The sequence below is a fragment of the Vanellus vanellus genome (assembly GCF_965231255.1).
Source record: "Vanellus vanellus genome assembly, chromosome: 1".
Classification (NCBI taxonomy): domain Eukaryota; kingdom Metazoa; phylum Chordata; class Aves; order Charadriiformes; family Charadriidae; genus Vanellus; species Vanellus vanellus.
This window is the reverse complement of record NC_138905.1, coordinates 1-115,114: the sequence shown is the minus strand read 5'-3', so window position 1 is coordinate 115,114 and position 115,114 is coordinate 1. Positions and strand designations below refer to the sequence as shown.

Genomic DNA, 115,114 nt, shown 5'->3' with positions numbered 1-115,114 from the left:
GCGCATCCTTCTTAGTGCACAACACACACTGATTTTATTCTTCAGGCAAAAAAAAATGTTTCTGTAACCCATGTGTTGGTACGGCCTGTTGCTCTTACCCAAACAGCTTGCAAGCCTCTCAGCCAGCTCTACCTGCCACACACCCTTCTTGATTGTAAAAAAATCACTGAAGCACACCTGGTTCAGTATCTCACTAGGACACATAAGAAAGTCTGCCACAATGAGGCCCATTCTGAAGAGAGCCCTGGAAAAGAACATCAGGAAATAAAGGGTGAACTGCATGAGGAAAAAATAGTGGGAAAGTTATTTCAGAGAAAAAAAAAAAAACACACCAAAAAAATCCCAAACCCACCCAACCAAAAACCTCCAGAAAAATTACATTAAAATTGACAATTTCAAATCTGAATCACAATGTGCCTTTCCCATGATTGACAGACACAGACTGTGATTTTTTTTCTGTGTCAAACACTGAGCAGGGATGCTGTACTACCTGGAAGGTAATACAGTCTCATTCAAATGCAGGATGGTCCAGAGCCAACCTGTGAGCTGCACTGAACTCTAAAGGTGTCACAGCAGCACCCTCTGCACCCTTGCTGGTGGCATCTGGCACACTGGGGTGTGCTCCCGCAGCTTCTCACATGCTGTGCTACTCAGTGTGTCCCTGATTTATTACTACTGTGACGGTACTTGCATACCACAAAGGACCAACAACCAACTCCTGCAGTGGCATGTTGAGCATCTAGCCTGGAACACACTGGTTCAAGGGAGGGCTTCAGTTTTCATTGGGTTATTACTGAAAACTGCTTTAAACGTGAAAAGTAAAAAATTCCCTCTTGTCATGCTTCCCACCTACTCAGCCTTTTCCCACATCTGTGACAAAGAGGGGCGAAAATCAGGAGCCCTTCTCACTGTGCAAGGAACCGAGCCTGCAACAGACATGGGGGACTTGTGCTGCCACAGAATAACCAGGATGCAATTTTAGTCAGGCCAGAACAGAAGCAGTTTATTACTACATCTATGAGGGAGAGCACCTCGCAGCAGAGTGACAGACACTGCTGATATGAACTCTGCCCAAATGAGGCAGTTACAGAGTTTATATACCTTTAGGTTATGCAACTCATTCTTCAAACTGTGTCAGATAAGCAGGATATTGTAAATAACAATAGCATTCTTCAGATAAGGAGGCTCTAGCCAGCACACCCTTTAACAAATAATTCACTCCTTCCTTAACTAAACTTGTGAGACCATCACCTGCAAATAGTTCAACTAGCCAGTCCTGCAAAGGTCTACGAGGCGTTAACTATTTTACTGCCACGCTGGGGCGGCCTGACTCCAGCACAGGGACTCAAACCACCCAACAGCAGCGCGAACAGGCTGAGCCAAACTGGATGGGGGAACGTACCTTCAGCACTGACTGCTAAGCACACTGGAGCCCTTGGGCTAGGGACAAGCTGTGCAACTGTTCCTCCCGCCCCACCTGCACGTGTATGCTTATTTATATCGTCAGAGCAGTTAACAGGAAAAATTGAGCTCTCTTAAAAATATTCTACTGCCTGTATCAAGCAGCACTTGTTCGGATTCATTTGCTGGACCGAAAGGATTTCCCTGGCAGAACATTCCCCTAATGGGCTGCCTAGATGACGACCAAGACAGTTATTAACATACTCTTTGTTAAGTGAAGCCTTTTAGTATTTTTCTCTTGCTCCAAGGCAGATTTTCCAGAATAATTTTCCTCAGAAAATAATCTAATTTTTACACTTCTTTTTTCAAGGTTTACCCCAGAAATGACATGTCCCAACAGTGTTCTTGGCTCACAGAGGAAAACCAAGTAAGTAATCTCCTACCTTAGCAAGATCATCCTACATTTGCATTGAGCCAGCACACATTTCTCTTGTTTAATGGAACAGCTCATTACAGCCAAGCTTGCGTCTGTGTACAGGAAAAGTCAGCAGTGCTCACTGTGATGGTCAGATGTTCCCCGGCCCTGAAATCTGCCCAGATAGACCAGGTTCATGTTTCTCTACCCCATGCTGCAAACACAGTTCATCCTGCAAGTGGAAAACCTTCCTGGGAACAAAGGCAAGTTTGGCCTTCACAGTGCTCTCTTCATTGACCCCTGGGTAAGATGAGATTCAGGGCCACAACAACTTAAAAAGGTATCATAGCTCATGTCCCTTCTGTCTTGACTGGGTTAGAGTTGGTGTTTCTTTTCTGTGAATTGCTCTGTTGGGAACAGGCACGGACACACTTCTGCAAGTTTGCTAGTTGACATGTGGGACAGCCTAGGTAGACAATATGCCTTATATCGCACTCACATGCTCTTAAACCATCCCACCTTTTCCATCTGGAACCAAAAAGTCCTCCTGGGCACAGGCTGAAACATTCCCTCACACACTGCCAGCTTGCTCCTTGGTATTTCTTGCATGTAGACCCACCAGGCCAAGCCTAATTAAGCTAATAATACGTAAAAGGCTGAAGCAGAGACAGGCAAAAGTTTGGAAGGAAGCAGCTTGGACAATGCTGGTTTCACTGCAGGAGCTTCACATAATTTGCTGGAAAGAGGCCTACTTTGCCCCGGCACTGCCCCCTCCACCAGCCTTCATCCACCATCTCGATGTGTGTGATTGTGTCGTCAGGATCAAAAGAAATCTCATCATCTCCATCTGCAAAAATTGTTCAGAAAAGATAGTCATGGTGCAAAGATAACCCCAGAGAGAGCTGATTTTACATCCTTCCTCCCCCCCTCGCCCCCCCAAGGAGGAGAATACAGAACAAGCAGTCTGATAACCCTCAGAGTTCATCTCATCCAATCCCCATCAAATAGCAAAGATAAAGCAGATAAGGAGCAAGACTTCAGAGACAAAAGAAGAAGCTTCTGTGTTCCCAAGTCGGGTCTCATTCTGCTTTCCAAGAGGAAGAAATTTAAACCACCAAGTTGAAATCTTTTCACCACTGCCGATGGTGTAAGCCACCACTTCCCTGTCACACCGCTCTAGCCAGCTCCCAGTGCCTCTCCCCACAGCCTGGATGGCAGACCCACCTCCTTGGTAATCATAGAGAGCCACTGCACAGGTTCCAGAGCTCTCCACCTCATAAACATTGTCCGTTTCCCCTGCAGAAGACAGGACAGGCAGATAAGAAAGAGACTGAAAGCAGCCATATAGATCTGGTCAGTGCCACCCTTCACCCAGATGTCAGCCTTGGGGTGAACCACATCCAGACCCTATCAACAGGGAGAGCTGTACCATGGCTAAAAGCAAGGTATGACTTCCCTCCCCTTCTGCAAGGAGAGAGGCAAGGTCCTGATGCTTCATGTTCCTCTCCCAAGAAAAAGGCTGGACATAACTCCAGCCTTTCCACTCCGGTACCACCTCCAGTACCAGTGAAGCTGCAACAGAAACATCAACCACAAAAACATCAACAGCAGCCCATGCAGTTTGCTTATGTGCTTGGAGGAAGACTACCCTGCACTACTCACACCCAGGAGACACCACCAGATCAGGTCTCATGAGCACCAGCCATTTGAGCAACAGGCTGAACTAAGAGGGCACCCCCAGGCCTCAGTGCAGCACTGGCAGTCGCTTGCCAGGAAAGAGCACACCAAGATTCACCATCCCTGGAGGTGTTTAAGAAAAGGGTAGATGAGGTGCTTAGGGACATGGTTTAGGAGTGGTGGTGTTTTTATCAGGGTAGGTTAATGGTTGGACTTGATGATCTTAAAGGTCCCTTCCAACCTCACTGATTCTATGATTCTATGATTCTAAGAGCATCGGTCCAGGTTCAGCTTCTTCAGAGCCCACAGCAGCCCTCTGGTCCTCCTGCCTGAGTCCTGCTCCAGCAGAGATACTTGCTGCCTGGCCCAGCATCCCATGCAGCTGATCTCACACCTTGGAGCCAGGTAAGGGAGTGGGAGACAACCAAGTCTCCATCATCATGGGCTGCTACTCTGACCACAGTAGACTTCAGAATACAAATTCCCTCTAGACTCTGTCCCATACATCCAGTAAGGTGAGCGCACAGATACAAGGTCCTCATGACATGGGCTCTTCCATCAGTACTCACCCAGGTAGGGCTGGCTCTGACTGGGCTCCTCAGGAAGGATGTCCTCATAGTCCTCACCTCCGTCTCCTCCATGGTCGTAGATGGCATCCGGTTTTCCCAAGGGTGCTGGCAGCTCCTCATAGTCAGCACCTCCACTGGTACCGTCACAGTAGTCAGATGGCTCTGGCAGCTCCTCATAGTCTCCACCGACATCCAAACTTTCACTGTAGATGGGCTGATCCTGGCTGGGGATCTTGCACAGCTCTTTGCCCAGGTCTGCTGGCCTTGGTGGCAAAGTGGGTGGTGTTTCCTCATCCTCCCCTTTTGCCCCTTGCTACAAAGCGAGAAAGTGACAGGAAAGTGACCGGCAAAGCATCCACTGCAGGCAGCTCTCCCATGACTGCACAGCACCCAACACAAGGGAGCCTGCTCTGCTGCAGGTGCCTTTAGTGCTACCACGACACCAATGGAGCATCATCCTCTGCCTAAGGGGGAAAAAGCTCAGCCATTAGGTCTGTGCTGAACTGGCACCTGGGATTGCTGTGAAGACCCTCGTGGCTCATGTATTTGAACCTCTCTCACATACTTAGCTACAGCTCACTGTACTGCTACTGCACTGACCCACTCTAAGAGGCCATCTCATGGCATAAGGTGCTGTGCAGCCATGTCCCATCACCATCCCAGTGTTTCCCCCCTCACTCCTTCCAAAGCTTCTCCCACGTTGTGGCTGCACCCCACTCCTTCCTGCAGGGCTGCCCATAAAGCACAGCCCCCTCTCAGGTGCAATCCCCTCTGCTTGCACCCCTTCCTGGCTCCCCCCAGCCCACCGTGGCACCTGTTCTTGTGACACAGCCCTATCTTGGTCAGCGCTCCCAGGCACCTTCGCTGGCACAGTCGCAGGGGCTGCCTCTGCGTGGTCGTTCTCTGTCTGTGGGATTTCCTGCTGGAGAAAAGTCATCAGATCTCCTCAATCCCTCTGAATGACGTCCAGAGCAATCTCCAGTCCCATTCCCAACAGAGCAACTCAGAAAATTTTCCTTCAGCTGAAAACTGTTCCAGCTCAGAGCGCGACTCAGTTTTCCTCCAGCTGAAATCTGTTGCAGCTCCCGTACACCTGCCCTAGGGACGGGGCACTAGCAGGCCTACGGGATCTGCAGAAAGTAGCCTCAAGGAGGGAATGTATCAGGGAAGTGCTTTGTTGGTGAAACCTTATCTCCACATTGAATGCAGAAACAGCACAATGTAGAAGGAGGTCTTGTAAACATGAGGGTTTGGGTGCAATCTCCAGTTGGAAAAACCTGAACACAGACTGCTGGGATGCCGGTACTGGGGAGGTGTGATTGCACTGTGTTTGCCAGGCCCTAGAGGCAAGAAGGAGCCTAGGCCAAAGTACAGGGAGTCACGGCTGGGTGCAGGCATGTCCTAATACGTGTGCCAAAAGGGAAAATCCAGTGACAGCTGGGAAGTTCAATGGCAGTCCCTGGCGGTTGCAGGGAAGCACTTTAGGCAAGAGAATGCTGTAAAGAGATCAGGTAGAAGGACTTGGAGCTGCATGACTCTGAGGAAAAGTCTGCGTCACAAGCCTCGGAGGACACGGCAAGATGGCTATGGCTCACCTTCCGCCGAGCCGCCTGGCACTCCCGAGCCTGCCGCCTCACCCGGTCCTCCTCTGCCTGCCTTCTGCTCTCCTCCTTGGCTGACTTAGCCATGTTTTCAAATCGTGACCGCAGGCTGCTGGTGCCACTGGAAGCTCCTGTGGAGACAACAGGTGATCAAGCTTGCCCAGTGGCTCCCTTCCACCACCTCAAGCATCATCCAGGAGAAACCCAGACCTCTTCCTGTCCCAGAGAAACTTGCAGTTCAGCCACCTTCTCCTGACCCTCAACACAGGTTAAATCCACGTCCCACCACAGCACTAGTGTGCTGCTAAGAGGGACCACGAGGCCCACAGCTTCCCACCAAGCCCAGGGCTGGTACTCAGTTGTCTCACCTGCCTCCAGTGGTCTTGTTTTCTCATACGAGGAGGTGGGAGCTGCCATCTCATTAAAGCCAGCAGCACTCTGCAAGAGGAAGTGAATGAATTGTCCAGCTTGTTAGGCAAGGCCAGTGCTGAGATCCTCTGCTGGGTTTGGCTACTGGTGACTTGCAAGCTTTGTCCCAGCTGCATCTGTCCGCAGGCCTGTGGAGGCTGCTGGCTGCAGCCCGGCTCTCCTGATGCCTCCCTGCACTGTGGGAGCGAGCGCCTGCTGTCCTCCAGCCAAAGGGAAGGGCTGTTCCTTTTGAGAGCAGTGGCACTCGGAGGGCTGAAAAGGCTACATGAAGCCAAGAAGAGGAGGCAGCGCAGTGGCAAGACGACTACTGCATGGGACAGCAAGGTTGGGCATTCCAGGCAGGAGCATTCACTGGTAACATGGCAAAGAGCTGAGTGGATGCCTGGCAGTCTACCACTTTCTGAGGTCCAGGGACCTGATGCATCCATCCCCCGCACTCCCAGTGGTATGAGGCATGGAAGCACTTCCCTATCAGATGCACAGCTGCCTAACCGCGAAACACATGTCCCTTCAGCAGGTCATTGCCTGCAGTATGTGTATATAGTAGCATAGGTTGGAAAACATCAAAGTGAAAACATGTGAACATCTGAGATATCGCTAGCTTTACGAGGTGTGAAGAGATGCCTAAAGTGGTAACAGCATCAATGGGGTGTTTGCAACGAAGAGAAAGTGAGATAGAGAGGGTTAATCTACTTTCGTGAGAAAACTCTTTCATACAAAAGTAAACTGGAGGTAGGATCCAGCTTTCAGACTAATACAGCTACATTTAGGGTTCTACCTGCAGGTGTCACCAATGGGCTGGGTGGCCGAGTTCCTCCTACAGTCAGTGGAGCTCAGAGAGCAGCTCTGCTCTCCATAAACAAAACACACCTGAGCAGGCAAACAGCACTACGGGCTCAGAACCAGGTCTACACAGACCACAGCAGAGACTTGGACATGTTTATATATGAGAATTTAAATTCAGGAGTCTTAGTGTGAGAGCTGAATCCTTTTGAACACTTAGTGTTTAAGACTTCGTGAAAGGTGAGTTAAGATTGCCTGGTGATATATTACGCTCTACTCTGGAACAATCAATTCAGCACTACTCCAGTGCCCCAAACCCAGGCAATCAATAACTTAGATACTTGCCCAAATATCCTTACATTTAATATCTTTGATTATGCTTCAATATTCTCAAAATGCACAAATTCATCTTCCACTTTGAGCTGATCAAGAACTTCTTGTACCCTCTCTGCATCCTGCTCCTCAAATGACCCACAGCACTGACTTTTGCACAAGGGCTCATCTGATTTTTCATGCTTTTTTCTGCCACATACATGATGCCTTGCCCTTTGACAATGCACCTGCATTTGCTGTTGTTAAATCCATGACCATGCTTATTTCTTCCATGGGCAGGATGCCATTCCCACCCTGCTGCTGGCTCAGCCTACACATGCAGGACGGACAGGAACGTGCCCAGTTGTTAGAGGTATGTGTTGGCTCAGGGCCCTGCAGAAGTGTCCTCATCTGCTTCCTCTAGCTCCCGAGTATTGCGATGTTGGTGCTGTACCAGGCGCAACACTGTGCCACTAGCACAGTGCCCAACAACAGAAAAAGTATGGTTCAGGGAAGGTACCTGCGCTTCCTCCTCCAAATGCCCCAAAGCCCCACCACCATCCAGGAATCTCATCTTTTAGGTTATCCCCATCCATGCAGATCATCATCCACTGGCAGGAACTCCTTTCCTGACCAAGCTTGCAGGGTAGCCTGCCAAAGCACAATGTTGATTCGAGTGCCCGAGACAGTCAGCATTTTGACTGTAGGTGAAGCTTTGCCTGGTTTCAGCCCAGACAGAAAACTTGAACCAGCAAACTGGATGACCTGTTCTCATGCAAGTTTGCTCCCAATCCCATCCCTGCTGGGTTTTGTTAAGGGTTGCAGGCAGATGATTACATCCTGGCCTGAGATTTAGCTAACTGACCAGATCATAAGGAACTCCTAGACAGGACAGGAAAACCCACGGGAGGTAACAAATAACAGAGAAGCTGATGAGTTACAGACAGTGCCATGAGGAATGGCCAGATTTCACCAGTAGTTAAGAGGGAGTGATATGGCCAGTCACTCCTATGGGGAGGTCTGCAAGATGACTACTTGAGGGACCAAAGATTCAAGCCAGTTTCTGGGAAGCCTTGTTTATGTGTGGGTGTGACAGCTGCTAACAAACCTTAAGCCTTGAGCAAGAACAGCTAGAGGAATGGAATAGCAGCCACAGTGATACCACCTGCTTGCTGGAGGTAGTCCAAGGCAAGAACCACTCTCTGCTCTCTGCACGATCATCACCTAGCGGTCAGTGCTGGAAGCAAGACGCCAGATGGACCTTTAGCCTGATCCAGCACTTCTCCTGTGTAAGAGACAGTTCCCACGTCTTACAATAGCCAGTGGCCTCTCAGACTCCTCATAAGGCTGCACTATCACAGAATTTCATCTCCAAGGAGCTATCACTGCTCATCCTGACTGTACTGGGACACACAAGGCCTGCAGGAGCGACGGCAAGCAGCCAGCCAGAACACTCCCAGTATCTCAAATGGTACTAGAGATCCAGGAGGGCACAGTCTGATATTCTTAGAAAGTTCTTCACTGGTTCTGCTATTAAATCCCACCCCAAGAGAAAGCGGGTGTATGACTGTTGGGTTTGAAAGTGGAATGAATCAAAAGCAGCTGTGAATGGAAAAAACGTTTTCTTCCTTGCATTATGGTCTCCCCAGGATTCATTCCTCTGCACCCTCTGATATTTACCTGAGCCAGCTCCCTCACCCTTGCAATAGCTGTGCACTGAGTAGTGGGACGTCATCTCCGCCTGGGAAGTTCCTTCTCTTGCAGCAGTGCAAAGAGTAGTGATTAGCAGGAAGCAACTGGAGGCTGCAACATGCAGTCTTACCTTATCTACTCTGTCCTTCTGGACCCCATAACGGCCTCCAAACCCCTTGGCGTAGTCTATATGGAAAAAATGAGGGTGTTTTATATTCTGCGTGCACTTCTGACTTCAGTATGCTGTGACCAGTAAAATGAGTTAGCTTTGCCTGCATCTTATCATATATGGAACTAAATAGAGATAATACATGCAAAATGCTCTGGACAGTAGCTGTTAAAACTAATCCTTCATTCCTTTCAGTGAAGCACACAGGTGTCCAGTGCTGTATGCTGGCAATCTGCTTCCAAGGCACTGGGTGAGAAGCCAGTCATGCCATTCGAGTGCAATGTGACCTTACTTGCTGAAGTTAAACTTCTGGTAGTCAAGCCATTCCTGGAACCTGCTTTGCCTCATTCCCACGTGCTCACCTTTTGAATCAGCTTATGATCAGGAACGTACCTCACAGAGAAAGCACAGCATAGTCTGGGAAGTCTGATTCAGGGACTTTCATTCAATGTCCCCCACTGATCCAAGCATGCACCTAAGCTGGCAGAGTTTACCCTTGTGCTTTGGGAGTTCACAATGTCCCAGCTGCTCCACAGAACGTGGCACATGTTCACTTTTCAGCAGCTGGATCTCTGTCAATTATGACCCACTAGCTCTACGTCTGTATGTGCTCAAAAAAAATTGTGCTGCCAACTCTCTGGCAGCATTGCCCTACCTGTTTGGGATGCATGGGGTTGCACATCCTCCTGATGGTCCCAGCCAAGGGCACTCTTGTCCTGACGATCCCTCTGGACCCCAAACTTCCCACCAAAGCCCACAGAATAGTCTTCAGCCACAGGGATCCAGATCATGGCATGGAAGAGACCAGACAAGGGAGGGAAAGAGAAAAGTGGCAGCACTGTAAGCTCAGGCTGTTCTCAGAGGCACAATAGATTTCCCTGCCCAGGACTCAGAGAAAGACATGGAGCAAGGCCAGATTTCCCCACTGGTGGCTGTAGCAACAGCCCTCCCTTCTCCCTGAGATGCGTCACCTGCTATTAGCACCTGCCTGGGCTTTCCCTGCGCCCTTCCTTTGGTGACGTACTCTGCCCATAGAAATCTGCTGCTCCTCTTCATTTAGCCTGAACTTTTTCCAGCAGTCATGTACCATGCAATGGCTTTTCTCATCTGCCCCATTATTCCCTTGCTGCAAGCAGTGGGCACCCGACAGCTGCCCGCAGCTTTTCCGTCATTCATGCTGCAGGTTGCAAACACCAAGCACGGTGCCCCACAGCCCCAGGGGCATAGTCCCAAGCTCCAGACACCGCCTGCTGCATTGGGATCCCTGAGCTCACCTTTCTGAGAGTCGTGCTTCTCTGCCTGGCTCTTGTAGTCGAATCCCACTGCTGCTTTGTCCACCTTGTCCCTCTCCACACCGTAACGGCCACCAAAGCCCTTGGAGTAATCTGAGGTGGTACATGGAGTGAAACGCTGCCCTCAGCGTTGGGGTGAGGAGGGGATGGGGTAGAGATGGGGAACAGTACTGAGGAGGAACATCAGGGAGGAGGAAAAGCAGCAGGGACAATGGAAAACACTAGAAAAAGCAAGGGGTTTGGAGGGGACAGAGTGGATGGCAGGGAGCACCACGTGGGCCATCGAGGATGAGGGCCCATGGGGTGCACAGGGCAAGAGCAGGTCATGGCAGCAAGAGGGGGCCATGGGCAGCAGGAGACACAACAGGCCAAGAAAGCAAGAAAGAAAAGCAACGTGCCAAGGGCAGCTGGGGAGGCAGCGGAAGTTCATTCACCCAAGGACACAAAGCCAAGGCAAGACGTGGGCACTGCCAGCCTGGGCATCCACCCAGTCACGCATCCTCAGAGTAAGGATTCCAACCTGTGGTCTGACAGCCTCTGAAAAGGTCCGTGAATAAGTATACTGAGCCTTTGAAAGTACAGAAGAAAAGGTAAACTTTTGTTGTACAGCTCACATTTTCTACAATGGAATCTCAGCTTCTATGAGGAAACCACTGACTCTGGATGCTGCAGCAAAGGCTGAAATCCACATTTCTGAAGATATGCCCCAGCTCTCCCACAAGACTGTCTCTGGCATGCTTGACCATTTGGTGACAAAGGCACAGCATACCTTCCTTACACCTCCCCATTTTCCACCTTCTAAATTAGTAATGTATTAACTACCTCAGCTGTGTTCAGTTATTCTCTAACGATTACCTTGTTATTATTGGCTGATGTACTAAGAAATTTCTGCCTCTCTCCTAGCTGCAGGCTGTAAAGAGACACTTTCCCTTCAGAGCCCGGGTCTGCCAGCTGTTTCCAAATCCTGCTCTTCAGGAGTAAACCAGTTAGCGCTCTCTGTTCCCTGACCCTGTTCTTACAGGTTTGCATTTCACAGGAATGAGTTGGGGCTTCTCCAGCAAATTCAGCCTTATCAACCCATGAAGACTGTGATCTAGAGAAATATGCATTAAAACATTCTGTATTCAAGAATGGCTCTCTGTTTCATAGAAGCTCAGTCACTTAAGGATGAATCGCTAAGTCCTAGAAATTTCTTAAACTTCTCTCTATTAAACTATTATTTACCCTTTAGGTCGTTATGAAATGGACCTTTTAGGATGCTGTTTCCAGCAAATATAGATTTTATGACTGTTACCTTGATGCTGGAGTTTCCAGTATGGACACATTTTTATGAAAAACAATCTGAACACTTTACCCTATATATAACATTTTCATTTTGTCCTGAGTGATTTCTGTAGTTTTACACAGAAATTAATTTCTGTGTCTACAATTTCTGATACAGTAATATGTTAATGTTGCACAACTGCATGTGATTTTAACTGCACAACTGCATGTGAATTTAAGATCAACCAAGAATGCCTCAAAAACATCTTCCTCCTTTTATGTTTTCCTCTGAAATGAACATGATTCAGATCTTATTTTCTTGGTAATGCAGTATTCCTCACATTTACCTGAAACAGTAGCATACCTTGCCCTCTCATCTTCTCTTCATCGCAGAATATTTAAAATATCTTTAGTTTCAGTTCTTGCAATGTTCTTAATGAATATAGCTGCTTGTATGTACATGTGAAAGTTCTGTTGAGTCACCTCCAGAATTCTGCAATTCCAAGTTTGGGTGCTGTATAGGCTTTTGTTTCCATACCCATTGTTGTGCCTTTTCTTATATGCAGCTTTTTCAGAAATCACTTCTCCCATCCCACCATGCCTGGTTTCCCTCTGGAGCAGTTGCTCAGAAGGACTCTCAGAGGAAAGGGAGCATCAGCCATACATTGGGGATGCATGTGGGATTTACCTTCTCTGCTCAGCCATGACATGGTTTCCGTCAAAGCAAAAGGTAGAGACAAGCGGTATGTACAAGAGAAGGGTGGTGACAGGACAGCAAGGAAAGGGGCTGCAAGGGTGACTGACTGGGAACAGGAATCTGAAACAAGTGACAGGAGGGGGATAACAAAGACGACTGTGCCACAGGAGACAGCACAGGATATTGGGAGCAGAAGAGAAGCTGGGCAAAGTGTTAAGGGGCCACACGTGCCCACAGACTTGCCTTTCTGGGACGAGTGCTTCTCCACTTCACCCTTGTATTCAAAGCCCAGTGCCGACTGGAACAAGAAGGGGAGGAATGTCAGCCATCCTGAGGGCCAAGCTGGGTGACACCCGCCCTTCTCCAGGGGCCAGGCCGGGACCCTGCTCCCTGTCTTGTGCTGCAACAGGCCCCCACCTGGCCACCCCTCGGCTGGTATGGGCCTCCTCAGCCTCTCACGCTACCCCTCCTGTCCATGTGGCAGCGTGCTCAGCAATGGGCTCTCGCAAGAGCCCATGCACTCCAGGCAAGAGGGCCACAATCTTGATCACACACCCTGCCAGCAGCCAAGGCGGCTGGGCAGCATCTGACACCAGGATGGGCATGGGGGGACAGCACCCTTCTGTCCACATCCAGCCCTGCCACGGCCAGGCACTGCACATGGCACAGATTGGGGGTTTGGAGACGCAGAACATCACAGCCCCCAAGACAAACACAGTGCTGCCCGGACAGGACAGTGCAAGCACGGTAATGCACACCAAAGAGTTAATCTTCATAAGCGCTCTGCAATTTGTCATCACCATCACCAGTGGCGACCTGGTGCATGGCATGCCTAGTCCTGCGCCCACTAGCACTTGGAAAAGAGCAGCCACAATCCTAAATGTAGCACAGTGTTTTAGGGGCAGCACTGAGCACAGGCCGCAAGTACATATTTCAGCCGCCCCATCCAACACACCTTGTCAGCTCGGTCCTGCTGGACTCCATATTTCCCACCAAAGCCCCGAGCAGCATCTGTCTGCGAGGAGTGCTTCCCAACATCAGCAACGTATTCGTGGCCCACTGCGCACTGAGAAGAGAGACAGCACGACATGAGCATCCACGGTCAGACTGGTAGGGTGGACAGACACAGGCACCACACAGTTGCTCTGCCCCGCTGCCGAGATGCTTGTGGCCATGAGGTGACAGGTCCAAACCAACCGCGCTGCTGCTGGTGATGCCTTCCACACAGCCTTTGCCAGTACTGGCCCTGCTCTGAGACCTGCCATGCAGCATCAAGGGCAGCCATCCCATACAACCAGCCCCACCGCCAGCTCATCATGCAAACCGTGGGATGCAGAATACCTGCTGCTCTCAAATGCCAGCAGAGTGGTGGATAGTCACATGGGGAAACTGAGGAGAGAAGCGTGGTTAGGCATGCACAACTGAAAACCCACAGGCAGCAGGTCTGGCACCTGCTCCCTATTTTCTGTGTCTGAGAGTAAGGGTCAGCAGATCTGGCTGAGATCAGCCTTTTACGCCTACCGCAGGCCAAGCCAGGGTCCCGCTGCTCCCTGCTGGAGGTGGTGTGGCCAGGAATTGCACGCACTCCTCAGGAGAAGGGCAAAGGCTTGCAACATCCTGGTAGGGCTGGATGAGGGCCGAGGAGCTGCTCAACAAAAACACCCTTACTCTGCTCCAGCAGAAGTGTCTGAGCATGTCTGCTCCATTTGGGCCTCCTGGAAATGCCTGTTTCTCACCCTGCCATCCTGGTATCATGCGCACCCACAGTGACCCCATATATTGAATACTACTGCAACCTTATAATGTCACTTATGATAAAAAAAAGAAATATTAAATGCTGAAAGGTACAGGAAGCAGATTGATTATGATTATCAGAAAACAGATTTGATGTGAGAACACAGAATATGAACAAGGGCTTCATCCTGGGGAGATATGACAGACATCCGTAATGCAGACTATGAGGAGGGAATTATTATTCATTAGTTCTTCAAGGACAAGCAGGGAGGCATCTAATTTAATTGTTATGCAGCAGGTTTGAGACAAGTCACAGAAAGTCCTTCTTCGCGGCTAAGGGGAGTGTTGCGAGGAAGTCGTAGAGACAAATCATACAAATTGATTCAAACAGATCCTGGAGACAGATTATGGGCTAGCTGGACATGTGAATCTGGGCAGCCATACCAGTTTGCCATTCTCTCCCTTCAGGGTCAGGCCAGGGAACAGGAATGCCCTTCACTTTATGAGAAAAAGACTTCCAATGGGGCTCAAGGAAACCCTCTACAATGGTTACCTTATCCATTCGGTCACGCTCTGTTCCAAATTTTCCCCCATAGCCATAGGAGGCTTTGGGGCCAGTCTCCAGCTCCTTCTTCTTGATGACCTCGTGTTCCTCTGACACCTTGTTCCTCAGCTGATGGATGCTGGTGAGACAGAGAGTCAGGGCAAGTCACTTTGTGCTCGCGCAGACCCGTGCAGCCAGCTGGAGCGTCCCTGTGCTACTAGCCAGAGCTCAGCACAGAGCAGGACGTAAACCCACCGCCAGATGCCACCTGTGCCCACCCCGGGCCCCTCCGCGCGGCAGCCGCACACGTGCAGTGACTGCCCCGTGGCAGGAGATGGCGCTACGACTGACCCGCAGCGGTGGGCTCAGCAGGTGCATCCGGTGCCCACCCTGCAGCCCCCCTGCGGGCTACGCCCCGTCCTCAGCGGGAGCCCCCGCGCCCCTTTGCGTGCTGCGCGAGCCGCGCCGCGCCGGGCAGTGCCGGGACGTCCCGAGGGAGCTGCTGGAGATGGTCAGCTTTGGGCAGGGAAGGAGCAGGACGCCTTTGCCACAGGGACAGCCGCTGCCTGGACGTACTCGGAAGCCGACGGCTGGCAGCAGCGCGGGCGGCCGGTGAGCTCTCCCTCTGGTGCAAGAACCGGCGCCTCAAGCGAGGAGCCGGGACGCGGCCGGCGGAGCCCGGGCAGGCGGGCTGCGGCGCCGGTGCGGCGGTAGCGCGGCCCCGAGGCCGTCCTCGCCCGGGGCGAGGTGTCCCCTCCCCCGCCCCCCCCGCTGCCTCCCGGGGCCGGAGCCGTACCCAGGCAAGCGGCCGCAGAAGCGGGGCGCGGCGGGAGGAGCCCGACGGCAGCCGCGGGGAACGCTCCCTGCTCCCCCGCGCCCCGGCGGGCGGCGCGGACCGGACCCCCGATGCCGCCCCGTCGTGGCCGCGGCCCCGCTTCGCAGGAGCCCGAGTCCGGCTGGTTTCGGCCGGCGCTGCCGCTGTCCCCCGCTGGGCGTCGGGGCGCCCGCCCGCCGCTCCCCGCACCCCACTCACTCGATGTGCTCGGCGCGTCCGGAGCCCTCGATGGTTTTGGCCCCCCAGCGCTGCTCCTTCTCCGAGATGTCGTTCTGCAGAGCGAACCGCAGCCGTCAGCGGCCGGCGGGGCCCGCCCGCCCCGGGGAAACGGGGCTCGGACCCCCCGGTCCCCCCCAGCGCCGCCCCCGCCCTCCCGCCGGACGGCACCCGGTGCAGCTCCGCCGGGCCGGGCCGGGCCGGGCGCTCGGGCCGGGCCCCGAGAGAGCTCCGAGCGCGCCCCGAGCGCCCGGGCGGGGACGGGCAGGGGGCGGCGGGGGACAGGGCGCGGGGCTGCGGGGAGCTCGGTCTCTTGTCCTTGGGAGGAGCGAGGAACAAAAATGCTGCGGAAATTGTGTCGGAAAATACTGGAAGAACTCTGAAGTGAACATTGGCTTTCTCATGACAGCACCCGCTTGCTTTTTGGAAGGCCCGAACATGTATTTGATAAATTGAAACATCAATAAGCTCTTTCCTAATACAAAGTAAAGCTAAAAATACATATATACAAAACAGAATTAAAAAATTAATACGAATTCTTATTCTGTTCAGACTTAAATACTTCCACAAATAGAAGAAATTGAGTAAAACCAAATAATTTTGACAGCATAGATTTCTTTTTTAACATTAATAATTTGGAACTTTGAGGAGGGAACTTGCTTTTCTGTCCCAAAGTAGAATTTCTTACTGGAAATAACTACGCAAGACTGAACCTCAAGAACACAGGACTCGTGTAACAGAAGAGACTGTCCATCAAGAAACTATCCTGGAAAGAAAACCAAAGTCTCAGTACACCTCAGAGAGATCCATGGCTGTAAATCATGGCTGGCACTCCTCGGCACCAGGAGCAGGAATTTTGCTGTGCTATGTGCTCCGAAGAGGTTTAGAAAAAGAGTGTGAAGAATGAGATGTCAATGTCTTGGGACAGTAAGGGACTGTTTAGGTTAACCTAATACAGGAGACAAAGCAGTGCAGAAAAATCTTGTGATGTTAAATCAGTGGGTGATAAAATGGTAAATGAAAGTTAGTGTTAATAAGCACAGAAGTAAAGCACATGGGAAAAAAAAATCCTAATTATATCTGCACAATGATGGTTCAAAAATATTTACTATTCAGGGAGGGATATGAAATATGGAATTATGTGCAGTTATGTAGAAGAGTAGCAAATACAGAAATGGCCAAAAAGCCAAAGTGTAAGAGAGAGGAATAGAGAATCAAACAGAAAATGAAAATCATGACAGTGTATGAATGCATGGGGTTCCCACAGGCTGAGCCCTTCTGTTCTCTCATCATCTCACCCAGAGAATTGGACTAGATAGAAAACAAGGCTATTTAGAGGCATGAAGCTGCATCTGCACAAAGTGACCATAAATAGAGTAGGATTCTTCCCTCTGGAAAAAAGACAAATGGGTGCAATACTGGAATGCTGTACAATTCCAAACAGTGTGGGAAAGAAAATGTAAAGCTTTGCTATTTCTTGTAACATCAGTTGTGGGAGGTCTCAGTGAAGTTACCAGGGAGCAAGTTTGAAAGAAACTAAATATTCTATACTAAATGATATTATTTGTAGTCCAATAGTAGTGGGGTACACTGATGCACGAAGTTGTGCAGACTAAACATAGATATGGTTCAGAAATGGCTTAGACAGACAACGTGACAGTACCTGCAGGGGGTTGGTGTGACTTGGCTGACCCTGCGCAGCCAGCGGTGCTGCATGCCATGCGCACCCCGAGCCCCAGCCCAGCTACCAGCACGTGCCTCGGGACGGTGAACCCTTCACACCACCACCACCAATATTATGGATTACCACACCAGACACTCACCACGAAATCGGGGTCAGTGTCCCAGTCGTCTCCCAGAGCCTCAACCTTCACTGACACGTCGTGTCCCACAACTGCTTTCCACATCTGCACAAGGAGGACATGGTGTCACCCAGCGCTTGGCATGTGGGCACTGCTGGCTCACAGCCACGGGAATGTCAGACCGCAGCAGACATGGCATAACTCGGGCTGGAAGGGACCCTTGCAGGCCGTCTGCCCTGCTGATCCCTCTGTCCCTCATACAGCATGGGGCACCCCAAAATAGCTACTCTTGAGCCCCAACACCTCCTTCAATAAAACACATGGGGATTTTAAGTGTAAACCGCACTCTTCATGCACTCTGACTCCACAGTTCAAATGCACACCTTATTTTCATGTAAATTAGTGCTAGCATCCAACTACCAGATTCTGCTTTTCCAACATACGCTAATTTTCTGTGTTGTGGGAGACTGCCGCTTTAACCTGCCTTCTGCTCACAGTCACAGCACACCGCCAGAGGCCGTGGTTTGCTCCGCCACCAAGACAGTGCTTATTTACCCCAGGTTGGACTCCTCAAGTCTCTTGTCGGTTTTCCAACCTCTTAATCACCACCTAGCGTGCTAGAGAAGGTTTGGGAAAAGCTGTATGCTGGTCTGACAGTGCCGGTACAGTAAGCTGTGTGGTGATTATGTCTGTTGTATGGTAAAATCAGGAAATGGGGCTAAAATAATGACATGTGCAGGGCTGAAAAGGCTGCAGCTGCGGTGGTACGGCTTGTGCAGGCTGTTCGAAGAGGCCTGGAGGAAGTGGTAGGCTGAGGAAGAGGAAGTTAAATAAAAGTAATGTGAAATCTCAAACTCCTGTATTTCATTTTCAAGGCGACCGTGAAAAAAAGATGATGAAAAAGCCCCTCCCAAACAACACGGTTTCCACAAACTGAGAGACAGAAGAAAGATTACATGGCTTGCTGGCCCCTACACAACAGAGCAATCGTTCTCAGCAGAACTCTCACGTCCCACCACCTATTACTGCCTGTGGCGCTGAGGACCCCCAAATTGTTCTTACTGTCACCCAAAGCAGCATTTCACTGGGGCACAAAGACTGAACAGAATGTGTAGCAAACACTGGACTGCTGAGCTCTTTCACACCACTGCAAACATCACATAAACCTGTGAAAAAACCAACAGGAGGGACGAGAACTGCTTTGTAATGGACCCTAATTTAACAGCACACTTTTATTATCTGCTTCTCAACAGCACTGGCTCCTCCATCCCACACCATGGAGTATCGTACAAACTGGCCCCAAGTGCCCAGGACAGTTGTTTTCTGTGCATGCAAATTTTTTATGCTGAACAAGTAATTAATTGTACAACAGGAAAAGACGTTACGCGAATAACCTCCCAGTTCAGCAGAGAGCACTGTTCAGTTCAGTGTAAAGCTGCGCTCGGCAATTATCCAGTAAGACCAAGGAGCAAAGACAACAGCAACTAAACGAGCACAGCAGGGATGAGGCTTTCTTTTGTTAAACAAAAGCCAGACAGTTAGCCAAGGGAGAGGTGCAGGCCCAGGGCAGATCCACTGTGAGGGTCTGGCTTTAGGCCTTTCCCTGGTCGCCTCTGGGGGAAAAAAAAAAGAAAAAAAAAAGAAAAAAAAAAGTTTGACATACTGCAGAACACAGCACACAGCGGGTCTGCAACTACTCTGCTGTGCTTGTGTGCACTGACTGTAATCTTACGAAAAAGTGAATACAGCTAATTGCAAATAGAAGCAGGGGAAGCAGGAAGGCTCATGTGGACAATATCGCACAACCTAACAATGCCTTTCATCTCCTTTTCCCCTCCCTCATTTATTAGCATCCAAAGGTTTTTAAAGTTTGTGGCTCATTTTGTTAATGATAAAACAGCAGCAGTAGCCAGCTAGCACCGGCTGTTCAACAGGGCGGCTGGTTTGAGTCGCTAGCTTAAGTGCAAGTGGTTCAGGGGTTTAAATCCTGCTGTAAATGGTTGTTGACCACCTACTCTCCAAAGCCACCCACCATGCATCTTGGGAACCATGACAAACCACAGACTGTAATCACACCAGAAAGCTCCAGACACACTTTATAATGAGGAATATCAGCCAGAGTAGCATTGTCCCATTTTTCCCCTTGAAAGCATCCACTACAGCACAAATATAGGGCTACTACACATAGCACGGTTGTGCCGGCTGATTTGGAAACACGGTTCTTTTAAGCCCCAAACACAAAAGCAATGACGGCGACCAGTGGAACAGACTGAGAAGTAAATGCTGAGCGCCATCAGCTCACACACACTGGGTCAGGAAGAAGTTCTCTTTGCCCACCAAACCCCTAAACTTTGTTGTTGTTTCTCACTTTTCACTCCCAAAACCCACTCAGCTTTCTTACCTTAGAAGGCTCACCAGCTCCTGCTGGCAAACTTGCTGCTTTTTGCTCGGGCACCTGTTGCGGGCAACAGCTTTTGGACTGCTGCGTGCTCTGAGCTCTGAGTTCCTGTTTTAACTTGAGCGATCTTCACTTCCTGTGTCCCAGCCCCCAGCTCTGCTCAAGTCATGAGTACCAAAACCTGCCCTGGTTCCCTTGCATGCTGCCGGTGCCCTGGGACGCCGACAAGGTATGTACCCTGGATACAAATTGCTGACTCCATGAGTAGCACTTGATGGGGCACAGTCACATTTCTTAGTGTGCAAACCAGATGGTGATCTCCATTTTCATCTCCAAAAAAAATCATTCTGCCATAAAAGTACAAAAAAATTAAAAGGCTGAAGCCCCTGGTCTTGACAACTACAATGAGAGCCAAAGAAAGCAAGCTACTGCTTACAGAACCTGTTACGAAATTTGACTCAGTACTTTACAGCACAGTTAAAAATATATATAAACACACAGACATATACACACATATATACACATACAAACATGAAAGCTCTTCCAGGACCAAAAAAAAAAAAAGTAAATAGCTTGAACCAGGACGATGGAAATCATGTAGTTAAAGAATCCTAAGCACTTACAGATCAAACTCTTTGGTACGTTGCTTAGAGGTGGGAAGTGCACAATTTTGAAATGAGTAGCGTGAATCACAATGGTTTGACACTAGATAAACATCTCAAACCAAAATAACTTTCTGAACAAGTGAAGCAAGGGAAGCTCCTAGAGTAGTCATTTCTATTTGACACAATGGCAAGATATACGGGGCTTAGAATAGAGTAGAATAGTTCAGTTGGAAGGGACATAGAATGATCATCTAGTCCAACTCCCTGGCCAATTCAGCCTGGCTGGGCGATCAATAGTAGACACCCACTATGACACCTGCTTTGTTTTCCACCCTCCTCATCCTCACCCAGAGGCTCTCAACCACATCAGCCCGAACTGTAAGGGCTGTACAGTCAAACCTCTCCCTTACATATAGTGCGACTCCTCCACTTCACCTGCCTTTGCCTAAGCCCTCCTGTAGCCCTCCATCCCAGCACTCTCGTCGTGGGACTCATTCCACCAAGTCTCACTAATACCAATGATACCATAGCTCTGGGAACTGACCAACACTTCCAGTTCATCCTGTTTGTTTCTCATACTGTGGTGCACATCTTTCATTAGGTCAAACCACAAAGCTGTTAGGTCAGGCTACGATTATCAGATCAGGAGTTCCTTCTGAGGTTTTATTTGTGAATTTAATCTGAGCTGTAACTGTTCTATCTGAAGGTATAAAATATTTAAATGTCTCTGAACCAGCAGAAGCTTGTCTTATTTCAGTTCAGGAAAACTTGTATCGTGGGCTTTAAGGAAACATACTTTGCTTATAATTTTTGCTCCTATTAAATACAGTGGAAACATTATCTGTGGTCTTAAAACACCCCATTACTAGCTTTTGCTCTAATGGTGGTGGTGGATTGTGGTAGCGGATACGAACAAAGGTACCTGTCTTTGGCTACAGAAAGTTGGAAGAGGACAGTATATTTTAACTAGGCTCATCTGAGTTAGTAGCATGCTTCCAGCTTGCTGTTGCCAACTCCTCTGTCTTTCGCTGGGGCTACACAACTCTAACAGGGTACAGTATACAGTCAAATGCACCTAAATGCGAAGAGAAGTAAATGCAAGCAGGTCTTGTTTTATTGGAATTGCTTTCAATATTAAAGTGCTATTTCCTTATTTGGTCATTGCAGCAAAAGCTGAAAAAGGCTGAGAGAGAAGCAAGATAGGGGAAAAAAGTCATCACCATAGGCATTCAAAATATATGATTGTCCTGGTTTGATGTAAAACAGAACCAATTTTGTTCAGTAACTTCGCTTCTTAGCTGGGCCTCTTCTAACTACTGAAATTAACTGCATATTGTGGAGACAGTGTTCACTCTCTCAGAGAGGTCAGACCAATTGTTTACAGCTGATGCCCAGGCGTGGTATGCAGAGAGGCTCCTGCTTAAACTTATTGCTATAACCCCCAAGGCCAACCAACTTTGTTATTTGCCCCGCTGGAGGGTCGGAAGCGGAAGAGCATAGTGGGGTCCCACCTGCGGGGAGGAGAGGACAGGTGACCCAAAACTCACCAACAGGGTATTCCAACCCATCTGCCTCGTGCTCAGTATAAAAGCTGAAGGATCAAAGGGTCAGCGCTCTTCCTTCAATGGCCGACGTCTGAGGAGGACTCTGTTCGTCTGCCTGTGATCCCCATCCTGAACGCAGATCCGGAATCCAGTTCCCGTCCATCACTGAGTCCAGCCTGAGATTGCCCCAGTGTCAGCCAGTGTTGTGACTGTCATCGCAGGAGCTTGATATGGTTTTGTATATTTTTCATTATTTCTTTTTATTTTATTATTAATATTTCATTAAAGTAGTTTAGTTCCTTCTAAACTCATAAGTCTCTTTTTCCTCCTCTGCCTCTCTCTTTGAAGAGGGGTAGAGGGGAGCATCTGTTGGTCCCGTCTGGGGTCCCTCAGGTCCCCAGTAGTGGATTTTGGCCTAAACCACGACAATGATGAAACAGAGCTTCTGCAATCAACGTACAAGGAAGTGTATACAAAACTGACCTACAGTCCCACGGCGGTCCTGTAAAAGGTACGATACAGCAGCACCATACCCTCAAGAGATCTCTGACATTTACATGACAACATTACACAAATTCTGTCTGAAAAATAATCTTTATTATACATACAGGAGCACATCCCCCAGGAAGCTATAGTCAAAGTATTTGGTCACTGAATTTTATACAGTTGAGGAAGTCCACACAGATCATCAAGGGCAGTGCACAAATGGATATATAGTGCCTATGTTCTGGACCTGCCAGACACCTAGTTATTTTAGCTACCATGATAAAACCAATCCATGCTCAAACAGGCTTTGTTCACTGCTAGAGAATCTTAGTTTACCAGCAATATCAAAAGAACTACCTCTTTCCCATGGGAAAAACGTGACTATTAATACTCTAGCAAGAGGTAAATACAATCCTTCTGGCAAGTACTCTGACCAGAACAACCACTTGGTCTCCGACAGGGAACTCGACTGGAACTATCTTCTTTCATTCAGCATCCTCCCTTTGGAAGACAGCAGTCTCACTTCCAGGACGCATTCAGGAGTTCTTTAGAAAACACGGCTTTCCATATATCCTGTAAGATCAAGTCCGTTTCCATCAGTTTGCTTTAGATTCAAACAAGTCCAATGGCCAGCACTAGCTTTCTACAACAGGCTTTTCCTAAAGCAGAGATGCCAGAAGGTTTCAGAACTCTACTCCCTTCCTCAGCGTACGGGGGACAGTTTATTTCTCGAGCTTCTGCCTTTGATTTGGGCCCACACACCACATTATGGAACTCTTCAGCACAGCCTCTACAGGTTTGATCTTGTGACAAGGGTTCAGTGGACGAGAATGCAGGAGCATGGCTGCTCTCATTTTAAGAGGTATGCAAGCACCTTCCACCATGAGAGGTGCACAGATGCTATAAGCAGCAAGGTTATTAACTTAGAGTTAAAGTTTCTTGTTTCCTATTCCTTTTCAATAACTAAATTACTGACATTATTTTACAGGTTGTCAGAGCAGAGATATGACCATTTTTAAAGGGAATGCTCAGCAGGTCCAGATATACTAATCTTGGCCTTTCTTCAACAGGAGATGCAACAGAGCAGGAAACACGATTTTGAAATTCAATTCACATTCCTTAAAGTGTCCACAATTTCCTTAGGATATGCATTTCAAACAGCACTGAGCCACAGAGCAAATCTAACGGATAGAAGAAAGGGACGAAGCTTCTCTTTCTTATATCTAGCTACAGGGTTTCCCCAACCCAATTCCCTGATTCAGTTTAAGAGGGGGAAGATCCTGCAGTTCCTGGAAGTGTTGAAGTACTGCAGCAACTCAAGAAATTTTTTCTTATTCCTACCACAGCACAATACTATATAAAATGAGTGGTGCTTCCTCCAGGTACAGGAACAGATGCTGTCCTTGAGGCTGGTAGCATGAGGACCGTGGCTCAGAAAATGCACCACTCATTTAAAAACACCAAAGGGATGTCATGTCCAGGCAACAGATCCCACGCACTGGCCCTGGCTGCTGCATGCTTAGACAGCAAACCACCTAGGTGCAAGTTTCTGGGTGCAGCTGCTCCTTAAGGGCTGATTTGGAAAAAGAAGGAAGCTGGGTGAAGCGCTACCCTGTTGATAGGGACTGCAGGCCCAGGGATTTACACAGAGGGCTGTGGCTCAAGAAAAGGCTGTTATTCCTGTTCACAGGTGGCCTGTAAAGCACAGGAAGAGCAGGACGTGGAGAGCAAGCAGATAGATGGCCACTAGCAGAGGCAAGCGGGTCCGGGAACGGAAGAGAGAGTGTAATAGGCGTCGCAGTCCAAGGATATTCCGAGTCTGGAAAAGTAAAAGAGAGACCAGTGAGTACCAAGAAGGGATATGTCCCCATCCCCCTTCACCCAGAGCTCTCCAGATCATGAGGTTAAGTTTAAGCTAACGAGCATCAATCTTCCCAAACCCGTTCCACTGCCAGATTCAACATCTAGAGCCAACCCTCAGTGAAATATTCTGCTTCCCCTCCTCTCTGCAGGTTTGTCATGAACCAGCTCTCCCCAATTCTGCTTGAGAAAGGGCAACAGAATGCAGAACATCTCCCTCTTAACATTTGGTCCCTACGAATTTCCAGACCCTCCAAGTGAAATATAAACAAATGGATCAATGGTACTTTTCTGTTAGAGCCTCAAGCTACCAGGAATCCTTATTCACTCTCTGGCATAAAAGAAAGTTACTATCGATTTATTGCGCTCTTTCACCTTGCAGCTGAAAGGACTTCTGAGGCTGTTGAACAAGCTGCTGTAGAGTGACCTTATTCTACAGAGGCTCTTCCAGGAGTCCTCAGGCAATGTAACACCTACTAGAAAAGTTCCAATAGGAAGAAAAAACTGTCTATTCTGGTAACAAACCCCAAGCGTGAGCACAGAGTACCATCCAGTTATGGCTCTTGCCATACTTCTGCTGACACTGCTCTTTGAGAGCACCACCCCAAAGTCTTGAAGAGACCAGAGGGCAAACTCTTCAGCAGGGCTTCATGCTTAGCCAAACAGGACAGGTGACCACCAGGCTGTCATTCAGGACAGTGAAGAAGCAGCTCTCCACTTCGGTCCCAAGCCTGACTGACGCAGGTTTGAAAGATGATGAGTAAAGAAAAATTGAGATGGTTGCTAAACAAAAGGGTACACTTTCCAGACGTTGCAGATGCCAGGGCCAGGAACACATACACTTCTTATGCATGAGACAGCACATTGTTTGCACAGACTTTGCTTATTTGCTCACCAATGAGACCTTGAATATTCTGCAAGGAACCTGGGGCCACGTCTTAGGCACAAACAATGCTGGCCTACATTTTAGTGACCTCTGAAATTTAGTGTGCTTGGGCAGACTGTAGCACAGCCACGATCAGAACAATATGTGGCTTCTGGCATGGAAAACAGAGCAAGACAAGAGCAGAAACCTACAGAAACCTGAAGAGATTTAAATATGCCTAAAGAAGAATTTAGCTGCTATAGGTTCACAGGTTTTTTTTCTTGCATCAGCCAGGACTCAACATCATTGACAGCTGTGAATGTAAATTCTTACTTTGGTGAAATTATTATCCACGGAGTCAATCAGCAAGGAATGCTCATGACCTGGAGTCACATCAATGCTAGCACTTAAGGAAGATGCCCACTCACTTGACTGCAACCTGCCACAAAAAACATAAAATTAAGTTCAGTTATGATGCCCCAAACCCAACACCATAGACAAGCTTAGGAAAGGACGTATTTCTGCAAAGAAGCTATGGCCTCACTTGACAAGAACTGGTTTCATTTGTACAACCGTAGTGCCTCCTGAGCTCAAGCTGAGCAGAAGGACTGGGTGATCCAACTAGCAGTAGTCCTCCCTTCCTCCACCAGGAGGCTGGTGAAACCGTAACAGGTTCTCTATACAAGTTACACTTGCCCAGTGCCAGCCACCTCCTGTGCCCATAGTCATAACCATAGTCAGAGAGAAAAGTAAAACTTCCATACTGCATGATGTGCAGATTACCATTCCTCTCCAGTAGAGAGAAAAATTCAGCTGCTGGCAGTGGAGTCCTTTCTTGCCTAATTTATATCCTGTCACTTCAAAACTCATTATTTTTTTTGTGCTGGTTTTTTTTTTTTTTTTTTTCCTTTTGTCTTTCAGGATTTCAAACTCTCTAACCTAACTGAGGTCTCTGTGCTAATGGGGGCTTTCAAGTGAAATTCATAGTGTGTAACCTGAAAGAAGCCAGGGCAGATGATTTAACTGTATATTTTAAATTCTGTGAAGTTATTTTGGAACCCAGCTTTGGTCCCAATAGTGCTGGTTCCTCCGAACTATTTTCTAGTGACAGATATTCAAGATTGATAAGATACTATTAAAGGCTGAAACGCGGAAGCAGTACTGTCAGATCTTCGGGCTAGCATTAGTTAGTGAAGTGCAATCAGTTGTAGGAAGCTTTCATAGACTTTAATGCTACAGAAGGGACTACAGTTGTCTGAGTTGTATAGCTATTACCAGGGAACTTCATCCAGAATCCTTCCAGACAGACCATTATTTTTTGGCTGAATCAGTATGTGTGTCAGAAGAAGAGACTCCAATAGTAAGGTTTGTTTTAACTACCAGGAAATTCACAGCACAAGTGCCTAGAATCAAATTATGTGATAAACCCCACTTTTACATTCAATGAGGAGAAACGGGCATTTCTAACATGCGACCCACTACATCCTAATCCTAACATCTAGACTAGGTCAGCATCCTTTTCTCTGCTGACTATAAGGGCATTTATCAAGTAACCTGAGAGACACAGTGTATTGGGTATAAATGGCAAGGTTTTGGTAACAAGGAGTTGCAAGGGAGAACTGTGTGGCAGGAGGCCATGAGGTGCTGTACACCAACCACAACTGGTTGGTGTACAGCTGGTGCAGCAACAGACAATGATGCCTCACTGTGTGTCAAAACTACAGTCAGGAGCATACGGTGCCTCTGCTCAAATATATTTAACAATGGGTGGTAGCTGCCAGGGGAAGGAGGAAATGAGTAAGAAGCAAGGAGCAGCAGAGAGCAATCACTACATACTGACTGCAGCCTCCTATGCTGCCCTCTGCCTCACTGAAGGGTCTGAGTGTAATGTGCAGTCCAAACAATAGGACTGGACACTAGCAACAGGGGAGGAGAGGTGTCTAGATTGAAGTTGAGCCTGGTAAAGGAGGTGGGGAGTGTTTTCCTTAAGTGTTTAGTAGTTTCTCAATACCCAAATTAAAAGTTTATGTTAATTGACAATATATTAAAAATGGGTGACATTCTTTAAGTCAAGACTCTTTTGCCCATGACAGGCAGATGCTTACTGAGGAAACAAATCACCTGGAAGTATGAAAACTCCTCTTCTGCCTTCACCCAATTCCCAGTCTCAAAATTATATTTTCCAGTAGTTAATTTAACTCATCGAGAAAGCTGGCATCTCATTTCTAGTCAGAATTTGCCTTAATATCTAGTCAGTTGTCTCATTCTATCTTTGTCTACAATTGAAAGATAGATAGCCTGAACATCAGGAAACTCTTTTTTACTGTAAGGGTATCTAAGCACAGGCACAGGTTGCCCAGCAAGGTTGTGAAGTCTTCATCCTTGGAGATATTCAAAAGCCATCTGGACACAGTCCTGTGCAACTGGCTCTAGATAGACCTGCTTGAGCAGGGGCATTGGACCACATGACCTCTAGACGTCCCTTCCAACCTCAGCCATTCTGTTGTGATGCTGTGATAGACATAGTATAGTAATTTCTACGCCTCCAGTAATATTTGACAGAAGGATGTAATGAAGTGCAGATGAACACAGAGCAAGGACCACCACACGTTTATGCTTATACTGCCTCTTTGCTCAAGCTACCTCACCTGCTGATCTGATCCTGTGCTGCAGACAGCGCCTCTTCTACAGCAAGACGACGGTCTCGTTCTTCCTCCAGCTGCTCCTCTAAATACCTTAGATCCTGCTTTGTGTTACTATGCAAATGTTCTGTTTCGGACAACCTGTAAGAAAATAACCAAGCATATGCCAAAAAAGGGCTAATTCATGGACTATTCTGCTTCTGTTGTATTCACTGATGCAGTACATGAATAGATTCCAATTCCCTTTCACCTCACACAGAAGACTTAGTCATCTTTTATTAATATATTTAAATTGTTTGGAAAGCAAGAGAGAAGATAAATCTCTTGAAGCTTGTGTCACGTCAGGAAGGAGTTCCTTGGCTCTGTCATCCATGGCCCCACCATCTGAAAATTATTTTGAAAGGGTATGAGGAATCGTGTGCTAGGTCTTCGTTCCAGAAGGTTATAAGGAATCATGTGCTAGGTCTCAATTCCAGACACTCTCAGGCTAACAGCTTTGAGACCAGGACCACTAATATACTTAAGCAGTTACTGAGGACCCAGCCCATCAAATCAAAGGTGCTAGTTTGGCTGGTGATGGTCAATTGGAATTGCTGCTGCATGTTGCCTCTTCAGTTTTTGAAGTTCTATCCAAAGAGATAACTAATGACAGTTGTCAAATGCATATAACAGTTCTTCCACTTCCACAAGGTCCTAGTCTGGAACTGAATTTTTTCAAAATTCTGACAGACAGTAACAGAAATAGGCTCATCACTAGCCCAAAGACCTTCATCAGAACTAACATCCCCACCCCTGTTTTCTCAGGCTTTCTTTACCTCAGCTGCAATTCCTGCAGTTCTGGTGTGTAACTGCCTCTCTGAGGCTCATTCTTTTCTTGGGGTGCTCCTGGAGCAGCATCGGTTGCAAACGGCTCCTGAAAGAAAGCAGGACTGTATGGCACATAGCACTGAAAGTAGCTACAATGCTGCACAGTTAGCGGAGCCATCTGCAATAAGCTTTTCCTTTGCTGGCACCAAGATGACCAGACTTACCATGCCTTTGTCTGCAGACTGCAGCTCCTGGAGCTGTCTCTCAAGCACCAAGCAGCGGTTCAGAACCTCATTGTAGTGCTGATGGCTCTCACAGATGTTCCGACTGCTACCACGCAGCTGGAGGGAGAGAGCATTTTTCTCCTCAAAGACCTGAGATAGCTGAGAAGAGAATACAACTGTTAAGTAAAGAACTCTTGTGAAAGCAAAGTTGTTCTCTGTGTAACTGAGGGTAAGATTTCTATTGAGAACATGGGAACTGACACATTGCATTTTACTAAGGTCCAAAGACCAGTGATAATGACCAACAGTAGCTTGGTGGCTAAGGTTTCCAGAACAGGAGCCCCAGAACATCAACACGATGTACAGAATAGCACTCTTCCAAAACAAGATTTCTAAAGTGCTGAGATTAACCTAACCCTTTCAGAAATATCATCAATAAATTAGGATTTTATATTCTTGTTTTCTCCTTGAATGCAACTCTTTCTGAAGACTGCTAAATTCCGAGTCTTCCATTGCAATGTGGGAACCAGACTGCTTGTGATTTTTCACTGAAATACAGAAACTTTTTCAAGAGCACAGGCAGCACTGAAGATCACAAGCATACCTTCCAAAGGAGGGACTTCCTTACAGAGTCTAGAAAGCAGGAGGCTAGAAAGGAGGAGTCAGGAAATTAACTCCTGGCTCCGAGACTGGTGTATCCGGCAGAACTTTGGCTTTTTTGATCATGGGCTCATCTACAGGAAACCAGGCATGCTGGCAACAGGTGGGGGAAGCCTAACCCGAAGGGGAAGAAAGATCCTGGGACAAGAGCTAGCAGGGCTCATCTATAGGGCTTTAAACTAGGTTTGAAGGGGGATGGGGATGAGACCAGGATTACAAAAGTGGTGCCTGGGAGAAGCGTACCAGTGCTTCTGGGTAAAAGTGTTAGCAAGGCAGAGGTCTCACGATCATCTGCCCTTGTTCTTGTGGGGGACTTCAACTTCCCAGACATCTGCTGGAAATACTACACAGCAGAGAGGGAACAGTCATGGAGGTTCCTGGGTTGTGTGGAAGACAACTTCCTAACACAGCTGGTGAAGGAACCAACTAGGGGAAGTGCACTACTGGACCTACTGTTTGTTAACAGAGAAGGTCTTGTGGGGGATGTAAAGGTTGAAGGTTGCCTTGGGCAGAGTGATCACGAAATGATAGAATTTTCAATTCTTGATCACGTAAGGCGGGGAGCCAGCAAAACTGCCACCTTGGACTTCCGAAGGGTAGACTTTAGCCTGTTTAGGAGCATGGTTGAGAGTGTCCCTTGGGAGGCAGTTTTGAAGAGCAAAGGTGCCCAGGAAGGCTGGGCATACTTCAAGCAGGTGCTCTTAAAAGCGCAGGAGAAGGCCATCCCCTTGTCTCGAAAAACGAGCAGATGGGGAAGACGACCAGCCTGGCTAAATAGAGAACTTTGGCTGGACCTCAGGAAAAAAAGGAAAGTTTACATTCTCTGGAAAAGGGGGTTGGCAACTTATGAGGACTATCAAGATATAACAAAGCTATGTAGGGGGAAAATGAGAAGGGCCAAAGCTCAATCAGAACTCAGCTTGGCCACTGCAGTTAAAGACAATAAGAAGAGATTCCTTGAGTACATCAATAGAAAAAGGAAGACTAGGGAAAATGTAGGCCCCACTGGTGAATGAGACAGGTGCCCTAGGGGTGGAGGACGCAGAGAAGGCAGAGTTACTGAATGCCTTCTTTTCTTCGGTCTTCACTGCTAAAGCTGTCCCTCATGAATCCCATACTCTGAAGGCAAAGGGAAAGGTCTGGAGAGAGGAAGATTTTCCCTCAGTTGAGGAGGGCAGTGTCAGAGACCACTTGGCCAAGCTGGACATTCATAAGTCCATGGGCCCTGATGGCATGCACCCACGAGTGCTGAGAGAGCTGGCGGATGTTATTGCTAGACCACTCTCCATCGTCTTTGAACGGTCGTGGAGAACAGGAGAGGTGCCTGAGGACTGGAGGAAGGCCGACATCACTCCGATCTTCAAAAAAGGCAAGAAGGAGGACCCAGGGAACTACAGACCAGTTAGTCTCACCTCTGTCCCTGGGAAGGTAATGGAGCGACTCATTCTGGATGTCATCTCCAAACACGCTGAGGAACAGGAAGTTATTGGAAGTGGTCAACATGGATTTACCAAGGGTAAATCCTGCTTGACCAACCTGATAGCTTTCTATGATGTTATAACTGGTTGGCTGGATGAGGGGAGAGCCGTGGATGTCATCTACCTTGACTTTAGCAAGGCTTTTGACACTGTCTCCCATAACATCCTCATTAGGAAGCTGAGGAAGCATGGGCTAGATGAGATGACAGCGAGGTGGATTGAGAGTTGGCTGCGGGACAGAACTCAGAGGGTTGTGATCAGCGGCACAGAGTCTAGTTGGAGGCCTGTAACCAGTGGTGTCCCCCAGGGGTCAATACTTGGTCCTATTTTGTTTAATATATTCATTAATGACCTGGATGAGGGGACAGAGTATATCCTCAGCAAGTTTGCTGATGATACCAAACTGGGTGGGGTGGCTGACACCCCAGAGGGCCGTGCTGCCATCCAGCGCGACCTGGACAGGCTGGAGAGCTGGGCAGAGAAGAACCTAATGAGGTTCAACAAAAGCAAGTGCAAGGTCCTGCACCTGGGGAGGAAGAATGCTAGGCACCAGTACAGGTTAGGGGCTGACCTGCTGGGAAGTAGCTTGGAGGAGAAGGATCTGGGGGTTGTGGTAGACAGTAAATTATCCATGGCCCAGCAATGTGCCCTTGTTGCCAAAAAGGCCAATGGAATCCTGGGCTGCATAGGGAAGAGTGTGGCCAGTAGGTCGAGGAAGGTCATTCTCCCCCTCTACTCGGCACTGGTGAGGCCGCAACTGGAATACTGTGTCCAGTTTTGGGCTCCCCAGTTCAAGAGGGACAGGGAACTGCTGGAGCGAGTCCAGTGAAGAGCAACTAAGATGATTAAGGGCTTGGAGCATCTGCCTTATGAGGAAAGGCTGAGATCGCTGGGACTCTTTAGCCTGGGGAAGAGAAGGCTGAGGGGAGACCTTATTATAGCATACAAGTATCTAAAGGGTGGGTTGAAGGAGGATGGAGCCAGGCTCTTTTCAATGGTTCCCAGTGACAGGACAAGGGGTAATGGGCACAAGTTAGAACATAGGAAGTTCCGTTCAAATACACGGAAAAACTTCTTTACGGTGAGGGTGACAGAGCACCGGCACAGGCTGCCCAGGGGGGTTGTGGAGTCCCCTTCTCTGGAGATTTTCAAGACCCGCCCGGATGCAGTCCTGAGTAATGTGCTCCAGGCGATCCTGCTTTAGCAGGGGAGTTGGACTAGATGATCTCTAGAGGTCCCTTCCAACTCTGAAAACTCCGTGATTCTGTGAAAGAACTCCCAAGAACAGGAATGGAACGTGGAAACAACCTTCTTCACATAATCTTGCTCTCTGATCCGTTTGTCTGGTCTCCTTCTCTCTCCCCTCCCCCCGATCCTTCCCCCATTGTCCCCCCCCAATCTGTTCTCTCCCCTCCTCTCCTCTCTTTCTTTCCTCCCCCCTCCCTCTCCTCCCCTCCTTTCTCCCTCTGGTCATTTTAGAGAAAGGGCACTAAAATTCAGTGGCAGAAAAGTTGCTGATTCAGACACTACTGTCACTGATCCTCCTATATGTGATCTACATATGTCTGGAATATCCCTCTGGTCCATTCAGGTCAGCTGTCTCGGCTGTGACCTCTCCCAAGCTCATGCCCAGCCCTAGCCTACTCACTGCAGGGAGAGCAGAGTGACAAACAGAGGAGGCCTTAATGCCTTGCAAGCACCGTTCAGCAACAGCTAATAAATACACTGCTGTGTTATCAACACTGCTTTAGTCACAGATCTGTAACACAGCATCCTAGGGGCTGCTATGAAGAAAACTTACTCCATCCCAGCCTGCTCCAGTACACAGAGCTTTTAACATCATCACCCACTGTATTACATTTGGAAACTGAGGAGCTGTGAACTAGACAAATGAACTCCTACATAGTCAAAAATTAGGTGGACCACTGGACTTAAAGGCAATGATCAATGGCTTGACAGCCAGCAATGAGCAGAATACTGCTGGGGCCTACCTAGAGCATGTGTTAATCAACATTGACAGCAATATAAGTTAGGACATAGAGCATAGTATCAGCAAATTTGCAGCCAATATTGAATTTTCCAGAGTGGCTGACGTGACAAAGATCAAAATTTCCATCTGGAGAGACCTTGAGAAGCTTGAGGATTGGGCCAACAGAAGTCTCAAGTTCAATAAGGAGAAATGTAAACTTCTGCACCTGAGGTGAAACCCATGCATCAGTATAGGATGGGAAGAGACCGATGAGGCAAGTGTTGTACTGTAGAAGACCAGGGAGTTACAGCAGCTGCGCAGCTGAATAGAGGTCAAGAGTACACCCTCATTGTGAACAAGGCAAACTGTCTAATGGGCTACATTAGGAGAAGCAAAGCTAGCGGATTGAGGGAAGTTATTACCTGCTCTGCTTGGTACCAGTAAGACTGTACCTGGAACACTGGGACTCGTTTTACATCCCAGTTGACTGGAGGTTATCAAACATGACACTAATCTACAGGAAGAGCCAGAAGGAGGATCTGAGGACTACAGGCCTGCCAGTCTGACCTTGGTGCCACAGAAGTTTATGGAGCAGATCATCTTGAGTGCCATCACCCGGCATGTACAGGACAACCAGGTGATCAGGGCCAGTCAGCATCTGTTTATGAAAGTCAGGTCCTACTTGACTAATCTGATCTCCTTCTATGACAAGGTGAGCTGCTTAGTGGATGAGGAAAAGGCTGTGGATGTTGTCTACCCAGACTTCAGTAAAGCCTTTGACACAGTTTCCCACAGCATACTCCTGGAGAAACTGGCTGCTCACAGCTTGGACGGGTGTAGTGTTCACTGGGTAAAAAAATGGCTGGATGGCCAGGCCCAAAAAGTTGTGGCGAATGGAGTTAAATCCAGTGGTGGCTGGTCACAAGTGGCGTTCCCGAGGGCTCAGTATTGGGGCCACTTCTATTAAATATCTTTATCAATGATCCAGACGAGGGGATCAAATGCACCCTCAGTAAGCCTGCAGACACCACCAAGTTCAGCTGGAGTGTTGATCTATTTGAGGGTAGGAAGACCCTACAGAGGGATCTGGACAGGTTAGATCAATGGGCTGAGGCCAATTTTATGAGATTCAACAAGGCCAAGTGCCAGGTTCTGCACTTAGGTCACAACAACCCCATGGAACACTATGGGCTTGGGGAAGAATGGCTGGAAAGCTGCCTTGCGGAAAAAGTCCTGGGGGTGTTGGTTGACAGCTGGCTGAACATGAGCCACCAGTGTGCGCAGGTGGCCAGCAGCAGGCCTGTATCAGGACTAGTGTGACCAGCAGGACTAGGGCAGTGATCGTCCCCCTGTCCTTGGCGCTCGTGAGGCTGCACCTCGAGTGCTGTGTTCAGTTTTGGGCCCCTCCTACAAGAAAGACATTGAGGTGCTGGAGTGTGTCCAAAGAAGGGCAACGGAACTCGTGAAGGATCTAGAGAACAAGTCTTAAGAGGAGCGGCTGAGGGAACTGGAGCTGTTTAGTCTGGCGAAAAGGAGGCTCAGCAGAGACTTTATCACTCTACAACTACCCAAAAGGAGGTTGTAGTGAGGTGAGGGTCAGTCTCTTCTCCCAAGTAACAAGTGATAGGACGAGAGGAAACAGCCTCAAATTGTGCCAGCAGAAGTTTAGATTGGATATTAGGAAAAATTTCTTCACCAAAAGGGTTGTCAAGCATTGAACCAGGCTGCCTAGGGAAGTGGTTGAGTCACCATCCCTGGAGGTAATTAAAAGATGTGTAGATGTGGCACTTAAGGAAGTGGCTTCACAGTGGACTTGGCAGTGTTAGGTTACCGGTTGGACGCTGAAATCTTAAGGGTCTTTTCCAACCTAAATGATTCTAAAATGGATAGAGAAATGGGAAGGAGTACAGGAAAAGGGTGCCGAGATCACTGAGTGATTGGAACACATGATGTCCGTGAGAGCTGGGCTGTTAGCCTGCCAAAGGGGAGGCTAAAGGGTCATTTTACAATAGCTTACAGTTAAATTAGAGGGAGTCATAAAGCAGACAGAGCCAAACTCTTTGTGATAGTGCCAGAAAACATAATAAGGGGCCACAAATGGTGGCTTGGAAGTCAGACTAGACATAAAAACATTTGCATCAAAAGTGCAGAGCAGCATTGAACAAAGGCTCAGAGAGGTTCTGGAATCTCTGTTCTTTCACCACTCAGCTAGGTAAAGTCATGGCTGACCTGATCTAATGTCAGTGACAGTGATGCTTTAAGCATCAGAAGGATGTACTACATCATCTCCAGAAGTCTCTTTTAAATAGCGTCTCTGATTTTGGGTTACTTCACTAAATGCCCACAAGAACAGAAAGATTCATTCCTGTTTCCTGAGACCAATTCAGGCCTACCCTCTTGCTCACATTCCTCATCCCAGACTCCACAAGCAAGTATAATTGGTACCTTGCTGTTTAACTGCTGAATTCTGAGCTCTTTTTGGTGCAGTTCTTTCAGGCTGTCACTTAGCTGGGCCTGGAGATGTTTTGTCTCCATTTCTAGGCTTGAAAAGTCCCCTCTCAGAACTTCTGAAGAAATCTGCCAGGGAAAGAACAATGGAAAATATACTACACACATGACAACCCACTCTCATATTAGTCCTTTCTGCTTAGTATTGCAAGGTCTGGAACTTGATCCGCTCAAGCAAAACATCAAACAGGGAATAAACAGAAATATCCTAAAAGCCATCTGAAAATCCAAACCATTAGGAAAGATCACTGAACTTGTACATACGATGGGCCCTCCTCAAAAGTTGTTTTAAAGCTGTCCACAATACAGGAAGAGGAAAAAAAGTGCATGAATGAGAACAAGAAAAACAAACAAAACACCAAAGCTATATCCACACTGTTTTCAGTCCACACAGACTAAAGGTTAGCACTGAAGCATTCTCCTGGAAAGTATCCCATGCACATTTTTCTAGCTTTTTCTTTGCATATATGCATGTGTGTGTCAAAGGGATAAAGGGAGATTTCTTCACTCCTCCACTGACATAAAAGCTTCTCACTGCAACATCACAGATGCAGGCAGAAGAGTTCTTTACTTGCTGATAATGTAATGGTATTGTACATGCAGCAGGCAAGCATCCTTCCCTAGACCAAGGAAAACACACAACATATTCCACTCTACTTTTAGGACTGTGACACAGGGGAGAGAAGGCAGAAAGTGCATTGTCCAATCCTCAGCCTCTCTGGGCTTAAGCCAGGATTGTAGATCCCTGTTACGGTAAAAACAGCTATAAAAATTCAATAGGAAACTTAATTAGAATGTGACATTAAAAGGAGAACTAAACCAGAAGCTCTTAGATTCAAACACAGTGCAAGAATCAATTCTAAAATAGCCAGAAAGACAGACCTGAGTAGTTCTGTACCACTTAGAAGGACCTAAGGTGCCTAAGAAGCACTGTCTCTTTTACTCTCTTTCTTGAAACATTAGGAACCATGAACTAAAGGAAGAGCACATAAGGGTATGCCAGAGTTTTCTAAAGGTTTTCAATAATCCAGGTTGCATTGTTGGTATAGTCCTTGAAGGCCACTCAACAAAATCTGATACTGCAGTCTGTACGAGCTGAATACAAGCAACACGTACTACTTTGGCTGAATTTCAAGCCTCACATTTCCATGCAATAGAGAATATGTGTATTTCCACCCACCTTCGTTTGGTACTGCTCCTCTACAATTTGAGACTTGCTGAGGGGCAGTCTCATTTCTTGCATGATCCTTTGTAAATTGCTCAGTTGCTTGTCTTTTTCTGCTATGACCATCAGGTACTGCTCCTTTATGCTGCTGTTCTGCTTTTCCCAGGTAGTCTTCTCTTGTCTGCCCAGTACAACACAAAGGAAATTATCAGTATCACTTACGATATCCAGGTATCCAGCTCAGAATGAGCCGATGATTATTCTATTTCCTATCATTACTCCATGCAAGAAAATAAGTTTGATAATTAAACCAAAACAAAACAACCCACTTAGGTACGGGAACCTTAAAAGCAGATTTAAGGAAGTATTCTGTATTTGGCTCAACACTGCAGATTTTTCAATGCTCACAATTTTAGTATTCATTGTTTTGATCTTGCTGTACAGAGAATTTTGTCAAGCAAGTCATTGACAATGCCACTTGTTTCCATAACATTATCACTGCCTCAGTTAAATATGCACCAGAACCGTGGCATTGATCCCAACATGCACACTTGAGGCCTTAGCTTAATTTATATTGTAGAAGTTAGACAGGAAATAAATCTCCTTTTCTTTTATCAGGAGATAAGCAACATTTGTAAGCTTCTTCAAACTGTACAAAATCTGAAGTGTTAGTTTGAGGGTCAGATTGGGGGGAAGGAGCACTACAAGTTTTTATATCACTTTGGACAAGGATAAGCCATATGTCGAGACCTGCTGGTCAAACTAAAGGGAAATGCACAGGCAGTGGAAGCAGGGACAGGCGTCCTGGGAAGAGTATAGGGACACTGCCCAATTGGGTAGGGACGGGGTCCTGATGTGTAGGGAAGGCCAAGGCACAGATGACACTGAGCTTGGCAAGGAACATAAAGAATAATTAGGGTTTCTATGAGTATGTCAGCCAGACAAGGAAGGTCAAACAAAGTGTGCCCCCCTGATGAGTAAAACTGGCAAACTAGTAACAACAGACGAGGACAAGGCTGAGGGACTCAACAAATTTTTTTACCCTCGGTCTTCACTGGCAACCTCTCTCCCCACACCTCTTGAGTGCATGGACCATAAGACAGGGCCTGGGGGAGCAAAGTCTCTTCCACTGTAAGAGGAGATCAAGTTCGTGACGACCTGAGGAACCTGAACATACAGAAGTCTATGGGACCTGACGAGATGGATCCCAGAGCCCTGAGGGAATTGGCTGATGTTGTTGCCAAGCCACTTTCCATGATATTCAAAAAGTCATGGCAGTCGGGTGAAGTTCCCAGTGACTGGAAAAACAGAAATATCGCATCCATTTTTAAATAGGGTAGAAAGGAGGACCCTGGCAACTACCAACCTGTCAACCTCACCTCTGTTCCTGGGAACAGATCCTCCTAGAAGCTATGCTAAGGCTCATGGAGGACAGGGATCCAGCATTCGAGACAGCCAGCATGGCTTCACCCAGGGCAAGTCCCACCTGACCAACCTAGTGGCCTTCTATGATGGAGTGACTACATCAGTGGACAAGGGAAGAGCTATGGATGTCATCCATACACAACTACAGGCTGGGCAGAGAACGGATTGAGAGCAGCCCTGAGGGGAGGACTTGGGGATATTGGTTGATGAGAAGGCTCAACATGAGCCGGCAGTGTGTGCTCACAGCCCAGAAAGCCAACTGCATCCTGGGCTGCATCAAAAGAAGCACGGCCAGCACGTCAAAGGAGGTGATTCTACCCTTCCACTCTGCTCTGGTGAGACCCCACCTGCAGTATTGCATCCAGCTCTGAAACCCCCAACATAAGAAGGACATGGACTTGCTTGAGCAGGTCGAGGAGGGCCACAAAGATGATCAGAGGGCTGGAGCACCTCTCCTATGAAGACAGGTTGAGAGAGTTGTTTGGTGGATAAGGAATTGGTTGGATGGTTGCATCCAGAGGGTAGTGTGGTCAACGTCTCAACATCCAGATAGAGATCAGTGACAAGCGGTGTCCCTCAGGGGTTTGTATTGGGACCAGTGCTGTTTAATACCTTCATCAACGACAGATAGTGAGATCGAGTGCACCCTCAGCAAGTTTGCTGATGACACCAAGCTGAGTGGTGCAGTTGACATGCCTGAGAGACGGGATGCCGTCCAGAGGGACTTGGACAAGCTCAAGAAGTGGGCTCATGTGAACCTCATGAGGTTCAACAAGGCCAAGTGCAGGGTCCTGCACCTGGGTCAGGGCAACCCCCAGTATCAATACAGGCTGGGCGATGAAAGTCTTGGAGGTAGTGGTGGATGAAAAGCTGGACATGAGCTGACAATGTGTGCTCACAGCCCGGAAGGCCAACCATACCCTGGGCTGCATCAAAAGAAGGGTGGTCAGCAGGTCAAGGGAGGTGATTCTGCCCCTCTACTCCACTCTGGTGAGACCCCCACCTGGAGTGCTGCATCCAGCTCTGGAGCCCTCAGCACAGGAAAGCCATGGACCTGTTGGAGCAAGTCCAAAGAAGGCCACAAAGATCATTAGAGGGCTGGAGCACTTCTGCTATGAGGACAGGCTGAGAGAGTTGGGAGTTCAGCCTGGAGAAGAGAAGGCTCTGGGGAGACCTTGTAGCAGCCTTTCAGTATACTTAAAGGGGGCCTACAGGAAAGATGGGGACAAACTTTTTAGCAGGGCCTGTTGCAATAGGACAAGGGGTAACAGTTTTGAAGGTAAAAATCTACCCCTAAAAGAGGGTAGATTTAGACTAGATATAAGGAAGACATTTTTTACCATGAGAGTGGCAAAACACTGGCACAGGTTGCCCAGAGAGGTGGTAGATGCCCCATCCCTGGAAACATTCATGGTTCAGTCAGGTGGGGCTCTAAGCAACCTGATCTAGTTGAAGACATCTCTGCTCATTGCATGGGGGTTGGACTAGTTGACCTTTAAAGGTCCCTTCTCACCCAAACTATTCTATGATTCTATGATATTTCCACAAAAAAAACCCACCCCTTTCACTCCAGGTTCAGTCATTCTTAGATGGATCTCTGAGGTACTTGAAAGGATTTTTTTCCCATTTTTAGAATGGAGCATATTTGTCTGAGTAGTTTTAGTCCAGTTGGAGATACCAATTTACTAGACTTGAATTACAGACTTTTTTTTTTTAAATAGAAAACAAAGCAAATGAAATGAAGGATTAGACTGTCATATAAAATTAGTATTTTCTAAACAATGATATCAGTGGACAATAAAGGGTGTTCATCATCAGCTTGGAATGGAGAGTTTTGTAATTATATACATAAGCTCGAATACAAGACACAGCCCAAGTTTCCTCTCAAACAGATAATACTGGCCACTTCTGGACGAAGGAAATAAAAATTAAAAGGTTGTTGATCTATTTCACACAAGCATTTCCTTCCAATACATTGGGCTGTAATCTTTTACCCTTGGTCTGAGGCAAAAGCTGAACACGGGAAACTTGTGCCCACACCTGAACAGGGCAAAGTGATTTAGTGAGGTCTGGCACAGGTAAGGCTGAGGTTCTCAATGCCTTCTTTGCCTTCTGCCCACAATTACTCTTTGAATTAAAGAAACGCATTTGAATGAAAGATGCACATTTGCACCTCTGAGGCAGTGAGAAGACAGACAATTCTCACCTAAGCTGCTGGAGCTCCTGCTGGTAGAAAACACTTTCTTGCTTCAGCTGTTCTTGGAGACGATGCTGTTTATCTGCATCTTGCTGATATTCCTGTAGTTGTGCTTTTAATCGAGAATTTTCAGTTGATTCTACCCCAACTAGTATGTACTGCTGCTGCAGATTCTTCAGCTCTCTTACCTTTAATTAAAGGGAAATATCAGAATGTGTGGCAACTGAGCAAGCACCTAAGTTTATTACTTATAAGGGTTTAAGAGCATTTCTTACTGTGGCATCTAGATGAAAAAAGTCAGATTCAGATGACAGAGAAACTAGAAATAGAATCAGTGATTACACCAGTCTTCTAAAAACTACTCAGAAAAAAAACATCAGAGAATTCTATTGTGAGTAGTGAGTTTTGAGACCTTCCATGAAGATTTGACATATGTTAACAAAAAGACCCCAGACTTCAATGTTAATTGCCTTATTTGGAGGAAGACAAAGTGAGACAGAAGGAGCTGGTTAAGAATAACAACTCCTGAAATTCATATTTACTGTAAACCAGGGAACTGAGGAACTAAAGTCCTTTTGACAGTCTACTCCGACTGGAATTAGAAATAAGTTGTCTTTACACACCCATCACTGTAATCAGTTTTCAAAAAAAGAAGACATGACTGAGTCTGGAGACAGGGAAGTACTTAATGAGTCAGGAGATCCCTCTGCTGAGGATCTATCTTAGTATTAGCAGCGCTACAGAGATATGCAAGTTCAACAAAAGAGCAGTAGAGGAGACATAAATCTACAAATAATTGAGATACAAAATGGACAAGAAGGAAGATGTGTTTAAGACAGTATCACAAAGTCTGTTGTGAATTAATAAAAGGGAAAACTAAGACAGACTAAGTGACAGTGGAAAATGATTGTAAAAGTCTGTCATCTGACCAGCAACTAGAACTCTTAAAACTTGCTGAGCCACATTGTGCCAGAGACTATACAAACACAGACCCATTAAGTATGCAAGCAAGGGTGTCAAAATGAAGCTGCAATGCCTTGTATATGTCTTGACAATCAGCTGTCAAGAGGAGAAACAGGCGCAAGTCTTTCCTCTAGTCTATTCTAGAAATCTAAGACAAATCAAATGCACGAGTTTCCACAGATGTGGACTAAGCAGGTTAACAGGGAACCCATACCTTATTTCTATGATTCCATATTTCACAGAATCACAGAATTATCAGAGTTGGAAGGGACCTCTAGAGATCATCTAGTCCAACTCCCCTGCTAAAGCAGGATTGCCTAGAGCACATTACTCAGGACTGCATCCAGGCGGGTCTTGAAAATCTCCAGAGAAGGGGACTCCACAACCTCCCTGGGCAGCCTGTTCCAGTGCTCTGTCACCCTCACCTTAAAGAAGTGTTTCCGTGTATTTGAACGGAACTTCCTGTGTTCTAACTTGTGCCCATTGCCCCTCGTCCTGTCACTTGGAACCAATGGAAAGAGCCTGGCTCCATCCTCCTTCAACCCACCCTTTAGATACTTGTATGCCATAATAAGGTCTCCCCTCAGCCTTCTCTTCTCCAGGCTAAAGAGTCCCAGCTCTCTCAGCCTTTCCTCATAAGGCAGATGCTCCAAGCCCTTAATCATCTTAGTTGCCCTTCGCTGGACTCACTCCAGCAGTTCCCTGTCCCTCTTGAACTGGGGAGCCCAAAACTGGACACAGTATTCCAGTTGCGGCCTCACCAGTGCCGAGTAGAGGGGGAGAATGACCTTCCTCGACCTACTGGCCACACTCTTCCCTATGCAGCCCAGGATTCCATTGGCCTTTTTGGCAACAAGGGCACATTGCTGGGCCATGGATAATTTACTGTCTACCACAACCCCCAGATCCTTCTCCTCCAAGCTACTTCCCAGCAGGTCAGCCCCTAACCTGTACTGGTGCCTAGCATTCTTCCTCCCCAGGTGCAGGACCTTGCACTTGCTTTTGTTGAACCTCATTAGGTTCTTCTCTGCCCAGCTCTCCAGCCTGTCCAGGTCGCGCTGGATGGCAGCACGGCCCTCTGGGGTGTCAGCCACCCCACCCAGTTTGGTATCATCAGCAAACTTGCTGAGGATACACTCTGTCCCCTCATCCAGGTCATTAATGAATATATTAAACAAAATAGGACCAAGTATTGACCCCTGGGGGACACCACTGGTTACAGGCCTCCAACCAGACTCTGTGCCGCTGATCACAACCCTCTGAGTTCTGTCCCGCAGCCAACTCTCAATCCACCTCACTGTCACCTCATCTAGCCCATACTTCCTCAGCTTCCTAATGAGGATGTCATGGGAGACAGTGTCAAAAGCCTTGCTAAAGTCAAGGTAGATGACATCCACGACTTTCCCCTCATCCAGCCAACCAGTTATAACATCATAGAAAGCTATCAGATTGGTCAAGCAGGATTTACCCTTGGTAAATCCATGTTGACCACTTCCAATAACTTCCTGTTCCTCAACGTGTTTGGAGATGACATCCAGAATGAGTCGCTCCATTACCTTCCCAGGGACAGAGGTTAGACTAACTGGTCTGTAGTTCCCTGGGTCCTCCTTCTTGCCTTTTTTGAAGATTGGAGTGATGTCGGCCTTCCTCCAGTCCTCAGGCACCTCTCCTGTTCTCCACGACCGTTCAAAGACGATGGAGAGTGGTCTAGCAATAACATCCGCCAGCTCTCTCAGCACTCGCGGATGCATGCCATCAGGGCCCATGGACTTGTGAATGTCCAGCTTGGCCAAGTGGTCTCTGATACGGTCCTCCTCAACTGAGGGAAAATCTTCCTCTCTCCAGACCTCACCCTTTGCCTTCAGAGTGTGGGATTCATGAGGGACAGCTTTAGCAGTGAAGACCGAAGAAAAGAAGGCATTCAGTAACTCTGCCTTCTCTGCGTCCTCCACCACTAGGGCACCTGTCTCATTCACCAGTGGGCCTACATTTTCCCTAGTCTTCCTTTTTCTATTGATATATTCAAAGAACCTTTTCTTATTGTCTTTAACTGCAGTGGCCAAGCTGAGTTCTGATTGAGCTTTGGCCCTTCTCATTTTCCCCCTACATAGCTTTGTTATATCTTGATAGTCCTCATAAGTTGCCAACCCCCTTTTCCAGAGAATGTAAACTTTTCTTTTTTTCCTGAGGTCCAGCCAAAGTTCTCTATTTAGCCAGGCTGGTCGTCTTCCCCGTCTGCTCGATTTTCGAGACAAGGGGATGGCCTTCTCCTGCGCTTTTAAGAGCACCTGCTTGAAGTATGCCCAGCCTTCCTGGGCACCTTTGCTCTTCAAAACTGCCTCCCAAGGGACACTCTCGACCATGCTCCTAAACAGGCTAAAGTCTGCCCTTCGGAAATCCAAGGTGGCAGTTCTGCTGGCTCCCCGCCTTACGTGATCAAGAATTGAAAATTCTATCATTTTGTGATCACTCTGCCCAAGGCGACCTCCAACCTTTACATCCCCCACAAGACCTTCTCTGTTAACAAACAGTAGGTCCAGTAGTGCACTTCCCCTAGTTGGTTCCTTCACCAGCTGTGTTAGGAAGTTGTCTTCCACACAACCCAGGAACCTCCATGACTGTTCCCTCTCTGCTGCACTGTATTTCCAGCAGACGTCTGGGAAGTTGAAGTCCCCCACAAGAACAAGGGCAGATGATTGTGAGACCTCTGCCAGCTGCTTGTAGAATACTTCATCGGCTTCTACATCCTGATTAGGAGGTCTATAACAAACTCCCATCACGATGTCTGCCTTATTTGCCTTCCCCTTAATTTTTATCCATACACACTCAGTGTTGTCATCCACACTGTTAAGTTCTAGACATTCAAAACTGCCCCTAACATAGAGGGCCACCCCACCACCTCTCCTTCCTTGCCTATCCTTTTTGAAGAGTTGGTAGCCATCCATTACAGCACTCCACTTGTGTGTGTCCTCCCACCACGTTTCTGTGATGGCAACTATATCATAGTTTCCTTGCTGTACAATGGCCTCCAGCTCCTCCTGTTTATTTCCCATGCTGCGTGCATTAGTATAGATGCATTTCAGCTGGGCTAATTGCCCTGCCACTTTCTTGGGGGGACAAGCCCTAATTCGCACCTGATCATACTCAGGCACTACTGTAGCTACCAAATTATCACTACCCCTCGTGTCTTGGCTGTCACACAATTCACCATCCCCCACCATCACTGGGACAGGCTGCAAGACCTTGCTAATACTTTTACCCAGAAGCACTGGTACGCTTCTCCCAGGCACCACTTTTGTAATCCTGGTCTCATCCCCATCCCCCTTCAAACCTAGTTTAAAGCCCTATAGATGAGCCCTGCTAGCTCTTGTCCCAGGATCTTTCTTCCCCTTCGGGTTAGGCTTCCCCCACCTGTTGCCAGCATGCCTGGTTTCCTGTAGATGAGCCCATGATCAAAAAAGCCAAAGTTCTGCCGGATACACCAGTCTCGGAGCCAGGAGTTAATTTCCTGACTCCTCCTATTTATCCCCTGGTCAACCCCTGCAAATGGTGGGATAGAGGAGAACACTATTTGTGCTCCCGATCCCTTAACCAGCCGTCCCAGGGCCCTAAAGTCATTCTTCATTGCCCTTAGACTTCTGGTACCTACCTCATCACCACCTACCTGAAATATCAGTAGTGGGTAGTAATCTGATGTCTTAACCAGGGAAGGGAGTTTTCTCCTTATGTCCTTAATTCTGGCCCCAGGGAGGCAGCTGACTTCCCTGTGGGATGGGTCCGGTCTACAGATAGGGCCCTCTGTTCCCCTCAGAAGGGAGTCACCTACCACAATTACCTTCCTTTCTTTCTTGGTTGAGGAAGTCCTGAGGCGGCGGGGTGAGTGCCCAGCACTGGGCGCCTCACTGGATGGATCATCCTTTCCATCCTCGATCGCCTGGTCTTCGAATTCCAAAGCCCCATACCTATTCTGCAAGGGCAACTGGGATGGTGAGGGGGGCTGCGAGAGGTTCCGCTTGCCTCTCCGGGGAGGGATCTGACTCCACTCCTCCTTATCCCTTAAGTTCTCTCCTTCCGCCTGGTGACAGGAGGGAAGGGGATCAACCACTTCCAATGGAGCCTCTTCCTGCTGCCTTGGTCTCAGGGTATGGCTCCACCAGTCTATTTCATTTTCACAGTCTCTGATAGTTCTTAACCTTTCTACCTCTTCCTTCAGTTCGACCACCTGCCTGAGCAGATCATTTACTTGATCACACCGTATGCAGGCGGTGTCACTGGCTCCCTGTGAGAGCAGTGCCAGGCTCCGGCATTCATTGCAGCCCGAAACCTGCACAGCCACATGTTTTCGTGGGAGCTCGGTCTGAGTTCCCACATTCTTTCTCGCAGCAGCTCTTGACCGTTTTGGGGGCATGTTCTTCTCTTGCAGTGGGAGGTGCTGGATCTCTGCTGTCAGCTTCCCGCAAGCCCTGAGCCCGTGCCCCTGCACACCGATGTTCCTCTGCTTGCGTTTGCCCAGCTTGTGCTCAGCTCAGACGCAGGGCTCTCAGTGACCTACCTGCGAAAAGTTGCGTCCTGTTCGTCCCCTCCCACTGCAGTGCCGCAGTGAGGGCCTGGGTGACGCCCACTGGCTGCCCGCATGCTGCCCGCTCCGGGGCAGCCCGTTTAGAACTGCCGCGCCTGACATTGTCTCCGCCCCTGCCGCGTCAGCAGCCCGCCCCCGAGCTGCCGGTTCCGACACGAGCTAGCTGCTTTTCCCGGCTACGAGAGCCCTCAAAAGAGCCCTTTACTGGCCTTGTCCGCCGCGATCCCCTTCCCCAGTGAGGTCTTACCTGCACTGAAGCTGGTCTCCTCGGCGACTTAAATCAAGCTAACCAGAGAAACCACCCTGCAGAGTTAACAATGAAATCACAGCTTCCATATGTCAGATAAGATAACATAGATAGCGCATACAAACTCCATGGGATCTGATGGAGCATGTCCGCAAGTGCTAAAGTCATTGGGAGGCAACTCAATTACCTTTAAAAGGTCATGGTGACTGAGGGTGGTTCCTGAAGACTGTATGAAAGCAAATGTCATCCCTACCTACAAGAATGGCAAGAAGGAGGAACGGGGGAACTGCAAGCTAGTCAGCCTCACCTCCATCCCTGGGAAGGTGACAAAGCAATTAATTCTGGAAGCCATTTCCAGATACATGAAAAAACAGGTTGCCCAGGGAAGTTGTGGAATATCCACCAACGGAGATATTCAAAACCTGACTGGACACTGCCTTGGGCAACCTATTCCGTCTGACCTTGTTTGAGCAGGGGAGTAGGACTAGAAGATCTCCAGAAGTCCCTTCCAACCTCAACTATTCTGTGATTCTGTGAAGACAAAGATCTATGTTTCACATTGCAAATACCAGATCTAAGTGTACTGAATTTTAAGATCTGAAGATCCAAATCTCCTATGGGGCTTTAAATAAGAGCAAGAAGAGAGAACAAGGACTTACTACTCTGTCTCTGTCATTCTGCAAGGAGGACAGTGCCTTCTTAAGACTCTGCACTTCTGTAGGAGTGGTGGAAGTGCCCCCTTCTGCTTGTTGCTTCAATTCTTCAATCTTCCGTGTTTTGCTCAATTCATTCAGCAGACGGTCTCGCTCATTCTGCAGGCTTGCCATAGCCTTGGAGAAAGATTTGACTTGGTTGGAAGAGCCTTCCAGTTCTGAAGACAAATGCAGAAGCTCATTGTCTTTGTCTCTGAGCTTCTGATTAAGTTTCTCAATCTGGGCCAAGAGACCTCTTTCATCAGTGGCTTTCTGCAGTTCCATCAGCTCAGACCTCACTGTATCTCGGTCCCTGGCAGTGGAATGTTGCTCCTCTTGTAGCTGAGCCATCTGTTTCTGAAGATTCTGCACTAGACTCCTTTGTTCCTCTAAGTCTGCAGAGTATTTCTGTTTCAAAACATGAAGCTCTTCATTGGCCTGGTCCCGGCTGTCCTGAAGAGAGCTCATGGACTTCCCAAAAGACTGAATTTGAGCTCTGAGGTCTTTGTTTTCATCTGTGACTGCAAGAAATTTCTGTTCCATTTCCATCAAGTCCCGTGCCAACTCTGCTACTCTCTCTTCTGCTGTTTCTGTTTCATTCCTCATTATCCCTGCATCATGATGTAGGTGCTTCAATTCCTTCCGAAGCCTGTCCTCCGCCTCTTCCACTCTCTTGGCTGCATCCCTTTGAACACATACTAGTTCCTCCTCAAGTTCTGTTATCCTTTTCTGTGAGAGGGAAAGCTTATGACTCAGTTCTTGTGCCTCTTCCTCTCGAGCCTTCAGTTGTGCTTGACACTCTATGACAGGACCCCCCTCACGTAATGTTGCCATCTCACTCTGCACCTGAGACAGAGAGGATGTAAGGGTTTCAATCTCTTGATACAAACTGACTTTATCCTCTCTCAATGCTTCCACGGACTTCCTGAGATCATCCTGAGCATGCTCAGACTCTTTCAGCTGTGTTTCTATCATTGCCTTCTCCTTTTCCAGAGTTTGGATCCGCTGAAGCTGTGTTTTGAGAAGTTGTTTCTGTTGGGAGTCCTTTATTGAAATCACTTGGTTCAAGTCCTCTCTATACCGCACTAACTCTGCATTCAGCTTAGCATTCTCAGAGTTGAGGTCATCCATCCGGCTATGAAAACTTCGGATTTCTTCCTTGAGCTTATTGTTTTCAGCAGCAGCCTCTTGAATTAGCTGGTCTTTTTCCAAGATTATAACAAGATGACGTTCCTCAAGTTGCTTGTAGTCTCTCAGTATGCGGTCTCTGTCATCTTGCAAAGATGACATGGACTTGGTGAAGGAGTCCAGTTGTGCCTTCTGCTGCTTACTTTCTTCTCTGTTTATCTTCATCTTTTCAGTGAGATGATCAAGTTTATCACGAAATTTGTTCTTCTCATTTTCCAGTGCTTTTTTATCTTCTTCCTCCTTACTTAGCCTATGCTCCAACTCTTTCACCTCTTCTGAATGTTGCTGTTGTAGTTCAGATAGAGCAGCCATAACCGCTTCTTCCTTGGCAGACAGCAAACTAATGATCTTTTGATCCTTGGCACTAGTTTCTTCATGCAGCTTATTTGTTAGGTCCTTGGAAGCTTGCAGATCAGCCTCAAGCTGTTCACAGCTGAATTTAAAATTCTGGATACTGGTCTCTTGTTGCTTGACCATATTCCCCAGCTCTTCTCTGGCCAATTCACATTTGGTGTAGGAGTTCCGTAAATCAGTAAGCTGGGCTCTCAGGCTGCTGATTTCTGACTCCAGTTTATGCTGTTCATTCTGAGACTTGCTGTACAGTTTCTGAGACCCTTCAAGCTGAGTCAAAAGCTCCTTTTTCTCCTCCTGCAACATTTCACATGTCTTTTGATGATGCTGAATCTCCTTCCTGGATTCAGACTCCCAGTCTTTCTTGTTGCATTCCAGCCTGAAAACAGAGAATAGAAAACCCACAAAATTAGTTTCACTTTAAGAAAGCAAGCTGGAAACATCCAGATGATTAGTTTTCCCTCAATTTGAAATTCAAGGCAGCTTTTAAAGTTCTGACTGCACTACTGTGCACCAGGGGGTGGTGCTGGGGGAATATTTTCTTGGGGGAATTATTTTCTTCAGTTGTCCAGCGAGATAAATCTTTATGTCAATACTGAAAAAAATGAAGGAGGTTAAACATTGAATGTTATCATCTCCCTTTCATTAAAATACTTCTTTTTCTCATCCATTGTAGGTAACAAAAAAAAGATGTTAAAAATCAATGAAATCACTGTTCTCATATGCTTGATGTTCATTTCATATTCCAGCATGCAAAGACATAGAATTTTGATCGCAAAACTGTATAGAACAATTTTACTCATGTAACAACAGTTTGAGTTTGAATTTTGGAAATTCCCAGAGGTACATTTTGGTACATTTCCATAGCTTCATCTTTCCCTCAAAATCTATTAAGTTTAAACTGGAATTATGTATCCCAATGCCTCTTGACCTGCCAAGTTTAATCTCAATGCAACAACTCTATGCAAAAGACTCTATTTCAAATTTCAGATTAATAAGGCTCAGATAGTACTCATATGGCTACTGCTTGTCACAGAGAACAGATCCAAATGTAAGTGATCCAGGAGATAAGCCCTATATTTATGGCTTTATTAGGAAGACTAATTCTGCACTCCATCTTAGACATTCATTAGTTTTGCCAATCACATGTCACATTTAGCACATTTACATACTCAAAATTCTCACTCTGTGGTATACTGCAAAAGGAAAGGGGAATCCTACCTCACCTCTGGCTGCTGCCTTGTCAAAAGGAAATACAAGAATACCAGCTGAGTCATTATGACTTCCTTTACCTGGATATACGAGTCTGAAGTTCTTCCACATGTATGGTCATCTGCTTCATCTGGTCCTTTAGCACAAGACAAGTTTCCTCTTTTGAACGTATTTCTTCCTCCTTCTTTTGAATAGTTTCAGTGAATTTCTTCTCCCATGTTTTTGATTCATCTATCACTCTATCCCTGTCATCCTGAAGGGAAGACATGCTCCTGGTGAAAGCTGCAAGCTGGGCTAGTGTTTTGTTTAGGCTGCCTTCCAGTTGCTTGGTTTCTTGATCCTTTGTCTTCAAGGAGTCTTGAAGATCACCAACAGTTGTTTCCACATAGTCTTTCTCCCTCTGCAAAGTTGCCAGCTTTTCTTCCATGTTTTTAATTTCCTTTGAGTGCTTGTCTTTTTCCTGTTCCAGTCTTCTCTCAAAGTCCTCATCTTTTTTCTTCATTTGAATTTTAATATTCTCTTTGTTTGCCTGCAACTCTTCTTTCACTTTGACACTCTCTGCTAGAACCCTCGCTGCCTCACTCTGGGTGTCATCCAATACTACTCTGCAGAGAGCAAGCTCTGCTTGGGCTTTCTTGGTGTCTTCAACTGCTTTAGCTAAAGTCTCTTTGGCTGATTCTACCTCTTTCTGAGACTCACTCCGCACAAATTCCAGAGCTTTAACAGTTCTTTCTAAATTACTGTTCTTTTCCTGGCTTTTAATACAGTCCTTCTGCAGCTGCTTAATTTCCTGCTGTTTCTGTTTCAGCAGTTCTTGAAGCTCCTTTACATGTGTGCTGCTGTCTCCCCTCCAACTGCATTTTAGCTTTTCTACAAATTCTGTTTGCTTTTCTGAACTTGCTTTACTTTTCTCCTTTACCATCTGACATTTTTCCTCCTCCAGTTCATGCATCATTCTCTGCAAACTCTGAAGCTCATGTTTCAGTTGCTCATTTTTGATCTGAAAGTCTGTTGCAACTTGCTGATAGTTTCCAATACTGCCATTGAGCTCTGCCAGCTGATTCATGAGCCTTTCTTCCAAATCATCCTTTTCAGCCTCTAGCGCATCCTTCAGTTCTGTCATCCTGACAAGGTCGTCTTTGGTTTTTTGGACCGTTTGTTCCATCTTTGCTACTGTGTCCTGAAGAGCATTCAATTCATGGACTTTCTCTTCCATTTGGGTCTCTAAAGCCCTTTTCTCTCCTGCTAAAGTCTCAACACATACGCGGATGTCACCCAGCTGTTGCTCTGAAGCCCTCCTATTATCTTCCAGTTCGGTGATTCGCTCTGTGAGTTCAGCTATCTGCTGTATGTAGGTACCAAGACCTTCACAAGGGCTACTACCTTCAAATGCTTTTTGTTCCAGCTCTGCAGTAGGAGACTTTGGTCTAAAACTTATGTCCACTTGATTTTCAGTCCTCTCCATTGGTGGTGGTGTGGCAACTGCCTGATTTGTTTCTTCCCCTATTGTCTTCTGAGCAACATACTTGTCTACCAGTTCTCTGCTTTCCTTCAGCTTAGATTCTGTTAACTGCAAATGACACTTTAAGTCTGTGATCTCTTGATTAAGAGACTCCTTTTCAGCCATTACTGTCTCAAGCTGAGTAGAGAGAGACTGGTAATCCCTCCTAGTGCTCTCCAGATCTTCTTTCAGACTAGCATTCGTAAAGACATCTCCAGCCCTGTGTAGCTCTCCATCTGTAAAATGCATGTCTGCTCTAAGCTTCTCATTCTCCTCCTCTAGTTCCAGGATCTTTTGTTGCTTTGATTTTGCAAATTTCCTCATTTTCTCCTTCATTCCATCAATTTCCTGTCCAGCTTCCTGCAGCTGCTTATCTGTTTCCTCTTTTTTTGCTTCAACACTTTTCAGCTTAATGAAAATTTCCTGCTTTTCCTGCCTAACAGTTTCCAAAACACGCTGAATCCGCTCAGCCTCATTACTCACATTCTCATATGACTGCAGGAGAGTTTCATATTCTTTCTGAAGCTCCCTGTATTTCTCATGCCACTCAGAACTCTCAGCAGCCTGAAAGCATTTCAAGGATTCCATTTCCTTCTCCAGCTTCTCCTTCTCTAGAACAACTCTATCTAGAGTAAACGCTAGGTTTTTACAGCATCCATCAAGATTCTGATTTTCTGTAAGTACTTTATCAACTTCTGCAATAAGTTTTTCTCGTTCTTCAGTGAGGCCCGCTAACTTTTCAGTTAAAGTATCCGTTTCTTTAACATGGCCACATATTTGGCTTTCCATACTCGTCAACTTGACACAAAGATTTTCAATAGTAGTTTTAGCATTAGCCAGCTCCTCTTTTAGAGATTTGCTCTCCTTTAGTGCCTCTTTTCTAGAGATGAGCGCAGCTTGCAACTTTCTCTGCATTTGATTCTTCTGTTTAGCTGCTTCTGCACCATCATCTTGCTTCTGAATGTCAAGCAACTCTGTTTGCAGTCGCTTGCTTTGTTCTTCATGTACCTGAGCTTGAGTTTCTAACTGACTACATAGTCTCCTGACTGAATCCTCTTTTTCCAGCAACTGTGCCTGCACATTACTGAGAGCTTCACTTTTCTCCTTTAACTGCACCTTAAGGAATTCCATTTCTTCATCCTTTTGGTGCGTAAGTGTTTTCAGGTCTTCCAGACTGCCCTCTCTAGAATTTTTTGCTTGACTCTCCTCCAATTCTGTCTGAAGACTTGCTGCCTTAGCTTCAGCTTGGTCAGAGGTTCTCTTCAGCCCTTCTATCTCCAAAAACAACTGTGCAATGTGGTCTTGCAAATTAAAGACTAATTCTGATTTGCAGGCAATTTCACTTTGCATATGGCTAACATTACATTCCAATTCCTCTTTCTCCAGCTGCAATTTTTCAAGTTTTTTCTTAAACTCTTCCCCAGAAACATCTGCAACTTGTACAAGCTTGTTATTCGTTGTATTTTCTGCTTCCGTGCATGAAGAATCCAACCCATCTTGATTCCCAAGAACACTCTCTGTCAATCCTTTCTGTTCTTGGAGTTGTCTGAGCTGAGCTTGGATGCTCTCCTTCTCTTTGCTTTGCTTATCAAATTGTTCTTGTAGGATGTTGTAATCATCTTTCTGCTGTTTCAGCTGTTCTCTGTGATGCCTGTCTTTTTCTTGAGCCTTTTTTATAGTGTCTTTGCGAGATGCCAGTGCTTCCTGAAGTTTTTTTTGAAGTTGTTCTTTTTCCTGTTCAAGAGTGGAAATCCTCTCTTGCAGAGCAGACTTTTGGTTTTCCTCAGGATTTGTAGCTGCTGAACTACTTTTTTCATTTTCTTCATCATCTTTTGGGCTTTTATTGGTTTCAGTTACTTTGTCAGCAATTTTCTGACTCTCCATGATTTCATCTTTAATTGAAACAATGTTTGTCGTACCTTGCAAGTTTCTCCTCATTTCCTCAATCACTGCCTGCAATTGTGCTTCAGTAGCTTCTTTAGCCAGCAGGTCCTTCCGGATGCTCTGCAACTCAGATTCCTTTTCAGAAAGCAGTTGAATTAGGTTCTCTTCACTGGGTTGGCTTTCAAGATTCACTTCTCTGCTTATCACGCTTGTCATATTTCCTTCCCCTTCAGCTTCTTGAGCCACTGAGGATTCTGATTCATGTTCTCTTCTCAATTGTACTAATTCATTCTCCAATTCGCTAACCTTCTTCAGAAGCTCCTTCCTGTTAACAAGTGCTGCTTGCAGCTTCCGCTTTACCTGCTCATTTTCTTTTTTCAGAAGTTCAAGTTTATTTACTAATACCTCACTTTCTTTACCTGCTGCCTCTGTCCCACACTGCTGCTCAGGTGCCCCGCATTTCAGGTATATATCTTTTGCTTCTATGTTTTGGTCTTTTTCTTCCTGGACTTTTAATAATAGACTTGTTTGCTCTTTAAGACTCTTCAGCTCATTTTCTAGAGAAAATTTCTCCTCATTCAACAGGACTATTTTCTCAGACATGCTGACGCTGATCTCTGTCATCTGCTGGTCTTTCTCCTGCAAGGTTTGTTGCAGGCTGTCTATAGACCTGGTGTGTTCAGCAACAAGCTGTTCTAGGCTTGCTGCTTCACATCCCTTTGAGGCCAAGTTTTGGGAAAGCTCTTCTATCTCAGCTGTATTCTTCCTCAAAAGTTGTTCTAGATCAAGTACTTCGCATTCCTTCTTCTTGATTTGGCTTCTCAGATCTTTTAGTTGCATGTCCTGGTCAGAAAGCTGAAGTTGCGCTTCATCCAAGTCTTTTTGCAAAGCTTCAATTTTTATCTCCTTGGATTTAAATTCATTTTTAAGGCTCTGGATTTGTTCTTTCAGAAGAATGCTTTGACTGTCTGACAGCCTCTGCTTTTCTGAAAGAGCTAGATTTTCCTCAAGTTGCTTCACTTGCTCTTTCAGTTCTGTTATGGTAGAAAGTTCCTTCATCTGACAGAGGAGCTGATCTCGTTCTTCAGACAAAACACAAAATGCACTATCAGAATCCTCAAATTTTTTTCTGTATTCCTCAGCCAACTGGCTTAGCCTATTTATTTCTGCACCTTTTTCTCCTAGATCTTTCTTATAGGATTCTTCCGATTTCTGCAGAATTATTTGCAGTTCTGTAATTTGTTTTTGTAACTTTATCTGTTCTTGAGATTGAGAGGTGCCAGGCTCTGGATCTGCTGTAGAGACTTCTTGCATTGCCTCCATCTCCCCTCTGCAGGGGACAGTGCTCCCCTGGGACACTTCTTGAAGACTGATTCTGTTTTCCTGAAGCACGTTAATTTGCTGCATCTCTATTTCTCTCAGTAACGAGCTACTGCCCAACTCATTTTGTGTATCTGAAGCCTTTTGCTCTTCCCTCTCAAGAAACTGTATCTGGGAACTATCTTCCAGCTGATTAGCTGTTTCTCCTGTTTGGTTACCTGTAGAAGTTTGGCCATTTGGGCCCTTGAGCTGCCTTTTCAGAAAAGTTATTTCTTCTTGGGCTTCTTTCAGTTCCAGCAGCAAAACTGACAGCTCTTTCTGTTTCTCTGCAGCAAGATATTCTAGAATTCCAGGTAGACAACTTTCTTCAGTAAACTGCTCTCTTTCATTGGGAAAGTCATCTGTTCTTGCCTAAAATGAAATAATAGGTTTCAATTTTCCTTTGAATCCTGTGAAAGAGTCACTTTTGGAAGTATCTGCTTTCCACATTTTGTCGTTTAGGGACACCCTTTCTTGACCTGGCTATTGCAATGAACAGTAGCCTCAAAAATAACAGGAGGAGTCCTCAGGTCATTTCTGTTCATTTCAGTTTCTGAAGTTGCAGCATGAAAGATTCTGGGTTTAGGATTAGACCATAAATGTAACTTTCTATTCCCTTTTTTCCCATTTTCTCTTGATTACAAGATAATATGATTCTGAAGTGTTTCAGTTCTCCTGTGATTCTCACAAGCCCTCCAGTGTACTTATCCAGCCACATTTTCCTGGCATCCTATCCATAGTCTCTGAATGAGGAGGTTCTGTCCCCTATTCTATCTGCCCATTTGACATGGCAAAGAAACAGCGTAGAAGCCCATATTCCAGTCTGTGTTTATCTCCAAAGCGAGAACAATAGACAAAGCATCTGGACCAAAGTGCTTGGTGTTTTCCAAATAACTATCTTAAGGTTTCCTCCCATCCCCAAAAACAGATTACAAAAGAAAAGCAAATCTTCCCAGACAGCATGGATCAGCAGCCCACCAATAAGTTAACATCTTGTGTTGTAAAGGCTGTCTGTTCATCAGTTTGGAGGGCAGAAACACTACAGGAGAGCTATCTCTTAAAGCCTGTTGCAGTGTTGCAACAACCACTTTAAGTTACGGGATGTTAAAAGAAACCCCAACTCTTTGGGGCCTTTAAACTAAATTAAAAGTTTTCATATCCACAGATGCATACAATACTGAGAGAAAAAAAAGTTTTGGACTAAATTTGTACCTCAGGGAGCACCAAAGCATCATCAAAAGGCTTCTGCACTTCAAAATTCACCAGTTCTCCTGACATACCTAGGGATAAAAGGTACACTTGTCACCATCAGCATAACGAGTTGCAAGTAAAGTCAGTAGGTAAGTGGAGAAACAATATATAGGATTGGAGCGTCTCTAGTTTCCAAGGTGAGAAAGACAAAAAAAAAAAAAAAGTTTGAGCCTATGCATTGCACCCAGACATCCCCGACAGCAGTGCACATGCAAAACCTCCTGCATTTACTGCATGATGGCACCATCTAAGTCTACACTATATGTAATCTCTACAGAAGAATAAAGAGGCAAAGAGAGAAGTGAACTAGGTAAAAGTTTGCTTCATTTTGGTTTTTGGGTATTTTTTTTTTTTTAATTATTTTTGGGGGCAGGGGTGGTGGTGGTAGTAATTCCAGACGTGAAAAGAAACTTACTAGCTTTCAGAGAGGAACCCAGTTCTTCATCTTACCTTAATTCTCTTCTGTGTCTTACACATCAGCCTTTTCATCTACAAACACACTCTCCCTTCAAACCCTCCTCCCTTTCTCATCTTAGGAACTACTTCTTTCTTCTCTTCTGATGTATCCTATCCATCACACATTAGAATGTTCTCTTCTACCTCGTGTGCATCTTTTCTATCTCCTGTACATCTTTAGATTCTGACCTCAAAGCTCCTCTTTCCAAAACACTTTGAGATTTGTCCTTGAAGCTTTTCAAATTTCCACAATTTTCTTGTTACGTGCCTTATTCTGTGTCCTCACCTGTAGAAGTAGAAGAGCAGTCTATATAAGAGGCTGGAGCTTCCAGAGTCTGCAAGTCTTGCCATTTCACCTCAGGTCCAACATTCTTACTCTATTGAATGAAAAATACTTAGTTTTGGCCATGATCTTTGCATTAGAAGACAGCTATCTTAGTTTTTACTTGAAGCTTGGTAGAACAGCAGGCAGCTATCAGTCCCAACCTTAGACGCAACTCTGATGCTTAATGAAAATAAACTTTTAAAAAAGGTACATTGGTTTTGATGCCAAGCAAGAGACTAAGACATATCTCAGCAGATTAGGATATCAATGAATACAACAATTCTAATAACTTCCTTCCCACCTTGAGATGCTTCCTCTTCCATCTTCACTGCTTCAAAGGGACTAACTATAGATTCATAACCTTTCACTGAACCACCCAAGCAGAGAAGGTGAGAAGTCACATGGTTTGTCACTGTATGCCTCACTACTCTGGCAGATAAAGAACCTGCAGTCTTCCCAGTAAAGCTACACCAGGCTTCACTGCACAGACAAACAAACCACCCCATAACAATCTATTAACTACTATACATCTCCCATTTCTCTGTCAAACAGGATGGAACCTGACTGTTGAAGAAGATGGAACACACTGGAAAGAAAGGACATTTTTCTATTTCACAGACACAAACTCTTTTTGCCCACACAAAGATGCTGAATAAAGCCAAGGAAATTGGTTAGTTTGCTGTTGACATCCATACAAGAACTAAGACTCATCTACTAATTTCTTCATTCTGAAAAATCCACTTGTAAGTTAACATATGCACTTAAAATGAATGGCAATATTTCTGGCTAGCTCCCAATATGTTGTCTTTTACCACAACAAACAATTGACATTGTTCATACTATTTCTGTGGGAAAAGGTTTGAACTAGAGTACAAGGACACTACGAGTCAGCACTAAGTAAACTGTCTCTAAAAAAAGCTACTCCCTCCCACCCCCCCAAAAAAAGTAAAAAAAAAACCCAACCCAACAATGGAAAAACTGAAAACAAAATGAAGTGTTCGGAATTAACATTTGCTGTAACTATGTAGAATGTAAGCACAGGGCACTAACAGGTCACACAATCATAAAGAAAAGATCTCCAAACCCAAGTTCTAGAGCACTTTGCCTTTGTTAGCTCCAAACACTGAAATGCAGTGTATGGCATGCATCCAAATAACTTGTGCACATGACCCAAACCCCTGCATTGGGTTTGGATCCACACATATCTTGGCCTAAAGTCATGGATCAGATACACACATGGCAGGATATAGCTGTCCAAGTGTAAATACTCACACGCAAGCTATTTAGCTAGATTTTTTTTATAATTAAGACATTGAAATGGACAACTCCAGGGCTGGGTTCACTGACCCATTTTCAACATCCACCTTATTCCAGGTGAATCATATGCTAAAGAACCTGTTATCTCTACTGTCTATGAAGGGGCTCTAGAAAATAGCTCAAAGACTGCCCTTGAAAAGACCGTTTGTGTGTGTGTATCCGTTGATCCCCTAGCTTACATTCCAATGGCCTGTAATCGAGGTGTAAGAGCGCGAAGTCAAGCAGGATGAGCTGACTCACAATGCATTCTCTAGTTCCAACATGAGTCCCAAATGTCAACTTTTGCCCTAATACTTCACAGTAATATATATACTATAAACTCTCTCTGATGGAGAAGAACGTATTAGATAAAACACAGCATCATCTTCTTCCCCCTGCTGGCAGGTTAGAATAGAGTGGAGCAGTCTATAAAGAGCCCTTACCTTGCTCTAAGGTAACTAACAATTCTACAACAAAGTCTTAGTATAGATACACAGAGGCAGTCATCTCCACCACCTTGTTGACTGAGCATAAAGCAAAGCAACAGGTATCTAACCCTGCACTCTTCTCACCAATAGGCTGACTGCAACGGGACCTGCGGCTGTTCACAGTGGAAGAGTACAAGGACAGAGTCTACTTGTCTCCCACTTAAAGAGAACTCGGCTTCCTCCAGTCAGCCTGCCAGATCCCCATCAGAGCAGTGGGAATGGATAGGGTTGGTTTGAAAGGCATCCAGTAACGACAGCTGAGCCTTTGGAGTTGCATTTCCTGAGACTTGCCTCAGTTTAGTCTATGGTTTTGCCAAAGAACTAACTCACAAGAGGTAGAAAGTAGCACGAATATGGATTGGGTGGATGAAGGACACAAGAATTCCACACAGCCAGCAAAGGGAAACACAGTCTGATAAGAACACAGTAGAAGCAGTATTTGGAAGCTATTTCTGTCTTTCATCGTTAATCCAGTTAATAATAACCTTCCAAAGAGGATTGTTAAAAAAGGCCATAACAGCTTAGCTGTTTTAAGGCTAGCCCTTGACCTATTTTAGTTTTAGCTTATTTCAGCTGCTTAATCATTACCTGCTTTGCATTTTCTGCAACCATCCCAGCTTCCTGCTGAGGCTCCTGGAGAACAAGTTGAAAGTGCGGTATTTCTGAAACATTCAAACACAAACAATTTCTTTGAAAATTAAAACTCTGATTTAGAGAGTAAAAGGATATTCTTCCAGGAGCTTTAGAGAACAGGGCACATGGCTGTTAGTAACACTTATGTAGTGGAGATATATAACATTGTCATTGGATAGTGTGTTTTAGTTTTTTTTAAGAGGCAAACCACCAAACAACATGCTGTTTTAAGCACCTTTTAGAAAACAATAAATGTTGTTATACAGACTAAACTTAAAGGACAGCTGATAGAGTTTCAAGTTTTAAGAAATTTTTTTTTTTTATAAAGGAGGGGAAAGAAAGAAGTATTGTAGCAAAATGTTTTAAATTTCATTTGGATAAAAACAAAATGAGAATTTGTTAAAATTAGAGAAGAATAAAACACTCGAGGGCCAAGGTCCAAGTCAAGATTGGTACAAGAACTCAACTGCTCTTTGGCTTAGGATATTTTTATACTTATATTTCTCTAAACAGGCATATAAACACCATTTATCATAGGTATGTCACTGTATATGATGAAGTGACTGGCTTGGTAGATGAGTGGAGAGCAGTGGACATCATCAAGGCCTTCAGTAAGGCTTTTGGCACTGTCTTCCATAAGAGGCTCGTAGAGAAGCTGTTGATGTATGGGCTGGACAAGCAGACAGTGAGGCTGAATGGCCAGCTCAGAGGGTGGTGGTCAGGGGCACAAAGTCTACATCAGGGCTCAATACTGGATCTGATCCTGTGCAACATCTCCATTAACGATCTGGATGATGGAGCAGATTGCACCCTCAGCAAGCTTGCAGATGACACAAAACTGGGACAAGTTGCTGATACGCCAGAGAGTTGTGCTGCCATCCAGAGCGACCTGGACAGCCTGGAGAAATGGGCTGACAGGAATATCATGAAGTTCAACAAGGAGAAGTGCAAAGTCCTCACCCGGGGAGGAACAACCCCATAGCACCAGTTTATGCTGGGAACTACCCAGCAGGAAAGCAGCTTTGCAGTAAGTGAAAAGGCCCTGGGGGACCTGTCTGACACCAATCTTACCGGGAGCCAGCAAGGTGCCCTTGCCACAAAGAAGTATCCTGGGCTGCATTAGGCAAAGTATTCCTTTGCCTCTACTCAGCACTGGTGAGGCCACATCTGGAGTACTATGTCCTGTACTAGGGTCCCGAGTACAGTAGAGACACAGACATACTGGAGAGAGTCTGTCATGGTTTAATCCCAGCCAGCAGCTAGGACCACACAGCTGCTCAAGCAGTTCTCCCCATTCTCCCCAGAAGCATAGGGAGAAGATGGGACAACCAAGAGTGACACACAGCTAGATCTGCTGTTCATAAGCAGGGAATAACTGGCTGGATATGTGATAATCAGTGGCAGCCTTGGATGTTGTGACCATGAAATAGAGGAGTTCAAGATCCTGAGGGAAGTGAGGAAGGCAAGTAACAGAAGTACAGATCCTAGACTTCAGGAGACCAGACTTCACCTTATTTGGGGAACTGGTAGGTGGGATCCCATGGCAGACAGCTCTGAAGGACAAAGGAGCTCAGGATGGCTGGCAGGTTTGTAAAGACAACAGTCTCCAAGCACAAGGAGAGTTCATCTCAACACTTAGGAAAATAAGCCAACATATCAGGAGGCTTGAGTCCCTCCAGAAATCAAAGTCCTCTTGGAGCACCTTAGCAGGCACATTGAAGAGGAAGCAGTGACTGAGAAACAGTCAACATGGATTTACCAAGGATTAAATCATATTTGGACTACCTTTTATGCATTTGTGGATGAGGAGGGAGCTGCAGACAGCATTTACCTTGACTTTAGCAAGGCTTTTGCCAGTGTCTTACACAATATTTTTGTATCAAAAATAAGAGGTCATGGTCTGGACTGAAGGACAACTCAATGCATAAAAAACTGGTTGGATGATCAGGCTCAGAGAATAGTGGTGAATAGGTCATACTCTATCTGGAGGCTAGTACCAAGTGGAACGTCACAGAGGTCTATCTGTGACCTCTCCTGTTTAACATCTTTATCTGTGACTTGGAGGTGGGAGAGTCCACACTCAAGTTTGGAGAACACAACACACTGTGAGGAAACAGCTGATACCCTCGCTGGCAGGGCTGCCATTTACAGCAACTTAGACAGGCTAGAAGAGAAGGGCAACAGGAACCTCATGAAATGACAAATGTAAAGTCCCACCCCTGGGAATGCAGGCTGGGGACCAGCTCTGCAAGAAGGGATGAAAAGGATCTGCTAGACATTAGGCTAAACCTCAGCCAGCAAGTGTGCCTGGCAGCAAAGTCAACAGCATCCTGGACTGTATGAACAGCAGTCTAGCCAGCAGATCACAGAATCACAGAGTTGGAAGGGACCTCTAGAGATCATCTAGTCCAACTCCCCTGCTAAAGCAGGATTGCCTAGAGCACATTACTCAGGACTGCATCCAGGCGGGTCTTGAAAATCTCCAGAGAAGGGGACTCCACAACCTCCCTGGGCAGCCTGTTCCAGTGCTCTGTCACCCTCACCGTAAAGAAGTGTTTCCGTGTATTTGAACGGAACTTCCTGTGTTCTAACTTGTGCCCATTGCCCCTCGTCCTGTCACTTGGAACCAATGGAAAGAGCCTGGCTCCATCCTCCTTCAACCCACCCTTTAGATACTTGTATGCCATAATAAGGTCTCCCCTCAGCCTTCTCTTCTCCAGGCTAAAGAGTCCCAGCTCTCTCAGCCTTTCCTCATAAGGCAGATGCTCCAAGCCCTTAATCATCTTAGTTGCCCTTCGCTGGACTCACTCCAGCAGTTCCCTGTCCCTCTTGAACTGGGGAGCCCAAAACTGGACACAGTATTCCAGTTGCGGCCTCACCAGTGCCGAGTAGAGGGGGAGAATGACCTCCCTCAACCTACTGGCCACACTCTTCCCTATGCAGCCCAGGATTCCATTGGCCTTTTTGGTGACAAGGGCACATTGCTGGGCCATGGATAATTTACTGTCTACATAGATAGATCAAAAATATTATCCTCTTCTACTCAGCACTCATTAGACTGCATTTCAAGTACTGCATTCAGTTTTGGACCCCCAACATAGGAAAGACATTGATAAACTGAAGCAAGTTCAGCAGAAGACCACCATGATAGTCATTGGACTGGAGCACTTTCCCTATGAGAACAGGCTGACGGAACAAGGCTTTTTCACCCTGGAGAATAGACAGCTTTGGGGAGACTTAAAAGCAGCCTTCAAACACCTATGAAGAGGTTAGTGAGAAGACAGAGCCAGGCTTTTTACAGTGGTGCAAGGTAGGAGGATGAAAGACAACACACATATACTGAAACAAAATAGGTTCCAGCTGGATGTAACAAACACCATTTTGCCATGAGGGCAGTCAAGTGCCATGACAGGCGGCCCAGGGAGGTTGTGCAATCACCATCATTGGAGGTTTTCAAGACCTGACCGGATAAAGGCTTGAGCAACCCAGTCTAATCTCACAGTTGATCCTGCTTCTAGGAGGAAGCTGGACTACAATCCACCTTTGGTCCCTTCCAACGTAAATTATTCTGTGATTCTATAATTCATCTCAGTTCTAGCTCATTCTATTACAGATGATGCCTCAATCTTTTAGTATGTGAGCCAGTAAAACCACTTATACAGTACGTCTTTCTTCCCCAGAAATATCAACTTAGAAGCATTAAAAACAGGCCCCACTTTTGTGAAGACATAACTGTCCATGATGATAGGAAACGTATGTTAATATAGATGCAAAAATAAAATTCAGGACCAAGTTATACAGTTCTGTTAGGGATAAGATCTTTTGTATTTTCCAATTCTGAGCACACAGAGAGGACACAGCACTAACATATTGTATAAGGTTTTCTTTGTGGCCCTTTAAACTCTTTTCTATATACAGTAGACTATACAAAATGGTATTTGCTAAATTAAAAGTATTATGTATTTTGAGGAGGCTCAGATTAATTATTTTTGTGAATCCTAAAATATGGAAAGCAGTCTGTCCATTTTCTGTGATAATGGCTTTCCTTTATCAATTCATACCACACTGTAGTCTTCCAACAACTTTTTCTTCCACTAAGTGAGCTAGGGAAAGCCTTATATCTAATGTTAAATTATCTATACAACGACTATGAAAAGTAATCTCTAGCTCTCAATCCAGATGCTTTCTTTCTTTGAAATTGTCTGAACTTCATAGGCTTTTCCTGAAGATGCAGGATCATAGAACCATTTAGGTTGGAAAAGACCCTTAAGATCATATAGTCCAACTGTTAACCTAACTCTTGTCTATCTTCTTAGTATAGAGGGGAAAGTAGAAAAAGGTAAAGTCAGTGGTCTCTTACATACCAGGAGGAGAGACATTCAATCACTCAAAATGCTGCTTCAAGAAAAGTTTAAGGAATCCATGTGGCTAGTAAAGATATACTGCCAGTACTAAGCTCATGAAAATTAAAAGACTGTACAAAGATTTCAGAAATGTTTACATTTTAGAAAATAACAGTTAAGTAATTTAGAAGCATTTGTTGAGGTCTGCTTGAAAATCATCAGAAATTGTAAAATATATGTAGATCCTTATTTCATTCAACTCAAGTTTGGACTGGAGTACGGTGGGCAGCTTTAGGCATCACACTTTAAATAAGACTGACATATTAGAAAGTCATCAGGAGGCCAAGAAGAGTAACAAAGTATTTAGAACCTACAGAGGAGGTTTGAAAGATGATGATTTTTCACATGTTTCCATTTAATCTTTTGGTAGCGTTTTGTTTTGTGGTTTTGGGTTTTTTTGGTTTTTTTTTTTAAGAAATTACATCTCCCAATGTTTAAAATGCTAAAAAAATGTCAGTGGCCAAGTGTTCAACACACCCACTGAAAACAGAATTACAAGAAAATAAATCTGTTTTTAAGTAAACACAAAGTAAACATGCATCAAGAAAGACCATGTAAGTAACATGTTAGTGAAGCTCTAAAAGTCACTGCATTTTTCAGGTTCTCCTTCCAGTGGAGGAAGGAACTGCTTTTTAAGAAAGCTGATGAAAGCCTTCCAGGTACATTCTGGATACACTCAATCTTAACTCAAGGTATGATATCAGATTAAAAGCTGGTCTTCTGTAAGGCCTTTGATATGGTCCTCCCAACATTCTTGCCACTAAATTGCAGAGACATCAGTTTGACAGATGGACTGTTAGATGGATAAGGAACTGGCTGGAAGGCTGTGTGCAAAGAGTTATAGTCAATGGCTCGATGTCCAAGTGGAAACCAGTAACGAGTGGCGTCCCTCAAGTGTCTATACTGGGACCAATACTATTTACTATCTTCATTCATCACATAGACAGCAGGATTGAGTGTACCCTCAGCGAGTTTGCAGACGACACCCAGCTGAGTGGTGCAGTTGATTCGCTAGAGGGATGGGATGCCATCCAGAGGGACCTGAACAAGCTTGAGGAGTAGGCTCGTGCAGACCTGTGAAGTTCAACAAAACCAAGTGCAAGGTCCTGCACCTGGGTTAAGGCAATCCCCAGTATCAATACAGACCAGGTGATGGATTGAGCAGAGGTCTGCAGAGAAGTACTTGGGGACACTGGTAATTTAAAAATTGGTCAGAAGCTGGCAATGTGTGCTTGCAGCCCAGAAAGCCAATCATACCCTGGTCTGCATCAAAAGAAATGTGAGCAGCCAGTCAAGGAAGACAATTCACGCCTTATACTCGGCTCTGGTGAGACCCCACCTGGAGTACTGTGTCCAGTTCTGGGGTCCCCCAGTACAAGACAGACATGGATCTGTTAGAGTTCAGAGAAGGGCCACAAAAATGATCAAAGGGCTGGAACACCTCTCCTACAAAGAAAGGCCGAGAGACTTGTGATTGCTCAGCTTCCAAAAGAGAAAGCAAAAGGAGGCCTTATTGCAGCCTTTCAAGAGGGCTTCTTATCTTTGGGTTGCCTGGAGAAGTTGTTGGTTGCCCCATCACTGGACATGTTCAAGGTCAGGTTGGATGGGGCTTTGAACAACCTGATCTAGTGCAGGATGTCCCTGCCCAGGGCAGAGGGGTTGGACTAGATGATCTTTAAAAGTCCCTTCCAACCTAAACCATTCTATGATTCTAAGTGATGTCTTAAAGTCCGTTAAAGACCTGCATTTCTGAGTTCATGGAATATAAAGAGAGATAGGAAATGCTTTAGGACTGCAGGAATCTGGTTTATTGGTGATCATTCCCTCACCAGGATTCTTACAAAGAGGGTATATCTCTGAATGACAGGAAGCAAAAGGAATCTATTTCTGCAAAAATCAAGACAGCTTATTGCCATAGCATACCCTACCCTAAAGTCAAAAACTGTGGGAACCCAACTTTTTATACCATAATTCTGACAGTGTGGTGATATTACTGCTACCAGTCTACATGTCTAGACACTCAACACCAAATCAATTGTTTGTTTGGTTTTTTTAATGTGGCATATGTACAGACCCTTTACTCTTTCAGCACCAGCTATCAAAAATAACCCCCCCAGAAGCACCACCTGCAGATTGTCAGCATTCTGTATCACGGAGGAGCTACTACTTCAGTTATATCTTATTTTGTACAATCTAAAAATATGCGAGTGAACAGCATCTTGGAATATAAAATTTATTTTATCATCCTTAGGCATAACCAACATTAATGCAACAACAACAAAAAAAAAACACAATAAAAAGAAGCCATTCATTGAACTTAATATGCCCTATCACAACAAAGCTAACTTTGCCACCCTTTTCTAGAAAAGTCTGTAATCACATAATATTACCATCTTTGCCTTCATCCTAGCTTTTTCATGTCTTCTCCATGTTCTTTGCACCTATTACCATAGATGATACAGGCAGGAACATGAAGTACATGAACCATACAAGTAGCAAGTTCTGCCCACTCTGTCTCATGGCCAAAACACCAACCATTGCTTCGTATTGTAAGACAACACCATGCAGGTAGGCCTATGATGTGCAGCCTAGTCTTCTTAATTCCAGATGGTTTACTTATGCGTTTCTGTCAGTCTTTCACTGTACCAGATTCAAATAGTTCCTTTTCCCTTTAGAATTAAATTCTAATTTAACCACTGGAAAGAATTATATAGTATTTTTGAAGATCTTGGCAATGAAAGCATAGTGACCCAGTAATCATGCACATGTTTATTATCTAAGAATAGGCAAGAGTAATTCTTAAATATTTTAAGAATATTAAAATAAGTAAGGTAATCATACCACCTTCAGTCTTCTGTCTTTCCAAGTTTTCTGTGGGCAGGAACGAAGTCCCATTCTGATCTTCCTGATCTATTATTTTTGCCTGTGAAGTTGTTTCATCCTGTTTAAACATAGGACAGAGGGGAGAAAGATAAATTTCAGTACAGTTTATACATATACATTAGCCTTCAATCTGTCAGTTAAGCTTTTAACAAATCAATTGGCAGCTTTTAAATTACTCAGATTGACTCCTATTTCTTTCCAGGCTTCCATAATCATAGCATGTCTGCCCATCATTTGAGAGAACCGTAAGAGCCTTTCTCAAGCAATACATCATAAAAAAAGGAATTCCAAACATTTCATTCAGTTTCAGTTCCTCAACATATGGGAAAATTTCAGAAGACTCGTATGAAAAGATCATACCTGTTTCTTCAACAGCTCATTCTGACAGCAGACAAATTCTTCAGATTTCTCTACAAGTTCATCTAATGGAGGGGAAAAAGGGAGTTAAAGTGTGTTCTTACCATTTTTGCTGACATATATCCAGTTTACATGTATGCACAATACCATACATGGTAAGTCCCTTATCTTTCAGTCACTGTTTCTGTTCTGAGCCGTAAAGGAGGTGGAAGAAAATCAATCTGAAATGATAGCTTGAGCCAAGATCGATGTTATTAGTTCTAATACAAGCCTACAGAGAAAATGGTACTGCTTGCTTTCCTTGGTTGTTTTACTTAAAATTTCAGTAGAAATTCAGACTCTGGAGAATGTGGCACATCTAAAAAGAACTTACATAAGTTGATGGAAAAATCCAACAAGTTATTAAAATTAATTAAAAAAATACATTTGGCTCAAGAAATCCATAAACGTCAAAAGATCATCTGCTGGGACAGTACACAAGGAAAGCACCATATATGCTGCCCTACTCTTAATGCTCCTCCTCTTGCAACTGGCTTTGGTCACTGCCAAAGACAGAAAGGTGGGACTGCACCAGACAGACCTGTAATTTGATACAGTACAACCACCCCTAAGTTCCTATGCAATTAGGAATTGTTACACCAAGACTTTTTATGAGCTACTATGAAAACAAACCCAAACAGAAGGCAACCCAATGATTCTCTGGCTCTTGAGAACCTGCTTCACCAAACTGCTGTGCTTGCTCACCCTGTAGCTTCTGTATCGTAGCACTGTTTTCGGCAGACAACACCAACAGACGGTCAACATCCCGTTTCAGCTGATCGTTTTCAGCTACAAGGGCAGCATGGCTAGAGTGCAGCTCTTGCTCAGCCACCTTAAGACAACTGATCTGCAGGTTTTTCTCTTCCACCTCCAGCCTTTGTTTCTGCTCCAGGTCTTTATACTTCACCTCTAATTCAGCTTGTGCTCTTCTTGCCTCTTCCAGCTGTTCCGAGAGACACTGTACCTCCTCCTGCAAGCGATGGGAGGACAGCTTCCTCTCAGCTAGTTCCAGCTCCATCTTTTCCCTGAGATCCTGAGACTCTTGTCTCTCTGCATCTAGCATACCCCTCAGGGAGCTTAAATCCCCTTCCATCTTCTGGCACTGATCTAGGAGTGTCTGTAAAAGGATATGGAAATGAATTTAACTCTCAACTAGTCCAATACATTACTAAAACAAAGTACCTGAATTATATTTTAAAATTGCCATTAAATCCTTTTCAAATATCTACGTAGCACAAAGGAAGAAATAAATATGGCAGAAATCTCAAATTGTTGAAAAGAAACTGCCCTACTATTTGTAAATTGCAAGAAAGCAATGCTGGGAGAAACAAGAACTCTCAATTTTGGTAAAGAAAAGATAAGTCTTAATTTAGAGCAGAGGAACATCAAGGAAAGAAACAGTAGGTACAGTGGTCGTGAGTTCTCTTTCAGAGGAAAGAAAGCTTCCCAAAAAGGGGAGGAAAGGCTACAGCAAAAGATGGAGAACTCAGCAATTACAAAATACAATTAAAAACCAGAACAAAAGTGTGTATGCGAAAGGGGCTCAAAAATGCTGACATAGGAAACTGGAGGTAACAGAGTGCTCCACACAGTGCCTACTGCTTCAAGAAAGAACCCAGAAAGCTAGTCAACACTGATCAGAGATTTAAGACAACCAAGGAACAGAAACAGACCCTACACTTGCCAGAATTCCTTTTGTCAAAACTTCCTCCTCCTGGAGCTGGGGACTGTCAGCATAGCTAGTTTCAGGAGGAGGCTGATGAGGAGCTCCCTTTTTAAGTAGGAAGGGAAGCTTCAGCCACATGGCCTCAAGTTTGTATGTCTACCAAGGTGTCCCTCTGACCATATTATGTGTGTAGGGGGGAGTCAAAGCCACAGAGGAGGAGTCAGGGGACCCCAACAACTACGCCATGAAGATATCCACGCCACCACTCCATTAAATACCCTGGTGAGCAATGTAATCAATAGTCAGTACAAGTCAGCTCACTGGGGTTCTTCACCTCTTCCTGGTGGTAAGAGGTCCCACCACTGTGCCTGGCTGGAACAGATGGGGAAAAAAAAAACAGAGCGGAGCATAAGAGTGTAAAAGTTATCAAAGTGAGGATCAGCACTAGACTGGCTGGAGAATGTGTGGCCTATTAACATGAGAGAGATACAGTACAATTCTCTTCTAAAGAGATGGAGAATTATTTTCAGAAGTTCAGATATTGGAAAAAAAAGTTAAAAAATACACTAATCCTATATCTGCAAACAAGCCTTTTAAGATATTGCCAGTCAGTCTCACCTCTGCCGAACAAGATCATGGAGCAGATCCTCCTGGAAACTATGCTAAGGCACACGGAAAATAAGGAGGTGATTGGTGACAGCCAATATGGCTCCCTAAGGGCAAATTGTGCCAGACAAATTTGGTGGCCTTTTACAATGGCATTACAGCATTGGTGGATAAGGGAAAAGCAACTGACACCATCTGGAGAAGAGAAGGCTTTGGGGAGACATTATAGCAGTCTTTTAGTACTTAAAGGGGGAACTACAGTAAAGGTGGGGAGGGACTTTTTACAAGGGCATGTAGTGATAGGACAAGGGGTAATGGCTTCAAACTGGAAGAGGGCAGATTTACATTAGATATCTGGAAGAAATTTTTCACTATGAGGGTGGTGAAGCACTGGCACAGGTTGCCCAGGGAAGCTGTTGAGGCCCCACCCCTGGAAGTGTTCAAGGCCAGGCTGGATGGGGCTTTGAGCAACCTGATTTGGTGGAAGGTCTTCTGCCCATGGTGGGGGGGGCAGAACTAGATGATCTTTAAGTTCACTTCCAACCTAAACCATTCTATTATTCTATGTTTCTAGGGAGTCTAGCAATAGGACAAGGGCTAACGGTTTTAAACTGAAAAAGTGTAGATTTAGATTAGATATCTGGAAGAAATTATTTACTGTGAGGGTGGTGAGCCCCTGGTGCAGGTTGCCCGAAGAAGCTGTGGCTGCCCCATCCCTGGAGGTGTTCAAGGCCAGGTTGGACAGGGCTTTCAGCAACCTGGGCTGGTGGGAGATGTCCCTGCCCAGGGCAGGGGGGGTGGAACTACATGATCTTTAAGGTCCCTTCCAACTCTAACCATTCTATGATTCTACGATTGTGTGCTAAACCCTGTCTCAAGGGGCACATACATATATAGCGATATATGCACAGACTTGATCTCATTCTCTTCACGCTCCAAAATGATTAAGTGAGCACCAATACCACTCCAGAAGCTGTGTCATCATATTAGCAAGTTCTCAGAAAGACATACCAAAGAATACCTGTCTATACTCTGATCTGGCCTGGATGTTACAGCCCAGAAACAGCGTAGCTACAGCAGCACTGTTTTAGGCACTTTTGTCTTAGGCGAAGCATTGTGTATTTGATGGTTTTGAATTTATCAGTCAGCAGCATGGAGTATGCATAGATTTTGTCCCTGTCCACTTGCCCAGAATCTAGGTCGCTAGAGATGGCTGTTGCAGCATCCCTATCCCCGCTGTTTGGCTAGACCTACTATAAGCTATGCATACAAACCTGCAGCTCCAAAACCTGACCTGAGGGAGAGCCCCCAGCTGATTTCATCCTGGAAACCTGGTGCCAGAAATAAGCTAATCTGGTAACATCTGAGCTACTGACACAGGCCCTATCCACCACTTACACATCAGAGTGAGGCAATAAGCAAAGCATGAAAAGGTACCTGGTTTTGTTGTTCAGCAGTACGTAATTCATGCTGCAGCAATTCTACCACCTGAGTTCGTCCTAGCAGAGCTGCTTCCTGCTCCTCTAGCTTTCTCTGAAGTGTACGCAGGTTCTGTGGGAGAGACAGTGCTATACCAGTATCTGGGAGGCTAACATAAGACAGCTGGATTTCCTGGTTTTATCCATACACCTAGTTTTCATACCACAATTACTTTAATTGCCTGAATAACTTCATTTTTGTTGATACTTATTCTGGAGCCCTGGTGCAGTAGGAAGAGCTCACCATTGTTTCACAATTAGGGAACTGGAACACAATAATTTAATATTTCTTTTTAACTGTTCTTTCTTCAACTAATAGCAAATCAGCAGACTGAAGCTAGGACTTCGAAAGTCAAAACTGGCATCCCCAAAACCCTTAAACAATCAAATCATCTCTCTTCTCAGCCCTTCTGAGTTACTTTGATGAGAACTGCTCTCTCAGGGTGTCTTCAGACTGGTAAAATTTCTTTTCCTTTCTCCTCCCATAATAAGATTATTACATCAAATATACCTGCTGCATCTCTATTTCCATATCTGACTGGGCCACTATCTTGAGCAATTCAGCTTGGTGCTGGTGAACCTGCTCTTCTAGGAGAGCTTCCTTCTCCTGAATCACTTCCTGCAGGGAGCTCAGCTGAAAAAATAAGCCACAAAATAAAAAAAAACACCAACAAACACACAAGAAGGTTATGAGCTTGATAGACACACAGGCTTCCTTTCAACACACACCACCATATTATGTGTGTGATGAGGTCTTCAGCTTGATAATCCAGTATGTCACCTTGGTCAAATGCCATCTTTATCCTACTACATATATATTATGTATATATTAACTGATAATATTTCAGATGCCAGAAAGCAAAAACCATAGAATTTAATCTAAAAATATGCAGAATGATAAAAGACATGATTATTATAAAATTACAAGTTCATAAAACTTCTGGGTTTTTATTTGTATAGGATGCAGCCCAATTCACAGATCACAAGCTAAACCTGCAATTCAGAGTATTAATAAAAATCTTTCCATAAATAAATACGTAACAGCTGTTCCATTACATGATGAAAAGCTCCTCTGCGCATCCACTGCAGACACAGAGAGGCAATGGAGCTGAAAATACTCTGCCCCAGCTATTCCAAAGCTCATCACAGAACAGCAATGGCAGGCAGAGAAGAATCCAAATCCTGCCTCGGAGAAAGTGGCACCCTGTCCAGGGCCTGTTGCCCCCTCCTCAGAGAGCCATCAGTCCCATTGTCAAAGTGGGAAACCCATTAAGATGACTCAACTGTGGAGCACCTTTTGCACCATAGGTGGTTACTGCCTAGGGGCATAAGGGTATATTATGGGACACAGACCAAGAGCATTTTGGGACTGCAAAAGACTTATGGAACATTTAGAGGAGAAACAAAAGGCAGGGAAACGGATGGACCTCGGCGATTCCAGCAGGAACAAAACCAAAAAAATAGATGGTAAGGGAATTGAAAAAGGCCTGTTGTATAAACAGTGGATGCCCAATATGCTTGTCTGGCCATGCCGCGCACCCCGTCAGCAATCTGTCCTGTCTTCTTACTAAGCACCATTTCTAACTCTGCCATTGCGGGAAAGGGTCTCTATTCGGTGTGTGTTTGTGTGTGTATGGGGGGCTCCAAGTGCTAGTGAGTGGAACCAGACTGCGGGTCAAAGGGCTTGTGTGTCCACAGTGCTATGACTGGGGAGATTAGAGCAAGTGAGCTTAAGTGCCAGCAGCTGCAGTGGGACCACACGTCTGAGGGCCTGTGTGCACGTGGTGCCAGAAACTGGAACGAGTGCGAGTGTGCAAGTGAATGTGTGATCACTAGCAAGTATCAAGCCAGACCAGGTGGCAAACAGGTGAAGCAGCCTCGGAGCCAGGACAGAGGGGGGATGGTGCCCAAGGGTGAGACCACAGGCAGACTTGGCTACTGGACAGACCAGGGGAGTTCTGGCCAGCTGCCAGAGAGCATAGGGTCTCGGGGGTCTCTAAGGACGAGACCTGCTTTTGTGCGTGTGTGAATCTCTGAGGGACCAAACTGCTAGAGAGAGCAGGGGAGCCCTGGTCAGGGCGCGCATGCACGTCTGTGTCTCTCCAAGGTTAAGACCACAGGGGGTTGGCTACTGAAGGGGGCAGGGGAGCCCTGGTCAGATGTGGTGGGGGGGGGGTGTGTGTGCACATGTGCACTAATGCGCACATTTTTCTAAAAGCAAGCCAGCACAGGGGGTCGGCTATTGGAGGGACCAGGGGAGAACCAACCAGCTCTGTGCACATGTGTGTGAGTGACGGGTCTATACCAGCAGCTTGAGTGGAGCTGCGCGTCCTGGGGCTTTCTTTGCACATCCACACGCCAGCAACCGGGGAGATTCGGATCCAGGGGCCAGTTACTGGGCAAACTGAGTGTCTCAGCACAGCTGTTGGCGAGACCCACAATGTACATCCATACATATTCTTACCATTCTCTCATCTGAGCTGTCGTAGAGGGGAAGAAGGTGAAGCTCTTGGTGCTGTTTGCGCTCATGTGAGTGCTGGGTGCTTCTGTCTGTGTTATCTATGTGTCTGTCCATCTAAATACACATACAGGAGTTGTACAGGTGCGCCTGCTGGGAACACGTTCCCAGCCATGCTACTGGCTGGACTGGGGGTCAGGGGGCTTTGGCAACTTGCCTCTGTCAGGCTGCAGGATTCAGCCACATTCCCTAGCAGCAGCCTCAGGAGCAACCGTCTCTCAAATTATGCAGTGACAAGGGACAGGGGAGTGGTTGAACACTGCGTCAGGGGAGGTTCAGACTTCATGTTAGGAAACATACCTTTACCAAGAGAGTGGTCACACACTGGAACAGGATTCCTAGAGAGGTGGTTGATGCCCCATGCCTGTCAGTGTTTAAGAGGCTTTTGGACAATGCCCTTAGTAATATGCTTTAATTTTTGGTCAGCCCTGAATTGGTCAGTTGGACTAGATGATCTTTGTAAATCCCTTCCAGCTGAACTATTCTATCATGCTAGTGCAAGTAAGAGGTGGGGTGGGAAACACAGACTGACGGATAGAAAAAAAATAATTCTGTACCTGTGTTGCATACTTGATTTCAGCATCTTTCAGATTCACTTTTGCTAGAGCCAGCTGTTCCTTCAGATCCTGAACAGTCTCCTCTTGATCCCTGAGCTGCTCTTTTAGTGCTTCGTCTTCCTCTCTATGCCCTTCGCTTGTATTTTGGTTACTCTGACATTGCAAGAGGAAAGAAGTGGGAAGAAAAAGAAACAGAAGAAAGTAAACTGATTGGTATTACTGGTCAATTAAAAAAAAAAAAAAAAAAAAAAAAAGAGAATGCTACCATACTCTTGACTCCTAACCATATGCTTATTTCTACTACATTTCTTAACCTTACATTTTCTTTGTTTCTTTAAATTAAGTTGTCCTACGTTAAGCAACTATCTTCCCTATTTCTGTGTAGATATGCACAAGATGTCTTTAATTGGGAAGTGTCAAATCACTTTGGAATGGCTAATTATCCGTGAATGCTTACCATATATTTTATTTAATAATATGATTTACCTTAGTTTATAATACATTATCTACAACATAACCACCTTGATTTGTGAGGCTTTTTAATTTCACAGATTTTTATTATACCAGAAATTAAAGATTTTTTTAATTTGCAACAGAAGAATATTCTCTGCATGACAAAGGGGCAGACATTAAACATTCCAGACTATAGAAAATGCCCATGGAAATCTTTAGATTAAAGAAATTTATAACAATGAACCTGTTAGAAATAAGCAAAGGGAACATGTAAACAATCACCAGTTCTACTCCACTCTGAAGAACTAAAACCGTCTGTTTATGACCATTACATTTAAACTCAGACAACATTTCACATAAAACATGTGCTTAGGCTATGTCTGCTCAGACGCACTAGCACACTACACCTGCACTCTTCTTTTGCCTCTCAAAGACCATCTGTACGGCGGGCAATTCTCTAGTAACACAGTTGTACACCTGCTTAACACAGAGTCACACATTAGGCACAGCATATCAACACTGTCACTAAGAAGCAGGAAAAACATCCTTCTGTTGTTATCATCTCAGCACTCCCAACTACTTCAATCACTTAGCGCTGGGGATGTTTGACTGAATATATACAAAATGTATCTCTTACCTTTTCCTTGTTACAGGTATTGGATCAAAGACCACCAATAACATATGGAGTCTACAGAGTATTTACGTCCTTTAAACCCATCCTAAAAAATTTACGAAGGCTTTTAGAAGGACTTATAAGTCAGTGTAAGAACTAAGAAGCTCCTGTTCCTCAAAAGATGTGTCACCTACAGAGAAGGTCTTTGGAAGCAGGTAAAATAGACAGACAAGGAAAGCTTTAACTGCACTTAAGCTTAGTAGAACAGGGGGGGGGAAAGAAACAACAGAAGTGCAGGAAACTTTAAGAAGCCAGGGATACATACCATTTATAAGGCTGGGGCAAAGCAGTTGCTACAGGGGGAAAGATGAATTAGTTTGCTCACTTGGGATTAGCTGGTAGGATTGACACTTGGTGTCAGATTTGGAAAAGTTGTTTATAAAGTCCTTGCACACTGGTCACTAGATGGAGTACCACAATTAAGGACAGTAGCACAGGTACAATTTCCCAAACCTCAAGCTTTCAAATATCATGTTTTTTCAAAATGTATAAACTCTTATATCTGAACATAAACTTTTAAAGTGGGTAAACACAAATTAAGAGGAGCCTCAATTGTTCTGTATACAAATACCAACTACTTAATAGAAAGATATAAGCTGGTATTTTGGTTCTCCTGAAAATTTGTTAAAAGCCCAGAAAGTAATAGTACCAATTAGATATTTAAAATACAGCCTTCCCATGGGGCCACTATCATGGAGAGGGAAAAAAAAAAAAAAGCCTTTTTCTATATTTATCCCCCATGATTTCTAAAAAGAACCACAAATGTTCAATACCTTAGCACAACATGCAACCTTAACCTAAATTTTTCATCTTCAAATGACAGGGTATCTGTCTAGGAAATATCACCATTACTCAAGACAGCATCTACTTGGTGAAAAAAATTCTAAATAAATACAGGAATCTGTAGCTTCTCAGTAAGTCTAACCTTAAAAGAAAGTATCTAGAAAGTGCTTTCTGAGTCAAATACATAATATTGCAGGTAACTGCCCTAACATAATTTCTCTTAAATGATGTTCTAACCCAAAACCAATAAAGCTCTGGTCCACATCACTTCCACTGGAGATTGTAGGAAGACCTCATTCCTCTACTTAGAAGGGCATTTTTCTTAATGGCTAATTTACACCCGTCTATTCACCTGGCAGTACTGTCCTTGCCCTTTAACAGTTCTCCCGCTTTCTTGGTGCTTACCTTCCTCATACAACTGTAGAAAGAAACAACATTTCTTCTCTGCCTTCAGTTGACTAAACAGCCAAGCTATTTTGAGTGTCTAGTAAAACCAGCTACTAACAGGGGAAAGCAAAATCTTTTGCTGCTCTCAAAATTTATCTTCCCTAACTCCAAGTGAATAGAATTTGACAGCACTCCACATGAAGCCTTGCCACTTTTAGTACAATAGTTGGAAGGATAACTGTTTGCCTTACATAAAAAAGAACAGACCTCTTTTTAAAATCTACATCACACTGATTAACCAATGGTAAGCTTTGTCTCATGTTGTCTTCAACTGATAAATTTGAATTTTGAAGCAAGAACACTCATCAGTCCACAACAGCAAGTCTACACAAAATAACATAACAGCACACGGGTCTACACACGCTACATATGACTAAGCTAAAAAAAGCCTCAGCAGCAGGACAGCGACGCGAAGTGACGCAGCTAAACAGCCTCTAGGGCCTTCACTGTCCTCTGTAGCTGGGGGATTTTTTTCATGGCTTTGCAGTACACAGTGGCAAGATACCACAAGTGCTTGATCTTGCACTTATTAAATTTTGCTTTATTTTTATATTACGTCAATCCTCAAGATCATCCAATTCTTTCTGTATGAAAACCAAATGCCGCTTTACACTGAGATTCTCAAGACTGTATTGTAAAGTGAATTACAGTATTAATTATCATTACAGTATTAATATTACACTACAGTGAGTTACAGTATAGTTCTATGATTTTTATGATGCCATCAATCAAAAATAGTAAGCACAAGTCGTGGAACCAATCTTTACCCCATTAGTAGTCACGTCTCACCTGACAGCTCTCATACTCACCCTTTAATGCTTCCTACAATATTTTCATCTTTTTTTCCAATGTTTCAAATAACCCTTACCTTCACTGGTTTAGTGAACATCATCCGATGTCTTGCAATCTGTTTGGATTTCTACCATATTTCCCTTACCTAATATTAATAACTTTTTTAAAGAAAACTATGTGGTCAGCAGAACAATTTTAATTTTTCAAAATTTACCAGCTCTGATAGGAGTTTCTAGCTAGTAGCTAATAGCTTCTTTAATGTCTTGGTACAGGACACTTGCCCCTCATTTTCTACCTAGCTTTACACAATTATGGCTTGTTAACCATAAGACTTTGTGGAGGCACAGGAAGCTACATGGCTGGAAAATATGTATTTTTTTTTCTTTACATTTAAGTTACTGCCTTTCAATTTTAATGACCTCTTTACCTCATTGTTCTTGTATTTCAGCCAACCTTCCCTCTCCTTTGCTGAACTTATATAACAGATAACATTTTGAAACTTACAGCTCAGACAGACATGCGATTTCCGCAGGAAAGAACTTTGCTACAACAGATTACTGAAGGTATGCAAAGCAAAACTGGCCCATACCCTTGAGGAGATCAAGTTGCGCACTCCAAGGGCATCTGCAGTACAAGCATAGTGCTACAGCATAGACGTTCTTGCTGGAACTATGAATGCCCAGCTATCGAGAGAGATAGGACCTGCTAGCTCACTGGGATCTAAAATGTAGGGTGGCACCAGATTATCAGTAGAGGCTAACATCTCTTAAGTAGCCCTGTTCTCCCAACCTTGAGGTACACTTGCTCCTCGGGTAAGGTCTTTGTGGGCAATGGTGATCCTTTCTCTGTCAGCTCCTCAATGCGTTTGTTCAGTGAGGCCAGTTTGGCTTTGGCCTGAAGTTTAAGCTTCATCAGTTTAGCATCTGCAGCCTCTCGCTCTTCCTGTAAAAGAACGATACAAACTGAGTGCACTTAAAATTCCAGTGCCATCACCCTGAAAGCACCACTTGGAAAAGTTACATAATTTGTCAATCTGCTGTTCTTTGTCCAAACCTCCCTCCCCAGTAACAGTGCTAATTTAAACACATCCAGGAAACAACTTTCCTCTGAAACACTATATATAGCAAAATAGTTTCTGCTCTAGTACTTTCTCTTCAAGGGACAGACCACTCAAGGCACTTCTCCTTGCAGTCAGTACAAACTCAGTTTGACTTCTTCTACTATATGCAGTCCCTCAACACTGTCTCAAGTAACTGTACTTTCTCTCATGTCATGCCTCAGGGTAAGCAACGTGTATCTTTGGTTACATGCCATAAAAACCACTGGAACACTGGGTGACTGCAGCACAGTCTACTCTGTCTCAAACACTAAGAAGTGGGGAAAGAAAAACTTCACAGTATTTACTAGAGCCACCAGGAATCTGCACAGGCCTTGAGGAGCTCCGAGACAAAATGCTACATAACTTGGACGTAACTTATCTACTCCAGAAGCAAAATTAACAGAAGCTATCCTACATCTCTTGGGTTAGTTCCCAATAGTTCTCTGGAATTAATGCGTCTAGTAGTTCATGTGTCTCAAATGTTCAAAAGAAAACAGAGACTATCTTGCACGGAAAGCTGAAGCAGCATTTTACTCTTGCTCCCAGGTCCCTGCTAAAGGAAATGATACCTTGAGTAGAGTTTCTTTTTGCTGGAGCAGGGCATCCTTTTCCCGGATCAAATCCTTCAGCTGAACAACTAGTTTTTCTGTTTGGGCTAGGCGCTCCAATAGCTCCTCAGGTGCTTCCACCATGCTTTCCACTTCTGGCTCTAACGCTTGTACCTGAAACAGTGAAACGAGCGCTCTGGAGGAAAAAAGTTTAAACAGACTGCAGCATAGCATCCAAATCTCCAGCTCCGATCCTCAATGCTGCACTCTGTTCCTTGCAAGCATTTCATGTAGCCTATAGACCTATACATAATTAGGTGAAACCAGGAGTAAAGCTCAGGATTACCATGAGCCAATACATAAAAAAGAGCACGTTTGCTGAACACACCATCAACAAATCTGAAATGAGTGGCACTGGAGAGACTCTATCACTCACACGATATCCACTGTCTCAAGTACACTGTCTCAACAGCAACATACAGACCAAGCCTTCCACTGTCACCCATTCATGCAGAACTCCCCTTTCTGGTACACAGAATCATTAATACTCTTAAAAAAAGGTCCTTCTTCACCCTAATTCTAGTTTGTTTTCTAGGATCACCTTGAGATGTGGAAACTAAGGAGATTACGGTGTGCCCCACAAAAGCGCTAACTTAAGAGGTCAGGAACATAGGAGAAGCAGAGTAGCTCAGTCTAGTGCTCAGCAATGAAGCAGCAGGAAACAGTTCTCACTGCAGTGGAATGATTCACACTCCCCAAACTAATTCTCAATAAGATCTGAAAGTCTTTAGATCCAAACACTGTACTTACAGCAACAGAGGATTCAGTAACTGCATCTCCATCATCACCTGACAGCTCTTGTAAAACAGTATTTGCTAAACCTGACAAACGGCTCAGCATCTTCAGCCTAAAATAAAACAAAGAGTCAGAATACAGTTACAGAGTCAAAACTGCTAAGAAGCATAAGCATCCCTTCATGCTGTTCTCTAACGTTATAGAGGTGATCAGGCTTACAGGGAATACGTCTCCTCTGTAAAGAGTGAAAAGCCAAAGTAAAAACTCAGGAATAAAGAAATGGTCATGTTAACAAAAGCAGACAGACTCTCTGAACATAAAAGGAGAGGATGTGCTAGTAAGACATATGAAGATACCTTCACCACTCTACAAATATGATTGAAAAATACATTTAGATAGCAGATTTCAAGTCACCCTAATAATTCATTCTTGATCTTTCTTAACAATGACATCACAGATCCATGATCTGTTAAGTTTACATAAATGAAGAGTAAGCAATTCTTAAATGAAGTCACTTATTTACAGGCCAAACATGGACTGTAAATACATATAAGAATCTTTCTGTTAATAAGTAGTGGGAATGGTGAACTCAACCCTGATGCAAGCGTGTCACATTAGAGAGAGGAGACCTCTGCAAGGCACATATGTGACATGACAGGACCTTGACATAGGGGAATGGTCTGGTGAGGGCATATATTCCCTGGCTGCTGCTTAGCATACTTTCCTTCTCCTTGAAATTCAGGAGCCAAAATTATCCAGCAAGTGGAACTGGAGAACCAGAAAAATGCAGCAGTACCAGCCAGAAATGCAAAATTTGCCATTCTGAGGAGAGTGGCAGATTAAGTTCCCCATTATTAACCCAGACAATGGGATGCAATCTACCTCTATAAATTCACCAAATTCTAACGAGCACTTGATAAGCCAAAGTATAGAGCTACCAACCAGAGGGATCTCAACAGGCTAGAGAAACAGACAGAAACACCGTGAAGTTCAGAAAAGGCAAATACAGAGCCCTACACCTGGGATAAAACAAACAGATGCAGTAGTACAGGCTGGGGACCAACTGGCTGTAAAACTGTGTTGCAGAAGACAACCCAGGGATGCTGGTGGATATGCTCAACATGAGTCAGCAGTGTGCTCTCACAGCAGAGAAGGTCAACTATATACTGAGTTGTATTAGCAAGACTGCAGCCAGCAGGTTTAAAGAAGCAATCATTCCTTTCTATTTAACACTTGTAAGACTACGTTGGAAGTACAGTGTCCACTTTCAAGCTCCCCAATACATAAAAATGACCGGGACAACATAAAGCAAGTACAGCAGAAAGCTCCCAGGACAACTGAGGGTTGGATTACAAGACATACAGAGAGGCTAAGAATGCTGAGTTTGTTCAGTCTTGAGAACAATGGATAAAGAGGGGGATATAACTGCAGTCTTCCCTACTATAATTGCCTATTAGGTAGCTACAAAGTCAGACACTTCTTATGAGATGCACAGCTGGTGGACATGAGGCAGTGGACACAAGTTGCAGCACAAGAAACTTCAATCAGAAAAAAAATATGCACAGGGAAAGCGATAAAATAATACTGGAATAGGCTCACAGTGACCTGATCTAACTTTGAAGTGAGCCATGCTAAGAGCAGAGGGTTTGACCAAATGAACTCCCAAGGTCCCTTAAGACCTACATCATTCTGGTATTCTATGAAGAAAGATCACATGTGACACTTGGCATATCTCTTAACAGAAAAGCTGTAGATCTGTCCCAATTGCAAGTCCATGACTGTAAATGGCAAAATAAATTGTACATAAAAGAAGCTCCAATACTGTGAACTGAAACCAGGCAAACTCACATTAGCCATGAGATCAAATTTACATCATAATAATTATCTCCATCAAATGGAATCTTTTAATATGACAAGACGGCTCTGTTTAGCTAGAAGTAGGCTTCTAAATCTCGCTACAATGATCCACCTCCTTTATCTCAGTAAGCAAATCTTTGATCTTGGACTGCCACTTAACGTGTGGAAATACTGACAATAGAGAGAACGGTAGTGCATTATTTTTCTGTAGCAGTCACACCTTCTAACCATCTGATTTTGCAGACCTAGAAAACGTCACAATGCACATTAGAGTACCAATAGCAGAAAAGGGCATGTGAACACCAATGTCTTTTATGCACCGAGTAGCTTGTAGCTCTGCTTATTTAGTAGTAAACAGGTTTCCAAGGCAGAGCAGTCTTACACAGCTCCTTCACGCCATTCTTTTTTACCTCTTGGGTACCAACAGGTTGCATGAACCAAGACTCTTGATGGAGAGAGAGGCAGGAAAAAAAAAAAAAAGGAAAATAATTTATCCAACAGTAAAGAAATAAGCCCATTTTTCATCCTACACAGTAGGCTTTAGGATTATTACAGTCGGTCATTTGCAATAAGCATAAAAAGTGAAAAGTCTTCCCTGTTCAGGAAAATGTATTTCTCCCGTTCCTGCAGAGACATCTTGCCTCATGTCTTTTTGCTTCACTAACTGCTTCCCGAGTGTTTTGTTCTTCAGTCTACAGAACAAAATGATTGAGAAGCAGTCAGTGAAGCAAAAGGACATGAAGCAAGAAGCCAGGCCTCAGACAGTCTCTTGTGAAGAGTTCTAGAGGATGAAACTACTCAAGAAGCATTCTGTCAGAAAACCAGGATTGCCCACATTCTGTATCAATACAATAGCCAATGAAAAAATACTACCACTTTGCTTATTTCTCAGTTGGCCCTGAGCGAGACTGAGGCACAGAATTCCAGAATAATAGAGTTTTCCAGTTCCTATTAGAGAAATTTCTTCTGTCAGCGTCAACCATTCACCAAGCTGGTAACATAAAAGGCTCATTTAAAGACCTGGAATCCCTGGCTCATTATAAGAACAATAAAGTATTTACAGTTTGGTAAACCAACACCCCCACAATGCCCCAATGAGGAACAGAGCGTGCTGTCTTGGCAATGGTAAAACCACATTTTAGAAAACAGCCATCCAAATGCAAAAGTGTGAATTTCTGACTTCCACTAACATTTGAAGAGGATGCATCTGATCTTCCTATCAAGCATTAGGCCGCAGTTTCTAAAAGTCACAAATGTACAATATGTGGTTGGGATGTGACATGAAGTAATATAAGATAACATGACTTAAGACTGATAGAACCAATAGATGAATTGTTAGAAGTGGTATTAGAAAAATGGCAAAAAGTAGAATCTAGGCACCTGCAGACATCCATTGTAACCAGAAATACGTATGGGGCTTAGCACATATCTGCATTCTACAGGTATTACAATTTCAAGTGTGCGTACATGGACCATGTTGAGAAATTATTCCCTGGCCTTTGTCCAGGCTAGCTACATTAACTTCATACCGAACTCAAGATAATATGCCTTGCCGGGCTTGGCTTAGTTGGCCTCCTCAAAATGCAAACAGAGGAACTGAGGCCTGTCTGCACCTATTTGCACAGGCATGGACTTTAATAACCTGAACTCAAGTCTTATAGATTCACGTCTTTTGAGCTCACCTTTAAATCGTATTCTCAGGTGAGCTGGATGTGGCAAGGGATGTGAAGGGGAATGAAAAGTGATTCTACAATTACATAAACAGCAAAAGGAAGCCCAGGGAAAACACAGGCCTGCTGCTAAATGCGGCAGGTGCCCTGATCACCAAAAAGGCTGAGGTACTCACTGTTTTCTTTCCCCCAGTTTCTAGTGGCCAGACTAGGCTTTGGCAATCCCAGTCCACTGAGAACAGATGGAAAGTCTGGGGCGAAGACTTATCTTATGTGGAAGAGGACCAAGTTAGGGAGCACAAACTGGTCATACACAAGTCCACAGGGTCTGACAGGATGCACCCAGAAGCGCTGAGGCAGCTGTCCGGTATCACTGCAGAGTGCACCCTCAGCAACTTTGCAGCTGACACAAAATTGGAAGGAGTGGCTGATACCCCCAAATCGGTGTGCTGCCATCCAGAGGGACCTGGGTAGGCTGGGGAAATGGGCCAAGGGGAACTTCATGAGGTTCAACAAAGGGAAATGCAAACTCCTGCACCTGGGGAAGTATAATCACATGCACCAGTATATGCTGGAGGCAGAGCAGATGGGAAGCAGCTCTGCAGAAAAGGACCTGAGGATGATGGTGGACAAGCTGACCATAAGCCATGAATGCACCCTCATGGCAAAGGCCAACAGCATCCTGGGCTGCATTAGGAGCAATGCCAGGAGGAAGGTGATCCTTCCTTTCCACTCAGCACTGGTGAGACCACATCTGGAGTATTGTGTCTGGTTCTGGGCTCCCTAGAACAACAGAAGTGGGAACTTGGAGCAAATTCAGTGAAGGACAACAAAGACAAGGCTCAGGGAGGATCTTATCACATAATGGGTGAGGTTAGAAGAAACCTCCAGAGGTCATCCGGTCCAACCTCCCTGCTCAAACAGGGCCACCTAGAGACAACTGCTCAGGACCATGTGCAGACAGCTTTTTGAGGCTCTGCAACCTCCCTGGGCAACCTGTGCCAGTACTCCGTAAACCACACAGTAAAAAAAGTGCTTCCCGATGTTCAGAGGAAACCTCCTATGTTCCAGTTTGCGCTCGTTGCCTCTCATCCTGCCACTGTAAAGAGCCTTGCTCAGCCTCCTACAAACTCTCCCTAAGAATAAATCCAAGGATAAGCATAACATAGGTTTAAATACTATCCCAAAGCCAACAGTCCACACACAAGGCGGTAGCTGTCTTATGCATTAGCCTCAAGGACTTGTGGCAAGAATACCTTGGTGCTTGCACTTCATATTTACTTCTGAGCTTATAGCAGGAAAGCATTATACAATGTTAGCCAATTTCCTCACAAACAGAAGTAGACAAACACAAAAGGACAGAGGTTATTTTGAATTCCACTGCCTCACCCAAATAAAGTAAACAGTACAACTCTCACAGACAAGACTATTGCTCTTCCAGAGTCATACTGACCTTGGTACAGACTTTCATTTTTGTAATTAAAAGCAGAATGCAAAAGACTTGCACTGTGTTCAGGACGTAAGCCAGTACAGTTTGTGTTCTAGCTGCAGTTGAAAATAATGTTTTGCTCAGCATTGCTATGACTAATGAATTTTTGCTCATAAAACTTTACTTTGAACACTGGGACTACCAGCAGTGTTCTAGAAGAGGCTCTTTTACTCTGAAACATACTTCCCTTACTGACCCAACAGCCTAAGCCCATTACTAGTCATAGGACAGTCTGCATACAACCAATAAGCAGTGCATAAATCCCGGCATTTCTATCTCTAGGGTATCAGCCATAGGGAAGAAAGACTTGACAATGTTTTACCCTAATTTATTCTATTATAAGTTTATTATATGTAAATTAAGTTTAATTCTTTGCATTTCCCTTCTTTTGATGGCAAACAGGCATGGAAGGCATTGCTGCTGTACACAAGCCCTGGACCAAACCTCTCACACTGTGCAGAGGGGCTCTGAAAGGGACACGGATTGAAGGAGAGCAACAGATCTCGACCACCGCTGTCACCCACACTCCCAAGCCTTGGGAGCCAGCAACAACCGCCCACCAAGGGAAGGGGAAGCCGGCGCCGAAGCAGCTACAGGCACGCACGGTTGCCCCACCAGTCCGCAGATGTACCGACGAGAGCCTCCGCAATGCAATGCCTCCGGCGGGCTTCACGAAGCAGAATCCTTCCCGGGACGGGCTCCGCTGCCAGTTACACCTGGGCACCGCGGTGAGACCGCTGGCGAAAAACGACACGGCCGCAGTGTAGGCACCGGCGTGGTGGGGCCGGGGCGGACCACGGAGCCCGGGAGAGAGAGGACCGCCGCCGGCCCAGCCCGCCCCACTGTTCCCCACCGCCCCGGACCCCAAGAAACTGCGAACCCTCCCCGGTTCCTTGGGCCCTACAGAACGGCAGGGTCGTTCCCGGCAGGGCTGGCAGCGGTGTCCCAGCGCTGCGCAGCGGAAGGAGCCCGGTCCGCGGCCACCGCCGAGAGCCGAGCGACAGCAGCAGGCCAACAGAGCACTCACAGCGGAAGGACAACACCGAGCAGAGGAGCGAAGGCACCGACCTGCCGCCGACCCACACCCGCCGGCCCAGCCACGACTCCACCACTGCACGTCCAGTCCCGCCCCAGCCACCTCAGCACCGGAACACGCCGCGGCGGCTTCCGCCTCCAGAGAGGCCCCGCCTCCCCACAGGAGGACAGCCAATCAGCTACAGAGACACAAGATAGACGTGATCATCAGCTAATTGCTGCGAAGCAGCCATCTCGGCGCCATGGTTATCCTGCAACATGGCACAAAATCACCAATCCCGAGTAGGGCTTGGGGACCCGCTCAATAACAAGGAAGCAACCAATCAGCCAAGGCTTTCTTGAGGGGTGTGGTGAGAAGGTGTCCGGGGGTGGGTTTGGGCCGCGCGCGGCGGGGGGGGCTACTGCAGTGCCGGGCAGCACCATCGGTGCTGCAGAGTGAGAGCGTGGTTTGTGGATGGAGGGGACCTCTGAGGGCCATCTAGTCCAGCCCCCTGCCGTGGGCAGGGACATCTTTCGCTAGACCAGGTTGCTCAGAGCCCCGTCCAACGTGGCCTTGAATGCTTCCAGAGATGTTCAGTCTAAACCTGCCCTCTTTCAGCTTAAAGCCGTTGCCTGTTGTCCTGTCACTGCAGGCGTCAGGAAAAAGTCTACCTCCGTCTTTCCTCTAAGCCCCTTTTATATATTGAAAGGCTGCAATATAAGGGAAGGAATAATAAGGCCTAAGGTCTTCCCTGGAGCCTCCTTTGGGGTAAACAACCCTGATTCTCACAGCCTTTCTTCACAGGAGAGGCGTTCCAACCCTCTGACCATTTCCATGGTCTCCTCTGGACCCACTCCAAGTCCATGTTTGTCTGGTACTGGGGGTCTGAGAGCTGGACACAGTACTCCGGGTGGGGTCTCACCAGAGCAGAGTAGAGGGCAACAATCGTCTCCCTCGACCTGCTGCCCACATTTCTTTTGATGCAGCCCAGGATGTGTCTGGCTTTCTGGGCTGCAACTGCACATTGCCAGCTCCTGTCCAATTTTTTGTTTACTAGTTTCCCTGAGTCATTCTCCTCAGACCTCCTCTCATTCTGTTCACCACCAGGTCTGTACCGATAGTACAAGTCCAAGGTCCAAGGTGTAGGATCTTGCACTTGGCTTTTTGAAGACTTCATGAAGTCTGAGCGGTGCAGTCGCCCCCACCTCCCAGCTGTCTTCATTGTGTGTTATCATATACATTCAAATGCACTCCTATTCCTGCTTCTGATGCGGCCACATAGTGCTGCCACAGGGTATTGCCGTAGGGTCTGTACTGTGTTCACAAGGCCTCAGGACTGAGGCTTTCTAGGCCTGCGCGGAATTTTTCACAGCCTGCCTGCAGCTTTGTTCACTTGGTTTAGCTGTGAGAGCAGTTTCTCCAATTATCAGGTGTCTATGGCTAACTTATTTTACTTATTTATCCGTGTGTGGTACAACCATGATTTTATATAGGTAATATTAGCATGCAGTTATTCTTGGTAAAATGAGATATTTACAACTGTAACACAATGATGTAGAATAGAGAAATACAGGCCTGGTAAAACAGCTGAGGTCTTGAGAAGTGGAGATGCAGGATTTGGCATAGAGGAGAACAGACATGGGGCGATAAGAGATGGGGCACAGGCTTCATGCTGGAGACCCCATGGCTATAAACAACTAACTAATGATCAGTTAAAAAAATGCAGAAAAGGGTTGGACAAAACTGGTTTTAGGGGTAACAGAGCGAATGTATCCAAGGTACAGGGCACCATATAGGGTAAATTCAAATGTAAATGTAAAAAAAGTAATGTGTAAATTTATTTTAGCAAACATATATACATGAGCCTAAGTGGGAAGAAAGAGAAGAAAGAAAAAAAAAAAAGAAGAGGAGGATGAAACCATTAACAAGAACATCATGTTCCTCCCAGTGAAAGAGTCTAGATGCTGCAACTTGCCATGACACCCCCCCACCACAAACGTCAGAGTGAACCACAAATCTTAATATCCAGAGGAGCAGCAGTCAGGTGAGTGTAACACCAGAAAAGGCATAGAAACAATGTGTGTGTGTTGCAATTTTAAATGTAAAATTGTTATTAGCGCAACTTTTTTCCTGTATATAAGTACTCAACCTACATTATTTTTCTTTGCTTTCCTGTAATTAGATCTAAACTAATGATGATTCTTGAACTAGACCGTTAAAAATTCTATTACTCTAACAATAAATTCTTGACTTTACATATATACTTAAAGTGGTGTGGTTGATACTCTAGAGGGAAGGGATGCCATCCGGAGGAACCTTGACAGGCTAGAGATGTGGACCTGTGCAAACCTCATGAAGTTCAACAAGACCAAATGCAACATCCTACACCTGGGTTGGGGCAATCCCAAATATGGAACAGGTTGCCCAGAGAAGTTGTAGATGCCTTGTCCCTGGAAGTGTTCAAGGCCAGGTTGGATGGGGCTTTGAGCAACCTGGTCTAGTGGAATGTGTCCGCGCCCATGTCAGGGGGAGTGGAACTAGATCATAGATGGTCTGTAAGGTCTCTTCCAACCCAAACTATTCCATGATCTATGATTCTATATGTAAGGTATACTCCCTCTTTGTTCATAAACAAGACTTTGAACGTAACACTGAGTTCTTAGTTTAAGAATGTTTAATAGTGGTGTCTAACAGAGATAGAAATCCTCCATCTCCTTTGCACACTGTCCTTAAATGGACTAATGCAGATAATTTTCAAGGCTCAGCTACGCTGGTATCTCACTACATTTCAGTACCACAAAAAAAAATTAATGGTCTTAATAATGTTTATCTGCAGCTTCAGTAGAAGTAGCTGAAACATATGGGATACATAGTCTTGTTGCATTGATTTAGTATGCTCTTGAGAAAGTGAATTTGAGATGGTACTACTTACATTGTTATATGATGCTAGCCACAAAAGATAAGTACATGGACTGTTTAGCACTGTTCGTTGTTTCAGGATCTAAAATTACTTCTCTTTGTTTTATTATAAAATGATTATGCGTTTGGATTATTTTTTTTTTAAAATTACACTAAAAAAAAGCTATTACTGTGTTTTAACAGATACGGGTTTGTGAGGATAAAATGTTGGAATGACAACCATTCCTAAGTAAACACGGTGATTGCCTCTGATTTGTCTGTGCTATTATTAGGAGTTGTTAGATATGGTGGCCTGATAGAGGTGAGGTTGCTACAGCGCCATGCCCCCGGGGCCAACCAGTTGCAAAGATGAGAATATATTCTTAGTAGGCACACACACAAACACATGTATACAACACATATATACATATGCACCAAGCCAGCAACACAGACAGAACCACCCAGCACTCACACAAACACTAACGGCACGGATGGCTGCATCCTGTCCCCCTCTCTGGCTGATCAGGATGAAGATCCATCAGCGGGAAACAGACATGTACACACAATGCAGATCGCTCCAGTAGCTGGGCTTAGACGCTCTGTCTACCCAGCAGCTGGCTCTGGGTGCCCGGTCTCCCCAGCTGCTGGCACCTAGTCATGCTAGACCCCCAAGGCCCACAGCCCCGCTACAGTTGCTTGTACAGATCCCCTTGCACACACCAACATACACACAGATGTGTACACTGCGGGTCCCTCCAGTAACCCTGATGAGACTCTCGGGATCCTTGCTTTCTCCAGCTGTCTGTCTCCTGCACAGAGAAACACACACACACAAGTGAGTCTCCCTCAACCCCACACCCTACAGTGTCCCCAGCAGTTGGGCTACTGGGTCTTTCCGATAGTCAACTCCTCCAGCTGTCTCACTAACAGAGACATACACACACCTGCTTCCCAAACCATTTAACCTATTTGCTGGCTAGTCCGGCTTGATATTCACTAGTGATCATATACTGACATACGTACTACCACTCACTCCAATTGCTAGGACCCAAGACATGTGGGACTCTGTGATCCATGGTCTGACACCAGCTGCTGGCACTTAGATCCTCAGTGATTCCAGTTGCTGGTACCAAATACATGCAGGCTGCTGTGACCCATGGTCCCCACTTCAGTTGTGGGTGTTTAAATCCCCATGCACACACAACAGAGCTGCACAGCCAGAAAAAAAGAGTTAGAAATGTTAGAAGACAGGACAGACTGTGCTGATCAGGCACAAGGCATGGCTAGACCCTCATACTGAACAGCAACCATTTTACATGCAGCCAGCCCTTTGTATCCCCTTTGCCTCGATTTTCCCATGCTTGTTCATCCCCAAACCATCTAGACCGTCCCTTTCCCCACCTTTAGTTCCTCCTCTAAACATCCCATTATAAGTCTTCTGCAATCCCCAAATGATCTTTCCCTGCACCCCACAATGCTTTCCATACTCTTAGGCAGTAACCCCACTCAGTCTGTAAGGTACTCTGACAACCCCTCCAATTGACTCATTGCCATGGGTATCACCTCCAGGCCCATGGGGCTGATGGCTCCCCTATGACAGCCTTAGAAGGAGCTGGGACAGGGGCTTCATTTCTTTTCCTGGGTTATTTGGGTTCCCCAGGCTGTGGTTGTCTCTTTTTGCTCCTTCCTTTTTGTGCAGATGAGCCTTTTATGGATTGATTGCATTTCTGTGGTGGTTCTGGGATTAGCCAGGTCAGGGGATTATTTGGGTGCCCCCAACTGCCACTGTTCATCTGTGTCCCTTTATCTATGTGGAGATGAGCTTCTTCCCACATAGCCTAATATTTACAATGAGCTGCTTCTGTAACACTTTCTGGTTCTACATGCTAAGTTATCCAACATTTCTGTTTGAGAAAACAGACTCTCAAATCCAGTTAGAGGAGCAGTTCTTTACTTCACCTCAAATCCCACATCTTGTAGCCTTTCCCTCTTATCTTCATGTATAATTATATCAAAGTTAAAAATACAGTAGCGTACCAAATCAGTATAGCTCATGGTGCCAGTGTCTGATTAACCTTCTCACTGTTTCTGATTTGGCTCCTGAAATAGCAGTGATTTGCTAGATTATCTTGCACCTCCTTTCCATTCTAAGAAGACTGTTTGTATCATTGAAACTTTCAGGTTTGTAAATCAGCCTCTGAGCAGATTAACATTTATAATTGGCTTGTGGAAAGTTAGAGCCCTCACTTAACTGACACCAATGTCAAACGTGAACAGGAGCAGACAGGCAGTGCTGTGAGCGCGGCAGGAGGAAGAGGATCATTCCTGTAGTATCATTCTTCTGACCACGCATACGCATGGGGAACAATAGCAGTTCAACAGTGGATGATCTGCAGGCTGTTGAGATCCATCACTGGTACAAAAAGTTCATGACGGAGTGTCCTTCTGGACAGCTGACAGAGCATGAATTTAAACAGTTCTTTGGGCTTCGAGGGCTGGATCCAGAGGCCAATGAGTACATTGAGCAGATGTTCCGCACGTTTGATATGAACAAGGTGAGTTCTCTGGCAAGAAAATTAACTACCTTACGAGGTAGCAAACTAACTCCTGCACTTTTAGGGTCCTTGGTTTTCTCTCACAAACATTGGTGTGGAAAGCTGCTGAGGGACAGTAACGTAAAGTAGCTGAATGCAAGGAGCAAATTAATGTGCATAGATAATGACATAGATAACATAACCATAGGTAATAACACCTTATTGTCTACCTAGAGCAAGTTTATTTTTGAATTTTGAGAATTCCTTATTGTGTATTAATTGACTCAGCCTTGTTTGACTAACAAAATACTAATGAAAGGAGATTTCATTATTATTCCTATTCTTATATGTTCTTAATATTTAAAAATATATGTGTATTAGATAGTAGAGACTACAGGAATCAAACACAATAGAAATAATTATAACATTTACAGAGGAAGTAATTTCCAGGTACTTGGCAGCTGAAATTAAGACTGCATGGGCAGACAATCTATGTGGCTCTCCTCGGTGCTAGGAGGCTGTCATGGTTTCACCCCAGCCGGCATCTAGGACCACACAGTGGCTCATGCAGTTCTCCCCATTCCCCCCAGAAGAGTAAGGAGAAGAGGGACAAAGGAGGGGAAAGAATAGGGGAAAAAACCTCATGGGTTGAAGTAAAGACAGTTTAATAGAACAATAACAGAAAAAGGAAAATAACAACAATAATAATAATGATGGTAAAATAATATATAAGAATTAATATGACCCAAGTAACTCTCACCACCCAGTAAATTGGTTGCCCAGCCTGTCCCGAGCAGTGATCCCAGATTCCTGCTCCCCGGCCAACCCGCATTTATATATGTGACATCTGTGGTACAGAATATTTCATTGGCCATTCCATTGTTCTGTGTGTGCTCCTTCTCAGCTTCTATGGGAAACTGGAAAAAGTCTCTGCATAGTATCAACATCAATTAGCAACAACTAGAAAGAAAATCAACTCTATCCCAGCTGAAACCAGGACAGAGGCATAGCACATAGCAGTAGCTAGGAGGTAGATGGTATTCCTCACTCTGACAGGTGACTGCTGTTTGTCTCTAAGGTAAGAAATAGTAGCCCCCATAATTCCTTTAAGCATGCAATAACCCTCACTTTTGCCTTTTTTTTTTAAAAAATCCGTATATACTTAAGCCTATGCTTGCAGGCCTGTAATCTCAATGACAGAGAAATCTGGTTTTATGGCAGCCTGGGAAAATTCATCCTTGTGCTCTGCTCCAAGGTTCTGAAATGACTGGAGCAAGCGTCTGTGAGTCAAAGAGGAACTGGTCACAGAGACATGTGAAACAGGTGGGAAATCACAGGGTCAGTTTTGAAGAAGGAAAGCCTAGGGATTGAGCAAAGAATGTTGGTTTGGACAACAAGTGAGAAGGCATAAGGAGTTAAGGATTGCTAAGGAATATTACAAAATTCTTAAAGGTAAGAGGGGAGCCGCCAGGCTCCATCAGGGTAGCTGAGGTCTTGTGGCGGATGTAATGACTGGAAGTGACTGCGAATCTCAACAACTGTCCTTTCTCATCCTAAAGTTGTCTGTGCCCAGGATGATGATAGTGATGAGAAGCTGTTTTATAAACTGAACCGACATGTTAACAGTTCTTGTACAAGTCTTTCCCTTTACCTCTGTCATTTCTTGAGATGTCTAAGGACTTTAAAATTTGTTCAAGGATGTTACTCATTCCAAAGTTCTCCTGTGAGGCCCATGTTATGCAGTAAACAATGTTTTAAGAAGACTCTCAAATTCAAATTTGGTCGTACAAAGATAAAAAGCTATCTTCTAAATAAAGTGATAGTGATCTCAAGGGGAATGAAGTAAGAGTGTGGCAACTAATGGAGATGGACCTACATCAGTTAATCTTAGCCTGTTAATAGTTAGCCACTTAATCTAAGCTCCTTTTATAGACAAGGGCAAGGAACAAGAGCACCCAGAGGAAGAGTCACCCTGTAGTAATACAGACATTGATGATGTATGGAATCATCTGCTCTCTGGACCTTCAGGTTCTAAGAACTCCGTGGAGGACACAGAGGATAAATTTTCAATAGTTGTTTTATAGGTTGTGGTCGTGCCCTCCTTCCCACCTTCAGAGGTGGTTATCTTGTTTTCTGTGACTTTGCTCAATGAAGTTATGAAAAACTCACATAAGGAGAGTACTACAATGATCCTGAATTAATATTTTAAAATGTTGTGATCCTTGCTGTAAAACAGTAGTGCTCTGCTGGTGCACCTACCTTCACCTTTTACACATATTTATTTACATCCGTTCCAGAAAGGCATCTGACTTTGTTTAAATACCTCAATAGATGAAAGTTTCATTTGAAGTAGTTATTCAGAATCTTTGATAGAGATATGCACTTTATTTGTTGTTTCTTTTTAACCACTTCAAATTTTATTCAGTGTTAAATCTAGGGATTGTGAACCTTTACTGTCTAGCATTTTTCCTGCAGAGGGAACAAGAGGTTTTTGATTTTTTTTGTAGATTTAAGAAATTGAATGCTTAAAGACCTAAATACAGAACAATTTTTCCAGTTGTCAAATCATGTTCTATGTATTTTAAAAAATATCTTCAGTCACTTTTTCTCCCCCCCAGAGATTGGAGAAGAGATCTATGGCTTAGTGAAATAGCAGTAGTTTCCCACAAAGACAAAGCAGACTAGTACAGACAACCTAAGGTAGAATTATCTACTATTTTCTTGCATCCAGGGCTCTGGATCAATTTTCTCTACCAGGAGGCCATGGACAGTCAGCTCTGGTGGACAGAGAGGGGTTTGTTCACACTGGCCATGAGGAGTGACAGGTTCCATCTCTGGAGGTGGCAAGCACAGAGTAGCCTAGGCATATAATGGATCATAACTTTAGGAATCCGGGTATTTAGGAGATCTTAAAGGTGGCCAGAGAAATAGCATGTGTGTGTGTTTGTGTACTAAAGCTTTTGCCTCAGCCCAAGTTCTTGTGCCATTTTTTTCCTTTCTCTTTCAGCTGTGAATCTAAAGAGCAATAAAGTGAAACAGCTCCAGAGCCATAACTCCCTCAGTTCGTTCCTGTCACAATTTGGTTTTCATTTTCCCACAGGATGGATATATTGACTTCATGGAGTATGTGGCTGCCCTTAGCCTCGTTCTTCGTGGGAAGATGGAGCAGAAATTGCGGTGGTATTTCAAGCTCTATGATGTAGATGGCAACGGCTGCATTGATCGACATGAATTGCTCAACATCATTAAGGTGAATCTTGAGGGGTCTGTGTTCTTTCCTCTTTCCTTAAAGACAAATTCCACCACAAAAGTAGAACTTTCACTATTCCCCATATGGCTGATCATGGATAAGACCTTCTTTAGCAGCATTTTTTCTTTTAGCAGAATTCCCCACACATTCTGTGTCTGTCCAGTAAACAGACTTGACAGACTCTTCTTTACCACCACAGCATATGTTACAGCATAGCTAACTCCATAAAATTGTTTCAGCTGTGTAGGACCTAAATTGCACTTTCCAAGATCTCAGACTCCGTAACCGTCAGTTGCAGTCTCTGAAATGTGTCCTTCATATGTCTTTTTCCCCATGTGAATAGTAGTTGGAGAGTTACTCCCAGCTTGCTTTTTAGAACCAGCTCCTAAATGTCAACGTAATAAAACATTTCTGACTCTAGCAAATAGTTTGAAAAAGAAAGACCGTCAATGGAGAAGATTGCGTGCAAAGAGCTGTTGTGGAAGGTGTGGGAATTACAGGCATAAACATGACCTTATGAATATCTCAGAATTATTCATGCTGGAAGTTCAGATTATTCTGTAGAGACTGGGAAACTAGAAAGATGCAGGAAAGATTCAATGACCCTAAGTAATCTACACTTCTGAATAAGAAAAGTCAGAAAATTGATTTAATAAAGATTTGAAGCCTGAGCTGACCACATATAAAACCACTAATAAGATGTTAGTAATGCATTTTCATTTGGATGTGAATTTTAGTGCTGGGCATTGAAGAGACCAAAACAAATCAATAACTAATAATACACAACCTCCTACAAGTAACTTGCAACAGAAATACTCAGAGATCTAAGTGAAGGAACAGGTAGTAATTGTTTAACTCACTGCTCTTGAGAAACAAATCTTGTGGGTTATAAGTGGTGGCAACCAATTTACTGTCTTTTGAATTTTGTGGGTGTAGTTCAGTGTCTTTTTGGCAGCCTTAGGAAGTTCCTGAAGTGGTATTTCATTTTAGTAAAATGGCATTTGAAAAATAATGAGGAAACTTACCAAATATCAGAAGGAAAAAACTAGAAAATTAATAGTCTTAGAATCAATATGAAGGATCTGGAATCACATATTTCCTGGACATCCTTAAACAAAAGAAACAATTAGGCATGGAAAGAAAAGAGAACCCAGCACTATATGGTTATCAATAAGGTGAATTGCAGTAAACAGTAGTGATAATGCTTAAACTTTCTCAAGCTGAATATTAATTTCCAGTGAGCTTTAGGGAGAAGCAGGACACACAGGAAGCAGTATATAAATGGAAACAGGGAAAGCAAGAAAAGAAATAAATGACCACAGCATATAACAAAGGAATTTCGTAATGTCACATGCAGAGGGTGTTTGACAGTGTTTGGTCAGAGAGTGTTTGACAGGCTTGGTGGACCACGGGGTAATAGAAAGTGGATCGATTAGATGGATCCTGATTCTGTCATTTCTGTAGCATTTAACCTCTACCTAAGCAGATTTAGGGTGATCCTCTGGGTTTCATAGCTCATTTCATACTTCAGAATCATGCTCCGTTTGCACCTTTCAGTGTCAACCATAAGGCCTGATGATTTCTGCTATGTTCTCCTGTGATGCTGTTCATTTATATAGGGAAGGTACCAGGCATGACTGTCATCTTCTGAACCTATGCTGACAGGCTGCAGTGGAATCAGTCTATCGTTTTGGGAGCCATTAGACAGCTTCCTATTCTTGCTCTTTTCTTTTAGGCTATTCGAGCTATTAATGGTGGTGACCATGAAACTAGTGCAGAAGAGTTCACCAACCGAGTCTTCAACAAAATTGATGTGAATGGAGATGGTAAGATTTCTGTCTTTGTCATCCAACTCAGATGGTCTCTGTGCTACAGAGAGACACCCATTTCTTCCTTTCTTGATGGAGCTTTATGCCTCTTCATTTTATATTTGCTTGTTATATCAATTCTCATCCAGTAATGCATTCTCCATTACTTTTGCTAAAGCATTTTTCTCCTGCATAATCAGTATGACAGGATTTGTTCCCTGTACTAAGTCTCAGCTGTGTTCTGTCCATGAGTTTGGTAGTGGGGTTTTGGAGTGGTTTTTTTTCTTCTCTTTTTGTATGTTGCTGTGTATGTTGCTGTGCTTATGTCAGAGTTAGAAGTGGGAAATACTAACAGATGGCCTCAGCTGCTTCTAAGTATTTCAGCAGCAGGGAAAGGAAAAACTGGAATTTAATGTTGAAATTCAGAGTTTCTTCACTGGGTCTGCTACAGGCAGTACAGCAAGCACATGAAGTGCTATGAACCAGTCATTCAAAAGCTGATCAACACTCCTGTCGCTGTATGTCCCTGAGAGATTTTCTTTCCTTGCTATTCATGTGCTCATGACCTTCTGATGTGCTCTTCTGATTATTCCAGAAGAACTCTGCCGAGCTGGTTCCCTGTACAAGGGCTTTTTGACCTAGGATGGAAAACCTATTTCTGCCTGTCACAGCTTCCTTCTGTCACTTCTTTTAAACATGAAAACCAACAAGTATGGGGCAGGTTAGGACTATGACAGGTTAGGCCAAAAAGGAGACGGCTGATCTAGCCTTATTTATAGGAAGCTATGATCCCACTCCTTAGCTACGCACTTCTTCTATTCTTTCTTATGTACCCTTTCCCTTGTGTGGGGAAAAAAAAGGAAGCTGAAGTTGCCTGAATATCAGGGAAGTTTCATATAAGCTTAAAAAGACTCTCTGTGGCCTCTTGGTGCTATAGAACAGTGCATGTATAGTAAGTGGTCTCTGAAGTAAGATTACTGTGCTCTTCCTTTTCAAATGTGGATTGGCATGATTCCAATACCTTCTGTCTGTGTCTGACACAGGTGAACTTTCTCTGGATGAATTTGTGGAGGGAGCAAGGAAAGACGAGGAGTTCATGGAGGTTATGATGAAAAGTTTGGACCTGTCACACATTGTGGCCATGATCAACAACCGTCGACATAGTGTATAAATCAAGCTGGGACAAAATGATGTGCCAACAGACAGAAGGGTGTACACACACCAGAAAGGAGAGACAACTTTTTTTAAAAACACACAAAATTTCCATGAACACGCATATGGAAGTAGGAACAGAAAGACACTGCTATATTTGTGTATCCGAGTGCACGTTCCTGTACAAATATTGAAGCTCAGCCACATACATGCAGGGTAGGTTGAAAAAAACCTGGATCTGGGTGGCAGTATTTGACTTGACTTCTTAAAATTTAAAGACCAAGTTTCAGGGCACAAATTTCCTCCTTATTCTGTGTCCCAGATTTTCACTTTGTAATGGACTAAAAGTAATGCTAAGTTTGTGAAGAGCACTAACAGAACTGGATGATGGAGCGTGGAGAATTTCTGATGTGTACAAAAGAGCTTCAAACTGTTATCAATGTAGAGAACTGTCAAAAGAATGTAACTTCCACTGTTCTTGTCATGGTATTAGATCATAAACACCATCATGTTTGTCCATACCAGATATTCTTGGATTTGGTAATCTCTACAGAAGTAGCTTTATTAATAAGATCTCAAGAGCTGAAAGAAAAATCAATCTTTAAGGCTGATAGTGACAAATCTGTTCCCAACTGCACTGTCAGTAATGCTGCTGTTTGCAGCTTTCTGTGATCAAGGAACTCTACCAAACAAGTCAACAGTTTAGAAGCAGCTTCTGTAACCAGAGAAAATATGCTACTCAGTTTCCCAAAGCAGAAGAATTACCTGAGAGATCAAATATTTCTTACACTCATTGTTCCACTACTCTCCTCTCACACAACTGAATAAATGAAGTATGTGGAGATGATCCTAATATTGTTGCTTCACACATCCTGTATTGGTCTTTCTTTTTATTCTTGGGGAGAAAACCTAAGAATCAAAAGAAACAACTCAGCAAGGTGACCTGTGAATTCTGCTCTTCATGTGAATACTGGAGTGAAGTTGTGCTGCCACAAATGACTGTGTCTTTGTACACGATGGGAAGAGTGATGTAGCATGGATAGAAACAGAGCAAACTGTATCTTGTTCACTAATGTTAGGTAAGGTCACAAACAGAAGCTCCTTTGAATCTGGAGAGAGAACCAGAAGGTAAGAATAATGCAGAAAAAGTTCAGCAGAGTGCCTATGCCATAGTTGGGCGTTTTTTTGCCTATGCAGGAGGAAGAACTTGCAGACCTGTAACAAGAAGACTTTAGAGTGGACTTAATCTTGCTTATATTTAAGCTTCTGTGATGTACATACATATACTGAACAAAGTGTCCAGGCTATCATCTAAGCCAAGGGAAATTTAGTCAGCGTTGTCACTGGAACTTGAGAGAGTGAGTGATCAAGTTTAGAGTAGGCACCAACATTTTGCCAGGTGGGCTCATACTCCAGGTCCCACTGGCATGTACACATCTGCAGTCTCAGAGCTTCTGAGAGGAATCACAACCTGGGTATTGGCAAACATTGCTCAGTTGTCCAGAGGAATTTTATGAGTGTCTGCTGTTGGACTCTGCTGTCCCTTTGGACTGAGGAAGGCAGAGGTTTTCAAGACTCTGTTGAACTCGTCCTATATCTGTTACAAGTCCTCAGTCTCCTGCAGTTTTGTGGGTCAGTTACAAGTAAAACTGCATTTTTATTATCATCTGACATACAGGTAAGAAACTATTTTTAATTCTTAGGGAAGTAAAGAATTTTTGTAAGTACAGCAGATGTATTAAAGAAATCACTGAGAAGTTGTAGCTACCAGCAGTGTTGAAGCAAGCTGCTGTTCACACTGTACAGAATCTTCTCGATGTACATAAAGAAGGGCATGTACACAGTACATTCTCAATAATAATCCTGAATATTTGTAAGCAGTTTAATTTTTTATTTTTATTTTTTAAATATACATTATAGAAAACTGGTTCTTCCTTAGCTGTCATTGCTGATGATGCTGGAACACTCCCCAGCTAAGATGCAGTTATGAGATTTGTAATAGACAAAAAAAAACACATCATGCTATCACTACCCTAAGTTGTTGTTATGGTTTGAGAGACCCATAACAATTTGTTGTCATTTAAACAATCATTCTATCACCCGATGACCCCTCCCCACCTGGGAAAGGGAAATCGGGAAAAACAAGAAAACCTGAGAGCTGAAGTATAAACAGATTTAATAGAATAAGATTAGATAATTAACATTAACAGCACTAAAGAACTGATATTGATCCTGACACCAATACAGAATATGCAAAGATTATACTTAGCCAATTATATCAGTAGGAAGCTGTGCACTCCCAGCCGTGGACAGCAAACGTCGGACACCGAGCGCTACGACTGCAGGAGGAAGGGAAGGTCTCAGGGCTCCGGCACCAGGGCACAAAGTTCTCAAGATCGCAGCCATCAAGGGAGAGAGTGAATTTCGCAGCAAACTTTCTAATTTATAATGAATGTGACACTGATGGTATGAAATAATCCTGTTGGCCAGCTTGGGTCAAGTGCCCGGGTCTTGCTCCTCCTCATCCCTGCACCTGGCTAGCTCGAAAACACCGAGACCTTGAGACCCACACACCATAGCTGGCTGTAAAGTAAATATTTTCACAAATTCAGACACTGGAGTCTTCTAAAAGGGCAGTTTTCCCAAGCATTAGAAGATAAATTAGTCCTGTGTCTCTCAAACCAGGACAGTTGTAGACATGTGTTTTGTGCTTAACGTTTCCGTTCTTCTGTTACTGAATGATTTCACTGGCTTTTGGCTTTGCAGCCAGCATGTTCTTTGAGACCAATCTGGCAGTGTATGTGCCTTTGTCAGAAGCTATGGGAAGGGAGACTGGGGAGAGGGAGAGGAAATCTCTGTAAAGGGGAGATAATTGTTTTCTGACCTACTTGGCTTTCTTTGTACAGTTAAGATTAAAAAAATGTACAATAAAAGTATCTTGGAACTGTTCCCTTTGATAGAAGAATAGAAGAATTAGGAGGAGGAGGATAGACTCTAGAGCTATGGTTTGGATTCAGCACATTAAGGTTTTCATATATCTCCAAGGATGGGAATTCCACAACTTCTGTGGATTAGGGTGAGGGTTTGGAGTTAGGGGTTTAGGATTAGAGAATATGGTTAGGATGTTAAGTGTTGAAGTTATCATTTGGGATGTGCTTGTCATGGACTTGCATGGACTTTCTCTGTGATTGTGGCTGTGTGGAGTGAGGGTATGTCGCATGAGCCTTTGAAATCCTTTTACTTGTGTCCCCTTCCTCCAGTCACCATGTGGATAATGGTGGAAGGACCCAGCATTGAGATGTCACATCCTCGAGGATCATTTAAAAACGCTGCCTAACACTTATCCCCAGGACATGGTGGAAATGGGCTTAAAAAAATGCTTTAAAATAAAAATGTAGAACTTCAGCTCAGATTTCTCCTCCCTAACTCTGAGCATTGAACAGATTTCTTCTCATCCTGTCCTTCAAAAAGGCCAGTGCAATCCTGGGCTGCATAGGGAAGAGTGTGGCCAGTAGGTTGAGGGAGGTCATTCTCCCCCTCTACTCAGCACTGGTGAGGCCACAACTGGAATACTGTGTCCAGTTTTGGGCTCCCCAGTTCAAGAGGGACAGGGAACTGCTGGAGTGAGTCCAGCGAAGGGCAACTAAGATGATTAAGGGCTTGGAGCATCTGCCTTATGAGGAAAGGCTGAGAGAGCTGGGACTCTTTAGCCGGGAGAAGAGAAGGCTGAGGGGAGACCTTATTATGGCATACAAGTATCTAAAGGGTGGGTTGAAGGAGGATGGAGCCAGGCTCTTTTCAATGAGCACAAGTTAGAACATAGGAAGTTCCGTTCAAGTACACGGAAAAACTTCTTCACGGTGAGGGTGCCAGAGCACCGGCACAGGCTGCCCAAGGAGTTGGTGGAGTCCCCTTCTCTGGAGGTTTTCAAGACCCACCTGGATGCAGTCCTGAGTAACGTGCTCTGGGCAATCCTGCTTTGGCAGGGGAGTGGGACTGGATGATCTCTAGAGGTCCCTTCCAACTCTGAAACTCCGTGATTCTGTGATTCCGTGACACACTGGGACGAATCGGCGTGGGTCCTGCGTGTGTTCCAGGCCTTCCGAAGGAGCATTAGCAGCCCTGTAACTGGTGAGAGCAAGTCCCGATGTGTTTTTGGTGAGTTATTACTTCCATAACGTCCTTCTTCAGCAACAAGACTTTTTTTTGGCAACAAGACTTTGCACTTACTTTCTAAAAAAAAGTCCATTTCATTCCAAAGGCCCAAGCACAGCACATCTTCCAAAGTTGACGGCATTGCTGGTCTTTGGGTTCTCAGTGGTAACAGTCGCGATATCATAAAAACATGTTCCTCTGCGCGTTGAACACAGCCAAAAGCACGAGCCAATCCGCCAATCCTTTTTGGTAGCCTTATGGATTGCAGCACCAGGGATTTGATCCCCCCCCCAGCCCAGAAGTAAAAACATGTGGGCTATCTCTTATCTTGCTGATTTTTCTATCATCAATGAAACTTTTAAAAAATTTGAAATCGTATAATTTATAAACTGACTTGCACTGTCGAAACTGTAACTGCCACATAGCTGTAGCATACAATTTATTAGGTGTACTTAAGCAGTTAGTTATTTGTTATAAATCTTTAAAAAGATGCAATTGAACGTTAGAGGGGTTATATTGCCAATATTGAGACGGAGCGCTCTGAAGTACTTTATTTCTTTCTGGCTTGCTGTTGGAGAATGGTTGCATGATCTCGGCCACAGTTCGCTTGAAAATCTGTGCGAGGCTCAGTTGACATAAGTTAGCCGAAGTAGGCCTCACAAGCTGCGCTGAATTATGCTGATAAGAAACTTTACAAAGACATGCTGACCTTGCAGCAAAGAAAGAAACAAATTTGAGGAAGAAGAAGCATAAAGAATGAGGAACTCGCTTAGCTAGCTAACCGCAAGTAGGGGGGACTATGGAAATGTAACTTTTAGAGCTTTGCCAAAGAATGACTAGTAGGCATAATTATCTAAAACAGTATAAAAATGTAAGCGTGTCACAATAAAGTTGAAGCTTGCTTTATCACTCATATTGAGTTTGACCGCTTGACTTCCCTCGCTCGTCGCAAGTGGCGCCTGAACAGGGACCCCCAATCCCTGTTCTCCACCGGACAGCGAGCTCGGAAAAGCTCTGGGTGCAGCGACCAGGAAGCAAAAGACCGGCAGCATCTGCGTTTTCACCGCGTCCGTGCTTGGACCTGCAAGAGGAAAGCAAGGTCCGCCATCCGAGAAAAGGCTAACCCACAGGAAAAAACGCTGCGCCGGACCAGACAAGATGGAGGTCGCGGACAAAAGGCGTCGCCGGATAAGAAGAGGGGCGACAAGTGCGCGCATCATGGATAGAGAGGTAGCCTTTGAATTATTAAAACGCTTTTTAGAAAAGCGGGGACTAGGCCCTTTAAAAGACCTGGCCGAGTTAATTGCAATGAGGAAAGCAAAAAGCTTTTTTACAGACCCAGAAAAAATGTTTAAAGTAGATGAGTGGCATGCGTTCGGAGACTGCTTGTGAGATTTAGTTATAGATGATGATAAAGCAGCTAAAAGGTTAATGAAACCATGGCATGAAGTAATTAATTGTATAAAAAGGTATCAAACAGAAAAACGCCTTGCCTCAGCAGCCACCAGCCGCCTCGAAAGCACAGATCCTAATCCAGAGCAAATCATGCCATGTGAGAATCACATTCCTTTACCCCCTCTATCAAAAATGGTGCCCACTGCACCACCTCCAAATCCTCCATAGCCGCCTGTCCCCACCGCGCCACTCGCGGAGGGGCCAAAGGACGTGGAAACCTCTAACGAGGAAACTTTTGACGAGGTCAAAAATAGCAGTGAGCAACCGGCAACAAAGTCAGAGTCACTCTGACAAACCGTTCTGTTCCACATGCATTGATTGGTCAAAAATAGCTCGAGAAGCGGCTGCACACAGAATGTTTGATATCGCAGAACAAGTCAGCCCCCCACAAGCTTTCCCCATAACGTATCAGTTAAATGCTCAAAACCAAAGAGTAGGATCCTGGGAAGCCTTTGATTGGAAACTATTAAGTCAATTGCGTAATACTGTGAATGAATCTGGGCTCCATAGTGAGCCCACCAGACAAATGCTAAATTACATATGGAGTAGTGACATAATGTGTCCTGAGGATATTAAAAATATAATGCGTCTCATTCTAAAACAGTCTCAGCAATTGTTATGGCAAGCTCATTGGCAACGACTATGTGAAGTATCTGCACATAGTCCAAGACAGCAAGGTGACCCATTGTTAGGAGTCACCGTCGAGCAGCTAATGGGTACAGGGCAGTTTCAAAGTGTTGATGCACAAATGCAAAGTGCCCCTGAAGTGGCAGCAGAAGCAATGAGGTTAGCTCGTGAAGCCCTCCACAGAGTTAAAACCTCACCGCCCACGCCATCATATTTGTCCATTAAACAAGGTAGAGACGAGTCCTTTGCGTCCTTTGTTGACAGAGTAACAGAAGCCATCAACTTAACAAAGATGGCTGATTTTATGAAGGGACCACTGTTGCGCCAATGCATTTTAGAAAACTGTAACAGTTATACTAAAAGGATTTTAGTAACCTTGCCCTTAGATGCTAACATAAAAGCAATGCTAGAACGAATGAGTCGGGTGCCCGTTGGTCAGCAAGCCTTGCTCGCTGATGCCATTCAAGCAGTAGGGAAAAACTTAGTGCAGGCACAAAGCCAGGCATTTGCGGCACTTGCACCCCTGAAGCCCCCTGCGACCACAAAACCCAGACCCTCCGGACATCGAGATTTTCAATGCTACCGGTGTAAGCGATCAGGACACACACGTGATCGATGCCGAGAACGACAAGTTTGGTGCCAAAACTGCCAGAAAAATAACCATAGCACAGAAGCCTGCCGCTACTCGAGAAACAGGAAACTGAGCGCAAAGAGCCGCAGCGCGCAGACACCAATCGCGGCCCCAGTCACTTTTGCAGCACCGCCTCCACCACCACCGACTCCAGCTGTGTCGCACGGCCATCCGCCGCAAACACCCATCTTCAACCAGCCACCAGAGGGAGCCTCGGACTGGACCTGGCAACAGCAGTAGACACCACCTTAATTGACAGCCGTCCTCAACAAATTGCTACAAATATAATGGGACCTATAATGATAAATGAACAATCGTATGGTGCCTTGTTGTTAGGGTGCTCATCTAGTAGTATAAAAGGACTCTTTATATTACCTGGCGTCATTGACAGTGACTATACTGGGGAAATTTGCATCATTGCTCAGATGCATTTTCCCCCAATCTACATTCCAAAGGGGAGTCGCATTGCTCAATTAGTTCCACTCCCTCAATTGACAAATCAGATAACACCATCACTCCGAGAGCGTGGACCTAAAGGATTTGGATCCACTGGAGGACTTGCGCTCCTGACAATGCCGCTAGATCACCGACCTGTTACTCGTGTCACACTTGTACATAACGGAGAGCAGAGACACCTGCAAGCATTACTAGATACTGGCGCAGACCTCACCATTGTGACCACCACCCATTGGCTTTGTCACTGGCCATTGCAGCCTGTTCTAGGTGGTGTAGAGGGTGTAGGAGGAACAGCATCTGTCCAACGCAGCCAACAACGAGTCCAAATTATTTTAGATGGACGCACGGCATCTCTCTATGTGACTGTTATGCCTCTGCCTGCTGGCGTTAATGCTCTAGTAGGTTGAGATGTTTTAAACCAAATGGGAGTAATCCTCACGACCAACACACCTTTTTAGGAACGGCCACTGCAGCATGGACTTTCCCGATCCAGCTACGGTGGTTGACTGACGAGCCCGTATGGGTCGAGCAGTGGCTGTTGAAAAAGGAAAGTCTGCAACAAGCTCATCTGTTAGTACAAGATCAGTTAAGTCGTGGCCATCTCAAGCTGTCCGTCAGTCCTTGGAATACCCCTATTTTTACCATCAAGAAAAAATCCAGAAAATATCGTCTTTTACATAACCTTCGCGCCGTAAAACAACAAATGCAAGCAATGGGAGCCCTGCAGCCAGGCCTCCCCAACCCAGCAATGTTGCCTGAGGGTTGGCAACTGTTGATAATTGATTTAAAAGACTGTTTTTTCACAATACAACTACATCCAGATGATACCCAGCGCTTTGCCTTCACCCTACCATCAATAAACCGTGAAGTTCCAGCTAGTCGTTATGAATGGACTGTATTGCCACAAGGCATGAAAAACAGCCCCACTCTATGCCAATTGTTTGTGAGTGCCGCTTTAGAACCAATTCGCAAGCAATGGCCCGACGCTGTCATCTATCACTATATGGATGATATTCTCATTGCACAACCACAACTATTCACACCATCCCAAGAAGTGTTCCTAGAACAGCATCTGCGAAAACATAACCTCATTATTGCTCCAGAGAAAATTCAACGTTCTCCAGTGTGGAAATATTTAAGGTAGAATATCACGGACTCTCAAATCCGGCCTCAAAAATTAACCATCCAAACACGTGTGCAAACCTTAAATGACGCCCAAAAACTGTTAGGCAATTTACAATGGCTACGTCCCGTTGTCGGCATCACCAACGACGAACTTGAAGTGCTACAGCCTCTGCTAAAAGGCACCAACCTTGCCAGCAAGGTCACCCTGACACAGCAGCAAGCAAACATGATTCAACATTTGAAAACTCTCATTGCTGATCGAGCAGTTGATCGCCTTAACCCTTGTCTACCTGTGGACTTAACTATCCTTAATGGCCCTTCTCATCTTATTGGTGCACTTACCCAGTGCAAAAAGAAAAAAGGAGAGACAATCAGAGTTTTAGAATGGCTGTTCACAAGAATGCAGCCAAAGACAACCATTCAAGAAAAAACAGAAAACTCAGCTGAGTTAGTGCAAAAAGGCAGAATGTGTATAGTTCAAATCACAGGGACTGAACCAAGTACAATCTATCTACCAATTCAACGAAATGATCTAGAGTGGTATCTGCAACACTCTCAAGCATTGCAGCTCAGTCTTCTAACAGAAGCAATAGATATAAAAGTGTACTCATTAAAAGCGCCAGTACTGTGCTGGTTGAGTGCCAATGACTGGATGGCACAGCCCAAACGCAGCGAGCGACCTCTGGAAGATGCAGTTACAGTTTATACTGATGCGGGGAAAAGATCACAAAAGGCAGCAGTCATGTGGTATGAAAACCAGCAATGGCAACATCAAATCCTCCCTGCAAAGAAGGGTGACTCCCTACAAATATCAGAACTCGCCGCTGTTGTCTGGGCATTTATGCATTGGATGCACAGAAAAATTAATGTAGTGACAGACTCATTATACGTAGCTGGTGTAGTTTGCCGAATCGAAGATGCAAAAATTAAAGAAATTGAAAAAGATCGCCTGTTCCAGCTCCTAAGGCAATTGCAGTCGGCCATTCAACAGAGAGACTCTCCTTATTGTATCATACATCTTCGGAGCCACAAGTGGGCAGAAGGACTTGGAGAAGGCAATGCGCGAGCTGATCAATTAGTATCAATGACTGTTCCACTAAGTGATTTTGTTAAAGCTCGTAAAGCACATAACACTTTTCATCAAAACGCTCGAGGCCTCCACCGTCAATTTAATATTACAATAGAAGAAGCAAAGGGAATTGTAAGAGCATGCCCTACATGTAGTCACCATGGACCAGGACTTGGTATCGGAGTAAATCCCCGAGGTCTTGGGCCTCAAGAGCTGTGGCAAATGGATGTCACTCACGTTCCCGAATTTGGAAGACTGAAATATGTGCATGTGACCGTTGACACTTATAGTAAATATGTACGGGCCACAGCGCAAACAGGTGAAAAGGCCTCCCATGTTGTGAAGCACCTAACCAGTTGCTTCGCAATCATGAGAGTGCCGCAAATAATAAAAACAGACAATGGACCATCATATGTTAGTGAAAAAATGAGAAAATTCTGCCAAGTGTGGAGAGTGAGGCATGTCACTGGCCTTCCGCACTCACCAACTAGACAAGCTATTGTTGAAAGAACACACCAAACATTAAAGCAGTATTTGCAGAAATTTAAGGAAGTAACCGATATACAAGAAAAGCTTGTCAAAACACTTTTTGTACTAAACCACCTATGTATTTTTTCTAATCAGGACAACCCACCAGCCTGGGTCCATAGTTATCTAAAAGAACAGAAAGACAGTCAACCCTTTTATGTAATGTATAAAGATCCAATGTCTGGCCTGTGGCAAGGGCCAGCCGAAGTAAAATATGTAGGGAGAGGTTATATGTGTGTAATTACTCCCACAGGACCACGATAAGTTCCAGCAAAGTGGACCAAAGCAGCAGTAAATAACGTTCCTGTGACCAACATCAACTTGTGACTGTAACCAATCGGTGATGTGCTTAGTGTATAGCCAAGAGAGTCGTACTGTGACTAATTAGACTGTCACAGCTGTATATTGAGCATCATGTTGAAGGCTATTGTTATAATCAGTGTTGTCGCCATATGTGCAGCTTTTGTATCTAAATTGCTTTTTGATCCTAGAGAAAATGTATGGGTAACCTTGAGTAGGTCTGTTAATACCACCATGTTTTGTGCCAGTTTATCAACCCCTAGTGCACCCTTTTTAATCTGTGTAGTAAGAGTACCGCTAAATGATACCGATTGAAACACACTAAAAGCTTTTAACCAGTCTCTGCCACGAAGAGTGATTGATTGACGAGCTCATGGAAAGCCCAGGCTGTTGCAAATAGCTGGATCTCGTAAGGAGAAGGAGCTGAAATCGACTGGAGCTTCAGCGGCGAGCTGGGGCTTCAATTAGCCAGAGCTGTGGCAAGCAGGAGCTGGAGGGAGCTGGGGTGTCCGCTGCCTGGAGCGTGCATTAGCCAGAGGCAAAACTCCTGGCAGCGGTAATGAGCGGGAGCTGCAATTAGCCAGAGCGTGCGTTGGCTGGGGCATCCGCCAGCTGCACTGCGCTCCCCGCACGGCCGAAGAGCGGCCCGGCGCAGGCTGGGCTGTCCCCAGCGGGGAGGTGAGTTGTCCTTCTGCCGGCAGGGAGCCCGGCCTCTTCCCTCGGGGGTTAAATCCACGCCAGGCGCCTCTCTCTGGGGCGGAGGGTCTGTCCCGGCCCCGCTCCTGAGGGCAGAGGTGGGCTGGGGGTCCCCCGGCTTGTCCCCGTGGGCTGGCTGTGACAAACAGGGTCGTTTCTTGCCGCCGCCTCTTTTCCCAGCGTCCCCTTCTGCATCCCGGGAAGAAAACCTTGCGGGGTCGATTCCGCCGGCTGCTGGGGTCATCGCACGCGTGGGGCTGGGGGAGCGGGGAGAAACATTTGCGAGTTGAGGGGCGCTACAGGTACTCCACGTCAAACCCGCAGAAAAGGCAAATTTGCTGCCAGCGCAGAAAAGCTGATGCAGAATTGCAGTTAACAGAGCGTGCCTCCTTCCCGAATGGGTGCCTCCGTAGTTAGGAATGTCTTCCTTTCGGGTCAAAGAGCAAACTTTCCTCTCGGATAAATTAAGAGCTGCCCAATACCTTCTTTAGGGTCAAGTGTTTCTCTTCTGTTTGTTTGTGCTAATTTTATGGGCAAGTTGGCCTTTTGTTTTTCTCTGCGTAACTAAATTTTTATGAGGCTGCGGTGTCAGTATAGTTAATTTTTGAGCACCTAGATGCCAGTAGAAATGTAACGAATGAAACCCGATGGAAGCTGATGTTTCACTTGACTTTTATTCCAGGTTTGGGTTTTTTAATTCGAGTGTTGGTGGCATGTTGTCCTGTGGCTCAACCCACATGCTGCTCCACGGCGCCTTCGATCTAGGACTTTTAAGGAAAAAAAGTTTGTCCTTCCAGAAAAGGACTAGTCGTTCAGAGGACCGAGGTGTAGACTCGGAGAGTCGCTTAAGTACGCAGTCAGCATTAAAGCCAAATTTGACTTAATGTTGCAGCAGTTGGTCTTCCCGTTCGTTAATTTCCCCACAATTCCCTCATGGGTGGGATTTTTTGGGTTGCTTTTTGTGGGGGTGTGAGTTTTTTTGGGGTGTGTGCATGGTTTCAAAAGCGGAGTGCGGTGTTGCCTGGTGGCAGCCGGCAGAGCTCTTTTGCTGCCTGACGTCCCCTTTTTCACTCCTCTCTCGTGGCTGTGACTTTCATTTGGCTAATTTGAGCAGAGCACTGAAGTTACTTGCCTGTGTAAATGCGCTGGTAGTACCAGGAAGGTAAGCGCTTGAACCGGTAGCGAAAAGCTTGAATTTCTGAAGGGAGAACAACAGCAGCAGCAGCAGGAAGCAAATAGCGAGTTCCCCCAAAACTGTGTGTGTCAAACACATCCCAGTGTTATTGCCAAATGTTGGTTGGCAGTACGTTCCAAGTGGCTCTTCTTGGTAAACGTAAATTTTCAGGAAATTCAGGGCTGTGTGTGGCAAAAGCCGTCCCTCTGTCTGTGTGCCCCGCCCCACAAACGTCCGGCGGCGGGGCTGTTGTTCCCTGCTCTGGGTATGGCCGCAGTGGTGCTGCGGTATTTGGACCTAACAGATGGCTTTTGGAAGGGAAGGAGAGTGCCTGTTTTCTGCAAGGGCTGTGAACGCTGAGCCTCTTCTCTGCCGCTTTCCTGCACGCGAGATGAAGCTGCTTTATTTTTCTCCCTTGTTCCTGGTCTAAATATCTGTGAAGCTGCTGCTGCTGTGGGTTTGCAATTTGTGTTACTGTTAAATGGCACTGTGAAGAGAATATTGTACTAAAAGAGGGAAGAAACTGTTTGTAAGGGTTCAGATGTTCCGCAGAAACAGCCGGGGAGCTACGGGCCCGACAGTCTGACCTCGGTGCCGGGGAAGGTTGTGGAGCGTGGATCCTCCTGAGTGCCATCACACGGCACAGGCAGGACAACGCGGGCGGCCCAGTCAGCATGGGCTTATGGAAGGCAGGTCCTGCTTGACTAACCTGATCTCCTTCTGGGACAAGGTGACCCGCTCGGTGGACGAGGGAAAGGCTGTGGATGTTGTCTACCTAGACTTCAGTAAAGCCTTTGACACAGTTTCCCACAGCATTCTCCTGGAGAAACTGGCTGCTCGTGGCTCGGATGGGCGTACGCTTGGCTGGGTGAAAAGCTGGCTGCATGGCCGGGCCCAGAGCGTTGCGGTGAACGGAGCTCGGTCCGGCTGGGGGCCGGTCACAAGTGGTGTTCCCCGGGGCTCGGTGTTGGGGCCGGTTCTGTTCAATGTCTTTATCAATGCTGTGGCGGAGGGGATGGAGCGCAGCCTCGCTAAGTTTGCAGAGGACACCAAGTTGGGCGGGAGTGCTGATCCGGTGGAGGGCAGGAAGGCTCTACAGAGGGATCTGAGGTTCAACCAGGCCAAGTATCGGGTCCTGCACTTGGGTGACAACAAGCCCGTGCAGCGCTACGGGCTTGGGGAAGTGAGGCTGGAAAGCTGCCCGGCAGAAAGGATGCTGGGGTTGTTGGTCAATACCCATCTTTCTCCTGAGATGCACCAGGCACAGACAAGCGTTGGGGTAAAAGCGTCATCTTTTATTGGCCTCCGAAAGCACCCACAGCCGAGCGGAGGCTGGCAGCACGATGTTCTCAGGGCAGCTGAATGCCTGGGGCGCCGTCCTTGCCCCTGTCCCTCAGGTGCCTGCCCGTGCCGCTCACCTCTGGATGCTGGGCAGGCTCGGGGCCAGATGCCATCTCTGGGGACCTGCCCGGCACTGGCAGCAGGACCCTACGGCTCTTTCTGTCGGGCCACGCAGGTACAGCAGAAAGCCCTGCGCAGAGCCCGGAGCGCCCCCCTGAAGAAGGAGGGCCGTCGAGCCGGGGCATGCGGGAGGGCGGTGATGCCTGCGGGGAACGGAGAGCTGTAGGCGAGGGGCTGGGCAGGCAACGGGCAAGCCGCTGCCAGCCCCGTGCCACCGAGGCGGTTCCCCAGGGAGGGGTGGCCGCGGCACGGCCAGTCCCCCGTGTGTGCAGCGCTGCCGGCCTGCCCTCGGCTCAGGGTCCTACCTGGGACATCCTCCGGCAAGTCCCTGCAGCCGCAGGAGGGCTGTGCGCTGCCTGGATGCTCGGAGGGCGTCTGCAGGGGAAGAGCAAGAGCACAGGCAGGGGAGGGAGGGGATGTCAGCGGGAGACGTGGAGGGCACCGGGCATCTCCCTGCTACACACAGCCCGGGCGCTGCGCCTGCCTTCGGCAACTCAGGATGCCCGGTGCTGGCCACGTGTGCCTGGCTCACCTGGTGCTGAGGCTCCTGAGCCACGGGAGAAGCTGCTGCCCCTCCCTGGTTGTCTGCAGCTGGGGCGAGAGGGGCTGTGCTGGCCCGTGCATGAGGCTCTGCAGCCATGAGACGCTCGGTGTCAGGATGTGCTGCAGGTGTTCTTGCAGCCATCTCTGCGTCTGTGCTCTGTGCCTGCTCCTGCTGTAGCGCAAGCACAGCGTTGGCCACAACCATCCTCACGATGTGCCAGGCTGCTTCCTGCAGAGCCTCCTCGTGGGCTGTTGGGCTGTGCAGGGCAGGCGCGTGGCTCTCTGCCGCCGCCGCTGCTGCTGCCTGCCTGCAGCCCACCTGCGGCAGGAGGAGAACGCATGGGATGGAGGTGGCTGCCTTGGCGCAGCGGCCCCCACAGTGCCAGCAAGCCTGGCCCCGGCCCCGAGGCAGCTCCGTGCGGCCCCAGCCCACCACCAACCTCTCCCTTCTGCCCTGTCCCTCACCTGGCTCAGCAGCCCCAATGCGGGCTGGGAGCAGGCGTTTGCCTCCTCATTCGTGGGCATCTTTGGCATCCTTTGCCGCAGAGCTGCCGTGGGCACCCAGGGGAGATGCTGCCTCCTGAAGAAGGTGCTCTCCTGGGAGTGGGCACCCCAGGGCTCTCGCTCGGTAACTGCCCCCACGGTCACCGTGGCGACCCGCGTCAAAACGGCCTCTGGGCATGATGCGGTGCCCCCATCACAAAGCCCTGGTGGTCGGCAGGCTGGGGCTGGCATGGGCTGAGACTGGCCGGGACCGGTTGTGCCATGGCACGGGGCAGCCCCTGCTCTGCCCTCGCGGAGGCCCTGGCAGGCCCGAGCCAACGCCTCCCGCACAGCCTGGAGCCAGCGGCCTCTGCAGAGCCCAGTCCTGGGTGTCTTCAGCAGCTCGGGGTGCCACCGCCCTGGGCCTTGTCCCCTGGCGTGCTCGTGGCTCGGAGGGGCGTGCGCTTTGCTGGGTGAAAAACTGGCTGCATGGCTGGGCCATGGTATGAGGTTCAACAAGGCCAAGTGCCGTGGGGATGTATGGGGCAGGGCCAGGGGGAGGTACAGGGCAGGGCTGGGGGTATACCACAGGGGAGATACATAGGCGCTGTGGGGGTTGATGTGAGGGGCCGAAGGCAGGTGGACGTAGCTGCTTGGTGGGGAGGGTCCTGCTATGGCAGGAGGGTGATGGAGATGGTCAGCGGGGGCCAATGAAGCCAGAGGAGCCTTTTGGGGGGAGCTGGGGGGGGAGCCTCCTCGAAAACCTCCCTGAGATACTAGCGTCCGTACTAGAAGCCGTCGCGGTCAGAGAAGAGACGTGGACACGCCTGGACAAATCGGCGGTGCTTCTGCGTGTTTTCCAGGCCTTCCCAAGACTCATTAAAGCCTTGTAACTGCGAGTGACAGCGAGTCCCGATGTCGTTTTGGTGACTTATTGCTTCCATAACGTCCTTCTTCAGCATCAAGACTTATTTTTTTTGGCAAGAAGACTTTGCACAAGAGAAAAGTCAATTGCTTTCCCCAAGGCCCAAGCACAGCACGTCTTCCAAATCTGATGGCATCGCCGGTCTTTGGGTTCTCAGTGGTAACTGGCGAGAGAGCCTAAAGACATGTTCCTCTGCACGTTCAGAACAGACAAAAGCATCAGCTGATCTGCCAGTCCTTTTTGGTAGCCTTACGGATTGCGGGACCGGGGATGTGATTTCCCCCCGCCCCGTCCCATCCAAAAGTAAAAACGAATGGGGGATTTTTTCTCTCACTAATTTTTCTGTGGTCAATGCAACTTTAAAAAAAAGTTAAAATCGTATAATTTGCAAGCTGATTTGCATTGTTTAAACTGCAGCAGCTGCCAAATAGCTGTAGCATACAATTTATGAGGTGTGCTTACGCAGTTAGGTGTTTGTTCTAACTCCTTAAAACCAGGGATGTTTTTAAAAACATAAAAAACGGAAACGTTTAAAAAGAGGTAGCTGAACGTTAGAGGGGTTTTGTTGCCAATATTGAGACGGAGCCCTCTGAAGTACTTTATTTCTGTCTGGCTTGCAGTTTCTTTCCCTGGCAGTTCAGTAGCATCTCTCCTGGGCAGCGCAGCTGGCCAGATGTCCCTCTGAACAGTGCAGCACACAAGAAGACCCGCCTAGTCAAATCAGAGCTGTGTCTTTTGGAGACAGATAGTTTGATGGTATCGAATAAGTATTTTTATTGGAGATAGATACATCTCTCTCTCTCTCTCTCTCTCTCTCTCTCTCTCTCTCTCTCTCTCTCTCTCTCTCTATAAGCATACATGCACCTTTTCAGCATAAAGTGAAGGACTGAGCTTTGTTCTTTGTACTCTTCAGAGTTTTACCCTGCCCTTTCAGCTGTATTGACCAAGCAAGGTGTGCAGCAGCAGCCGCAGCGCGAGGGCTGTAACAGTTTGAGGGGGTCCGTCGCGTCGATTCTGGTCACGGCCCAGCCCTGTGCGGCAGCCTGGCAGGGGGATGTCCCCGTGGCAGCGCCATGAGGAAGGGGGGAGGCGTTTCCCAGGGCCAGCCAGAGGGTTTACTGTCATGCTCGGAAAGTGTTCAGAATGGCACCAGTTAGTCTTCATACTGACTGGAAGAGTTCCGGTCACTCTGGCTTTTAAAGGGCCTGCTGTATTTGGCGCTGAGCTGTTTCCCTCGAATGCTGCTGTAGCTCAGCTGCTGTCCTGTCTCTCAGTCTGAGGGGATTCCTCTGCTTTCTTCTGTGGTGTTTTTGAATCTGCTGAAGTGTAATTGGGGATTTCTGTTTTTCAGGTGTCCCGTCGTACGGGTCTGGTGATGCTCAGTATGATCTCCCCACCCGGGTTTGCCTGCCGGTGGTTGAGTGCCCTGAGGGGAAGGGGCCAGCCCTGGGTCTGGTGGCTTTATGCCTTTTTGGGGTGTGACTAAAAAGGGGGGTGGGGGGTGGGATGTCTGTGGGGATGATGATGTCATTTGGGTCAGCCCAAGGTCGGGGTGGGGGGAGGGATGCTGCTACGGAGGAGCAGGTGAGTGGGGGATCACAGAGGGGTCGCCCAAAAAGAGGCGGGTCACAGCCCCGAAATGTCTGAAAATTCATGGGGGGATTAGAAAACTTTAAAACCCTTAAATGTGGGCGAGAGGCATGGAAATAGAGGAAAATCTCGCATTTTAGTGTATATTAACAAATGAATATTCATTTATGTATATAGGAGGAGTTTAAAATAAAACCCTATATCTGCTCTAGCCTATAAAGGATTTTCGAATATAAGAAGGTTTGTCCCCTAGCCCGTTTTTGGCTTTATCGTTCTCTCTCGGTCTGGCTCCCCGCCCCTATTCTTTAACTGCTCTGTCTGTCCCCTTCAGCTTTACCCTAAATATATGTATGTCTGTGTGTAAACGGATACGTGAGTGAAATGTCTATGCTCTGTAAGGTTTTTGAAATGCAAGGAAAGCCTATTTATAGAAAGCATTTAAGACCCCCCTCCCCCCCTTCTTCTTTGAAGAGGCAAAAGCGCTTTCAAAAGCCGCCCCTTCTCCTTCTCCCCTTCTTCCCATCCCAATTTGGGGCCGCTTTCCCCTGCAGGGCCGTGCACGCAGAGCGGGAGTTGCTGCCACGGCACAAAAATGCCCCAACCCTGTGATTCTGGGGCCGCCTCAGGAAACAAACCCAAACAAGCAAACAGCTTTTTGGGGGGTGGGGGTGGGGGGAATAAATCCCAAGTTGGGGCTCTGGGGGAAGCCCAATGCACCTTTTTCATGCACAGAAGCGAAAATCACCAATTTTTGTGTGTTGGACAAGCGCCGAAAAGCCCCAAAACTGAGTGTTACGGGAAAGCAAAAAAAACCCCACCCCGATGCGAGGAAAAGGTGGGTGAAATGCGGCCAGTTTGATGGCCGTGGCAGGGCCCGCTCCTGTGTGGGTCAGTTCCCCAGAGGGGCTCATCTCCGGCAGGGCCCCCCCGCGTGGGTTACCCCGGCCGGGACCCCTGGGGTAGGTCACCCCCAGGCAGGGGGTTTGTACCCGTCCTGGGCCCTGCCCCGCCTCCCCTGTGCTGCCCCACCTCTGGCCCCTCCTTAGCCCCGCCTCCTGTTGCCATGTGCTCCGCCTCCCGCCCCTCCCCGGGCCTGCCTCCCGCGTGCTGCCCCGCCTCCCGTGCTGGGCTGGTCCCCCTGCCCGCCTCAGCCCCGCCTTCCCACCCTACTCGGCGTCACCACTGCCCCCCCCCCCCCCCCCCCCCCCCCCCGCGCGTTTGTGTCTGACCCCGGCCCCGCCTCCCTCTGCTTGAATCCCGCCTCCTGTCCCACTAGCCCCCCGCCCCGGCTCCACCCCATCCCCTCCGAGACCCCGCCTCCTGTGCGCCGAGGCCCCGCCTCCCCGCCGACCCCGCCCCTGCAGCGGGGAGGTGCGCGTGCGCAGTCAGAGGCGCAGCGTATTTGCGCATGCGCTGCTGCCCCGCCTGGCCGACTAA

At 45.9% G+C, this 115,114-nt stretch overlaps 3 protein-coding genes and 1 long non-coding RNA gene across 4 annotated transcripts; 2 read left to right on the top strand and 2 right to left on the bottom strand.

The window, feature by feature from the left end:
* Positions 1-890: 890 nt before the first annotated feature.
* On the bottom strand, positions 891-17,536 carry LOC309685896 (hematopoietic lineage cell-specific protein-like; the record flags this gene model as incomplete). The annotated part of the gene is made up of 14 exons (XM_082498374.1): positions 891-2,663; positions 3,041-3,112; positions 4,063-4,375; positions 4,877-4,984; positions 5,658-5,794; positions 6,032-6,101; positions 9,010-9,065; positions 9,704-9,814; positions 10,323-10,433; positions 12,544-12,598; positions 13,256-13,366; positions 14,588-14,717; positions 15,612-15,685; positions 17,453-17,536. 14 exons carry the CDS (start codon positions 17,534-17,536, stop codon positions 2,527-2,529), a joined length of 1,569 nt encoding a protein of 522 aa, XP_082354500.1. The 3' UTR covers positions 891-2,526.
* Positions 17,537-22,566: 5,030 nt separating this feature from the next.
* On the bottom strand, positions 22,567-84,883 carry GOLGB1 (golgin B1). The gene is made up of 23 exons (XM_082498385.1): positions 84,871-84,883; positions 78,802-78,898; positions 78,013-78,165; positions 77,134-77,286; positions 73,197-73,349; positions 70,633-70,755; positions 70,081-70,194; positions 67,077-67,488; positions 66,336-66,397; positions 65,937-66,033; positions 58,645-58,718; positions 56,234-56,324; positions 55,453-55,520; positions 49,577-54,612; positions 46,713-48,663; positions 40,274-40,452; positions 36,658-36,823; positions 35,415-35,546; positions 28,863-29,021; positions 28,647-28,744; positions 27,838-27,972; positions 25,523-25,628; positions 22,567-24,283 (listed from the first exon to the last, which is right to left on the bottom strand). The coding sequence occupies exons 2-23, from the start codon at positions 78,889-78,891 to the stop codon at positions 24,149-24,151; spliced, it is 9,687 nt and encodes a 3,228-aa protein (XP_082354511.1). The 5' UTR covers positions 78,892-78,898; positions 84,871-84,883; the 3' UTR covers positions 22,567-24,148.
* A 246-nt stretch (positions 84,884-85,129) lies between these two features.
* Positions 85,130-87,332, top strand: LOC309671630. Its single transcript, XR_014269168.1, has 3 exons — positions 85,130-85,195; positions 86,664-86,861; positions 87,108-87,332. It is a non-coding gene; the product is annotated as an uncharacterized lncRNA (long non-coding RNA).
* A 2,705-nt stretch (positions 87,333-90,037) lies between these two features.
* On the top strand, positions 90,038-96,855 carry LOC309671621 (guanylyl cyclase-activating protein 1-like). Its single transcript, XM_082482895.1, has 4 exons — positions 90,038-90,270; positions 93,350-93,499; positions 95,235-95,325; positions 96,351-96,855. Exons 1-4 carry the CDS (start codon positions 90,073-90,075, stop codon positions 96,476-96,478), a joined length of 567 nt encoding a protein of 188 aa, XP_082339021.1. The 5' UTR covers positions 90,038-90,072; the 3' UTR covers positions 96,479-96,855.
* Positions 96,856-115,114: the final 18,259 nt, after the last annotated feature.

Bases quoted from the DNA above. Each gene is read 5' to 3' on its own strand.
- GOLGB1 (XM_082498385.1), bottom strand. From the start codon at position 78,891: ATGCTGAGCCGTTTGTCAGGTTTAGCAAATACTGTTTTACAAGAGCTG. The intron at 78,166-78,801 runs GTAAGTACAGTG...TCACTGTTTCAG, and splicing joins TTACTGAATCCTCTGTTGCT to GTACAAGCGTTAGAGCCAGA. The intron at 77,287-78,012 runs GTATCATTTCCT...GTTCTTTTACAG, and splicing joins AAAAAGAAACTCTACTCAAG to GAAGAGCGAGAGGCTGCAGA.
- LOC309671621 (XM_082482895.1), top strand. From the start codon at position 90,073: ATGGGGAACAATAGCAGTTCAACAGTGGATGATCTGCAGGCTGTTGAG. The intron at 90,271-93,349 runs GTGAGTTCTCTG...ATTTTCCCACAG, and splicing joins GCACGTTTGATATGAACAAG to GATGGATATATTGACTTCAT. The intron at 93,500-95,234 runs GTGAATCTTGAG...CTTTTCTTTTAG, and splicing joins AATTGCTCAACATCATTAAG to GCTATTCGAGCTATTAATGG.